Genomic DNA, 137,485 nt, shown 5'->3' on the forward strand with positions numbered 1-137,485 from the left:
TATTTAAGGGGGGTTTGGGTTAGATTAGGGGTATGTGGGTGGTGGGTTGTAATGTTGGGGGGAGTATTGTATGTTTTTTTTTACAGGCAAAAGAGCTGAATTTCTTGGAGCATGCTCCGCAAAGGGCCCTGTTCAGGGCTGGTAAGGTAAAAGAGCTTTGAAATGTAGTAATTTAGAATAGGGTATGGCATTTTGTTATTTTGGGGGTCTTTGTTATTTTATTAGGGGGCTTAGAGTAGGTGTAATTAGTTTAAAATTGTTGTAATATTTTTCTTATGTTTGTAAATATTTTTTTATTTTTTGTAACTTAGTTCTTTTTTATTTTTTGTACTTTAGCTAGTTTATTTAATTGTAGGAATTGTATTTAATTAATTTATTGATAGTGTAGTGTTAGGTTAATTGTAGGTAATTGTAGGTAGTTTATTTAATTAATTTATTGATAGTGTAGTGTTAGGTTTAATTGTAACTTAGGTTAGGATTTATTTTACAGGTAAATTTGTAATTATTTTAACTATTTTAGCTATTAAATAGTTCTTAACTATTTAATAGCTATTGTACCTGGTTAAAATAAATACAAAGTTACCTGTAGCTATATTAGGATTTATTTTACAGGTAAGTATTTATCTTTAAATAGGAATAATTTATTTAATAAGAGTTAATTCATTTCGTTAGATGTAAATTATATTTAACTTAGGGGGGTGTTAGTGTTAGGGTTAGACTTAGCTTTAGGGGTTAATACATTTATTAGAATAGCGGTGAGCTCCGGTCGGCAGATTAGGGGTTAATAATTGAAGTTAGGTGTCGGCGATGTTAGGGAGGGCAGATTAGGGGTTAATACTATTTATTATAGGGTTAGTGAGGCGGATTAGGGGTTAATAACTTTATTATAGTAGCGCTCAGGTCCGGTCGGCAGATTAGGGGTTAATAAGTGTAGGCAGGTGGAGACGACGTTGTGGGGGGCAGATTAGGGGTTAATAAATATAATATAGGGGTTGGCGATGTTAGGGCAGCAGATTAGGGGTACATAGGGATAATGTAAGTAGCGGCGGTTTACGGAGCGGCAGATTAGGGGTTAAAAATAATATACAGGGGTCAGCGATAGCGGCAGATTAGGGGTTAATAAGTGTAAGGTTAGGGGTGTTTAGACTCGGGGTACATGTTAGAGTGTTAGGTGCAGACGTAGGAAGTGTTTCCCCATAGCAAACAATGGGGCTGCGTTAGGAGCTGAACGCGGCTTTTTGCAGGTGTCAGCTCAAACAGCCCCATTGTTTCCTATGGGAGAATCGTGCACGAGCACGTTTTTTAGGCTGGCCGCTTGCGTAAGCAACTCTGGTATCGAGAGTTGAAGCTGCGTTAAAAATGCTCTACGCTCCTTTTTTGGAGCCTAACGCAGCCTTTATGTGGACTCTCAATACCAGAGTTATTTTTATGGTGCGGCCAGAAAAAAGCCGGCGTTAGTTTTTCGGGTCGTTACCGACAAAACTCCAAATCTAGCCGCATGTATCTCCAATGTCATTGGCAAGTAAATACTACTGTAATCTTTCAGTCCAGGAAACCCAGTTATCTGTGTCAGGGTCAAATTCTTTCAATGCTCCAAATACAGCCATTATAGCGTGAGTTTGTGGTAGTATACTCGTCGCCAGATGTAATGTCCTTATATAGCAAACATTAACTCTTTATATGAATGATTCACTTGCAACTTCTAAATGTAAACTGGCACTTTATTTACTGGATGACATAACAAGGTGCTCCTGTAGATTTGCACACAGTAATATGGATAGATACACATATATAGTCCTTTATAATGAATGGCTGCTGCACTCCTTATATTAGCAGTCCTGTACACTGTGTATGCAGCACTATAGTAATCCAGGGAAACTTATAACTGTATAACTGTTAACTGTATAACTGCAATATAACTTATAATGTGTAACTGACAGTTCTTACTCTTCCTGCCTGGCTGATGCTGTATCCTCTGCAGTGATCTGTAGCTGACATTACATTTATTAGTATCAGCAATTGTCAGAGCCTCAGGTTCAGTCCTTGTACTTTATAACTGCATCACAAACTGTCACAAGATGGCTTCTCTGAACTGTTCTGATTCTAAGCACATCCCACTTGATGACATCATCTTTGTATGGAAGCCTCAATGTGCCATCTGACCGTGACCAAATCAGGAAGTAAGCACAACACTACAAGTCTCATATAACACACACCACACACACTCTCATACAACACACACACACACACACTCATAAAACACACACACCACAAACTCTCATACAACACACACACCACAAACTCTCATACAACACACACACACCACACACACTCATACAACACACACTCATACAACACACACCACAAACTCTCATATAACACACACTCATACAACACACACATACACACCACACACTCTCATACAACACACACCACACACTCTCATACAACACACACCCCAAACTCTCATATAACACACACACCACACACACTCATATAACACACACACCACACACTCTCATACAGCACACACCACACACTCTCATACAACACACACACCCCACAGTCTCATATAACACACACCACACACTTTCATACAACACACACCACAAACACATACACTCCCCACACTCTCTCTTACAACACACACACACTCATATAACACACACACCACATACTCTCATATAACACACACCACATACTCTCATACAACACACACACACCCATACAACACACACACCCTCATACAACACACACCACACACTCTCATATAACACATACACCACATACTCTCATATAACACATACACCACACACTCTCATACAACACACAACACACACTTTCATATAACACACACCACACACTAATACAACACACACATACACTCCACACACTCTCATACAACACATAACACACACTTTCATATAACACACACACACCACAAAATCTCATACAATGATACAACACTCACACACACTCTGCTACAACACACACACTCTCCAACAGCACAAAAGTTGCAACCCAATAAACATGGTGTTGTGACCCAGTAATGTGCCCCGACCCATGGTTTGAAGAACCCTGCTCTATTCCATGTGTATAATAGAAAGTATATAAGAAAATTATTTTCTCTTCCTATAAAAGACAAAGACTTTAGCACTCTTTTCAAATACAAATGTATTTAAAAATATTAAGACATATAGGCACTAAAAAGGTCCAGCATACATAGAAAGTTAACAGTCACTCAATCTAACTTAAAGGGATACTGAACCCAAAAATTTTCTTTTGTAATTCAGAAAGAGCATGCAATTTTAAGAAACTTTCTAATTTACTCCTATTAACAATTTTTTTTCGTTCTCTTGCTATCTTTATTTGAAAAAGAAGGCATCTAAGCTTTTTTTGGGCTCAGTACTCTGGACAGCACTTTTTTATTGGTGGATTAATTTATCCACCAATCAGCAAGGACAACCCAGATTGTTCACCAAAAATGGGCCGGCATCTAAACTTACATTCTTGCATTTCAAATAAAGATACCAAGAGAATGAAGAAAATTGTATAATAGGAGTAAATTAGAAAGTTGCTTAAAATTTCATGCTCAATCTGAATCACGAAAGAAAATTTTTGGTTACAGTGTCCCTTTAAAATATTACTTTTAGAAATCAAAAGGAGCTGAAATATCATATATTAGTATAGAGGAAGAATAATTAGTTCCTAAAAATTATAATTATTAGATCATATTAAATATTTAATGAATAGATAGTATTATAATAAATTAATTAAATGATAAATATTGCTATATAATAATTATAATATGTAGGAAAAATAATTACTCTCTCTGATTTTAAATGTATCACATAGTGCAGAAGTGCAGGGCTCACAGATAGAACACATACCATTCTAAACAACGTTCTAATGTACTTTTTAAATCATATTTTCTTTGTTTTCTTGTTATCCTTTCTTGAAAAGCAGGGGCTCCATTACATATGCAGCGTTGCCTGCAAAATCCTCCGCCGCCGGATTTTATGCAATTTTGGTATTACATATACGGCGTAGCATACAAGTTACGCGCGTATATTTCACCCTTCGGCCGTAATTTTTATCACCATAGACTAACATAGAAGAGCCGCGCAATTTGGTATCCAATATACAGCGTAAGGACTTACGCGCGCAGAATTCAGAAAATCTACTCCATTCTCATCTCGCCACATATTGCAGGCGCAGCAACCCTTGCACTGACTAAAAAAGCAACGTAACTCCCTGGAAGCCTTAACAAACACATACATATAAGCAGCATCTCAAGGTTAAAGGGACAGTATACTATGATATTGGTTTTTTAAGATTTATTTGTGTATTTGAAATAGCTGATTTTGTTGTTTGAAGCCACAACATAATCAAATGGATTGAGCTTGTAGGTAGAATCAGATCTCATCACTTTATCACATTGTGGACATATACTTGCTTATTTACTTTAAATTTGTTCTCAAGAAGGAGACTGCTTAGCTGGTGGAGAAGTGGTGAAGTGCGATCCAGAGACTGCAGCCCTAGCGGAGGGCCTCTTGTGCCGCAGCCACACACCAGGTCAGTCACAGCAGCCTAGGCATAAAGGAGGGCAATCGCTACAGCCGCTCACAGCTCACTGTGTTCGGGAGGGTCGGGGCTCCGCTCTGGAACACACATACACGTGGCAGCCTGATTTACAGAAATAGACAAACTAACAGGAGGCTCCAAATCCCCCAGGCAACAAGTAATAGACAGCGCGCTAGTCTAACCTGCCTAACCCTTACAGCATCTAATATACTGCATAGTTTCAGTGACCGGGAACCCCAATATAAGCTTAGCTGCAACCATTAACAGTAAGCTCCCTGTGCTCAATTCCTCTATTACCTGAGTTATTGCTCCTCTGCTATCACGCCTCAGGCCCCTTCCACTCTTCCACTAGAGGACCTACAATCTGCAGTTTATTTCATGATAGACCCTCTGCTCCCCAGCTCCCACCAGCCTGACCCCAAATCTTACTGCATCATAAGTCTAACTACAATTGATTACTGCCTGTGGGCTGGGCTCCCAGTGTATGCAAGATCACCCCTTCACTAAAGGAGCATACCTTACACACAGCTGCTTATTATTTTTGTGGAACTTAACCTGTTGATTCACCTGAGACAAATTAACTTTCTTATTCGGGGACTTTCAATTTGCAGTTTCTAAAAGTGTGGGGTCTTTATAGCAACACAGCTGTAGGTACAATTTAATTACAGGCACTACAAGCTTCAGTGACCTTACTCTCAAGACCTTATACATCAGGAAATTATAACTTGGGACAGTAAGCCATAGTGTCTCTCCTCCCCCTTTCCTGCTCCTGTCGGTAGAGCAGGTCATATCCTCTCCCCTTTTTCCGGCTGCGCCCAGTGGTGGCATCATCCCTGAGGAGAGGCACACTCCCAAAAGTTACAAAAGCTAAAGAACTTCCTGGGTTAACTAGGGGCAGCCTCCACGGAGGTACGCCACCAGTCGCTCCATATCAATAGCCTTTGTTTGCCACCTGGGCTCAGCGGTGGCGCTGCCCCTGAGGGAGGCACACCCCAAAAGTTAATAAGAATTCAAGTGTTCACCTGGTTGTGCTAGCGACTACCTGCACTGTCAAGGTTCTCTAAAAACATCAAATTACATACCTCTCTACCACAACCCTGCATGACCTGAATACCCCACCGCCACCCTTAAGGTACACAAGAGACTTAATTTCATTATTTGTCTTCATTAAAACCATCATGCAGTGCTAAAACCTTGTGGCACCCCTCCCTACCAGTGCTAAATAACTGCAGTTGCCAAATATATTCTGGTGTGACTCTAGACCTGTCCTCTTCCTGAAGACGCTCTCTCTCACAGCCACGCTGCTTACACCAACATGTCACAACAAGCTAAGAAAAAGCAGAAGGGATCTCAATCCTCAAAACATACTGTTCAAGATCATTTCCATCCTATAAGGGATCCTTAACCCTGAAGTCTCGGATGATGAAAGATCAATATCCCCCCCTCTCAGAGGGGAGGGCTAGAGTCAGATGTTCACCGCCCCTACGGTCCCAAGAAGAGGTGATTACTATGAACTCTATGAAGCAGCTCCTGGATCAATAAAGTCAATCCTTTGCGAAGCGATTCGATAAACTAGAAAGATCTTTTGACGATCTGAGGAAAGACATTGTCTCAGTTAATGAGCGCACTGACATCATCGAACGCAAGCAGGAGGACCTGCTAGTTGACCATACGAACTGGGTTAGTTATACCCAGAACCTTGCTGATCAGGTATCCACGCTCAAAGCGAAATTGGCTGACCTTGAAGACCGTTCTCGACGGAACAATGTCAGAATTAGGGGCATCCCTGAATCGGTTGGCCCCCAGGAGCTGGAGAAATACGCCCAAGCATTATTCAGAGCTATTTTGGGTCCCTCAGAGGAAGCTGACATGAAGATCGATAGAATCCACAGAGCAGCTAGGCCGCAGAACCTACCCATGGACAAACCCAGGGACACTATAGCTAGACTGCATTACTTCACATATAAAGACAAACTACTAAGAGCTACCTTGCGGCAACCTCAGCTTCCAGAGCAGTTTAAGGATGTTGCATTGTTTCCAGATCTATCATCCTTCACACTCCAACAAAGGAGAACTTTCAACAAAGTCACAAGAGTCCTCCGACTGAATCAAGTCCGCTATAGATGGGGGTTCCCCACCAAGTTAATCATTACTAAAGATGGTACCCAGCATACAGCTCTCACTCCAAGACAGGCTCAAGACCTGCTGAGGGTCTGGAACCTACCCGCTGGAAATGCAGATGCTGACCCGCCTCGACCACAAAGGGTGGGCCCTCCACTGAGAGTAGCGGCTCAGGCCTGGAACCCGGGCAGGCAAGACCCAGTCAGATGATCCCTTTCTCCAAGACTGGGGAAGTTCACCTTTCTTTTGCAACAAGTCATGGATTCCTGAGATCTGGTCTTCTGTTTACTGACCAGGTCCATGCCTGGACTAAGACTGTTGGAAGCACCTTGCTGCTGCTCGAGGAGTGGTAATGTACTAATGGACAGTTACTTTGTTCTTTGTTTACTCTTTTATGTTCACAATTGCCAGTTAACAATCTTGAGAACTTCCAGTTATACATACTCATGAGTGCTAGATAATCTTTAATTATCAAAACTGACTTTAGGCCCTGGTTACTTTCTTCCCTCTGTTGCTCCCCCCCCCCCACTTGCTCCTTTAGGCCTTCTTCCTCCTCCCCCCCTCCTCCCTCCCCCCCCCTCCTCTTCCTCCTCCTCCCTTTCCCTCCCCTCTTCCCTCTCCCCCCTTTCCCTCCCCTCCTCCCTTTCCCTCCCCTCTTCCCCCTTTCCCCCTCCTCCCTTTCCCTCCCCTCTCCCCCTTCCTTTCCCCCCTTTTTTCCCTTCCCCCCTTTCCCCTCCATTTTCCCCTTCTCCCCCCCTCCTTCTTCCTCCCCTCAACCCCCTTTCCCCTTTTCTGCTTCCTCCCTCCCCCCCCCTTCCCTTCTCACCCTCCCTTCCCCATCTTCCTTCCCCCTTCTCTCCCCCACTTCTTCTTCCCTTCCTTCCCCTCCACTCCCTCTCCTTCCCTTCCTCCGCTCTACCCTTTCTCTTTAACGCCCTAACTATTTCCTAGACCTGGCTGCCCTTGTCAGCTTCCCTCCTCCCTGGGCCCCCCTGTTTGTCTGTTTGCAGATTCCAACGCACTTTACCTCTGTTACCAATCATCAGGCAGGGAGGGGATGGTTAATATCCTATGGCACCTGTGGATTGATTAACTTGTGGACTGTTTCTTTCAGCATACTCCCATATCTATGGACAACTGAATGTTTGGGATCTATTGATGGTCATTCTTATATGGGTCAATGCGGGAGGGGAGAGCTGGGGGGAAACAATGTTGATTTCATGACAATTGTATTCAGTGCCCTATTCCACTATGTAATCTCGAGGTATCCAAAATTGTATTTTTGATTGTATTTAATTATTGAACTTGTGACACTCTATGCAGCCCCTCTCTTCCCTTCCCCTCCCCCCTCTGCCCCCTCTCTTTCCCTTTGCCATACACCCCCCTCCCTATTCCCATCCTCTCCCCCTTCTTTTTTTTCCCTCCTCTCCCCCCCCCTCTTCCCTTTCCCCCCCCCTCCCTCTTCCCTTTCCCCTTCCTTCCCCCCCTCTCCTCTCCCTCATTTTCCCTTCTCCCACCTCCCTTCTCCCATTCCCCTTCTCTCCTTCCTCCCCTTCCAACTCCCTTCCTTCCTTTCCTCTACTCCCCTATCTGCCTTACAGAACCAACTCCCTCTCCTGATGCCCCTGTCTCCTGGGCCCCCCTTGCCTCCCATTTTTTTCTTTTTTCTTCTCTTCTTAGACTCTTATGTTCTTTACCTCTACTAATACCTATTGGTTGTGAGGGGATTGGTCACTACTTTGATTGATATATGTTATGGTAACTGTTGAATGTTTTGAATCTATAGGCTATCATTTTAATATATGTTGGGCGGGGGGGGGGAGTAGCCAACGGCTGATTGCCTGATTATTCAGTGTCTTATCTCTGTGTAGGACCGTTAAGGCATCTAAACTTATATCATTGACTGTATCTACACCTTGAGTTTGTGTCACTCTACATGCCCCCGTCTCTCCCCCCCTCTTTTATCAACTCTGGAGATGGAAGCTCTGTGCATCTATGATCTGTAAAGGGAACCTGTCATACACATTTCTGCCTGTACACATAAAGGCCTGGCCGAGGTTTACCAGTGCCTTCATCATGATATTTAACCACTAACGCACCTAAAACTAGATGCCTGGCTCTGCACCGCTCTTTTGACCTTTCCTTCCCTCCCCTTTTCCTTTACTCCACTGTCCTTCCCTTACCCCTTTTCCCCGGGCCTCCATCCTTCCTCACACCTTAGTTGCCTGTCAGGTTTTAGAATTTCCTAACTGCAGCTTTTTTGTACTAATATAGATTCATCACGTATCTTATACACAGGTAGTGGAGGGGAGCCTTGGTGCTGAGCTCCCCCTCGCTTTTTCTTTCCCCTCCCCCTCTAAGCACCTATCCTGGTGTGGCAAGGGACAGAACCAGTCTACCCTCCGCACTTCCTCTTTGGCAGAGTGGAGTAGTCTCTGCCGAGCTCGAAGCACCTATCTATAGGTGCTGAGAATCATATCCTGCCTCCCTCCCCAGTCCATCCCCCTCTCCCCCCCCCCTTTTTTTTCTCTTTCTCTTCTCGCTCTCTCTCCACTCTCTCCGCTCTCTCCGCTCTCTCTCCTCTCCTTCCCAACCCCCTCTGTCCCTTCTTTCTCTCTCATCTCTGGCTTTCCATCCATGTTCTACTGTCCTGACCAGAATGAGGCTCTGTTCGCTTAATGCCCGGGGCCTTAACTCCCCTACAAAACGAAGCTTGCTCTCCAAATTCTTAAAAACACAACGCCTAGATGTAGTATTTCTGCAGGAGACTCACTGGGTGGAGTCCAGGGCTCATATATTTAAACCTGGGGATTTCCCTGTCCGTCTATCCTCTACCTTCCATAAAAAGGCTAGAGGAGTTACTATACTGATTGGTAGACACATATCTTATGAACCCATTTATTGCGAGTCTGACCCCTCGGGCAGATTCGTTATATGTGTCTGCCGTTTAGACAACGTTATGTGCACACTGGTAGCGTTGTACTCTCCTAATGTTAGCCAGACGCATTTTCTCGGCAGACTGTTAAGCAAGGTGAGTCGGCTCAAACAGGGCCATATATTTATTGGCGGCAATTGCAACCTGGTCTGGGACCCAAGCAGAGATAGAAAATCTCGGGAGAGGCGCTCTCCTCTCAAAGGAGAAGAACAATGTTCTCAACTCTTTAGAAATTTAATCTCTTAATATGCATACCAGGACGTCTGCAGGGCCCTGCACCCTGACATTGACGATTACACCTGCTACTCAGCTCCTTTTCAGTCTTTCTCGAGACTAGATTATTTCTTCTGTCCTTCATGGACACTCCAGAAGGTGTCGGCGGCAACAATAGTACCCTGTGTGTGGTCGGACCACGATGCTGTGGTATTAGAGGTTTCCCTTTCTAAAGCGAAGGATGGCGATTGCCTGCGTATCTTCTCTTGGACTCGCTGATTCCCTTTTGGGTCCAGGAGATAGAGCAGTTCCTCTGAATTAACGATTCCGGAAACATGTCTGCTTTCACCATCTGGGCGACGCTCAAGGCTTATCTTAGAGGCCTTTTCATACAAAAGGCTAAGGAAAATAAAAAAGCCAGAGGAGCCACTCTGGCACAACTGTACTGTGATTATACCAATCTACGGAAACAGCTTAGACAAGATCGGACTCACTAATACAAAGAGTGCACTCCCTTAAAAAACAGATCGAACTGCACGAGCTCGAAAGGGTTCAGAAAAATCTTTACCTTTTAAAGCAAAAATATTACCACAAAGGCTATAGAGCCGATAAACTCTTGGCCCACAAACTCCAGCAGAGAACTCTGCTTAACAAAATCGCCTTTATTACAAGAGGTAATAAAAGATTCTATTCCCCAGGTGACATCGGTGAAGCCTTCGCGGAATACTACAGCCACTTATATCAGATAGCAGAAGACCCCAACTCTCGCTTTGACCTACTGTTGCCGCGGGTTCCTGAGAACCTGGCAGATTCATTTAAAGCACCTGTCTCTTTAGAGGAGGTGACAATGACAATAAAGGGTCTCCCGGGACCTGGCGGTTTTGATGCCACTTTCTATAAAAAAAATTCAGCACTCTTGAGCCCCCTATTAACTCGTGTCTTCATTGAGGCTATGGACACTGGCAGTTTTCCCAGAGACTTTCTAGAGGCGTCGGTCATCACCATACCCAAACCGGGGAAAGATCTCGCCATGTGTGAAAGTTACCGACCAATCTCGCTTATAAACAGCGATGTCAAAATTTACGCTAAGATTCTTGCTACGCGAATGAATAGGGTCCTCCCATCCTTGATCCACCCTGACCAGGTGGGGTTTACCCCTGGTCGTCAGGGCTCGGACAACACTAAAAGGTTACTAAATATCTTCTTTGAGGCGGCCTCACTAGAGATCCCACTGGTCACCCTGTCACTAGATGCTGAGAAAGCATTTGACAGGGTCCGGTGGGATTACATGATAGCAGTTCTGCGTGCTTTCCAGTTCCCCTCTTCATTTGTTACGGCGGTGATGGCTTTATACTCTGGCCCCTCGGCCAGGGTTAGAGGGGTGGGATTTGTCTCCAGACCCTTCGACATAAAGAATGGCACGAGACAGGGGTGCCCCCTGTCGCCGCTCCTTTTTGCCTTGTTGATGGAACCATTGGCGATCAAGCTTCGGTCCACCCCCTATGTTCAGCCTCTAGTTTTCTATGACACGCCACATACCTTGGCGCTGTTTGCGGACGATTTGACAATATTTTTATCTGAGCCGGAGGGGTCACTTCCGAAACTATTTAAAATATTGGCTGAGTTTGGGGAGCTAACGTACTACAAATTGAACTATACCAAGACGGAGGCGTATGCTATGGGACTGACCACGTCCCTACTGGAAAAACTGAGGAGCTTATACCCGTTCAAATGGTCCACAGAAGGACTGAAACATCTAGGTACAATACTTTCCCATGACCCCAAAAAGATTATAGCTACAAACTATGGGTCCCTTCTTGGGGACTTTCGACAGGTCATCTCTGGTTGGAGGGTTGCAGAGGTGTCTTGGACGGCAGGGTAGCGGCCCTAAAGATGCTATTGCTCCCGAGACTAACTTACCTTTTTCGGTGTCTCCCTGTTGCGGTCCCGGATTATCTCCTTAACCACTTTCAGTCTGTTTTTAACAAGTATATCTGGAAAGATCGTCATGCGAGGTTGTCTCTGGCTCAAATACAGAAGTATAAAAGATGTGGGGGCATCTCTGCGCCCAACATCACTTATTACTATAAAGCAGCCATGCTTTCGCATATTACAGCCTGGGGGGTCCGAGATTGCACCTCCCGCTGGTTCCAAATAGAACAGAGTTCCTTACCGGCTGGAGTTGAACTAGCTGATCTCATTTGGATCCCAGATCATGCCGATGTTCTGAAAGGTATTCATAATCGCATTATCAAAACATGTTTGAGAGCTGGAGAGAACTTCGAGCTCACAATATGGTTGCACCGCACCCCTCCCCAATTCATTCAATTAAAGCACTGATGCATTGCCTCCCCGAGTCACACCCAAAAAAATGGGAGGCCCTAGGGATTGGCCTGGTTTCAGATTTGTATAGAGGGGATGTCCTTGCGGTGCCGCCTTCTGCCTACCCTATGGATGATTTTCCCAAAGACCTCCAATTCGAGTATCTCCGATTGGCTACACTTCATCTGTCCTGGGGATTCCATAAAACAAATACGCGAGTTCTCACTATGTGGGAGAGGAGATGGATGACGGGCAGATACCTGCGAGGTACCTTATCCTTCCATTATAAACTGCTACTTGGCTCTTCACACTTCACTAAGACGCAATCTACCAGAGATTGGGAAAGAGACTTAGGCGTGGTGTCTCCTGATGGGACTTGGCAGCATGCTCTTCAAGACGTCATTGCAGCGGTTCGCTGCTCTAACCTATTTGAATTGTATATCAAAATCTTGCTTAGGTGGTACTGAGTCCCGACCAGGTTGCACAAGATATTTCCCTCCCGTCCGGCGGAGTGCTGGAGGGGCTGTGCGCAGAGTGGCACACACCTATATATCTGGTGGGAATGCCCTAGACTGAGACCCTTTTGGACTCAGGTGACAGATTTGCTAAGACGACTGAGAATGGTTGAATGTCTTACAGGAGAAATGGCGCTTTTCCACCTTGGTCTACAAGACCATCCAAAACCAACGCGTTCGCTCTGCGTTACTATTCTACTGGCAGCTAAGCTAGTCCTAGCGAGACAATGGACAAGGCATACTTGCTTGACACTGACACCTGTTCTGGAGGTCCTTGACTACATCCAGAATATGGAGGAATACTCACTCAGAGTTGAAGGACGCTACAACCTCTACTGTTCGATCTGGTATATATGGGACGACTATAAAAAGGGAAGGGAAGACTTGACCAAATCACTCAAACCAGTTGAAGGCTAGGCGGGTTGGGAATGAACCAGGTGAGCTCGACACATCCCTTCTCATAACTACCGGACCACTAATTCCTTCCATAGCCCCTTTGACATGGCTCCTGGACATCCTTTCCCTACTTCTCCTTGCCCCGCTCTCACCATCCCTTCTAGTCTTTCTTCCTCTACACTTCTCCCTTTTTTTTCTTTTTTTTTTTTTTCTCCCCCTTCTTATTTTCCTGCCCCCCTCCCTGTTTCATATACTCGGCTATGATTGTATAATATATATAAAACATTCCCGCAGGCTTAGTCTAAGCCTATTCCCTGTAGATTCTGTCAGTTTATGGTGAGGACTCTCTGAATTCTCGGAAGAAGTCTTCAGTTTGAATAAGGTGCCAGATCCCATGAGGGGGTCTCTATTATATTGAGGACACCAGAGTGCTCAACTATTACAAAATGAGGCATAGATGAAGGGTGACACTTTGCCGTACTTAACACTTTAATTTATATTGTATTGGCCTGTAATACTGTTATGGAGATGTTATCCTTCACTTTTCGGATGTTGTATTTGTTTATTTGCCTTAATAAAAATATTTAATAAAAAAAAAAAAAAATTTGTTCTCAAAACAATCAACAATACTTGGAGGAGAGAACAATGGGAAGTCATAATTGTATTACCTTCATCTCTTTAGAACCCACTGGAGTGTAATTTATTCTGTTAACACAGCTTGGCATTGATGCCAAAATATATAAAGGGACAGTCAAGTCCAAAGAAAAACCTTCTTGTTTCAAATACGGCATGTTATTTCAAACTACTTTCAGATTTAATTCTAATACTTGCTTTGTTCTCTTGGTATTCTTAGTTGAAAGCTAAACCTAGGATGGCTCATATGATAATTTCTAAGACCTTCTTGAAGGCTGCCTCTTTGCAATTGTGTCAAACCAATCACAGACAACACAACCTCTCACCCGCAGCCTTAAAACACCTGATAATGCCCACCCTATCAGTAACATCACTACTATATATACCCATGTGCCAATTTATATTTTATGTGAGATACATTTATTTACATCTTAGAAGTGAATATTACTATATGTACCCTTCATAAACAACTATTGTGATTGTGAGTTATAGTACAAGAATATTTCATAAACATTATAATATTACCTTTTTTATTGCCATTTCCACACAGGTCATATTATATGTTTTAACAATATTAGTGTACTAAAACACACCTCACATTGATGTGGATGACAATTATATGGTAAATAACAGAGGACAAGATTTTTGGTGAACTATAAGAATATTTATTTATTTTTTGGCTTCTTGGATGAGGGAGCTGAGGTGACTGTAGTGGATTTCCTTGTTCTCCTGGTTTGAGAAGATTCTGCTGTTTCTGCTGGTGTGCTGGCCACAGATGATAGGCTGGAGGCAGTGTCCTGCTGGTGTGTAAAGTGCTCAACCAACACACCCAAGAGTTGATTTTGTTCTCTCCATCTATTGTCCATTTGCATCTGCATATCAGACAGAATTCGCATCATCTGTGACTGGTTATGAACACTTGCACTTAACGATGCTGCCATGTCCCTCTGAAGCTCTATGCTACTATGTTGTCTCCTCTCTTGGCTCCTGATGAACCTTTCATTGTTCCTGAAGAACCTCTCTTGGCCTCTTTGTATGCTTTCAGTGCTTGTTATGAGCCTCCTGTGGAGTGCAATGTATTCCTTCCACAGGCTCTTGAGCAGCAGGGCTTCTAGGTGCTTGTGGGGCAGGGTCACCTGCATCTGCTGTTGCTTGAGGTGCAGGGTCAGCTTCAACTGCTGGTTCATATGGGGCAGGGCCAGCTTCAACTGCTGGTTCATGTGGGGCAGGGTCACCTGCATCTGATGGTGCTTGAGGTGCAGCTGTAGAATCTGCTATATTTCCATCTGCCGATGGTGGAGCTTGTCCAATTGCTGATGATGGTGGAGCTCATCTAATTGCTGAGGATGGTGGAGCTCGTCCAATTTCTGAGGATGGTGGAACTCTCATGGTTGGTTGATAGTCCCACTGTTGACGAGTGTGACCACTCAGCCTGTCCAATTGGAACTTCCTGTGACATTGTTTGTGGGTAAAATCCCTGACTGCCATGAGATTGTGCTGTGGGGGGGGGGGTAAATACATGGACCCTTTATGGCTGTTTTGGCTCCCCCTCAAAGCCGAAGGGAGCATATTCCTCTGGCCAGGAATCTTGCCAGGGGTCATATGGCAATGGTGGAGGCATCACTCCCGGGTCCTCAACTGAAGCCATCCAACCATGCTCATGACAGGGAGCATACTGTTCGTGCGGTTGCCTGAAGACTGGTGGTGGTGGTAGCATGGATGTTTGTATCCTTGTGACAGGAGGTTCTGTGGAGTCAAAGGATGAGATGGATTAGTAAAGTCAGATATATGTCCACGTGGACATACAATATACATTGATACATGCTAGGGCCTATACTGATTCTCATGTCAAACTCTATAACATGTGTCCTGTGTTATTCTGAGATATGTTAGTATTGCACTATTCCACCTCATATCATGAATTGCATTGTGTTAAGTAGCATTTATGTCAAATATAATTGTAGATGTTTTTGTTAGTAGGCCAAATACCATGCTCCTCATTGTGTACATGAATATGTGATATTAAAGGATGTTATATCTCAAATACATATAATGCTGGTGTGTGGGATGTTACTCACCAACATGATGTGCTGTGGTTGCAGCCCCTGAGTCACGAGCCCCTGGAAGTCCACGGACTGCTGTGATACTCAGGGACCTGCGTATCATCTCCTGCCAGGTGTTATACTCAATATCCAGGGATGGACCACCGCCTGTTCCCCTCTGGTGCATAGCTTCCTGCCCCATCTTTTCTTTGACCCGCCTCTTGCAATCATTCCACCGCTTTTTCAGGCCCTCAACTGTCCTCCTCTGCGGGGCCACACTGTTGACGGCATTCTCTACCACCAACCATGCCGTTTTTCTCCTTTTGGCAATGCCTTTGCCCTTCTCCTTCCCGAAGAGGTCACTGTAATTGTCCATGATGGCCTGGACAAGGGCAACATTTTCATCAAATGAGAAGTTGGGACATCTCAGCCTCTCATCCTCCATGGACACTTGGCTTCCTCCCTGTGATGTCCCTGGTGAGGTTTTCTCCCTATCCTCTCCCTCCTCCCCCATTCTGTCCACATGTGCACCCTCTGTCCCTCTCCTAGATGTGCCTGCTCTCTGGGGCTCTTGGGCATCTGCCCTCCCATCATCCCTTCTGGGTCCCCCACTCCCTACTCCACTTACTCCCTGACGGGGGGCCCACTGCTCCTCCTGTCCTCTCCTATACTCCTCTCCCTGCCACTCCTCTCCCCTCCTCCCTACCATCCTCACACTAAATCACACTACAGACACTCACACTCACTCCCAGTTCAATCACACACAATCACAACCAAACACTCAGCCTATCACACTGTAAAAATCAAATAAAATGTGTGAGGTGTTAGAAAAAAAAAGTGTGGTGTATTTTGTATATGTATGTATGCAAAATATGTGTGTAATATGTATAATTATGTGTAAGTGTACAAGCTTAATCAAACAACAATGCAACCTAACTAACTCCTCTGTTTGCACCTCTCTCTCTCTACTCTGACTAATCCTCCTCTCCAGTGTAGTGTGTTGTAGCTCAACGAACAATCCAAGCACACTGAAGAAAATGGCAGCTGCGCATGGGTTTATATATGAATTTTTAATAGCGTAATTAAGTGTCGCATTTTTATTTAGAAATCTGTCCATTTTTACGAGTGTTAGCCTAATTTTCATAAAACTACTCTTTATTTACACTTTCCATGGACAAAATACTGGCGTAAGTTACTTGCGACGACTAAAATGTGTATTTGTGCACATTTCAGAAGATCGGCAGTTTGTCCTACTTACACCAGTTTAGCATCTAACGGCGCAGTATATGTAATACCCCGATGTGCGAGGTGAAATTACGGGCGGTGCGGGTTCCCATGCTTGCACCGAAACCTGCGCCATATATGTAATCGCGCCCCAGGAATTTAAGATGACGAGCGTGCACATATTTGCAGCACTATATGGCAGCAGTTTTGCAACAATGTTATACATTAGCAAGGGCATTAGATGGCAGCGCTATTTTCTGTCATCTAGTGCGCCAGACATGTGCAAGTTACCTATCTAGATAGCTCTTCAACAAAGAATAACATGCGAATTAAGCTAATTTGATAATAGAAGTAAATAGGAAACTTTTTTTTAAATTGTATTCTCTATCTGAATCAGGAAATAAATATTTGGGGTATTTATGTACCTTTAATTAACTAAAACTGTGGCTATTAAAGGGATAATAAACCCCAACATTTTATTTTATGATTCAGATAGAACATACAATTTTAAACAACTTTCCAATTTAATTCTATTATCAAATTTTCTTAATTCTCTTGTTATCCATTGCTGAAGGGACAGCATTGCACTACTGACAGGAAGCTGAAAATATCTATTTAGCCAATCACAAGAGACAAATGTGTGCAGGCACCAATTAGCAGCAGCTCCCACTACTGTATGATATGTGCGTATTCATGTTTTAACAAGGGATACTAAGAGAACGAAGCACATTTGAAAATAGAAGTGTTTAAAAGAAAATTAAACTTGCATGATTCAGATAGAGCATGCAATTTTAAGACAAACTTTCCTATCCCTTTAAGACTAGAATAGCTGAGAAAACAAAGCTATAAATTCCCTATACAGAGAATATAGATTTTTGCATAACAAACAATAATGGATTAAAATTAGGTATTTTAACATTTACTGATGATATTTTCTATTCACCAAAAATGTGCCTGGAAGTAACATTAAATATATATCGTTTATACTGTAACACGCAAGCAGAGACACAATATATTATGTAACAGTCACTGGGTACACATTTTCCTATTCCAGAGTGGGTGTGCACACTTATCTTAACACACCTCTGTGTGCAATGACCTCTTAAATACCTTTATTCTTCCTTTCAAGGTCTATAGCCAGTAACACATGAGGTGTGTCCGGTTCAGATGACAAATGTCACCTGCCTATCTATTCCATAGAGCATTCTCTTCCATTAACACAGAAGGCACAACTACACCATCTAGTGGTTTGTGCATGAGCATGTCTTTTCCTGTGTTAACAATTCATAACTAATGTATATTATTGAAGTCAAGCTTATTTGGTACTCAAATATTCATCTGCACACTTCAAAAACACCTGGAGTGGGCAGAAACTATAATAATATCATCATTATTTATTTGTAAAGCAATACAACCATTTTATGAACAGCTTGTTGTTCTAGTGGGGTTATTGGGGAGGGGAAAATAGTGCAATACATCCAGCAGCAATACTCACAGGTCAGAGCTTCAAGGAGTCACTACAAAACTCCCCAATAATAGTAAAACATGTAAAAATGAAGCTCTCCAAAATGCCAAAGTTTCAAAGCTTTATTTAAGAAAGTGCAGAGTCAAACAGCCACGACGTTTCGGGGAGCTATGCCCCTTAATCATGTGGTAAGTGATAGTACAGGTACACCTGTTTAAATAGCTCACCTTGGGATTTTAACCCTTACAATCTTGTATTCCACATTCTATAAATGTAACAGCACCATCTGCTGGTGGAAAGATAGGTAGACCATGTACAAAAATTAAAAACAAAAACAGCTATGAAGCCCCTATACCAGAACCACATCTACACAAACAATAAACACTGCAATTTATGTATTAGAGCTTATTTAAACAACATTAGGCTCCATGATTTAAAACCAATATTGCAGAATATAAGAACACAAGAGCAACACCAGATTAGTAGAACACAGACCAGTCTATCTCTCTATTGAGCCCCCTAGGTTCCAGGGTATCCAACTTAAAAATCCAATAGGATTCACGTTGTTTCAAAAGGATATCCCTATTGCCACCTCTACGGGGGGTCCTAATTTGTTCGATTACCTGGAACCTAAGTTGGCTAATAGGATGACCCATAGCCAAAAAATGATAAGCTACTGGTGCAGTGAATACCTTACACCTGATGTTGCTCTTGTGTTCAGTGATCCGATCCCGTACCCTCCTAGAGGACTCGCCAATGTAGGCTTTCCCACATGGGCATTTGATCATGTAAATAACATAATTGCTATTGCAAGTAAAGTAGTCCCTATAATGAAATTTATAACCACTATGTGGGTGTAAAAAATAGGGACTCTTTATTATAGAATTGCAATTGCTGCACCCTAAACAGGGAAAACAGCCCAAATTCTTTTTAGTGATAAACCGCTGAGATAGTGTTCTACCAGGGCCAATGTCAGCTTTAATCAAAGAGTCCCTCAAGCTCTTACTACGCTTATATGCTGGCATAGGCATTTGGTCAAATTCAACAACCTCCGAATTGCAATCTTTCAGGATACCCCAATGTTTTCTGATAATTTTCCAAACCTGATCACTTTGTCTGGAAAATTCAGATACAAAAATCATTCTCTTTGAATCTTTTTTAGAAGACAACCCAGGTTTTAACAATGATTTTCGATCCAATTGGGACACCTGATTGATGGTGTCAACAATAAGATCTCTGGGGTACCCACGTTGCACAAATTTGTCACCCATTTCTGAAAGTCGCAAGGGTACTAACGATTCCTCTGCAACTATGCGCTTAACTCTAAGCAATTGACTCTTTGGCAATGATCTGACTAGTGAAGGATGATGTGCACTGCTATATAATAGCAGGTTATTCCTATCAGTTTTCTTGCTGAAAATATCAGTCTTGAAATTGCACCCATCCTTCAAAACAGTCACATCCAAAAAATCAATTGAAATTTCGCTATAAGTAAGTGTAAACTTAATACTGTTTGTCGAATCATTTAACTCCTTAACAAAAAGTTCAAGGGCTCCAACGCTGCCCAACCATATGCCGAAAATATCATCAATGTAGCGCCACCAGGTGGCGCCACACTGACGAAATAAATAATTTTCAAAAACAAATTTTTCTTCAAAAAGATTCATAAAAATATTTGCATAGTTAGGGGCAACGTTGGAGCCCATAGCTGTACCCTGTAACTGAAGGTAGAAAAAGTCTTCAAATAAAAAATAATTGTTAAAAAGTATAATTTCCAACAGTTGCATAATAAACCAAATCTGTGAAATGGAATATAAACCAGAAGTAAAAAGTGCATGTTTAACAGCTCCCAGTCCGCTCTCATGGGTGATTGAGGTATATAAACTTGTCACATCCAGACTGAAAAGAATGAATTTATCAGTCTGGAGTTGCAAGTTGTTCAATTTGACCAAAAAATCATTAGTATCTTTAATGAAAGTACTTGACTGCTCCACCAGGGGTCTCAAAAGTTTATCCAAAAAGATGGATATCCCTGAGAACACAGAGTTAGTTCCAGCCACAATCGGTCGCCCAGGTGGAGCAGTCAAGGACTTATGAATTTTGGGCAGTACATATAGTACTGGCGAGATCGGATCTTTAACAATAAGATATTTAGCTGTTTTATCATCAATGATGCCATTGTTGAGTGCAAATTTAACAGTGACAGATATCTCTTTAGTAATCTTAGATAGAGGATTAGCAGCAATTTTTTTATATACATTCCCAGCACTTAACTGACGATAAACCTCAGACCTATAGTCAGTTTTGTTCAAGATCACAGTAGCACCGCCCTTATCAGCTTGCTTTAAAATCACCTTGTCATTAGATTTAAGTGACTTCAGGGCAAGATGGTCAGCTGCTGTGAAGTTGACAAAAACAGATTTTACCTTATGCCTCTGTTGAGAAACCTTAGACTGCAATTTCTGTACGTCCAAAAGGACAAGTTTCTCAAAAGTAGCAATGCTATGATCAGTGACCACAGGATAAAATGAACTCTTATTAAACAACCCCACATTCTTAATGCTTAAAGTGTTAGTTTTATTGACATATTTCTCAGCAGGGTCAGAGCTAACAGCAGTGGTACCAATATCGCTATTAGACTGTGATAACCCCTTATCCTTACTACAATGCCAGAATTTTAATCTTACATTTCTGAAAAATTTATGTAAATCCTTGTTAAGGTTAAAGAAATCACAGTCACTCAATGGGCAAAACGATAGTCCTTTTTGCAGAACATCCGCTTCCCTTGGATCAAGCGGGCAATCAGATATGTTGACCACTATATCTTCTTGCGTGCCCTGGTGATCCTGTTGGTTAACGCTCTGTTGGTCTTGTTTACCTTGGTTGCCTTGCTTGTGCCCCCGATGTTTCCGGCCCCTTCTCCTGCACTGTCGGAGGCCTCTGTTTGTAAAAAATCAGAGGATGAGTCGGAGCTGCTGCCTGACGCTGCATTGCGTCGCTGTTGCCTTCTCCTTGCGCCGGAAGTGACGTAGCGCTCTTTTCCCATAGGGTCGTATACCCAGCGGTAAATTCGATTGGAGGAATAATCATCAGAGTCCCTTTGGAACTTTAACCTCTTCCTTTCCTCGATCGTAGCTCTCATCTCAGTGAGTAATTCTTTATTAGCAGATATTAGTTTGTCCCATTCATCTGTAGAAATGCTCTGACGAATTTTCTCCTCCAATGTAGCAATGGCCACTTTGATGTTATTGAGGTCAATCTGTAAATATTCTACTGTGAGGACAATCAGGTCAAAGGAGCATTTGTTTAAAATCTGCTCAAACTTCTTGCAATACTCCTGATTGTCCTTCAACAGTGTCGGTCTAGTGTTCATCCGTAAACCCCTGGGAATCCTCTTAACTCTGTGGTATTCAGCCAGAGTAGTGGCGTGGAGGTCATATGCCAGCTGCCTCTTAGTTAATTTCTCATACTCGTTACTTGCCACTTGTTTCGGTGCAGTGTGTAGAAAATTCCGTGATCCTTTCACCAGTGTAGTGATTCTAGAGGCTTCAAATTCTGTGTAGGTAAAAGTTTGTGACCCTGCAGGCTCCTCTTGGCTTAACATCTTGCAAACAGGCTTGGTAGTGCACGGATGAAGTAGTGAAAAAATGACAAAATAGTGCAATACATCCAGCAGCAATACTCACAGGTCAGAGCTTCAAGGAGTCACTACAAAACTCCCCAATAATAGTAAAAAATGTAAAAATGAAGCTCTCCAAAATGCCAAAGTTTCAAAGCTTTATTTAAGAAAGTGCAGAGTCAAACAGCCACGACGTTTCGGGGAGCTATGCCCCTTAATCATGTGGTAAGTGATAGTACAGGTACACCTGTTTAAATAGCTCACCTTGGGATTTTAACCCTTACAATCTTGTATTCCACATTCTATAAATGTAACAGCTTCATTTTTACATTTTTTACTGTTATTGGGGAGGGGGTTAGGGGCTAAAGCCCCAGGTGTTGCCTCATCAGAAATTCAGATATTTATATCTTCCCCTTATATGAAACATTTTGAATTACCCTAAAGGTAGTTTATTTAACTGTTGTTATTTTTACTTAAAGGCCCCCATGTACTTATAGGTTGAGCGGACAAGCTTCTCAACTAGAGATGTTGTCCTCTAGGCTTTGCTACATACAGGCAGCGAGCAAGCAGGATCTGCTGCCCGTATGTATTGTTGCATGCTCAATCGAGCGTGTAAAGCTCGGCCCTTCTCTCGTGCGACCAATCGATTGAGAGAAGGGACTATCAATCTTCGAGAGCGAGCTTTCTGTTATTTCTCCTCACTTGCTCCAGTTGTAATAACATGATAAAAGGTGATACATTCATCCACCCCCTTACGGGACAGAAATTTAAGATCAAGGGCTATTATAATTGTAATGCCAATTTTGCTATATATTTAATTAAATGTCCGTGTGGGCTTATTTACATTGGAGAGACGACTCAGAGAGTGAGAGACAGAATAGTCCAACATAAATCCAATATCAGGACAGGAGATTTAAAGGCCCCAGTTGCTCACCATTTTCTAACTAAAGGACACTCTATTGCACAACTAAGATTTCAAATAATAGATTACATACAGAGCCCTAGACGTGGTGGCAATAGGGAATTGCTTCTCAAAAAACGTGAGGCATTTTGGATTAATAAACTAGATTGCTTAATCCCCAATGGTATGAATAGGGAACTAGATTTAAGTGTATTCTTATAGAGTAACATATTTCTATCTTTGTACAATTCCCTTTCTGGCATTTAATTCTGTATTTTGACATTTTGATATCTGCTCTTCAACAAATGTGATTGTTCTCTTTTTAAAAAAAATATTTTTTTGTAAAATAAATTGTATGTTTGATATAGGTTAGACCACTAGATGGCAATAGAGGTTAAGAAAAATGTATGCCTTAGTAATTAAGTTGAAAGGTGTGGTCTCACCTGGCTGATGGCTATTTAAAGGTGATTAAGTTTAACAAACACTATGTGAACATGACTAAGGGTTGACTACACGAAACGTTGTTCTATTTTAACCTGCTCCTACTATGTGCTAAATAAAGGAACTTTTTATATGACAAGTGGTGCTGCTGCATTCTTTGAAGATTTTGGATACTGTTTGGATCTTTGCAGTGATCCTGTGCTAGCTTGCACACACCTTGAGTCTGAGTGCTGGATTCACATTTGGTTTTCTGGATTTCTCCTCACTACCTCAGAGGTGGTGCAGAGTAAAATAAGTAGTATTCTAATGATTGCTGCTTCTTACATTGCGGGAAGCAGGGTCGCATTTGTGCGAATCTTCTCCGCAAGGGCTCTGGAGCAGCTTACTTAAAGGGACAGTACACTGTAAAATTGTTTTTCCATAAATGTATTTTAAATGACTTGTTATACCAACTGCAGAGTATAAAATATTTGAGAAATTGCATTTTCGGGTTTATTCGGGTTTATTTGTGTATCTGAAGTAGCTGATTTTGTGCTTTGAAACCACAGCCTATTACAATGGGTTGAGCTTCAGGTAATATCAGATCTCATTATGTTATCACTTTCATGTACACAGACTTGATTCCTTATCTTATATTTGTCTGGAACACCAAAGCTCAATACATAGAGAGAACAATGGAAAATTATCATTTTATTACTTAACTATCATGCCCCCCACTGAGGGTGTAATCTCTTCTGCTGACTGTGTTTACTTATGCTTGTCAATAGCGTATACGTCAGTATCAAAACTTTCAGTATAGGTTGGGAAACCACAAGCTAAATCAGCTATTTCAAATGCTGAAATATGAGTAAAGGAGCTACTTGCAACCAATTTAATACACTCTAGCAGGTTAAAAGGATCATTGGGAATAATTTAAAGGGGAGAAAGTTTTTGGGTGAACTGTCCCTTTAATGCTGTAACAAATGTGGGCTTACTATAACTTTAGTTAAAAACCTTACTTGTAGAGACATTCTAGAATAGATTTTAGTTAGAAGAAAATAACCCATTTGTTTATAATGGGTAAAAAAAAAATGGAAAAGAATGTCACTGACCCAAAGAGCTTGCAATCTATCTAACTAGACACAGAATATGTCAGAAGTAGTCATAAAGAAGTGTAAACATTCTCAGGAGTCAATTAATTTATATTAGTTTACTTTAATGGAAACTTAGAAAAAAAAAATATTTTGCTTGAGGCGGAGAACTGTAAACATAAAAAAAACAGTTATTAAAGGGGCATAATAGATATAAAATGTCAATGCATTGCATAGCATATATCAGCAAACACAACATTGCAAAATGTCTGTATATAAAATAAATGTTTAAAATGCCTTTATAACGTTATAAATCTGGCTCCAAAAAGAGAAGAATGCCTTGAGTGGCTGCCTTGTTCCATATTCGGGGGCATCTGAAACCTTCAAATGCATATGCCTATTAACGGAGACTTAACATTTATTTTTCATAAAAAATTTTTTTTTAAATGATATTAATGAGCAAATGTTTATATAATCTTTGGCATGATATTAATGAGCAAAATATTTTTCTCAGCATGTAGATGGAAGATGTTCCATTACAGCGAAATGTTGAGTTACTTAACTGGGAACATAGTAAATTGAGTTTTGGGTCCCTGGGGTGGAGTATTTGGAGAACAGAGTGGACCAGTACACCGCCAACCAACATGCAGCCAATTAGTTGCATGTGTGGCTCATGATACGACACATAGACTTTAACAGGGAAATCATGGATAGGCTTGCAGAAAAATTGCCTGTCTAGTAAGTGCTGGTAAAGCAAATACTGCTGCTGATTGTGAACTTGTATGTGCTGCCTGCTACTGTTTGTGGAAGAAAATAAAGATAATAAACTGAACTAAACCTCTGAACTCTGCTTAGCATTGCTTTAGAATACAGTGATTACAAAAGATCTGTGAGTGTGTCTCCCCTCTCTCTTGCTCTCCATTCCCTCTCTCGTCCCCTCTCTCCCTCTAACCCACTCTCTCTCCCTTCCTCTCCTCCCCCCTCCTTCTCTCTCTCACTTCCTCTCTCTCTCTCTATATGTTAAATGATATATGTAAGATTACAACAAATGCATATTGTGAGCCCTTATAAAATCACTGGAGAATTATATATATTTTCTTACCTTAAATTTATTAATTTGCGGCGCACATATATATTTTTACTATTAAAAAAATAATAATATATATGCATATTTATATATTTAAAAGTACAAATTAAATTGTTTTCTATGTGAAGAACATAGGAATGTTAAAAATATACATAGACACGCTTTATGTTTCACACTTTAGGTGTGTCAGGATCTTGAAATATTAAATATAAAAAAATAATTCTTAAAAATTATTATAGATACTGTTTTACTGTTCTATGGATTATTTTAAATTCTTTACAGTATATATAATCATTTTTAATAATTTGTATTAATTATGTTCCTCAAATAGAACATTTTTTATTTTTAAATATATATTTCTATAGGAATAGATATAGATATAGATATAGATATATATATATATATATATATATATATATATATATATATATATATATATATATATATATATATATATATATATATATATATATATATATATATATATATATTATAAAGCCAAGGTACCAACACTCTCTGTTCCACATACAAATGTACAGGGTGCCACCCAGTATTTTAAATGGAAACGAAATCCAAAGGATGCACTCGCCGTGCTGCAAATAATTTATTAAAGTGAGTTAACATTTTCAGGGAGTAACAACCCACGGCTAGTGCATCCTTTGTATTTAAAATAGATATAGCAACACCACATAGGGTTCTGGGGAAGACAACAGCAGGACAGAAAAAGGAAGTTGTTGAAGTGAAGTCATAGTAAACCTAGAACACATTTTTATCACTATCATCTCTCATCTATCTTTCTACACACCATTCTTTTTTAATCTCTCTTTTTACCCCCTCCCTTCTCTCTGAGGCCATATCTTTTCTTTACACTCTTCTCTCTCAAATCTCACTCTACCCCCGTTTACCCTCCAGTGACTTCCAGAGTGGATAAAAATCAATTATTAAAAAAATTGTTTAAATAGTTTTGTTTTTATTAAATAAAATGTTTTTTTGAGGAAAATGTATCTAAAGATGGTTTCTATTCAAGATACATTATAATCTAAAGGTTTTTCATCATTAAATATACACTGATAAGCAACAACATTAAAACCACCTGCCTAATATTGCGTAGGTCCTCCTTGTGCTGCCAAAACAGCTCTGATGCTTTCATTTTCTGCAATGAGATATTTTTTTTTTGTGAAACATTTTCTGCAGTGTCTGAGGAGCCAGTGTTGCTGCATTTTTTGCCCTTACTCAGTGTGCATGAGGAGAGGTTCATGTATAGCCTCGCTGATGTCTGCGTTACGTTCCCACAGTGTCAGTCTGCCTGGGAACCTGCTCTACTGTACTGCTGGGGTCTATATGCTTATTTTGTAGGACTGCCGCTCCACCCACAGGCAGAACTTTCCTTCACTTTCTTCAGTGAAAAGTTTTCTGCAGGTCATTTTAAAATAAAATTCAATTTTAAATTAGGCAGTTACATTAAGGCACCAGTTTAATTCATATGACTTGTTTGTAAGCCACACTATGTTTTAAATGCTCTTGAGAAAGACGGTATACCCGTTGAAACAAATAAAACGACATCTTTTATATAAAGAAATTAGTTTTTTCTTTCCTGACCGTTTGTGGAGCCGTTATTCTAATGCCATTCTGTGAGTATTCTACACTTATTTGCAAGGTGTTTGGAAACACTACGCCAATGTGATATTCTCTAAACAAATACAGACACAGCTCTTTTGGAGGAATCTTGGAACACAGAGAGGAACCTTCTGAAAACCCCTATGGACCAGCTCCTCTTTCTGAAACCTATACCGATTTAACAGCCTTTGGGAGAGACTGTTGGAAGGCTGCGGTTCTAATCAAAGGGGAGTGCTTATCCGTATTGTATACATTTTCTTTTAACCAGTTCAATTGCAATGTGTTGGTTAACTGAAGAATAAAGCAATTTTTAAATGTTTTATAATATAGTGCAGTAGTTGAAAATTGCATTGCAAATTAGCTGCATACTGAATAATATTTGTTTACTTTACTCTTGGTATAACATAGAAATGTAGTAATAAAAAGATGCAATGCTCATACATCTTACATTCAGAAAAAACAGCTTTAGAGACTGGAAAAGGCTAGGGCTTGAAAAAAATCTGAGAGCCTGTCAACAATCAATGCACTGTGTTAAGGAAAACTTACACAGTGCTGCCAGAGCACAGCTCTATTTGAATAGAACCGTCTAATGCAGAGCAGCACTACAAAGTGAAAGCACTAACATGTGTCCTGTTCTTTCTGCAGACATGATGCATTTTCTGTGATGATATCTCCGAATCAGATCACTATGTTCTGCCTTGGGGGTCGAGGCATGGACTCCACAAGACCTCTGAATATGTCCTGTGGCATCTGGCATCAAGACATTAGCAGCAGATCCTTTAAGTCCTGTAAGGTACAAGTTGGGGTCTCCATGGATCGGATTTGTTGTACCAACACACCTACAGATGCTTAATCGGATTGAAATCTGGGGAAGTTGGATGTCAAGGCAACACCTTGAACTCTTTGTCATGTTCCTCAAACCACTTGGGTGTTTTTGCAGTGTGGCAGCGTGTATTTTCCTGCTGAAAGAGGCCACTGCCATCAGGGAACACCATTGCAATGAAGGGGTATATGTGGTCTGCAACTATCTCTAGGTAGGTGGTATGTGTCAAAGCCACATCCACATGAATGCCAGGACCCAAGGTTTCCCAGCAGAACATTGCCCAGAGCATAACACGGCCTCCACCGGCCTGCCTTCATTCCACAGTGTTTCCTGCTGCCATCTCTTCCCCAGGTAAACGACGTACACACACATCCAACCAGCCACCTGATCTAAAAAGAAAACATGATTCAGCAGACCAGGCAACCTTCTTCAATTACTCCATGGTCCAGTTCTGATGCTCACGTTCCCATTGAAGGTGCTTTCGGTGGTGCTCAAGGGTCAGCGCGGGCACTCTGCTGCGTATGGGGCTATGTAGCCACAGACCAGTCAAACTGCGATGCACTGTGTTTTCTGACACCTTTCTATCATGACCAGCATTAATTTTTCAGCAATTTCAACTCAAGTAGCTCTTCTGTGTGATGGAACTAGACGGGCTAGCCTTCGCTCCCCATGTGCATCAAATAAGCTTTGGGCAACAATAAACCTTGGGCGCCCATGATCCTGACACCAGTTCACCGGTTGTCCTTCCCAGCACCACTTTTAGTAAGTACAAACCACTGCATACCGGGAACACCCAACAAGATGCTCTGACCCAGTCGTCTAGCTATGACTATTAGGCCCTTATCAAAGTCACTCAGATATTTTTGCTTGCCCATTTTTCCTGCTTCCAACACATGAAATTCAAGAACTGACTTAACTTTCTGCCCAATATATCATACCTTTTGACAGGTGACATTGTGACAATATAATTAATATTATTTACTTCACCTGTCAGTGGTTTTAATGTTGCGGCTGATCAATGTAGATTAGTTTTTAATTATATAGCAAGATACCGTATATTAATGGCTATGTTTAATTTTTTTTGATAAATTAATTCCATTAAAAGGACCAGTAAATACAGTAGATTTGCATAATCAAGAAATGCATGATAAAAAGACAATACAAGAGCACTTAGTATGAACAAATGGGGTAGTAGATTTTTTTTCTGACAAATTTCAGTTTTGTCTATTTCCAGTCCTTCTGTATCATGTGACAGCCATCAGCCAATCACAAATACATATACGTATAGTCTGAATTCTTGCACATGCTCAGTAGAAGCTGGTGACTCAGTTTAAATATAAAAAGACTGTGCACATTTTGCTAATGGAAGTAAATTGGAAAGTTGTTTAAAATTGCTGCTCTATCTGAATCATGAAAGGTTAAGTTTGACGTGAGTGTCCCTTTAATTCACCATGTCATGCTCTACCAGAGCTTTCTGTCACATATTTTTTGTAGTTCTCAAAACTGTAAATTTAAACTAGAGATAGTTCACCTTCCAATACTTTCACTCATATCAAAGATCTTTCTATGCATATCTAATAATATGTAACCAAATCAGTAATGGTCTGATAAAACTGAAAAATAATCTAAATCATGGTTTTCATTTTTAGAATAAAAACTTTTCAAAGAGTTCTTACTGACTAGTGATTTAAATCAATTTGATTCAAATCAAATCCACCCTGGTGAATTCTATAATTAACAGGAAATAAGCACCACATCATGTACGAAACAAGACTCCAGTCACTTAACTAATCATTTATCCCTTCAAGAGTAGACACCCTAAAAACTGGTATGCATGAGCATTCTGGGCCTCAGTGTCCCATCTTATACTCCTATGGTCACAGGATGGTGGTCCTCTGGCACTTTGTTCTAAACCTTAAAAATAAGAAAATAAAGGGTGTCACACACACAAAAAAATTAGATGGGTCAGAATTTAGAGAAAAAAAAAAACATAATTTATGTAAGAACTTACCTGATAAATTCATTTCTTTCATATTAGCAAGAGTCCATGAGCTAGTGACGTATGGGATATACATTCCTACCAGGAGGGGCAAAATTTCCCAAACCTCAAAATGCCTATAAATACACCCCTCACCACACCCACAAATCAGTTTAACGAATAGCCAAGAAGTGGGGTGATAAGAAAAAAGTGCGAAAGCATAAACAATAAGGAATTGGAATAATTGTGCTTTATACAAAAAAATCATAACCACCACAAAAAGGGTGGGCCTCATGGACTCTTGCTAATATGAAAGAAATGAATTTATCAGGTAAGTTCTTACATAAATTATGTTTTCTTTCATGTAATTAGCAAGAGTCCATGAGCTAGTGACGTATGGGATAATGAATACCCAAGATGTGGATCTTCCACGCAAGAGTCACTAGAGAGGGAGGGATAAAATAAAGACAGCCAATTCCGCTGAAAAATAATCCACACCCAAGGTAAAGTTTAAATCTTATAATGAAAAAAACTGAAATTATAAGCAGAAGAATCAAACTGAAACAGCTGCCTGAAGTACTTTTCTACCAAAGACTGCTTCTGAAGAAGAAAACACATCAAAATGGTAGAATTTAGTAAAAGTATGCAAAGAAGACCAAGTTGCTGCTTTGCAAATCTGATCAACCGAAGCTTCATTCCTAAATGCCCAGGAAGTAGAAACTGACCTAGTCGAATGAGCTGTAATCCTTTGAGGCGGAGTTCTACCCGACTCAACATAAGCATGATGAATCAAAGATTTTAACAAAGATGCCAAAGAAATGGCAGAAGCCTTCTGACCTTTCCTAGAACCAGAAAAGATAACAAATAGACTAGAAGTCTTTTGGAAATCTTTAGTAGCTTCAACATAATATTTCAAAGCTCTAACTACATCCAAAGAAAGCAACAATCTTTCCTTAGAGTTCTTAGGATTAGGACACAATGAAGGAACTACAATTTCTCTACTAATGTTGTTAGAATTCACAACCTTAGGTAAAAATTCAAATGAAGTTCGCAAAACCGCCTTATCCTGATGAAAAATCAGAAAAGGAGACTCACAAGAAATAGCAGATAATTCAGAAACTCTTCTAGCAGAAGAGATGGCCAAAAGAAAAAACTTTCCAAGAAAGTAATTTAATATCCAGCGAATGCATAGGTTCAAACAGAGGAGCTTGAAGAGCCCCCAGAACCAAATTCAAACTCCAAGGAGGAGAGATTGACTTAATGACAGGTTTTATATGAACCAAAGCCTGTACAAAACAATGAATATCAGGAAGATTAGCAATCTTTCTGTGAAAAAGAACAGAAAGAGCAGAGATTTGTCCTTTCAAGGAACTTGCAGACAAACCTTTATCCAAACCATCCTGAAGAAACTGTAAAATTCTAGGAATTCTAAAAGAATGCCAGGAAAAATGATGAGAAGAACACCAAGAAATGTAAGTCTTCCAGACTCGATAATATATCTTTCTAGGTACAGATTTACGAGCCTGTAACATAGTATTAATTACGGAGTCAGAGAAACCTCTATGACTGAGAATCAAGCGTTCAATCTCCATACCTTCAAATTTAAGGATTTGAGATCCTGATGGAAAAAAGGACCTTGCGATAGAAGGTCTGGTCTTAACAGAAGAGTCCACGGTTGGCAAGTAGCCATCCGGACAAGATCCGCATACCAAAACCTGTGAGGCCATGCTGGAGCCACCAGCAGAACAGATGAACGCTCCTTTAGAATCTTGGAAATCACTCTTGGAAGAAGAACTAGAGGCGGAAAGATATAAGCAGGATGATGCTTCCAAGGAAGTGACAATGCATCCACTGCTTCCGCCTGAGGATCCCTGGATCTGGACAGATACCTGGGAAGCTTCTTGTTTATATGAGAAGCCATCAGATCTATTTCTGGAAGTCCCCACATTTGAACAATCTGAAGAAATACCTCTGGGTGAAGAGAACACTCGCCCGGATGTAACGTCTGGCGACTGAGATAATCCGCTTCCCAATTGTCTATACCTGGGATATGAACCGCAGAAATTAGACAGGAGCTGGATTCCGCCCATACAAGTATTCGAGATACTTCTTTCATAGCCAGAGGACTGTGAGTCCCTCCTTGATGATTGACATATGCCACGATTGTGACATTGTCCGTCTGAAAACAAATGAATGACTCTCTCTTTAGAAGAGGCCACGACTGAAGACCTCTGAAAATCGCACGGAATTCCAAAATGTTGATTGGTAATCTTGCCTCCTGAGATTCCCAAACCCCTTGTGCTGTCAGAGACCCCCATACAGCTCCCCAACCTATCAGACTTGCATCTGTTGAGATCACAGTCCAGGTCGGAAGAACAAAAGAAGCCCCCTGAACTAAACGATGGTGGTCTGTCCACCACGTCAGAGAGTGTCGTACAATCGGTTTTAAAGATATTAATTGCGATATCTTTGTATAATCCCTGCACCACTGGTTCAGCATACAGAGCTGAAGAGGTCGCATGTGAATACAAGCAAAGGGGATCGCATCCGATGCAGCAGTCATAAGACTTAGAATTTCCATGCATAAGGCTACCGAAGGGAATGATTGAGACTGAAGGTTTCGACAAGCTGAAACCAATTTCAGACGTCTTTTGTCCGTCAGCGACAGAGTCATCACTGAATCTATCTGGAAACCTAAAAAGGTTACCCTTGTCTGAGGAATCAACGAACTCTTTGGTAAATTGATCCTCCAACCATGTTCTCGAAGAAACGATACAAACTGATTTGTGGGTGTGGTGAGGGGTGCATTTATAGGCATTTTGAGGTTTGGGAAACTTTGCCCCTCCTGGTAGGAATGTATATCCCATACGTCACTAGCTCATGGACTCTTGCTAATTACATGAAAGAAAAGCATTTTAAGAGATAGGTTTGTTGTTTGTTTTCACCTTTGAAGCCTTTGTTGAGTTTTCCAAAGAGGATCACTAATTCTGTGACCACAGAAGAGTTAGCAGAGAAGCTGAGCACAAAACAAACTATATGTTGGATTTAGGGTTATGGTCAGTATATCCTGGGGTTTATGACAAACAGAAGTTAAACACAGGCCAACTGGGAATATAATCTCTATAAAATAACCACACTATGGTTTTGCTACAAAGTAACTGTGATTGCATCACAAGTGCATTTAAAGGGGTGACCTGTGCAAGTCACTTTCAAAGGTTCACTATAACATGACACCTCGGTGAGAGACTTATGGTTTGCATAGGAAGAGAGTCAGATTTAGCAGTATAATAAATTGTAGATCCATTTCCAACTTATTTATTTAGTTTTAGGTTTATTTATGGTTGATGTTGAAGAACGAAACTTGACTTTGCTACACTACAGGATATAGGGACAAAGTTCACGACCATCAAAATAAATTTGTCTTTTTGTTTCCAGTCACAAACACATGAGATTGTAGAGGCCCATCTTCCTTTGCCTTGGGTCAGGTCACTTGTCTGTAAAACGAGATCAGCTCATCCAAGCTTTTTCCATCTAGGTTACTGTCTGTAGTTTGACTTGGCTGTTCCACCACACTTGGGTTCTGCCTCTGTCCCCAATGTGAAGAGTTGGATGGTCCTGGTTGGTTCTGCATTCTCTTCTTTAAGCCTTTAGACCTCTTCTTTCTACGTTTAGACCTCTTCTTTTTAGAGGCATAAACAGACGGTGGTGCAAACTCAGGGTCTCTTTCGTCGCTGATGTCTGTACAAGGCTTGAACAAGCTCCCATATGTGAATTCTGTAAACAAAAACAAAGAGCAGGCAATCAGAGTGGTTTCACTATACTGTGTTAAATTCACAAACTATGAAGGGATGGCTGGTATAGATTTGAAACTTAACTCCTCACCATTTCCCCAATGACTCACAAGCTACATTGGGGAGGTGACACCTCATGCAGACTCAGCCCCTGATGATCCAAATCTCATCATATAATTCCTATGCTGTAAAGGCATCCGCTTTGCAAATCAAAAGTGCATGTGAAATGTTCTAAAAGTGATTGAATATTAATTTATTCCGTGGGCTTAAAGTGAATGTAAATTTCCATGAATCTCTTCCCAGTTTTTAAAAATACTATTAAAAACAGGGGCACTTTCATTCATGAAAGTTTACATTGCAGCATATTTTTGAAATACTTACCTTTATCTTCACCAAAGCCAGATCGGCGATCCCCCGCCCGCTTCTTCCTGCTGTACTTACACAGCAATGATGAAACCGGCTTCCACGAATCACGGCGTGGCCTCATGGGATGGACGCTCTGGAGGGGAAGCCATGATTGGAGGAAGCTGGTTTCGCCATTAGTGACTTAAGGACAGAGGAACTGCGGGTGAGGGATCGGCAATCCGGCTTTACTGAAGAAAAAAACATAATTTATGCTAACCTGATAAATTCCTTTCTTCTGTAGTGTGATCAGTCCACGGGTCATCATTACTTCTGGGATATTACTCCTCCCCAACAGGAAGTGCAAGAGGATTCACCCAGCAGAGCTGCATATAGCTCCTCCCCTCTACGTCACTCCCAGTCATTCGACCAAGGACCAACGAGAAAGGAGAAGCCAAGGGTGTAGTGGTGACTGGAGTATAACTTAAAAAATATTTACCTGCCTTAAAAACAGGGCGGGCCGTGGACTGATCACACTACAGAAGAAAGGAATTTATCAGGTAAGCATAAATTATGTTTTCTTCTGTTAAGTGTGATCAGTCCACGGGTCATCATTACTTCTGGGATACCAATACCAAAGCAAAAGTACACGGATGACGGGAGGGATAGGCAGGCTCTTTATACAGAAGGAACCAGGAATGAAGCGAAGACCAAGTTGCAGCCTTGCAAATCTGCTCAACAGAGGCCTCATTCTTGAAGGCCCAAGTGGAAGCCACAGCTCTAGTAGAATGAGCTGTAATTCTTTCAGGAGGCTGCTGTCCAGCAGTCTCATAAGCTAAACGAATTATGCTACGAAGCCAAAAAGAAAGAGAGGTAGCAGAAGCCTTTTGACCTCTCCTCTGACCAGAGTAAACGACAAACAGAGAAGACGTTTGTCGAAATTCCTTAGTTGCCTGTAAGTAAAATTTTAGAGCACGGACTACGTCCAGGTTGTGCAGTAGACGTTCCTTCTTCGAAGAAGGATTTGGGCACAAAGAAGGAACAACAATCTCTTGATTGATATTCCTGTTAGTGACTACCTTAGGTAAGAACCCAGGTTTAGTATGCAGAACTACCTTATCCGAATGAAAAATCAAATAAGGAGAATCACAATGTAAGGCTGATAATTCAGAGACTCTTCGAGCCGAGGAAATAGCCATTAAAAATAGAACTTTCCAAGATAACAACTTTATATCAATGGAATGAAGGGGTTCAAACGGAACGCCCTGTAAAACATTAAGAACAAGGTTTAAACTCCATGGTGGAGCAACAGTTTTAAACACAGGCTTAATCCTGGCCAAAGCCTGACAAAAAGCCTGGACGTCAGGAACTTCTGACAGACGTTTGTGTAACAGAATGGACAGAGCTGAGATCTGTCCCTTTAAAGAACTAGCAGATAAACCCTTTTCTAAACCTTCTTGTAGAAAAGACAATATCCTAGGAATCCTAATCTTACTCCAAGAGTAACCTTTGGATTCACACCAATATAGGTATTTACGCCATATCTTATGGTAAATCCTTCTGGTAACAGGCTTCCTAGCCTGTATTAAGGTATCAATAACTGACTCAGAAAACCCACGTCTTGATAAAATCAAGCGTTCAATTTCCAAGCAGTCAGCTTCAGAGAAGTTAGATTTTGATGTTTGAAAGGACCCTGTATCAGAAGGTCCTGTTTCAGAGGTAGAGACCAAGGTGGACAGGATGACATGTCCACTAGGTCTGCATACCAAGTCCTGCGTGGCCATGCAGGTGCTATTAGAATCACTGATGCTCTCTCCTGTTTGATTCTGGCAATCAATCGAGGAAGCATCGGGAAGGGTGGAAACACGTAAGCCATCCTGAAATCCCAAGGTGCTGTCAGGGCATCTATCAGGACTGCTCCTGGATCCCTGGATCTGGACCCGTAACGAGGAAGCTTGGCGTTCTGACGAGACGCCATGAGATCTATCTCTGGTTTGCCCCAACGTCGAAGTATTTGAGCAAAGACCTCCGGATGAAGTTCCCACTCCCCCGGATGAAAAGTCTGACGACTTAAGAAATCCGCCTCCCAGTTCTCCACTCCCGGGATGTGGATTGCTGACAGGTGGCAAGAGTGAGTCTCTGCCCAGCGAATTATCTTTGATACTTCCATCATTGCTAGGGAGCTTCTTGTCCCTCCCTGATGGTTGATGTAAGCTACAGTCGTGATGTTGTCCGACTGAAACCTGATGAACCCCCGAGTTGTCAACTGGGGCCAAGCCAGGAGTGCATTGAGAACTGCTCTCAATTCCAGAATGTTTATAGGCAGGAGACTCTCCTCCTGACTCCATTGTCCCTGAGCCTTCAGAGAATTCCAGACGGCACCCCAACCTAGAAGGCTGGCGTCTGTTGTTACAATTGTCCAGTCTGGTCTGCTGAATGGCATCCCCCTGGACAGATGTGGCCGAGAAAGCCACCATAGAAGAGAATTTCTGGTCTCTTGATCCAGATTCAGAGAAGGGGACAAGTCTGAGTAATCCCCATTCCACTGACTTAGCATGCACAGTTGCAGTGGTCTGAGGTGTAAGCGTGCAAAGGGTACTATGGCCATTGCCGCTACCATTAAGCCGATTACCTCCATGCATTGAGCCACTGACGGGTGTTGAATGGAATGAAGGGTGCGGCAAGCACTTTGAAGTCTTGTTAGCCTGTCCTCTGTCAGGTAAATCTTCATTTCTACAGAATCTATAAGAGTCCCCAGGAAGGGAACTCTTGTGAGTGGAACGAGTGAACTTTTCTTTTCGTTCACCTTCCATCCATGTGACCTTAGAAATGCCAGTACTAACTCTGTATGAAACTTGGCAGTTTGAAAGCTTGAAGCTTGTATCAGAATGTCGTCTAGGTATGGAGCTACCGAGATTCCCCGCGGTCTTAGTACCGCCAGAAGAGCACCCAGAACCTTTGTGAAGATTCTTGGAGCTGTAGCCAATCCGAATGGAAGAGCCACAAACTGGTAATGCCTGTCTAGGAAGGCAAACCTTAGGTACCGGTAATGATCTTTGTGAATCGGTATGTGAAGGTAAGCATCTTTTAAATCTACAGTGGTCATGTACTGACCCTCTTGGATCATAGGTAAAATTGTCCGAATAGTCTCCATCTTGAACGATGGAACTCTTAGGAATTTGTTTAGGATCTTTAAGTCCAGGATTGGTCTGAAAGTTCCCTCTTTTTTGGGAACCACAAACAGATTTGAGTAAAACCCTTGTCCCTGTTCCGACCGTGGAACTGGATGGATTACTCCCATTAACAAGAGCTCTTGTACGCAGCGTAGAAACGCCTCTTTCTTTGTCTGGATTGTTGACAACCTTGACAGATGAAATCTCTCTCTTGGAGGAGAGTATTTGAAGTCCAGAAGGTATCCCTGAGATATTATCTCTAGCGCCCAGGGATCCTGGACATCTCTTGCCCAAGCCTGGGCGAAGAGAGAAAGTCTGCCCCCCACTAGATCCGATCCCGGATCGGGGGCCCTCAATTCATGCTGTTTTAGGGGCAGCAGCAGGTTTCCTGGCCTGCTTGCCCTTGTTCCAAGACTGGTTAGGTCTCCAGTTTTGTCTGTAGCGAGCAACAGATCCTTCTTGCTTTGGGGCAGAGGAAGTTGATGCTGCTCCTGCTTTGAAATTCCGAAAGGAACGAAAATTAGACTGTTTGGCCTTAGGTTTGGCCCTGTCTTGAGGCAGGGCGTGGCCTTTACCTCCTGTAATGTCAGCGATAATTTCTTTCAAACCAGGCCCAAATAAGGACTGCCCTTTAAAAGCTATATTAAGCAATTTAGACTTAGAAGTAACATCAGCTGACCAGGATTTTAGCCACAGCGCCCTGCGTGCCTGAATGGCGAATCCTGAATTCTTAGCCGTAAGTTTAGTTAAATGTACTACGGCCTCCGAAATGAATGAATTAGCTAGTTTAAGGACTCTAAGCCTGTCCGTAATGTCGTCCAGAGTAGCTGAACTAATGTTCTCTTCCAGAGACTCAATCCAGAATGGCGCTGCAGCCGTGACCGGCGCAATGCATGCAAGGGGTTGCAATATAAAACCTTGTTGAACAAACATTTTCTTAAGGTAACCCTCTAATTTTTTATCCATTGGATCTGAAAAAGCACAGCTATCCTCTACCGGGATAGTGGTACGCTTAGCTAAAGTAGAAACTGCTCCCTCCACCTTAGGGACCGTTTGCCACAAGTCCCGTGTGGTGGCGTCTATTGGAAACATTTTTCTAAATATCGGAGGGGGTGAGAACGGCACACCGGGTCTATCCCACTCCTTAGTAACAATTTCAGTAAGTCTCTTAGGTATAGGAAAAACATCAGTACTCGCCGGTACCGCAAAATATTTATCCAACCTCACATTTTCTCTGGTATTGCAACTGTGTTACAATCATTCAGAGCCGCTAACACCTCCCCTAGTAATACACGGAGGTTTTCCAGCTTAAATTTAAAATTTGAAATATCTGAATCCAGTCTGTTTGGATCAGAACCGTCACCCACAGAATGAAGTTCTCCGTCCTCATGTTCTGCCACCTGTGACGCAGTGTCTGACATGGCCCTAATATTATCAGCGCACTCTGTTCTCACCCCAGAGTGATCACGCTTGCCTCTTAGTTCTGGTAATTTAGCCAAAACTTCAGTCATAACAGTGGCCATATCTTGTAAAGTTATCTGTAATGGCCGCCCAGCTGTACTGGGCGCCACCATATCGCGCACCTCCCGAGCGGGAGATGCAGGTACTGACACGTGAGGCGAGTTAGTCGGCATAACTCTCCCCTCGTTGTTTGGTGAAATTTGTTCAATTTGTACAGATTGACTTTTATTTAAAGTAGCATCAATACAGTTAGTACATAAATTTCTATTGGGCTCCACTTTGGCATTGCAACAAATGACACAGGTATCTTCCTCTGAATCAGACATGTTTAACACACTAGCAAATAAACTTGCAACTTGGAATACAATTCTATTAGAATATTATTAAAAACGTACTGTGCCTTTAAGAAGCACAGAAGATTTATGACAGTTGAAAATTAATAAATTGAAACAGTTATAGCCTCAATCCTTGTAAACAACACAACTTTAGCAAAGGTTTGATCCCATTAGCAAGAGACAACTAATTCTGAAAGCAGAAAAAAAATTACAGAATAAACGTTTTTTATCTCAGTCAACTATAATCTCACAGCTCTGCTGAGAGAAATTACCTCCCTCAAAACAAGTTTTGAAGACCCCTGAGCTCTGTAGAGATGAACCGGATCATGCAGGAAATACAATGAGCTGCTGACTGAAATTTCTGATGCGTAGCAAAAGCGCCAAAAAACGGCCCCTCCCCCTCACACAAGCAGTGAGAGAGAACAGAAACTGTCAGAAAAAAGATCAAGCAACTGCCAAGTGGAAAAATAGTGCCCAAACATTTATTCACTCAGTACCTCAGCAAATGAAAACGATTTTACATTCCAGCAAAAACGTTAAACATAATTTCTTAGTTATTAAAAAGTTTTATGTATTTCTTACAGTGTAATTCCAGTGAAGTACCATTCCCCAGAATACTGAATTGTAAAGTATACATACATGACATTATATCGGTATGGCAGGATTTTCTCATCAATTCCATTGTCAGAAAATAAAAGCTGCTACATACCTCTATTCAGATTCATCTGCCCGCTGTCCCCTGATCTGAAGTTTACCTCTCCTCAGATGGCCGAGAAACAGCAATATGATCTTAACTACTCCGGCTAAAATCATAGTAAAACTCTGGTAGATTCTTCTTCAAACTCTGCCAGAGAGGTAATAACACACTCCGGTGCTATTTTAAAATAACAAACTTTTGATTGAAGATATAAAACTAAGTATAATCACCATAGTCCTCTCACACATCCTATCTAGTCGTTGGGTGCAAGAGAATGACTGGGAGTGACGTAGAGGGGAGGAGCTATATGCAGCTCTGCTGGGTGAATCCTCTTGCACTTCCTGTTGGGGAGGAGTAATATCCCAGAAGTAATGATGACCCGTGGACTGATCACACTTAACAGAAGAAAAAAACATAATTTATGTAAGAACTTACCTGATAAATTCATTTCTTTCATATTAGCAAGAGTCCATGAGCTAGTGACGTATGGGATATACATTCCTACCAGGAGGGGCAAAGTTTCCCAAACCTCAAAATGCCTATAAATACACCCCTCCCCACACCCACAAATCAGTTTAACGATTTAATAATTAGCAAGAGTCCATGAGCTAGTGACGTATGGGATAATGAATACCCAAGATGTGGATCTTCCACGCAAGAGTCACTAGAGAGGGAGGGATAAAATAAAGACAGCCAATTCCGCTGAAAAATAATCCACACCTCAAAACAAAGTTTAAATCTTATAATGAAAAAAACTGAAATTATAAGCAGAAGAATCAAACTGAAACAGCTGCCTGAAGTACTTTTCTACCAAAAACTGCTTCAGAAGAAGAAAACACATCAAAATGGTAGAATTTAATAAAAGTATGCAAAGACCAAGTTGCTGCTTTGCAAATCTGATCAACCGAAGATTCATTCCTAAATGCCCAGGAAGTAGAGACTGACCTAGTCGAATGAGCTGTAATCCTTTGAGGCGGAGTTCTACCCGACTCGACATAAGCATGATGAATCAAAGGCTTTAACCAAGATGCCAAAGAAATGGCAGAAGCCTTCTGACCTTTCCTAGAACCAGAAAAGATAACAAATAGACTAGTCTTACGGAAATCATTAGTAGCTTCAACATAATATTTCAAAGCTCTAACTACATCCAAAGAATGCAATGATCTTTCCTTAGAGTTCTTAGGATTAGGACACAAAGAAGGAACCACAATTTCTCTACTAATGTTGTTAGAATTCACAACCTTAGGTAAAAATTTAAATGAAGTTCGCAACACCGCCTTATCCTGATGAAAAAACAGAATTTATGTTTACCTGATAAATATCTTTCTTCAACGGTGTGTCCGGTCCACTGCGTCATCCTTACTTGTGGGAATATTCTCTTCCCCAACAGGAAATGGCAAAGAGAGCACAGCAAAAGCTGCCCATATAGCCCCCCTCTGGCTCCGCCCCCCAGTCATTCGACCGACGGTTAGGAGAAAAAGGAGAAACTATAGGGTGCCGTGGTGACTGTAGTGTATAAAGAAAGAAATTCATCAAACCTGATTAAAAACCAGGGCGGGCCGTGGACCGGACACACCGTTGGAGAAAGAAATTTATCAGGTAAACATAAATTCTGTTTTCTCCAACATTGGTGTGTCCGGTCCACGGCGTCATCCTTACTTGTGGGAACCAATACCAAAGCTTTAGGATACGGATGAAGGGAGGGAGCAAATCAGGTTACCTAAACGGAAGGCACCACGGCTTGCAAAACCTTTCTCCCAAAAATAGCCTCCGAAGAAGCATAAGTATCGAATTTGTAAAATTTGGCAAAAGTATGCAGAGAAGACCAAGTCGCTGCCTTACAGATCTGATCAACAGAAGCCTTGTTCTTGAAAGCCCAAGTGGAAGCCACAGCTCTAGTAGAATGAGCTGTAATTCGTTCAGGAGGCTCCCGTCCGGCAGTCTCATAAGCCAATCGGATTATGCTTTTCAGCCAAAAAGAAAGAGGTAGCAGTAGCTTTCTGCCCTCTCCTCTTACCAGAATAAACAACAAACAAGGATGAAGTCTGTCTGAAATCCTTTGTTGCTTCTAAGTAGAACTTTAACGCACGGACCGCATCTAGATTGTGTAACAAGCGTTCCTTCTTTGAAACTGGATTCGGACACAGAGAAGGAAGAACAATTTCCTGGTTGATATTCCTGTTAGAAACGACCTTTGGAAGAAAACCAGGCTTGGTACGTAAAACTACCTTATCTGTATGGAATACAAGATAGGGAGAAGTACATTGCAAAGCAGATAATTCAGAAACTCTTCTAGCAGAAGAAATAGCAACCAAAAACAGAACTTTCCAAGATAGTAACTTAATATCTAAGGAATGCATGGGTTCAAACAGAACCCCCTGAAGAACTGAAATAACTAAATTTAGACTCCAAGGAGGAGTTATGGGTCTGTAAACAGGCTTGATTCTAACTAATGCCTGTACTAACACTTGTACATCTGGCACTGCTGCCAGACGTTTGTGTAGCAAAACAGACAGAGCAGATATCTGTCCTTTTAAAGAACTAGCTGACAAACCTTTATGCAGACCTTCTTGGAGAAAGGAAAGTATCCTAGGGATTTTAATTCTACTCCAAGGGAACCCCTTGGATTCGCACCAACAGATATATTTTTGCCATATCTTATGGTAAATCTTCCTAGTTACAGGTTTTCTGGCTTGAACCAGAGTATCTATGACTGAATCTGAAATCCCACGCTTAGATAGAATCAAGCGTTCAATTTCCAAGCAGTCAGTTGGAGAGAGACTAGATTTGGATGTTCGAACGGACCTTGTACCAGAAGATCCTGTCTCAAAGGTAGCTTCCATGGTGGAGCCGATGACATATTCACCAGGTCTGCATACCAAGTCCTGCGTGGCCACGCAGGAGCTATCAGAATCACTGAGGCCGTCTCCTGTTTGATCCTGGCTACAAGCCTGGGAAGGAGAGGAAACGGTGGAAACACATAAGCTAGGTTGAACGACCAAGGCGCCACTAATGCGTCCAACAGTGTCGCCTTGGGGTCCCTGGATCTGAATCCGTATTGAGGAACCTTGGCGTTCTGGCGAGACGCCATCAGGTCCATATCTGGAATGCTCCATAGTTGGATTAACTGGGCAAAAACCTCCGGGTGGAGTTCCCACTCCCCCGGATGAAAAGTCTGGCGACTCAGATAATCCGCCTCCCAGTTGTCCACACCTGGGATGTGAATTGCAGATAGGTGGCAGGAGTGATCCTCCGCCCATTTGATGATCTTGGATACCTCTCTCATCGCTAAGGAACTCCTTGTTCCCCCCTGATGATTGATGTACGCTACAGTCGTCATGTTGTCCGACTGAAACCTTATGAATTTGGCCGTTGCTAGGAGAGGCCACGCCAGGAGCGCATTGAATATCGCTCTCAGTTCTAAAATGTTTATCGCGAGAAGAGACTCTTCTCAAGACCATAGACCTTGAGCTTTCAGAGATTCCCAGACCGCACCCCAGCCTAAGAGACTGGCGTCGGTCGTGACAATGACCCATTCTGGTCTGCGGAAACTCATTCCCTGAGACAGGTGATCGTGAGACAACCACCAGCGGAGAGAATCCCTGGTTACCTGGTCTACTTGAATCTGCGGAGACAAGTCTGCATAGTCCCCATTCCACTGTTTGAGCATGCACAGTTGTAATGGTCTTTAATGAATTCGAGCAAAAGGAACTATGTCCATTGCTGCAACCATCAATCCTACTACTTCCATGCACTGAGCTATGGAAGGCTGAGGAATAGAGTGAAGAACTTGACAAGCGTTTAGAAGCTTTAACTTTCTGACCTCTGTCAGGAAGATCTTCATTTCTAAAGAATCTATGATTGTTCCCAAAAAGGGAACTCTTGTTGACGGGGACAGGGAACTCTTTTCTATGTTCACCTTCCACCCGTGAGACCTGAGAAAGGCTAGAACGATGTCTGTATGAGCCTTTGCTTTGGAAAGAGAAGCTTGGATTAGAATGTCGTCTAGATAAGGTGCTACAGCAATGCCCCTCGGTCTTAGAACCGCTAGAAGGGACCCTAGCACCTTCATGAAAATTCTGGGAGCAGTGGCTAGACCGAATGGAAGAGCCACGAACTGGTAATGTTTGTCCAAAAAGGCGAACCTCAGGAACTGATGATGATCTTTGTGGATAGGAATATGCAGGTACGCATCCTTTAAGTCCACGGTAGTCATATATTGACCTTCCTGGATTGTTGGTAAGATTGTCCGAATGGTTTCCATTTTGAATGATAGAACTCTGAGGAATTTGTTTGTTGATTTTTAGATCCAGGATTGGCCTGAAAGTTCCCTCTTTTTTGGGAACTATGAACAGATTAGAGTAAAAACCCCGACCTTGTTCCACTGTTGGAACTGGGTTTATCACTCCCATTTTTAATAGGTCTCCTACGCAATGCAAGAATGCCTGCCTCTTTATCTGGTCTGAAGATAAGCGAGACATGTGGAACCTTCCCCTTGGAGGGAGTTCCTTGAACTCTAGAAGATACCCCTGAGAGACTATTTCTAGCGCCCAGGGATCCGGAACGTCTCTTGCCCAAGCCTGAGCGAAGAGAGAAAGTCTGCCCCCCACGAGATCTGGTCCCGGATCGGGGGCTACCCCTTCATGCTGTGTTGGTAGCAGCAGCAGGCTTCTTGGCCTGTTTACCCTTATTCCAGCCCTGCCATGGTTTCCATGCTGGTTTAGGCTGGGAGGAGTTGCCTTCTTGTCTGGAGGCCGCAGAGTTAGGATTCGGTCCGTTCCTGAAATTGCGAAAGGAACGAAAATTGGATTTGTTCTTAGCCTTGAAAGGCCTATCTTGTGGAAGGGCATGTCCCTTTCCACCGGTAATGTCCGAAATAATCTTTCAATTCCGGCCCGAAAAGGGTCTTACCCTTGAAAGGAATATTAACCAATTTATTCTTGGACGACACGTCCGCCGACCAGGATTTTAGCCAGAGCGCTCTGCGCGCCACTATTGCGAAACCTGAATTTTTCGCCGCTAATTTAGCCAATTGGAAAGCGGCATCCAAAATAAAGGAATTAGCCAATTTTAGTGCGTGAATTCTGTCCATGACTTCATCATATGGAGTCTCTTTTTGGAGCGATTTTTCTAGGTCCTCGAACCAAAAATACGCTGCCGAGTTGACAGGAATAATGCACAAGATTGGTTGAAGAAGGAAACCTTGATGAACAAATATCTTCTTTAACAATCCTTCCAATTTTTTATCCATAGGATCTTTAAAAGCGCAACTGTCCTCAACAGGAATAGTTGTGCGCTTAGCTAATGTTGACACTGCCCCCTCCACCTTAGGAACCGTTTGCCATGCGTCCTTTCTGGGGTCAACCATGGGGAACATTTTCTTGAATATAGGAGGCGGAACAAAAGGTATACCTGGCTTTTCCCACTCCTTAGTCACTATGTCCGCCACCCGCTTGGGTATCGGAAAGGCATCAGCGTGCACTGGGACCTCTAAGAATTTGTCCATCTTGCACAATTTCTCTGGAATTACCAAAGAATCACAGTCATCAAGAGTAGTTAGGACCTCCTTAAGCAGGGCGCGGAGATGTTCTAACTTAAATTTAAATAGTACAACATCAGTGTCTGCCTGCTGAGAAACTTTTCCTGAATCAGAAATTTCCCCCTCAGACAGACCCTCCCTATCAATTCGGATTGATGTGAGGGTATAACTGATAAATTGTCCTCGGCGCCAGCCTGCTCATCTACTGTATTTAAAACTGAGCTATCACGCTTTCTGGGTAGGATGGCAGTTTGGATAACAGATTTGCTATAGAATTATCCATTACTGCTGTTAATTGTTGCATAGTAACAAGCATTGGCGCGCTAGATGTACTAGCCTGCGCGGGCAAAACTGGTGTTGACACAGAAGGAGAGGATGTAGAACTATCCTCACTACCTTCATTAGAAGAATCATCTTGGGCAATCTTATTCACTGTGTCAGGACTGTCCGTATTTTGTTTGGACGCTATGACACAATTTGCACATACATTAACAGGGGGAACCACCTTGGCTTTCATACACACAGAACATAGGTTATCTGAAGGTATAGACATGTTAGACAGACTTTGGCAGGCTAATAATGCAAAAAAGCGTTTTTAAAGAAAAGCGTTACTGTCCCTTTAAATAATAAACAGACACACTTTATTTCTGATATGTTGGAAAACAATGAAGGCAATGTCCGATTTTTACAAAATTTTTACCCCAGAGTCCTAATGCCTTGAAAGTATTGCACACCAAGTTTCAAGACTTTAACCCTTAAAATGAGCAAACCGAAGCTATTTGTTTAATTTTAACCACTTTAATACACTACAATCACAGCCACAGCCTTGCTGCGGCTCTTTACCTTCCCTGAGAGTTATTCAGCACTGAAATAAACCTTCCTGAGTCCGTTCTTTGAAGCCACAAGACCCCTCAGATGAAGCTGCATGCACTGCCATGGAAGTAAACTGCGCAATTGAGGCGCGAAAACGGGGCCTCCTTCCTCTGCATACCAGAGTGAAGGGGCCTTTCTGAGAGAAATAGTAGTCTAACTAAATGCCAGGCGAATAAAAACGTTCCCAAAGTGCTTTTACATACTCAAAAACACTGCCAAACATGAAATAAATCAATCGATTTAGCCCACAATAGTGTCAACCAGTATAGAGCCCAATAATAAGCCTTAATCTGTTATAAGTCTAAGAAAATGGCTTACTTACCCCTTAAGAGAGAATTGACAGTCTTCTAGCATTAACATGTCTTGTTAGAAATATGACTGATCATACCTGTAGCAGATAAGCCTGCAAACTGTTCCCCCCAACTGAAGTTCTCTGGTTTCAACAGTCCTGCGTGGGAACAGCAACCGATTTTAGTTACTACTGCTAAAATCATACTCTTCTTTTAACAGAAATCTTCTTCATTTTCTGTTGTAGAGTAAATAGTACAAACCGGCACTATTTTAAAATAACAAACTCTTGATAGAAGAAATAAAAAACTACAACTAACACCACATACTCTTTACCATCCCCATGGAGATGCTACTTGTTCAGAGCGGCAAAGAGAATGACTGGGGGGCGGAGCCAGAGGGGGGGCTATATGGGCAACTTTTGCTGTGCTCTCTTTGCCATTTCCTGTTGGGGAAGAGAATATTCCCACAAGTAAGGATGACGCCGTGGACCGGACACACCAATGTTGGAGAAATCAGAAAAGGAGACTCACAAGAAAGAGCAGATAATTCAGAAACTCTTCTAGCAGAAGAGATGGCCAAAAGAAACAAAACTTTCCAAGAAAGTAATTTAATATCCAGCGAATGCATAGGTTCAAACGGAGGAGCTTGAAGAGCACCCAGAACCACATTCAAACTCCAAGGAGGAGAGCTTGACTTAATGACAGGTTTTATACGAACCAAAGCCTGTACAAAACAATCAATATCAGGAAGATTAGCAATCTTTCTGTGAAAAAGAACAGAAAGAGCAGAGATTTGTCCTTTCAAGGAACTTGCAGACAAACCTTTATCCAAACCATCCTGAAGAAACTGTAAAATTCTAGGGATTATAAAAGAATGCCAAGAAAAATGATGAGAAGAACACCAAGAAATGTAAGTCTTCCAGACTCGATAATATATCTTCCTAGAAACAGATTTACGAGCCTGTAACATAGTATTAATTACGGAGTCAGAGAAACCTCTATGACTGAGAATCAAGCGTTCAATCTCCATACCTTCAAATTTAAGGATTTGAGATCCTGATGGAAAAAAGGACCTTGCGATAGAAGGTCTGGTCTTAACGGAAGAGTCCACGGTTGGCAAGTAGCCATCCGGACAAGATCCGCATACCAAAACCTGTGAGGCCATGCTGGAGCTACCAGCAGAACAAACGAACGCTATTTTAGAATCTTGGAAATCACTCTTGGAAGAAGAACTAGAGGAGGAAAGATATAGGCAGGATGATACTTCCAAGGAAGTGACAATGCATCCACTGCTTCCGCCTGAGGATCCCTGGATCTGGACAGATACCTGGGAAGCTTCTTGTTTAGATGAGAAGCCATCAGATCTATTTCTGGAAGTCCCCACATTTGAACAATCTGAAGAAATACCTCTGGGTGAAGAGACCATTCGCCCGGATGTAATGTTTGGCGACTGAGATAATCCGCTTCCCAATTGTCTATACCTGGGATATGAACCGCAGAAATTAGACAGGAGCTGGATTCCGCCCATACAAGTATTAGAGATACTTCTTTCATAGCAAGAGGACTGTGAGTCCCTCCTTGATGATTGACATATGCCATGGTTGTGACATTGTCTGTCTGAAAACAAATGAACGACTCTCTCTTTAGAAGAGGCCACTACTGAAGAGCTCTTAAAATCGCACGGAGTTCCAAAATGTTGATTGGTAATCTCGGTAAATCTATTGTGGACATATAATGCCCTTGCTGAACAAAAGGCAGAATAGTCCTTATAGTTACCATTTTGAATGTTGGTATCCTTACATAATGATTCAATATTTTTAAATCCAGAACTGGTCTGAAGGAATTCTCCTTCTTTGGTACAATGTACAATGTAAAACCCCAGCCCCTGTTCCAAAACTGGAACAATTACTCCAGCCAACTCTAGATCTGAAACACATTTCAGAAATGCTTGAGCCTTCACTGGATTTATTGGAACACAGGAAAGAAAAAAAATCTTCTTGCAGGAGGCCTTATCTTGAAGCCTATTCTGTACCCTTGTGAAACAATATTCTGAATCCAAAGATTGTGAATTGAATTGATCCAAATTTCTTTGAAAAATCGTAATCTGCCCCCTACCAGCTGGGCTGGAATGAGGGCCGCACCTTCATGTGGACTTGGGAGCTGGCTTTGGCTTTCTAAAAGGCTTGGATTTATTCCAGACTGGAGATGGTTTCCAAACTGATACTGCTCCTGTAGGGGAAGGATCAGGTTTTTGTTCCTTATTGTGACGAAAGGAACGAAAACGATTAGCAAACCTAAATTTATCTTTAGATTTTTTATCCTGTGGTAAAAAAGTTCCTTTCCCCCCCAGTAACAGTTGAAATAATAGAATCCAACTGTGAACCAAACAATTTATTACCTTGGAAAGAAAGGGAAAGCAAAGTTGACTTAGAAGACATATCAGCATTCCAAGTTTTAAGCCATAAAGCTCTTCTAGCTAAAATAGCTAAAGACATATACCTGACATCAACCCTAATGATATCAAAGATGGCATCACAAATAAAGTTATTAGCATGTTGAAGAAGATTAACAATGCTATGAGTATTATGATCTGTTACTTGTTGTGCTAAAGCTTCCAACCAGAAAGTTGAAGCTGCAGCAACATTCGCCAAAGATATAGCAGGTCTAAGAAGATTACCTGAACATAAGTAAGCTTTTCTTAGAAAGGATTCAATTTTCCTATCTAAAGGATCCTTAAAGGAAGTACTATCTGCCGTAGGAATAGTAGTACGTTTAGCAAGACGGGAGATAGCCCCATCAACCTTTGGGATTTTGTCCCAAAACTCTAATCTGTCAGATGGCACAGGATATAAATTGCTTAAACCGTTTAGAAGGAGTAAATGAATTACCCAAATTATTCCATTCCCTAGAAATTACTTCAGAAATAGCATCAGGGACGGGAAAAACCTCTGGAATAACGACAGGAGGTTTAAAAACTGTATTCAAACGTTTAGATTTAGTATCAAGAGGACCAGATTCCTCTATTTCTAATGCAATTAAGACTTCTTAAAGTAAAGAACGAATAAATTCCATTTTAAATAAATATGAAGATTTATCAGTATCAACCTCTGAAACAGAATCCTCTGAACCAGAAAAATCATTATCAGAATGATGATGTTCATTTAAAAATTCATCTGAAAAATGAGAAGTTTTAAAAGACCTTTTACGTTTACTAGAAGGAGGAATAACAGACATAGCCTTCTTAATGGATTTAGAAACAAAATCTCTTATGTTAACAGGAACACCCTGAATATTAGATGTTGATGGAACAGCAACAGGTAATGGAACATTACTAAAGGAAATATTATCTGCATTAACAAGTTTGCCATGACATTCATTACAAACAGCCGGAGGAACAGTTACCACAAGTTTACAACAAATACACTTAACTTTGGTAGATCCAGCATCAGGCAGCAATTTTCCAGAAGTATCTTCTGATTCAGGGTCAATCTGAGACATCTTGCAATATGTAATAGAAAAAACAACATAAAAAGCAAAATTGATCAAATTCCTTAAATGACAGTTTCAGGAATGGGAAAAAATGCCAATGAACAAGCTTCTAGCAACCAGAAGCAAATAAACAATGAGACTTAAATAATGGGGAGACAATAATGACGCCCATATTTTTTAGCGCCAAAAGAGACGCCCACATTATTTGGCGCCTAAATACTTTAAGCGCCAAAAATGACGCCACATCCGGTGACGCCGACATTTTTGGCGCAAAAACGTCAAAAAAATTACGCAACTTCCGGCGACAAGTATGACGCCGGAAATGACAAAGAATTTTTTTTGCGCCAAAAAAGTCCGCGCCAAGAATGACGCAATAAAATAAAGCATTTTCAGCCCCCGCGAGCCTAACAGCCCACAGGAAAAAAAGTCAAATTTTAAGGTAAGAAAAATTGATTATTCAAATGCATTATCCCAAATAATGAAACTGACTGTCTGAAATAAGGAATGTTTAACATCCTGAATCAAGGCAAATAAATGTTTAAACACATATATTTAGAACTTTACATATAAAGTGCCCAACCATAGCTTAGAGTGTCACAAAAATAAGACTTACTTACCCCAGGACACTCATCTACATGTAGTAGAAAGCCAAACCAGTACTGAAACGAGAATCAGTAGAGGTAATGGTATATATAAGAGTATATCGTTGATCTGAAAAGGGAGGTAAGAGATGAATCTCTACGACCGATAACAGAGAACCTATGAAATAGACCCCGTAGAAGGAGATCATTGAATTCAAATAGGCAATACTCTCTTCACATCCCTCTGACATTCACTGCACACTGAGAGGAAAACCGGGCTCCAGCCTGCTGCGAAGCGCATATCAACGAAGAATCTAGCACAAACTTACTTCACCACCTCCATGGGAGGCAAAGTTTGTAAAACTGATTTGTGGGTGTGGTGAGGGGTGTATTTATAGGCATTTTGAGGTTTGGGAAACTTTGCCCCTCCTGGTAGGAATGTATATCCTATACGTCACTAGCTCATGGACTCTTGCTAATTACATGAAAGAAAAGGTAAGTATTTCTAAAATACGCTGCAATGTAAACTTTTATGAATGAAAGTGCCCCTGTTTTTTAAAAACCGGGCACTGATTCATGAAAGTTTACATTCACTTTAACCAGTATTACAATAAGGAAATGTTGCAGGCATATTCTAAACAATATACACAGTTAAGGTAAACACGTGTACGTCTCAATGCTTTTTCATTAGAGAGATGAGCATTTTAAAGAAGTATACATATTTCACTTTGAATATTAGTTTGCATATAGATTATTTGACGTATAACAGAAACATCTATTTTCACATTTACGAAACGCACATTATGCGTTTATGTGCACATTATTTTAAGTAAATATTATTTGATGTAAAAGGCATCTGAAAATGAACTCAGAGTTAATATCTAATAGACATTTGTTTAAATTACATGTAAATAATCACCTCCTGGCTGATATAAGGTGCCAACAGAGTTTCTTACTAATAAAACGGTTCCTATTGAATAGTGACACAGGTTACATTATCTAGTGTTGGTTTTGTTTTTATAACAAGACTGACTAAGCTATAGTGGCACATTAGAATCTAACAAGACAGACAGAACTGCTGGAGTGGCTATAGCAGACACCCTCAAACTTTTCCCTCCAGAGGTTTTGGAACTACATTTCCCATGATGCTCAGCCAGCATATAAGCTGGCTGAGCATCATGGGAAATGTAGTTCCAAAACCTCTGGAGGGCCAAGTTTGAGGGTGTTTGGGCTATAGCCTGAGCCACAGGAGATCACTGGATCATGTAGCTCTTGGGTGTAAAAGTAACCTCAGCTTCTGAGCAGGTCTGCTGCCTACTCTTGCCTCACCTTTGCCTCTGTCCCACTCGCGCACATGTGGTAGCCCTGGCTGTGTGTCCCTCCGCTCCTGGATAACCACTTCCACCTTCTTTTCAGCTGGCAGTGGAACCTCCAACTCGAGGGCTTCTGGTCCAATCTGCAACTCTTCTACAATGAACCAGAGCAATAAGAGAGTGCGTGAACACACAGTGTCATATTTTATATTTCCCACAACGTTACAAACATTTTGTATCCAGAGAAACAAACACTCACCTGGCTTTGCTGACTCTACAGTTCCTTCTCCCTTCATTTCCTTTGACTTCTTCTGCCGCAGTTTGGAAAGTCGTGCATCCAGCATGGCTTTACGTTTGGCTTTGAGACGTTCACGCTTCAGTCTTTGATCTTCGGTCTAACAAAAAAAAAAAAAAAAGGTTTGTAAGCAGTCCCAGATTATATTCTCAGCTTTAAAAGTGGTGTTAAAGTGATTTGCTGCATTTAAAAGTGACATTTTTTCTTATGCTCCTGGAATGTGCAGTTTATTTCACTAGGGAAATGAGACAAAGTGTACAGACATGAACTTGCTGTAGGTTTTTAAATAAAGAAACACTGTTTTTACTTAATCTTTTTCATACACCAAAAATATTTCAGATGTTTAATTAGTGCTCTTCTGTACGCACACTAGGAATGTGCTGAGTTTAATGTCTGTATAAGCACCTAGAACATTTGCTCACTGTAAAACAAAACTGTAAAGAAATATATAAATGTGTGTAAGAAACAAGATGTGATCATCACAGCACAAACATACCGTACACACAATCTGCACTATGTAATAACTGTGTTTGACAAGAACACTTTTACACAATACACGAGTGTCGGGCACTGAAGATCAAACACTACAGAGCAGTTATTAATTACACGATTATTAAATAATAACCATACTAATAAATAGCTGTAGGCTATCCACATATTCCAGCATGATCGGACAGGGTGAGCACCATTGCTAAATACACAAGTATGATATAAAGGCATTATCACCATTCCTCCAGTCAGCTTTGTGGTGATGTTAATTATGGATTTATTTAGTATGAAAGATTCCCTTCTCTAGGAAATAGAAGGTACGAACGTTATGAATAATTTTAAAGGGGAAGAATTAGAAACCACTCTTAATTTTGAGAAAATTTTAAATTAAAGAACTCAAACATAAAATTGAGGTAACTTTTATGAAGAAGTATGTTGAATCAAAGATTGTCCCAAGAGGTTTACGTTTATAAAAAAAATAAAAAATGTAATTTTGAACTGCAAGATTTTTTGTTAGTCGAATGGTATGAAACATTAGAAAATGCATCTATGAAACTAATGAATATAATTATAAAATCTAGGAATATAACCTTGGAAGAAAGCAAAACAAAAAGGTAGAATATAAAAAAAAAAAAGACTAGACCCTTTTAAAAAAAAATCTAGAGGATATGAAGAGAAACAAAAAGATTATCCTTAATCTACAAAAAATAAAGATATTTTAGAAGGGAAACTTAGAAAAATAGAGATGAGCAGGATTATTCCCAGACTGATACCCAGGTGATATATAGTAATGAAAATAAAGAAATAGAAGTTACAGATGAAATTAATTTAAGACCTCAAGGGGATAAACCTAAAAATGAAAATCATCTAAAAGTTTTCCCAAAAGAAACCGAAAGAAAAAGGAAAATTTATGCTTACCTGAAAAATTTATTTCTTTTACGATATGACAAATCCACGGATTTCATCCTTACTTATGGGATTACGCCTCCTGGTCAGCAGGAGGAAGCAAAGAACACCACAGCAGAGCTGTATATATAGCCCCTCCCTTCCCTCCCACTCCAGTCATTCGACCGAAGTTAGGAAGAGAAAGGAAAAGCCAAAAGGTGCAGAGGTGACTGAAGTTTAACAAAAATAAGTAAATACTTGTCTTAGAAATGACAGGGTGGGCCGTGGACTCGTCATATCGTAAAAGAAATACATGTATCAGGTAAGCATAAATTTCCTATTCTTTTACAAGATATGATGAGTCCACAGATTTCATCCTTATTTATGGGATACAATACCAAAGCTGTAGGACATGGATGAAAGGGAGGGACAAGACATGAACCTAAACGGAAGGTACCACTGCTTGAAGAACCTTTCTCCCAAAAACAGCCTCAGATGAAGCAAAAGTATCAAAATTTGGAAAAAGTGTGAAGAGACGACCAAGTTGCAGCCTTGCAAATCTGTTCAACAGAAGCATTGTTTTTAAATGCCCATGAAGAAGCCACAGCCCTAGTGGAATGAGGTGTAATTCTTTCAGGAGGCTGCTGTCCAGCAGTCTCATATGCCAGATGGATGATACACTTCAGCCAAAAAGAAAGGTAGCCGTAGCTTTCTGGCCCCTACGTTTTCCAGAAAAACCAAATAATGAAGATGATTGACGAAATTCTTTAGTCGTCTGCAAGTAAAACCTCAGGGCACGGACCACATCCAAGTTATGCAACAGATGCTCCTTCTTAGAAGGATAAGGACACAAAGAAGGAACAACAATTTCCTGATTAATATTCTTATTAGAAACAAACTTAGTAAGGAAACCAGGTTTGGTACGTAAAACCACCTTATCAGAATGAAAAATAAGATAAGGAGAGTCACATTGTAAAGCTGAAAGCTCAGAAACTCTGCAAGCAGAAGAAATAGCAACCAAAAATAAAACCATCCAAGATAACTTAATATCTATGGAATGCATGGGTTCAAACGGAGCCCCTTGAAGAAATTTGTCCTTTTAAGGAACTTGCCGACAACCCTTTCTCCAATCCTTCTTGGAGAAAAGATTAAATCCTGGGAATTCTAACTCTACTCCATGAGTAGCCTTTGGATTCGCACCAATAAAGATATTTACGCCATATCTTATGGTAGATCTTCCTAGTGACAGGCTTACGTGCCTGAATCAAAGTATCAATGACCCACTCAGAGAACCCCCGTTTAGATAAAATTAAGCGTTCAATCTCCAAGCAGTCAGATGCAGAGAAACCAGATTCGGATGATGGAGGGGTACCTGAATGAGAAGGTCCTGCCTCAATGAAAGCTTCCACGGTGGCAGAGAGGACATGTCCACCAGATCGGCATATCAAGTCTTGCAAGGCCACGCATGAGCGATGAGAATCACTGAAGCTCTTTCCTGTTTGATCTGAGCAATCACCCGGGGAAGGAGAGCAAACGGGGGAAACACATAAGCTAGGTTGAACGACCAAGGCACTGCCAAGGCATCTATCAGTTCAGCCTGAGGATCCCTGGACCTGGATCCATATCTCTGGAGTTTGGCATTCTGACGGGATGCCATAAGATCCAACTCCGGTCTGCCCCATTTGAGGATCAGAGTGGCAAAGACCTCCGGATGGAGTTCCCACTCCCCCAGATGAACGTCTGTCTGCTTGAAAAGTCGGCTTCCCAGTTGTCCACTCCTGGGATGTAGATTGCTGACAGATAACAAGAGTGAGCTTCCGCCCACCAAATTATCTTGGATACTTCTGTCATCGCTAAGGAACTCCTTGTTCCTCCCTGATGATTGATGTAAGCCACAGTCGTGATGATGTCCGACTGAAATCGGATGAATTTGGCCGAAACCAACTGAGGCCAAGCCTGAAGCGCATTGAAAATTGCTCTCAATTCCAAAATATTTATTGGAAGTAGAGACTCCAACCACGTCCACACCCCCTGAGCCTTCAGGGAATTCCAAACTGCACCCCAGCCTAGTAGACTGGCGTCCGTTGTCACCATCACCCAAGAGGGTCTCCGGAAGCACGTCCCTTGGGACAGATGATCCGGCGACAACCACCAAAGAAGAGAGTCTCTTGTCTCCTGATCCAGATTTATCTGAGGAGACAAAATTTGCATAATCTCCATTCCACTGCCTGAGCATGCACAGCTGTAGTTGTCTGAGATGAAAGCGAGCAAACTGAATGATGTCCATTGCCACCACCATCAATCCAATCACCTCCATGCACTAAGCCACTGATGGTCGAGGATTGGACTGAAGGGCTCGGCATGTATTCAGAATCTTTAACTTTCTGACTTCCGTCAAGAAAATTTTCATGGATATAGAATCTATTAGAGTTCCCAAGAAAGGAACCCTTGTCTGTGGAATTAGTGAACTCTTTTCTAGATTCACCTTCCACCCGTGAGTCCTCAGAAAGGACTGAACCATGTCTGTATGAGATTTTGTCAGTTGGTAAGACGACGCCTGGATAAGAATATCGTCCAGATAAGGTGCCACTGCAATGTCCCGTGGCCTGAGAACCGCCAGAAGAGACCCTAGAACCTTCGTGAAGATCCTGGGTGCTGTGGCCAACCCGAAAGGAAGAGCCACGAACTGAAAATGTTTGTCCAGGAAGGCAAACCTTAGGAACTGGTGATGATCCTTGTGGATAGGAATATGAAGATATGCATCCTTCAAGTCCACAGTAGTCATATATTGACCCTCCTGGATCAATGGCAGAATTGTCAGAATGGTCTCCATCTTAAAGGATGGGACTCTGAGAAACTTGTTTAGACATTTGAGATCTAAAATGGGTCGAAACGTTCCCTCTTTTGGGAACCACGAAAAGATTTGAGTAAAACCCCTCCCCCTGTATTGGAACGGGACAAAATTACTCCCATAGTAGAGAGGTCTTTACACAACGTAAGAACGCCTCTTTTTATCCCTTGGGACACGATTTCAAGTGTCCAGGGGTCCTGAACGTCTCTTATCCAAGCCTGGGTAAAGAAAGTAAGTCTGCCCCCTACTAGATCCGGTCCCGGATCGAGGGCCGCCCCTTCATGCTGATTTGGGAGCAGCAGCGGGCTTCTTGGGTTGTTTACCTTTGTTCCCAGCCTGGTTGGGTCTCCAGACAGACTTGGCTTGAGCAAAATTCCCTTCCTGTTTAGCGGATGGAGAGGGGACTCCTTTGAAATTCCGAAAGAAACGAAAATTATTCTGCTTACCCCTCAGTTTAGCTGCTTTATCCTGAGGTAGGAGATGACCCTTAACTCCCGTAATGTCAAATGATTTCTTTCAAGTCAGGCCCGAATAGGGTCTTTCCTTTGAAAGGAATAGCCAAAAGCTTTGACTTAGGACACATCAGCAGACCAAGATTTTAACCATAACGTTCTAAAATGGCAAATCCCGCATTCTTAGCTGCCAACTTGGCAATCTGAAAGGCGGCATCCGTAATAAAAGAATTAGCCAGCTTAAGAGCCTTAATTCTATCTAAAATTTCCTCTAAAGGAGTCCGTCTTAAGAGACTCTAAGGCGTCAAACCAAAAGGCCGCCGCAGTTGTAACTGGTACAATACAGGCCGTCGGTTGTAAAAGAAAACCCTGATGAATAAATATCTTTTTCAGAAGACCCTCCAACTTTTTATCCATAGGATCTTTGAAAGCACAACCGTCCTCAATAGGAATAGTTGTACGCTTAGCAAGGTTAGATATAGCTCCCTCCACCTTAGGGACTGTTTGTCAAGAATCCGGAACAGTGTCAGCTATGGGATAAATTTTCTTAAAATTAGGGGAAGGTGAGAACGGGAAACCCGGTCTTTCCCATTCCCACGTAATAATTTCCGAGATTCTCTTAGGAACCGGAAAAACATCAGAGTAAGCAGGAACCTCTAAGTATGTGTCCATCTTACACACTTTCTCTGGTGGTATCACAATAGAGTCAGTGTCATCCAGAGTCACTAAAACCTCCCGAAGTAACAGGCGGAGGTGTTCAAGCTTAAATCGGAAGGACATGACGTCCGAGTCTGTCTGAGGTAACACGCTTCCCGAGTCAGAAAGTTCCCCCTCAGACAGAAGTTCCCTACCCCCCAAATCAGATCCCTGTGAGGGTACATCGGAAATAGCCATCAAAGCATCAGAAGTCGTAGGAATCAAAGTGGCTTCTATCCTGCTGCGTTTGCCCTGCAACACTGGCAACTTAGATAAAACCTCTGTAAGGGTAGATGACATAACTGCAGCCATATCCTACAGCGTAAATGAAGTGGACGCTGTTGAAGAACATGGCGTTGCTTGGGTGGGCGTTAAAGGTTGTGACGCTTCGGGAGAAAGTAGCGGCATGCCCTGATTCTCATCAGTCTGAGAAGCATCCTTAGACATACTCGCATTAAAGAAAATCTGTTCTTTACATTGTAAGGCCCTTTCAGTACATGAGGGACAAAAAGTAAGAGGGGGTTCCACATTGGCATCTAAACACATAGAACAGGTACTTTCCTGAAGTTCAGTCATGTTAAACAGACTAGCAATAGCAATAATAGTCGTTCTTTAATTGAAATATTCAACCTAGAAAGTCAAAACTTATAGCAAAATATTTGAAATAAAAAAAAAAAAAAAAAAAAAAGTCTACTGCGCCTTTAAAAATTAAAAGCGCAACAATTTTTCTGCTTGCAGTATAACTTTTCCAGCGATAAAAAAAAGTGTCCTTATATGCACAACTAACTTAACAAATACTGCTCCGTTTGTTCAGTTATCCTATTTACACATTTTTATCACACTCCAGACACTTGCACCTCGCCACAGCGAGCGTGCGAAACTAGGCCCCGCCCACCGTCGGCGTAACTCGAGCCATACTGAGACCCGCATGGGAAGAAAAACATAATTTATGTAAGAACTTACCTGATAAATTCATTTCTTTCATATTAGCAAGAGTCCATGAGCTAGTGACGTATGGGATATACATTCCTACCAGGAGGGGCAAAGTTTCCCAAACCTCAAAATGCCTATAAATACACCCCTCACCACACCCACAATTCAGTTTAACAAATAGCCAAGAAGTGGGGTGATAAGAAAGGAGTGAAAGCATCAAAAAAATAAGGAATTGGAATAATTGTGCTTTATACAAAAAAACATAACCACCACAAAAAGGTTGGGCCTCATGGACTCTTGCTAATATGAAAGAAATGAATTTATCAGGTAAGTTCTTACATAAATTATGTTTTCTTTCATGTTATTAGCAAGAGTCCATGAGCTAGTGACTTATGGGATAATAAATACCCAAGATGTGGAACTTCCACGCAAGAGTCACTAGAGATGGAGGGATAAAATAAAGACAGCCAATTCCACTGAAAAATAATCCACAACCCAAAACAAAAGTTTTAATCTTAATAATGAAAAAAACTGAAAGTATAAGCAGAAGAATCAAACTGAAACAGCTGCCTGAAGTACTTTTCTACCAAAAACTGCTTCAGAGGAAGAGAAAACATCAAAATGGTAGAATTTAGTAAAAGTATGCAAAGAAGACCAAGTTGCTGCTTTGCAAATCTGATCAACAGAAGCTTCATTCCTAAACGCCCAGGAAGTAGAAACTGACCTAGTAGAATGAGCTGTAATCCTTTGAGGCAGAGTTTTACCCGACTCTACATAAGCATGATGAATCAAAGACTTTAACCAAGACGCCAAAGAAATGGCGGAGGCCTTCTGACCTTTCCTGGAACCAGAAAAGATAACAAATAGACTAGAAGTCTTTCTAAAATCTTTAGTAGCTTCAACATAATATTTTAAAGCTCTTACTACATCCAAAGAATGTAAAGATCTCTCCAGAGAATTCTTAGGATTAGGACATAATGAAGGAACAACAATTTCTCTACTAATGTTGTTAGAATTCACAACCTTAGGTAAAAATTTAAATGAAGTCCGCAACACCGCCTTATCCTGATGAAAAATCAGAAAAGGAGATTTACAAGAAAGAGCAGATAACTCAGAAACTCTTCTAGCAGAAGAGATGGCCAAAAGGAACAAAACTTTCCAAGAAAGTAATTTAATATCCAGAGAATGCATAGGTTCAAACGGAGGAGCTTGTAAAGCCCTCAGAACCAAATTAAGACTCCAAGGAGGAGAAATTGACTTAATGACAGGTTTTATACGAACCAAAGCCTGTACAAAACAATGAATATCAGGAAGATCAGCAATCTTTCTGTGAAAAAGAACAGAAAGAGCAGAAATTTGTCCTTTCAAGGAACTTGCAGACAAACCTTTATCCAAACCATCCTGAAGAAATTGTAAAATTCTAGGAATTCTGAAAGAATGCCAGGAGAATTTATGAGAAGAACACCAAGAGATGTAAGTCTTCCAGACTCGATAATAAATCTTCCTAGACACAGATTTACGAGCCTGTAACATAGTATTAATTACTGAGTCAGAGAAACCTCTATGACTAAGTATCAAGCGTTCAATCTCCATACCTTCAAATTTAATGATTTGAGATCCTGATGGAAAAAAGGGCCTTGAGATAGAAGGTCTGTTCTTAACGGAAGAGTCCAAGGTTGGCAAGTGGCCATCCGAATGAGATCCGCATACCAAAACCTGTGAGGCCATGCTGGAGCCACCAGCAGTACAAACGAACGTTCCATTAGAATTTTGGAAATCACTTTTGGAAGAAGAACTAGAAGCGGAAAAATATAGGCAGGATGATAATTCCAGGGAAGAGACAATGCATCCACTGCCTCCGCCTGAGGATCCCTGGATCTGGACAGATACCTGGGAAGTTTCTTGTTTAGATGAGAAGCCATCAGATCTATTTCTGGAAGTCCCCAGATTTGAACAATCTGAAGAAATACCTCTGGGTGAAGAGACCATTCGCCCGGATGCAACGTCTGGCGACTGAGATAATCCGCTTCCCAATTGTCTACACCTGGGATGTGAACCGCAGAGATTAGACAGGAGCTGGATTCCGCCCATACAAGTATCCGAGATACTTCTTTCATAGCCTGAGGACTGTGAGTCCCCCCTTGATGATTGACATATGCCACGGTTGTGACATTGTCTGTCTGAAAACAAATTAACGATTCTCTCTTTAGAAGAGGCCAGAACTGAAGAGCTCTGAAAATCGCACGGAGTTCCAAAATGTTGATTGGTAATCTCGCCTCCTGAAATTCCCAAACCCCCTGCGCTGTCAGAGATCCCCATACAGCTCCCCAACCTGTCAGACTCGCATCTGTTGAGATCACAGTCCAGGTTGGACGAACAAAAGAAGCCCCTTGGACTAAACGATGGTGATCTATCCACCACGTCAGAGTGTCGAACATTTGGATTTAAGGATATGAATTGTGATATCTTTGTATAATCCTTGCACCACTGGTTCAGCATAGAAAGCTGAAGAGGTCGCATGTGAAAACGAGCAAAGGGGATCGCGTCCGATGCAGCAGTCATGAGACCTACAATTTCCATGCACAAAGCTACTGAAGGGAATGATTGAGACTGAAGGTTTTGACAAGCTGAAACCAATTTCAGACGTCTCTTTTCTGTTAGAGACAAGGTCATGGACACTGAATCTATTTGGAAACCTAAAAAGGTTACTCTTGTCTGAGGAATCAAGGAACTTTTTGGTAAATTGATCCTCCAACCATGTCTTTGCAGAAACGACACAAGTCGATTCGTATGAGATTCTGCAGAATGTGAAGACTGAGCAAGTACCAAGATATCGTCCAAATAAGGAAATACCGCAATACCCTGTTCTCTGATTACAGATAGAAGGGCACCGAGAACCTTTGAAAAGATCCTTGGAGCTGTTGCTAGGCCAAACGGAAGGGCCACAAACTGGTAATGCTTGTCTAGAAAAGAGAATCTCAGAAACTGAAAGTGATCTGGATGAATCGGAATATGAAGATATACATCCTGTAAATCTATTGTGGACATATAATGCCCTTGCTGAACAAAAGGCAGAATAGTCCTTACAGTTACCATTTTGAATGTTGGTATCCTTACATAACGATTCAATATCTTTAGATCCAGAACTGGTCTGAAGGAATTCTCCTTCTTTGGTATAATGAAGAGATTTGAGTAAAACCCCAGACCCTGTTCCAGAACTGGAACTGGCACAATTACTCCAGCCAACTCTAGATCTGAAACACATTTCAGAAATGCCTGAGCCTTCACTGGGTTTATTGGAATGCGAGAGAGAAAAAAATCTTCTTGCAGGCGGCCTTACCTTGAAACCTATTCTGTACCCTTGTGAAACAATGTTCTGAATCCAAAGACTGTGAATCGAATTGATCCAAATGTCTTTGAAAAATCGTAACCTGCCCCCTACCAGCTGTGCTGGAATGAGGGCCGCACCTTCATGTGGACTTTTGAGCTGGCTTTGACTTTCTAAAAGGCTTGGATTTATTCCAGACTGGAGAAGGTTTCCAAACAGAAACCGTTCTGTTAGGGGAAGGGTCAGGCTTCTGTTCCTTATTCTGACGAAAGGAACGAAAACGATTAGCAGCCCTGTATTTACCTTTAGATTTTTTGTCCGGAGGCAAAAAAGTTCATTTCCCCCCAGTAACAGTTGAAATAATAGAATCCAACTGAGAACCAAATAATGTATTACCTTGGAAAGAAAGAGAAAGCAAAGTTGACTTAGAAGACATATCTGCATTCCAAGTTTTAAGCCATAAAGCTCTTCTGGCTAAAATAGCTAAAGACATATACCTGACATCAATTCTAATGATATCAAAGATGGCATCACAAATAAAGTTATTAGCATATTGAAGAAGTTTAACAATGCTATGAGTATTATGGTCTGACACTTGTTGCGCTAAAGCCTCCAACCAGAAAGTGGAAGCGGCAGCAACATCAGCCAAAGAAATAGCAGGTCTAAGAAGATTACCTGAACATAAAAAAGCTCTCCTTAGAAAGGATTCAAACTTCCCATCTAAAGGATCCTTAAAGGAAGTACTATCCGCCGTAGGAATAGTAGTACGTTTAGCAAGAGTAGAGATAGCCCCATAAACTTTAGGGATTTTGTCCCAAAACTCTAATCTGTCAGATGGCACAGGATACAATTTCTTAAACCTTTGAGAAGGAGTAAATGTAGTACCCAGATTATTCCATTCCCTAGAAATTACTTCAGAAATAGCATCAGGGACAGGAAAAACTTCTGGAACAACTATAGGAGGTTTAAAAACCGAATTTAAACGCTTAGTAGATTTAGTATCAAGAGGACTAGACTCCTTCATATCTAATGCGATTAAAACTTCTTTAATTAAAGAACGAATAAATTCCATTTTAAATAAATATGAAGATTTATCATTGTTAATATCTGCGACAGAATCTTCTGAACCAGATAAATCCTCATCAGAAACAGACAAATCAGAATGACGACGGTCATTTAAAAATTCATCTGAAATATGAGAAGTTTTAAAAGACCTTTTACGTTTACTGGAAGGAGGAATAACAGACAGAGCCTTCCTAATAGATTTAGAAACAAATTCTTTTATATTAACAGGAACATCCTGAGCATTAGATGTTGAGGAAACAACAACAGGTAATGGAATATTACTAATGGAAATAGTATCTGCATTAGCAAGTTTATCATGACATTCATCACAAACTACAGCCGGAGGAACAGTTACCCCAAGTTTACAACAAATGCACTTAACTTTGGTAGAACCAGCATCAGGCAGCGTCTTTCCAGAAGTAGATTCTGATCCAGGGTCAATATGAGACATCTTGCAATATGTAAAAGAAAAAACAACATAAAGCAAAATTTATCAAATTCCTTAAATGACAGTTTCAGGAATGGGAAAAAATGCCAATGAAGCAGCCTCTAGCAACCAGAAGCAATGAAAAATGAGACTGAAATAATGTGAAAAAAAGGTGGAGAAAAAAATGACGCCCACATTTTTTGGCGCCAAAAATGACGCCCACATTTTTTGGCGCCAAAAATGACGCCCACATTATTGGCGCTAAGTGCAATGCCTAAATTTTTTGGCGCTAAGAATGACGCCACATCCGGTGATGCCAACATTTTTGGCGCAAAAACTAAAAAAAAAAAAAAAGACGCAATCACGAACAACTTCCGGCGTCAATTAGGGCGCCGGAAATGACAAAAAAATGTTTGCGCCAAAAAAGTCCGCGCCAAAAATGACGCAATAAATTTAAGCATTTTCAGCCCACAGGGAAAAAAAGTCAATTGAAACAATTTTTAAAGGTAAGAAAAAATGAACATTCATATGCATTATCCCAAATAATGAAACTGACTGTCTGAAATAAGGAATACTGGTCATCCTGAATCATGGCAAATATAAGTTTAAAGACATATATTTAGAACTTTACATATAAAGTGCCCAACCATAGCTTAGAGTGTCACAAAAATAAGACTTACTTACCCCAGGACACTCATCTACATGTAGTAGAAAGCCAAACCAGTACTGAAACGAGAATCAGTAGAGGTAATGGTATATATAAAAGAGTATATCGTCAATCTGAAAAGGGAGGTAAGAGATGAATCTCTACGACCGATAACAGAGAACCTATGAAATAGATCCCGTAGAAGGAGACCATTGAATTCAAATAGGCAATACTCTCTTCACATCCCTCTGACATTCACTGCACTCTGAGAAGAAAACCGGGCTCCAGCCTGCTGCGAAGCGCATATCAACGTAGAATCTAGCACAAACTTACTTCACCACCTCCACGGGAGGCAAAGTTTGTAAAACTGAATTGTGGGTGTGGTGAGGGGTGTATTTATAGGCATTTTGAGGTTTGGGAAACTTTGCCCCTCCTGGTAGGAATGTATATCCCATACGTCACTAGCTCATGGACTCTTGCTAATTACATGAAAGAAAAACATGTCAGTCTACTAACTCAAATAACTACAAACGCCATGTGCCCCTCATAAACACACACTCCCATAGCTAGTTATAAGATATATAAATAACGACAGCGCTTAGGGAACAAACCGCATCTCCCAGCGTCAGCCAACACACAGCATAAGTATAAGTGAACACAATAGTCACTGCAGTAATAAAATAAAATTCCAGGTACACCATTTACATAGCGCCTACCGAATACCCCTCCCCAGTACAGGGATAATGTCAGCCTGTTCTGATGTATCTAGTCTCCCCAGAAGCAAATGACTGAACATACCTCAATGCTGATTGCAGCATGATACAGTTCTCCACACTGAAGATGTTTCTATACACTACCTTCAACCGCTCTGTGGGAACCAGCAGGATCTTAGAGAATGTTTTGCTAAGATCATCAACAATCAGGGAAGAAAATAAAAATGTCTCCATTCCTTTTGGGAAGTTATTGACTGACTATTTCTCCCTGAGAAAAATAGTACTCACTGGCACCATTTTAAAACAAAAAAAACTTCTTGAAGAATCTAAACACACACCTCACTTTACCTCTTCCTATCACTAACACAGGCAAAGAGAATGACTGGGTGGGAGGGAAGGGAGGAGCTATATATACAGCTCTGCTGTGGTGCTCTTTGCCGCCTCTTGCTGACTAGGAGGCGTAATCCCATAAGGATGAAATCCGTGGACTCGTCATATCTTGTAAAAGAAAATTAACTTGACATAATGAAATGAAATTTAATAATTCTAGTTATCATAGACTTTCACAAGAATAAAAACTACGGCCAGAACCCTAATTATAGTGATACCGATAATAGAAAACAAGCAATACAAGAGATAGTTGCACCACCAAACTGCAAAGATAATCAAAAAGTTTATTGAGCCAGACTGCACAGATCAACGTCGTTTCGGACAGATGTCCTTAGTCATTTTTGGAACTTTTGATAATAGAAACCAACAATATTTTAGAAGAGAACCCCAATATTATAAAGATGACTATCCTCAAAAAGAGAAAGATTATAGGTGGAATAGAACACACCACACAAATATGGGGAGATCAGCTAATTACTATCAACAAAATCCAGGAAATTATAAAATGAGAAGAAGCAACTATCAGAACAATTGGAGATTATAGATATAGTCCATTGAGAGAAAGAATAGATTCTGAAATAGAATATAAAGGAGATTTATTTATGAATGAACCAAGCACTTCAAGAGATTTTTTTTAGGGATAGAACAGAAAATACAAAATTCAGAAGAGAAAAAAAAGGAACAGAGAGGAAGAAGAGGATCTAGACTAAAGAGAGACAAAAGAGAATAAGATAAATACTGAAGGAATATTAAACTTAAGTAAAATAAAATGAACGAGACACAAGAAAAGGTAGAGTCAAGGGATGTCATTCGCACCAACTGCTAAACTAAATAAATTTGAAACGCTAATAAATATTAACCAATATATCAGAAAACTTACCTGTAAGAGATATTTTTTAAAAAACCCACTCGAGAATACGATAAAGAATGAGACAAATAGAAATGGTACAAGCAAAGTTTAAAAGAGGAATCCACATTCTATCCTATAAAGGACAAAGGAGATAATCTTAATCTTATTGAGAAAAGAGTAAAATAAGACTTGGAGAAATGGAATGGTAGAAGTAAATATATAAATTTAACCTATCTAAAGAAGAAAATAAAGTACTACAAAAGATCTAAGAAACAAGGAAATTATAATAAAACAAGCGGATAAGGGCGGGGGGGGGGGGGGGTTGTCCTGATGGATACCGCACACTATTTAAAAGAAGCTTCTAGAATATTGGATGATAAAATACATATAAAAAATTGCTAACTAACCCGATAAAAAAAAAACAATGGAAAATATGGATAAATTATTACTCAATGCCAAATACAAAGGACTTCTAAATTATAATGAATACAATTTTTTGACTATTAAGTTCCCTAGAACCCCAACTTTTTATTTTCTACCTAAGATTCACAAATCCCTTATTAATCCACCAGGACGCCCAATTTTATCAGGGATTAATTCCTTGACCTCTAATTTATCGCAATATATTGATCATATTTTACAACAGTATGTGGTGAATTTACCAGCCTACCTAAGAGACTCCACACATTTCTTACATTTATTGAAAGAGGTGTCTTGGAGTGAGAAGTACATAATGGTAACGTGTGACGTGACATCCCTTTACACTAGTATTGACCGTAAAATGGGACTAACAGAGGTTAACTATTTTCTTAAAAAAAGATATTAATTTGAAAACTGAACAGTGTGAGTTTGTTAAATTGTATTGAGTTTTTTTTTTTTTTCAAAAGAGCTTTATTTAAAAATTGTAAACATACATATTATGCAATAAATGTAAACAGTGTACATCAATATTGTCTTATTTCTAAATGTCCAACCATGTAACTATGATTTATATAAGGCATCTATAAGTTGAACAAGATTTGCAATATTCTATAGAGTAAAAATAACAAAACAAAATTTGCTTCCTGATGTATGGAGCAAAAACCACAACTGAGCACAGTAAAAAAGGTATTACAATATGTTGGTGACAGTCCAGTGACATAAACAGCTATTAACATATGTAGAGTTGAGCACAAATGATATGAGTGTTATAATTGCTATCACACAGCTGAACTAGCATAAAGTGATTGATTAATAAATATAAGGGTACATTTCCTTTATCACCTAGGTTTGTTGAAGCGGAGCGCTTATAATTGAATTATACTAAATAAATGCCACAGCCCAGACCCTTTGCAGAGAAACACAATATGCCCAACAAGAATACCACAACCTATTTGGGCCAGGGGAGTCAATATTTATTACATATTGTCTGGAATTGTTATGTTTGACATTTGTTTTAAGCTTTGCCAGATAGTTCCCCCATATTGCAATCACTTTTTAGAAGGGGGGTCATCATAATTACTGTCTGTAACCTATACACAACTTAATTAACAGATAACAAATTCACCACACACCATGCTCTAATAATACATTCTTGCCCTCAATTCGTATCCTATATACCGTGATCTCCAACAATTACTCACATCTGGGCTAGGTAATACAAAGCAAAATATCATTAAAGTGTGGAGAATATCAGGTTCATTTCATGTAAAACAGCGTACATTAATTTATATTGGGACCCGATTCTGAGAACATATGCCTCTAATATAGTCTTACTGGTGGCGACTACTGCAGACAGTATTAGAGATGCAAGAGAATAGTCTTTAGCCCTCTTCGAAGTATGTGATCGTTTGAGCTATAGTGTTATGTAGGTCCCATATGCGGTGCTTTTCAGTGGCTAAAAAAAAAAAATCACTTATGGAGAGTGCGCCTGCCCGATGGTTCATGTGTGGGAGTACAGGTGTTAAATGGCCCCCGCTGCTTGAAGGTAGTCCTCTGTATGCTTCAGCTTGTAGGTTTCCTATCACATGGGATTGGATTATGTCCTTAAGGGCCTGCGGTTTACTGTCAGGGAAGATCCCTTTTGCTAATGTCAGTGGTTCACGCAGTACCAGAAGTGCTGAGTCAAAGGGACGTAATTTTATTCATATTCACAGGCTCCTTAACATCTAGTGTCTGCGTAAGTATAAGTGGGCCTGTGGAGCCTAGGTGTTCTTGGATAGTTTTAGTTAGCTCTCTGTCCACTGTTCCATCGGGAGGAGTATGCGGGAAGAAGCGTTTCTGCGCAATTGCCTGTGCCTTCCGACTGCTATCGTAGGTTGCTGCTTGCAGATCGGTCTGTTCACGTGCTTCTGCTATCATGCGCTCTAAGAGGTCTCTGGATAGGGAGCTTTGATAGAGCTTCTGTAGCATTTTATCTAGTTTAGCAAAGCGCTGGTCTAAGTGCTGCGCTAGATCAGTTTCTCATACAGCCATTTTGTGATATTCTTCTTTCGAGTGCACTAGAAATCAAGGCCTCGCCAGTCTGTCAGCCCAGAGAAGGTATGTTGTGGCTTTTGGTGATGTAGATAGATACAGTAAGGCAGATGTGCTCTGCCGGCACTGGTAACCCGGTGGATCCGGGGGGGAACGCTACCTAAGTATAGGCCGCCGCCCTAGGTTTTAAACTGCCGATCTGTGGCCCTGTAGTCATGAAAACAGCAAACAAGAACAAAAATAGAGCCCCAGTCTGAGGTGCAGCTATTGTATGAATAATTGTATAGTTGATTTTGCTGTTATAACTCTCTAATCAGCAGGTTAGAGGGGATCTTTTGCAGAGCTCACAGAAAATGCGTCCATGTCTGTACGCTGTTCGGACACGCCCCCGTATTGAGTTTATTTTATCTAATAATTTATCTTTGATGGAACTTATTACCTCCAACAGAAGGGTACAGCAATGGGTACCAAGTTCGCACCCAGTTATGCAAATTTATTCATGGTTCGTTTTTTTTAAGAAAATTTTATTTTCAATGGAGCATGGGGTGCGAACTTGGTATCATATTCAAGATTTATTGATGATATCTTTTTAATTTGGGACGGAGATCTTGAACTTTTACATTTGTTTTTAGAAGATTTAAATTCTAATAATCTAGGCTTGAAATTTACGACTGAGATAAGTAGTAAAAATATCCATTTTATGGATCTAGAGATAAGCGTCATTGAACAAAAATTCAAACCAAAACCTTCTTTAAGATGGTTGACGCTAATAATTATGTTCATATTGAAAGCTGCCACTTGTCGAAATGGGTAGAAAACATACTGAAAAGCCAGTTTACTAGGATTAAGAAACATTGTAGTAATATAGAAGATTTTGATACACAGTCAATTATCCTGAAGAATAGATTTTTAGAAAAAGGGTATTATGAGAATAGAGTAGATAAAGCACTAGAAAAAGCAAGAATTAAGGATAGAGAAGAATTAACCAAAAAAAGATAAGAAAATTATTAATCAACAAGAGAAACTAAACATTCCATTTATAACAAGATTTAATGTTCAACATGGTCATATAAAAACAATTCTAAATAGACATTGGCACCTGATACAAAAAAAGACCATATCTTGGGAGACCATGTCAAGAAACATCCTGAATTAATTTTTACTAAAGCTAAAAATAGCATAGCACCAAGCGAGTTTAATAAAAGGATGAATATGATTGACAAAGATTTATCAGGAAAGAAAATAACCGGATATTTCCCTTGCTATAGCTGTATATCTTGTAAATACAGCACAAAAGTCAATAGTATTAATTCTACCACTAGGGAATACACCCATAAAATTAAAGATGTAATTATATGCAGTGATAAGGGTGTAATTTACATTCTTCAATGCCCTTGTAATAAACAATATTTGGGTCAAACAAAGGAAACTGAGGGATAGATTAAAGGGACACTCAAATCAAAATTAAACATGATTCAGATACAGCATGAAATTTTAAACAACTTTCCAATTTACTTCCATTAACAAAATGTGCACAGTCTTTATATTTACACTTTTTGAGTCACCAACTCCTACTGAGCATGTGTAAGAATTCACAGCATATACGTATATGCATTTGTGATTGGCTGATGGCTGTCACATGATACAGGGGGAGTGGAAATAGACATAGCTTTGCAATTTATTTAACAAAAATCTACTTCTCATTTGAAGTTCAGACTAAGTGCTATTGCATTGTTTTCTTATCATGCATTTGTTGATTATGTAAATCTACTGTATTGACTGGTCCTTTAAGGGATCATATAAATAATATTAAGAATGGCTTTGAAGGACATTACGTATCTAAACATTTTAAAGAATGTCATGGTGGGAGAGCAAAAGGTTCTCCGCTGTTGGGGTATCAAGAGTCAAGAGATAGTAGAGGGGGTGATTTTCAAAAATTGATATACAATGAAGCAGAATTAATTTATAATTTTGGATCTATTGTAACTGAGGGACTAAATGTAGAATTAGATCTTAATCCTTTTATTAATTCATGTATTTGTATAACCACTAGATCCAAACAGTTTTATAATACGTTTAACCCAAAAAAAAAAAAAAAACACTAGATATGTCAGTAAAATAGTGGAGGAGGGGGAGGGAGTATGGGGCATGTCCAGTCTCGGGGTAAGGTTAAAGTTTACCAGTTTATTCTATTCTATGAAGGGCACTGACTACTTACATTTACCTAATTAAGTCTATGTATCCTTTTATATTCATCCCAGATAGCTTGTATCATTATGTAACTATCAGCGTTTCCTTTCTTATAAACGGAATACTCCTCTAACTCTAATAGCTCTGTTACCTTAGCTCTCCACATTCCCAAAGTAGGAACGTCTCTTGCTCTCTCCTTAAGGTTTTTTTTTTTTTAATAAAATAATCTTTTTAAGAAGTTTATATCTATAAGTGTTGTTTTGATAAAATGTATTTATAGAATTTTCATGATTAGGGAGTAGGATGTTAAAGCTTCTTTTACATATGTTTTCACATTAGTTTTAGAATAACATTTTGCCTCCTTAACAGTAAAAGTTTAAAAGTTTTGTTATACTTTATGTATAAACATCTTATAAGATATATTTTGATTTCTTTTGTGTCTAGTAATAATTTCAAAATATACATCCATATGCTTATATATAATATTAGTTATATATGTTTTAGATCGGAAAATTTGTAGGAACTTGATGTGCCAAGGAATCGATGCAGCTTGATAGGCTAACAGGAAATTGAAAGGGCTTTAAAAGACTGAACAGGAAACCAAAAATCATCTTGATAAAGGCCTGTGTGAAGGCTGAAACACGTAGATTGATCATTCTAGTCTTTATCTGAAAGACTTTCCAAAAAACGGAGCGCTCTGAGACATTTTCAAAATCGGCAACCCTGTGGATGACAGTGTGAGAACCTCAATCTGATTGGTTTAAACTGACCAAGGGATCATTCCATATGGAAGGAAGAGTAACCGCTACACGCCAAACTAAGCTGGTAGATATCGCAGGAGACCCACAGCAGGACGTCCGGACACCTAAAAGGTAGATCCTAGACCCGGCCCAGAAGGTTTATTGTTAGACCGTTAGAGGCGATTCACGGGAGATGGTCGTAGCCGAATGAATGGGACTGTACTGCTGATCTAACTCTGGTAACGTAGCAGTGTTTTAGACCGAAGATTTGGTGTTTGTACTGTCTCTAAGCCGACTGCCCTCATTCATTACCTGTAGCCACTCAAACGTGTATATTGAACTAAGAAGTTTCTTTCGCAAAGACTTTTTTGAGCTTGCTGTTTGGCACCATCTGGTTAATCATCTTACTGGACAGTCCAACAATCTATATTGCTTTTTATATTGTTTTTTTAAAAAGAGTGTACCACCGGCGGTCACTTAGCTTCAATTATATTGTATTATTTTTGTGAAGTTATATTAAAGGGACAGTCAAGTCCCAAAAAACCTTTCATGATTTAAATAGGGCATGTAATTTTAAACAACTTCCCAATTTACTTTTATCACCAATTTTGCTTTGTTCTCTTGTTATTCTTAGTTGAAAGCTAAACCTAGGAGGTTCCTATGCTAATTTCCTAGACCTTGAAGACTGCCTCTAATCTGATTGGATTTTGACCACTAGAGGGCATTAGTTCATGAGTTTCATATACAGAATATTGAGCTCGTGCACGTGAAGTGACCTAGGAGTGAGCACCGATTGGCTAAAATGCAAGTCTGTCAAAAGAACTGAAATAAGGGGGCAGTCAGCAGAAGCTTAAATACAAGGTAATCACAGAGGTAAAAACTATATTAATATAACTGTGTTGGTTATGCAAAACTGGGGAATGGGTAATAAAGGGATTATCTTTCCTTTTAAAACATCAGAAATTCAGGTGTTGACTGTCCCTTTAAATATTGTTATTTCTGTGTAAATATTGTTATTGTTATGAATTAGTTCTTTTTTGCACACATTGTATACCGAGCTTTTTTAGCGCAACATCCACATTTTATTTTATCTATACTCCCCTGAATTGCCTTCAGAGTGCTTTTTAATCTTTGATGTTTGCTGGTATTTGTATAGTGTAAGAGAGTTTATACCTTTGCTGTGTGTTTCTGCACTATGTAATTACTGTGTTTGACAAGAAGAGCACTTCATTTACACAATACACGAGTGTCGGGCACTGAAGATCAAACACTATCCACATATTGCCGCATGATCGGACAGGGCGTAGTGAGGTGAGCACCAGTGTTGAATTCACAAGTATTATATAAAAGGCATTATCACCATTCCTCCAGTCAGCTTTGTGGTGATGTTATTTATGACAAAGAAGCGAGGTTCACTGCATTACTATACAAGTGCCTCACATTTGTAGATCATAACATTTATGTTGGTTAAAGGGACAGTCAACACAAAAATTGTTATTGTTTAAAAAGATAGATTACTACCCATTCCCCAGCTTTGCAGTCAGTGTTATATTAAAATACTTTATAAAACCTTTACAATTCTAAATGTTTGCCTGTTTCTAAGCCACTAAAGACAGTCTCTTATCACATGCTTTTTTATTAGCTTATCACAACAGGGGAGTGCTAGGTCATGTGAGCTATATAGATAACATTGTGCTCACGCCAGTGGGTTGTGCACAACAGCACTAATTGGCTTAAATGCATGTCAATAGATAATAAATAAAAAGTCATGTGATCAGGGGGCTGTCAGAAGAGGCTTATATACAAGGTCATCACAGAGGTAGAATGTATTAATATAACCATGTTTTCTGGGCAAAACTGGGAAATGGGTAATAAAAGGGATTATCTATCTTTTTAATATATATATATATATATATATTTTAATTTTTTTTTGAGTTGCCTTTTCCTTTAAATTGGTTTAATAAATGATACCACCCATACTTGCATATGTAAAGGTCTAATTTCACCAGTGTCTAATAAAGGTCTAATTTCACCAGTGTGGTTGTAAAATTGGCAGAAGTGCCCCCCGGGTGCCATACCTGATCTCGTAGCATATCCAGCGTCTCCATCTGCTTCCTACGTGCATCTTCATCTCGTGCGAAAGCAAAATAACCAACACCGAGCTGTCTGGCCTCTGTAACACATGAGCCAGGGTAACAAACAATAACCACTATTTAAGCAACGCAGCAACCTTCTGCCATCATCCTGCGCCCCAGTATGATCTCCAGCAATATACAGTCGGTATTGAAAAAGAATCACCCCCCTTGAAAAGAATCACATTTTGTTGCTTTGCAGCCTGAAAAAGACAGACACAGTTTTTGTTTATCCAGATGTATTTTCTCAGTGCAACTTGTAATATACAAGTGAAAGATATAACACCAACATGTCAGGCAAAAATAAAGACAATTCAAAAACAGAATCGCTAAGTTGAAAAAAGGATCACCCCCTTGTGTCAATATTTTGTTGAACCACCTTTTGCTTTAATTACAGCCTTTAGTCTGTTTGGATAGGTCTCTACTAACCTTGTACATCTAGACTATGCAATATTTGCCCACTCTTTGCAGAACTGCTTCAATTCCATTCCATTTGATGGTGACCATTTGTGCACTGCAGTCTTCAAGTTATGCCCCAGATATTCAATGGGGTTTAATTCTGAGTTCTGACTAGGCCATGCAAGGACATTCACCTTTTTCTCCTTTAACCACTGTGTGGTCATTTTTGCTGTGTGCTTTGGGTGATTGTCATGTTGGAAGGTTAACCATCATCCCATTGACAACTTCCTGGCAGAGGGCAGCAGATTTTCCTTAAGAATTTGACAGTATTTTGCCTTATCCATTATACCACCTCCATGCTTTACAGTAGGTATGGTGTGATTTGGATAGTGAGCTGTATTTGATTTTCTGCAGACATATTGTTTGGTGTTGAGACTAAAATTGAATTATTAGGCCTCATCTGACCATAATACCTTTTTCCATGTGGCCTCAATCTCATGTGTGTGTTATGGCAAAGCTCAGTCATGACTGCATGTGGCCTTTCTTGAGGAGTGGCTTCTTTCTTGCAACCCCCCATGCAAGCCACATTTGTGGAGAATTTATGATATTGTTGTTACATGCACACAATGAACACTGTCATAAATCCCTGCTACTGCTTCAGAGTTGCTGTGGGCCACTTGGTAGCCTCTCTGACCAGTTTCCTTCTGGCTCTTTCATCCAGTTTGGATCAACGTCCTGATCCGAGGGTCTGTGTTGTACCAAATACCCTCGACTTCTTAAAAATAGACTTCATTGTGCTTCTAGGAGTAGGCATTGATAAAGCCTTTGATATTTTCTTGTATCCATCTCCTGACTTGTGCCTGTCCACAAAATTATCCCGGAGATCTTTTGACAGTGCCTTGCCACCAATAGTTGATTGTTTGCTTCAGTTGAACTACAAGGGACTGACATGCTCTAGGAAAGCTCTTTTCATGCTGAGCTAAATCCATAAGCCCACAGCTGATCACAGTTGAAGGTCAAATGGCTTTGTGTATGCCATTGAGAAGGTGATCAGCTACACCTGATTGAGTTTACTAGTAATTTTAGAAGGGGGTGATCCTTTTTCCAACTCAGTGATTCTGTTTTTGAATTGTGTTTATTTTTGCCTGACATGATGGTGTTATATCTTTCACTTGAATGTTATAAATTGCACTGAGTAATTACAACTGGATAAACAAAAACTGTTTCTGTCTTTATTTCAGGCGGCAAAGCAATAAAAACAAAAAATGTATGCTTACCTGATAAATTTATCTCTTTCCGGGCATGGAGAGTCTACAACGTCATTCCAATTACTAGTGGGATATTCCACTCCTGGCCAGCAGGAGGAAGCAAAGAGCACCCCAGCAAAGTTGTTAAGTGTAACCTCCCTTACCCATAATCCCCAGTCATTCAGCTGAAGGAAAATGGAAAAAGAGCACACACAAGGGTGAAAAGATGCCTGAGGTTTACTAAAAAAAAAATCTGCTGAAATTATAATTAGAGAGAGGGTGGGGTTGTGGACTCTTCATGCCCGGAAAGAAAGAAATTTATCAGGTAAGCATAAATTTTGTTTTCTTTCCTATGGCATGGAGAGCCCACAACATCATTCCAATTACTAGTGGGAACCAATACCCAAGCTAGAGGACACAGAATGAATAGGGAGGGAGAACAAGGCAGGAGGACCTAAAAAGAAGGCACCACAGCTTGAAGAACCCTTTCTCCCAAAAGAGGCCTTAGCCGAGGCAAAAGTATCAAATTTGTAGAATTTGGAAAAAGTATGCAGAGAGGACTATGTAGCCGCCGTGCAAAGCTGTTCCACAGAAGCTTCACTTTTGAAAGCCTATGAAGGAGGAGAATGCCCTAGTGGAATGAGCCATAATTCTCTCAGGAGGCTGCTGTTCAGCAGTCTCATAAGCAAAATTAGTCAAACTTTTCAACCAGAGAGAAAGAGTAGTAGAAGTGGCCTTCTAGCCCTTACATTTTCCAGAGAAAACAACAAAACAGGGCAGAAGACCAAATTATTTAGTAGCTTGTAAGTAAAATTTTAGAGTGCGCACAACATCAAAGTTATACAAAAGACATTCCTTATGAGAAGGAGGATTAGGACAAAAAGGAATACCAATTTCCTGTTTAATGTTTCGATACAAAGAACCGCCTTATCTGCATGAAAAATAAGGTATGGGGAGTCCCACTGCAGAGCTGAAAGCTCAGAAACTCAGCGAGTGGAAGAAATAGCAAGGAGAAACAAAACCTTCCAAGATAACAATTTTATGTCAACAACATGCATCGGCTCAAATGGAGCATGCTTCAAAATCAGGCCCGATACTGACCAGGGCCTGTACATCTGATAAGTCTGCCAGACGTTTGTGAAAGGGGATAGATAATGCAGAAATCTGATCCTTCAGAGTACTGACTGATAACACTTTCTCCAGGACATCCTGAAGAAAAGATAAAATATGGGGAATCCTCACCCGGCTCCAGGAGAAACCCTTAGATTCGCACCAATGAAGATATTTACGCCATACCTTATGGTAAATCTTGCGAGTAACCGGTTTGCAAGCCTGAAGCATAGCATCAATGACTGCATTAGAAAAACCATGCCTAGACAGAATTAGGCGCTCAATCTCCAAGCAGTCAGCTTCAGAGAATCCAGGTTTGGATGGAGGAAAGGACCCTGAATTAGAAGGTCCTTCCTCAGAGGTAACCTTCAAGGAGGAAGAGATGACATCCTTACCAGATCCTTGAACCATATCCTGCGAGGCCATGCAGGAGCTATTAGGATTACAGATGCTCTCTCCAGTTTGATACGAGCAATGACTCGTGGAAGGAGAGCAAACGGAGGAAACATATGCTAGAGAGAACATCCAAGGAACCGCTTGAGCATCTATAAGAACGGCCTGAGGATCTCTTGACCTTGAACCGTACTTTTGAACCGTGGCATTTTGGCGAGACACCACCAGATCCAACTCTGGAACCCCCCACCTGAGTGTTATTTGAGAGACCATTTCCGGATGGAGAGCCCACTCACCGGGATGAAAGGTCTGTCTGCTCAGAAAGTCTGCCTCCCAAATTGTCCATTCCTGGAATGTGAATGGCAGATAGTAGTATATAAAAAAAAAAAAGGGGGTTATCTCCCAGCGCTGGACGTTATTGTAATTCCTGTAGCTCCTAAAGACTAAGGGTCCCTAGCTTACCCAAACGTGTGTAAAATAGATATGAGAGTGTGCTGAAGGAGAGCCTAATGTGTGGTAAGGGAAAGGAATTGGTAATCTATTTTGGTAGATTAAAACATTAAAAAACACATTAAAAACATTTTATTTATACAAAAAAAGTAATGGATCCATGTTGTACATAAAAACAAACTTAAAAATTAGCACAATGAATACACAGTAAGAAATGTGATGTGGTTAATCAGAAACTTTGATCACAAATAAAGAGAATCTTACATATGCTAGAATGTTACATATGCTAGAAAATCATTTGTATGGTACCAGAATTAATGAAAGATAGTTCATCGGTGATGTGATAACCTTTGGTTGGGTTATGTAGCACCTTGAGGGTGAAGGACTCAAAAAATGTGGCCAAGAATGAATAAAACTGAGTGAAGAAATGGATAAAAACAAAATGGAAAAGAATAAATGGAATAAAAACAAAAACAAATTAGGTGAACTATTGGTATGTATGTGGAAAAAACTAAAAACGTGTGTGTGGCAAAACAATGTTAATATATAAAAAAATGTGTAAAAAATGTGTTGAATGTGGATAAAACAAAAACAAAAAATAGGAAAAAAATAAGAAAAAAATTAAAAATTCTTAAAAGTTATAATGAAAAAAAGTGATAATCCTATAATTGGTGAAATTGTAACCCAAATCTGTAGTATGATTATACTAGATCCAGAGTTATCCAATGTATCTTAGTTTGTTATTTCTCAATTCCTGTAAATAAAAAGCAACAACAACATAGCACAGTAATGTTGTAAACAAGTGTGAATAATTAAGTCTTGAGAAAGGCCCAATATAGGGCCGAAACACGTTGACAACTTATGGTGAGCTTTTTTTTTTTTTTTTTTTTTTTTTAATTATTCACAGTTGTTTACAACATTACTGTGCTATGTTGTTGCTTTTTATTTACAGGAATTAAGAAATAAACTAAGAGATAAATTGGATAACTCCGGATCTCCACCAAACAACAACATTATTCTCTTACTTCTTATCACTAAGGAACTCACAAAGACACTTTCAACATAACAATATTTCCAGGATAATCATACTACAGATTTGGGTTACAATTTCACCAATTATAGGATTATCACTTTTTTCATTATAACTTTTAAGAATTTTTAATTTTTTTCTTATTTTTTTCCTATTTTTTGTTTTTGTTTTATCCACATTCAACACATTTTTTACACATTTTTTTATATATTAACATTGTTTTGCCACACACTTTTTTTTAGTTTTTTCCACATACATACAAATAGTTAATCTAATTGGTTTTTGTTTTATTCCATTTATTTTTTTCCATTTTGTTTTTATCCATTTCTTCACTCACAGTTTTATTCATTCTTAGCCACATTTTTTGATTCCTTCACCCTCAAGGTGCTACATAACCCAACCAAAGGTTATCACATCACCGATGAACTATCTTTCATTAATTCTGGTACCATACAAAATGAATTTCTAGCATATGTAACATTCTAGCATATGTAAGATTCTCTTTATTTGTGATCAAAGTTTCTGATTAACCACATCACATTTTTTACTGTATATTCATTGTGCTAATTTTTAAGTTTGTTTTTATGTACAGCATGGATCCATGACTTTGTATAAATTAAATGTTTTTAATATGTTTAATATGTTTTAATCTACCAAAATAGATCACCAATTCCTTTGCCTTACCACACATTAGGCGCTCCTTCAGCACACTCTCATGGCAGATAGGAGACAGTTGTGAGCCCATTGCAGAATGCGAGTCACCTTCTTCATGGCCAAGGAACTCCTAGTTCCTCCCTGGTGCTTGATGTAGCCACTGAGGTGATTTTGTCCGACTGGAATCTGATAAACCGGACTAAAGATAATTGAGGCCACGCTGACAGGGCATTGAAGATTGCGCTCAACTCCAAGATGTTTATGAGAAGAGAAGACTCTTCTCGAGACCACAGGCCCTGAGCCTTCAGAGAACCCCAAACAGCTCCCCAGCCTGACATCCGTAGTCATAATCACCCAGGAAGGTCTCAGGAAGCAAGTGCCCCAAAACAGATGTTCCTGTGAAACCCACCATGATAGAGATTCTATTGTTAGGGGTCCAGATTTATCTTCTGCGATAAATCTGAATGGTCTCAGTTCCATTGACAGAGCATACAAAGCTGCAGCGGTCGCAGAGGGAACCGAGCAAAAGGAATGATGTCCATCAGACCAATCACCTCCATGCATTGAGGGAAAGGCAGGAAGCAAGAAGTTTGGATTTTCTGACCTCTGTCAAGAAAATCTTCATGGACATGGAATCTATGATTGTCCCTAGGAAACACACTCTTGTAGATGGAACTAGAGAACTATTTTCCAGATTCACCTTCCACCCGTGGGAACGTAGAAAAAAAGACAACATCTCTGTATGAGATTTTGCTAGTTGAAAAGATGACACCTGAACCAAAATGTCGTCTAGATAAGGCACCACAGCAATTCCCTGGGATCTGATCCTGGCCAATAGGACTCCCAGAACCTTTGTGAATATTCTGGGAGCTGTGGCAAGACCAATCGGAAGGGCAATAAACTGGAAATGCTTGTCCAGAAAGGCAAACCTTATAAACTGGTAATGATCCCTGTGAATGAGAACATGTAGACCTTCCTGAACCAATGAAGAGTTTCCATCTTGAAGGACAGAACCCTGAGAAATTTGTTGACACTTTCTCTATCTCGATCTAGGATGGGACAAAAATTCCCTCCTTTTTGGGAACCACAAATAGATTTGAATAGAATCCTAGACCTTGTTCCTCTAGAGGGACTGGTACAATAACTCCCAGGAAGGATAGGTCCTTTACGCAATTTAAAAAGGCCTCCCTCTTTACCTGGTTTGAGGATAGTCTGGAAAGGAGAAATCTGCCTCTTGGAGGGCAAGACTTGAATCCTATTTTCTAACCTTGGGATACTATGTCCACAGCCCATGGATCTGGGACATTGCGTATTCAAGTCTGTCTAAAAAAGGAAAGCCTGCACTCCACCTGATATAAAAATCGGATCGGGGGCGGACCCTTCATGCTAATTTAGAGTCAGCTGAAGGCTTTTTGTTTTGCTTTCCCTTGTTTCAGGGCTGGCTAGATTTCAAAGTGGACCTGGATTGGTCTGTTTTGGAAGAGGAAAACGTCTGTCCTTTAAAGTTGCGAAAGAAACGAAAAATTAGAAGTCTGTCAACCCCTAGGTCTATTCTTCTTTTTTTCATGTGGTAGGAAAGATCCCTTTCCACCTGTAATCTCAGAAATGATTTCCGCCAGACCAGGTCCAAACAGAGTTTTACCCATAAAAGGTAAAGCCAAAAGCTGGGCCTTTGAAGAAACGTCAGTCGACCAATATTTTAACCACAGAGCTCTGCGGGCTAGCACAGTGAAGCTAGACATCTTAGCTCCCAGTCTAATGTTGGCAACACAGATAAAAAGGTATTGGCCACTTCGATCCTATCTTGGATCTCCTCTACCTCTGAAATAAGATCAGACAAGGCATTGCATCAATAAGAGGCTGCTCCCGCAACCGTGCAATACTCGCTGAAGGTTGCCAATGTAATCCTTGATGGATGTACATCTTTTTTAAGAAAGCATCTAGCTTCTTATACATTGGATCCTTAAAAGAGCAACTATCCTCTATAGGAATGGTAGTTCTCTTAGCAAGAGTAGAAATAGCTTCTATTTTAGGAACAGTGCGCCATGAGTCACGAATAGAGTCAGCAACAGGAAACCTTTTTGTAAAAACAGGGGAAGAGGAAAAAGGAACTCATGGCTTATCTCATTCCTGAGCTATAATTTCAGACATCTTTCTTGTAACAGGAAAAACCTCCTCAGAAGATGGAGAATCATAAACTCTATGCAGTTTAGAAGACTTTGTGGGGTTGACACTAACCGGAGGTTCAGAGTCATCCAAAGTAGCTACGACCTCTTTCAATAGTAACTGGAGGCAAAAGAAAACTGCGCCATCTGAGAAAGAGTGTGAAAGTGAGTCGCAGTTAAAAATAGCTGAATAAAAAGCCAGTTTTTAAATAAGTATTATATAAGCCCCATCAAACGTAATGTGCATGTATAAGCCCCAACAAGCAAAATAAACATATAAGCCTCTACACATAGAAGCATTCAAGTGACTGGTTATTTAATAAAGGACATCCTCTACCGTTAACCCTTTGCATCTCTTAGCCAAATGAACTCCTAAAGTTTCATACGGGATTATAAGTACCAAAAATATTATCCTCAATATGAATCCTTAACTGAAAAGGATTAATATGTCCCAAAAAGGATCTGAAAATGAGGATTAACCTATCAAGTGCTGCTATCCTTCTGTACCTAGAAGGCAAAGGCACTTACCTTAGATCCCACTGCAGAACAGATACTGCTCCTTAGGTGTGGCAGGTACTTCACTCCCTGTCATGGACCTGTAGGAAAAGAAAGAACAGAGTAACCAACTCTGGCTTTTTTAGCGCTGCGGAATCTGTTGGCGCTCTACAAATAACCGATAATAATAATACACACACAAAAAAAAAGAAAAAAAAAAAAAAGGGGTAGCAAAGTGTTAAAAGTAAAGCAGACACAACCTCGCCGCCTTTTAACAGCTAAAAGCCACCACTACTCTTACTAAAGAGATTGACGTGGACATAGTCAGACCCTAATCCTTGCTTGCAGGGAAAAGTACCCATAAAAGGATTAAATATCTTCAGAAACCAACTTTGCATATCCTCCATTGACAGAGGCAAAGAGAATGGGGATTATGTGTAAGGGATGTTACACTTAACAGCTTTGCTGGGGTGCTCTTTGCCTCCACCTGCTGGCCAGGAGTTGAATATCCCACTAGTAATTGGAATGACATTGTGGACTCTCCATGCCATGGGAAATAAATGTGATTATTTTCAAGGGGGGTGATTCTTTTCAATACCCACTGTAGATCCAAAATTAGACAAAAAAAATATTACACAATTTATAGCTAATTCATATGAACAATGTGTCAGATTAATAATAAATATGTACTGTTCAGATTACAGACAGAAGGATCTTGGTTCCTTCTGATTAAAAACAAACATACAATCAACTAACAAAAAGGAAACCTGTTCTTTAAGAGGGTATTAAAAGAGACAATGAACTCAAGCAAGCAGCTGATAAAAGTTAATTGCATTCAAAGCTGCTGCATGAACACCCATTTAAATGGGCTGGGCTTACTATAGAAAATATTGCAGCATTTACATTTTTAGTACCACACAGCGGTTTCAAATGAAAAAAATAAAAAAAGGTAATAGAGCTATTTTATACACTCTAGCTCACTAAGCAATACTGAAGTGGACTCAAATATGCAAACGTGCCTCCTGAACATATATACATAATATAGGAAAGCCCACATTTTCTTTCATGATTCAGATAGAGAAAACCGTTTTAAACAACTTTCCAATGTACTTGTATTATCGAATTTGCTTCATTCTCTTTGTTCAAGAAACAGCAATGCACATGGGTGAGCCAATAACACGAGGCATATCTGTGCAGCCATCATTCAACAGCTCCTGAGCCTAGGTATGCTGTTCATCAAAGGATGCCAAGAGAATGAAACAAATTAGATAAGAGAAGTAAATTGGAAAGTTGTTTAAAACTGTTCGATCTGAATCGTCAAATAAAAAAGAAAACTTATGCTTACCTGATAAATGTATTTCTTTTTTGACACAAGTCCACGGATTATCTTAATTACTAATGGGATATTCACCTTCTGGTCAGCAGGAGAAAGCAAAGAGCACCACAGCAGAGCTGTTAAATAGCTCCTCCCTTCCCTCCCACTCCAGTCATTCGAACGAAGTTAGTAAGAGAAAGGAAAAGCCAAGGTGCAGAGGTGTCTGAAGTTTATAATAACCAACAACCGGTCTACAAGAACAGGGTGGGCCGTGGACTCATCGTGTCAAATAAAATTTCAGGTAAGCATAAATTTTCTTTTCTAAGACACGAGTCCACGGATCATCTTAATTACTAATGGGATTCAATACGCAAGCTAGAGTACACAGATGATATGGGAGGGACAAGACAGGAAACCTAAACGGAAGGCACCACTGCTTGAAGAACCTGTCTCCCAAAAGCGGACTCAGCCGAGGCAAAAGTGTCAGATTTGTAGAACTTTGAAAAAGTGTGAAGAGAGTACCAAGTTGCAGCCTTGCAAATCTGTTCCACAGAGGCTTCATTTTTAAACGCCCATGAGGAAGCAACAGCCCTCGTGGAATGAGCCGTAACCCTCTAGGGAGGCTGCTGCCCAGCAGTCTTATATGCTAAACGTATGATACTCTTCAGCCAAAAAGAAAGAAGTAGCCGTAGCTTTCTGTCCCTTACGTTTTCCTGAGAAAACCACAAAGAAGAAGACTGACGAAAGTCCTTAGTCGCCTGTAAGTAAAACTTCAACGCACGGAACACATCCAAATTGTGCACAAATCTTTCCTTCTGAGAAGAAGGATTAGGACACAACGAAGGAACAACAATCTGATTAATGTTCCGATCAGAAACAACCTTAGGAAGAAATCCTAATTTAGTACGTAAAACTACCTTATCTGAATGAAAAATAAGATAAGGAGACTCATACTGCAATGCCGAGAGCTCGGACACTCTCCGAGCAAAAGAAATAGCATCAAGAAACAAAACTTTCCAAGATAATAACTTAATATCTAAGGAATGCATAGGCTCAAACGGAGCCCCTTGAAGAACTTTGAGAACCAAATTAAGACTCCAATGAGGAGTAACTGGTTTGAAGACAGGTCTGATCCTGACCAAGGCCTGACAAAATGGATTGTACATCTGGGACATCAGCCAAACGTTTGTATAACAAAATAGATAAAACCGAGATCTGATCCTTTAGGGAACTCGTCGATAAACCCTTCTCCAAACCCTCTTGGAGAAAGGACAAAAATCTAGGAATCCTAACCCTACTCCATGAGTAGCCCTTGGATTCACACCAATAAAGGTATTTCCGCCAAATGTTATGGAAAATCCTTCTAGTCACAGGTTTAAGAGCCTGAATCATGGTCTCTATGACCAAATCAGAAAATCCCCGCTTGGATAAAATTAAGCGTTCAATCTCCAAGCAGTCAGCTTCAAAGAAACTAGATTTGGGTGAAGGAAGGGCCCCTGAATCAGAAGGTCCTTCCTCATTGGAAGTCTCCAAGGTGGCAGAAATGCCATCTCCACCAAATCCGCATACCAAATCCTGCGAGGCCAGGCCGGAGCTACGAGTATCACCGAAGCCCTCTCCTGTTTGATTTTAGCAATTACCTGAGGACGAAGAGCAAACAGAGGAAATATGTATGCTAGACTGAAGGTCCAAGGGACCGCCAGAGCATCTATCCGTTCCGCCTGGGGGTCCCTGGGCCTCAACCCGTATCTCGGGAGCTTGGCATTCTGTCTGGAAGCCATGAGATCCAATTCCAGTTGACCCCCACTTGAGAATTATGTTTGAGAACACTTCCGGATGGAGTGCCTACTCCCCCGGATAAAAAGTTTGACTGCTCAGGAAATCCGCCTCCCAATTGTCCACCCCTGAGATGTGGATCGCCGATAGGCAACAAGAGTGGGCTTCTGCCCACTGGATTATTTTGGCTACCTCTGTCATCGCTAAGGAACTCCTCGTTCCTCCTTGATTGATGTAAGCCACTGAAGTTATGTTGTCCAACTGGAACCTGAAACCGGAGTGAGACTAACTGGGGCCAGGCCAGAAGGGCATTGAAGATTGCCCTCAGTTCTAGAATGTTAATAGGAAGAACAGACTGACTGAGTCCAAACTCCCTGCGCCTTGAGAGAGCCCCAGACTGCTCCCCACCACAGAAGGCTGGCGTCTTGTCACAATCACCCAAGATGGTCTGCGAAAGCAGGTTCCCTGGGAGAGATGATCCAGAGACAACCACCACTGAAGACAGTCCCTTGTCTCCTGCTCCAGAATTATTCGAGGAGACAAGTCTGCATAATCTCAGTTCCATTGCCTGAGCATGTTTAACTGCAGAGGCCTAAGATGGAACCGAGCAAACGGGATGATGTCCATTGCCGCCACCATCAGCCCAAGTAACTCCATGCACTGAGCCACTGACGGCCGAGGAGTGGACTGAAGAACTAGACAAAGTATTGATAATCTTTGATTTCCTGACTTCTGTCAGAAAAATCTTCATAGACAAGGAGTCTATTATGGTTCCCAAGAAAGTGACTCGTGTCTGGAACTAGAGAACTCTTTCCCAAATTTACCTTCCACCTGTGAGTTCTCAGAAAAGATAACACTAAGTCGGTGTGGTATCTTGCTTGTTGAAAAGATGGCGTCTGGACTAGAATGTCGTCCAGATAAGGCGCCACTCCAATGCCCCGTGACTCAAGTACCGCCACCAGAGACCCCAGAACCTTTGTGAAAATTCTGGGAGCAGTGGCCAGGCCAAAAGGAAGAGCCACGAAGGAAGGCAAACCTTAGGAACTTGTGATGATTCCTGTGAATAGGGACATGTAGGTACGCGTCCTTTAAATCCACTGTTGTCATGAATTGACAATCCTGGATTAAGGGAAGAATGGAACGAATAGTTTCCATCTTGAAGGACGGAGCCCTGAGAAATTTGTTTAGACTGTTTAGATATAAAATTGGTCTGAAGGCTCCCTCCTGGGAAAAAAACGCTGACCCTGTTCCTGAACTGGGATGGGAACAATCACTCCCAGGGCAGAGAGGTCTCCTACACAATGTAAGAACGCCTCTCCTTTTTTTCTGGTCTGCAGATAATTTTGAAAGAAGAAACTTGCCTCTGGGAGGAAAACTTTTGAACTCCAATTTGTATCCCTGAGACACTATTTCTATTGCCCAGGAATCATGAACGTCTCGAACCCAAGCCTGAACGAAGAAGGAAAGTTTGCCCCCTACCAGATCCGGTCCCGGATCAGGGGCATGTCCTTCATGCCGTTTTGGATTCAATAGCAGGCTTCTTGGATTGTTTACCCTTGTTCCAAGACTGGTTGGGTCTCCATGTAGGCTTAGATTGTTCCTGCTTAGAGGAGGAAGAGGAAGAATTTCCCTTGAAATTTCGAAAGGAACGAAAATTACTCTGTCCTTTTTATTTGTTTCTCTTATCCTGAGGAAGGAGATGACCCTTATCTACCGTGATATCAGAGATAATTTCCGTAAGGCCAGGTCCAAACAAGGTTTTCCCCTTGTAAGGAATCACTAGAAGCTTAGACGACACGTCTGCAGACCAAGGTTTTAACCATAAGGCTCTGTGGGCTAGGACAGAGAAACCCGAACTCTTAGCTGCCAGCTTAGTAATTTGAAGGGAAGCGTCCGTAATCAAACCATTAGCTAACTTCAGAGCTTTAATCCTGTCTTGGATCTCCTCCAAGGAAGTCTCAGTCCTGAGAGACTCAGACAAAGCATCAAACCAATATGCTGCCGCACTAGTGACAATAGCAATGCACGCAGCTAGCTGCAATAGCAGACCCTGGTGAACATAAATCTTTAAGTAAACCCTCTAATTTCTTGTCCATAGGATCTTTGAAAGCACAACTATCCTCTATGGGAATAGTAGTTCTCTTGACTAAAGTGGAAACAGCCCCTTCCACCTTAGGAACTGTTTGCCAAGCCTCCCTGAAAGAGTCAGCTATGGGAAACATCTTTTTAAAAATAGGAGAGGGAGAGAAAGGAAAACCTGGTCTCTCTCATTCCCTAGTAACAATCTCCAAAGCTTGCTTTGGCACAGGAAATACATCTGAGTAACTCGAAATATCTGTCCAATTTACTAGACTTTGCAGAGACAACCACTACTGTGGAGTCACAGTCATCTAAAGTAACCAAAAACTCCCTGAGCAACAGGCGGAGGTGTTCTAGCCTAAACCTTAAAGTTACAAGCTCTGAGTCAGAGGCAATGAACTTTCCGAGTCTGAAATTTCGCCTTCAGATGGAACCTCAACACCCTCCTCCTCAGGTCCTTGGGAGGGTACTGCCGAGATCGCCACCATTGCATCAGAAACCTCACTTAATGCATGTCTGGCTTTCCTCTTACGTTTGCCTTGCAGCATTGGGAAAGCAGACAACGCATCAGAAATTGTGGAAGACATGAGATCAGCTATGTCTTTTAAGGCAACTCCAGTGGGCGCTAGAGCAGAAGTACAGGGCACTGCTTGAGTGGGCATTAAAACTTGGGACGCTTGGGGAGAAAGCTGCGGCATTACCTTGACTATCGTCATTAGATTCCTGGGAAGCATACGCTTTTGAAACGTTTTGCTCAGGAAAAATCTTTTCCCTATAACTTAAAGCCCTCTCAATACATGAGGGACAGAAAGGAATTGGTGGTTTCACATTTGCATCCAAACACATGGAGCAAGTAACACTTTGCAAGGCTCCAATGTCCATACTGAATCAAAGATAAAAATATTTTTGAATGACAAAATCGTTACTGTCTCTTTAAATTTTAAAGTGAAACTTTTTTTTTTTTTTTACTGTGTGTGAGAAAAAAAAAGTGTTCAAAAAAATTAACACCTCTACACCTCAGCAGCTCTGCTGAGGTGCCTACCTGAGTGCAAGAACCGGAGCCCTTCACTTCTGACCAATAATCCGGACTCGATATGGAATAGATCAACAACCTAGAAACGCCTGCTGTATGACAGAAAACATGCGTTTCTAGGCCGAGGGACTACCCGATGTGTATCCGGTCTCGCAGCTAGATGCGTAGATGTAAAAAGCGCTCAATACTGAGATCCACCCATTGTGGGTGTGGCCAAACAGAATAACAGTCACCCTAGTGTTATCTGTAATTAAAATAACGCCATAACAGTGAAACCACCATGCAAGCTTAATCCCAGCCCCAGTGCCTGTACATGCTATCTGGTCCCCTCAGACCCTGTTGTCCCAAAGTGCTCGGTTTGCCCCGCAACCATAAGCCCTATGAAATGAAGTGTATTAAAAAGTGCTCCTTTTCCTCCAAGTGTCCCAGGAAAAAATCAAGCACTTACCTCATATGGCTGCCTGACAGCAAAGGCAGTTCACCAGGTTTGAGGGGTCCTATCCCCCACATGGACCTTTGAAGAAACAGAAATTCCTGACTATAAATTCCTCAGGTTTTCCGGGTTAGGGCAGCAATAATATGGGAGGCGCAGTGAGAATTATGTCCCAAAAGTTCCCATTGCTCTAAAGCCACCAAAGCCCTACTGAAGAGACGGATATGGACTAGGGCTACACCCCAGGACAAAGCAGTACAATCTTGCACTACTTAGAAAAGATTCTTCAATCAAAAGTTTATTATTTTTAAACACCTCACTTTACCACTTCCTATCACTAATGTAGTGAATCACTGGAGTGGGAGGGAAGGGAGGAGCTATTTAACAACTCTGCTGTGGTGCTCTTTGCCTCCTCCTGCTGACCAGGAGGTGAATATCCCATTAGTAATTAAGATGATCCGTGGACTCAACGAGTCTGAAAAAAGAAAAAATGTGCGTTTCATGTCCCTTTAAGTATGTCGCATGTAATTTTTGTGACTGCATACAGGGCGATCCCATACATGGAAAATTAATTTGCGATTCTATCTTGGTACAATCTTAGTGTTGAACATGGAGTTGCTATATCTGGAATTGTTAGTGTTTAGCCACATCGGAAAAAGTCAGCACAACAATGTGTCACTGTGTTTGTGTGTGATGTTAATGCTACTAAACAAGCTGCAGCAATCTGAGATGCCAGCAACACAAAATCTTTATTACAGTGGTGTGCAGAGAGTTAAGGTCATGCATTAGGTCATGAGATTCAATGCTGGTGTTTCTCTCCGCACTAGGTGACAACATATCATGCCAATAGAACAGGTCTTCGTTAAGAGATGTATTTGATGATGTAATAAGTTATGTGATGTCATGAACAAAAGCTAAAGGTTTAAATGAAGAATGTCCTGTCAGTGTGTACAGAGCAGATATGTTCTGTATGTCAGACACCAGTACTGGGTGTGTACAGATAACTCACCACGTTCTCGAATATCCTCATAATGCAAAGGTCCCTCAGGTTTTTTCAATGCTTCCTCTTCCTCCTGCTCCCATTGCTGCCTCTGCATCTCCCGTCTCATATCGTCAGACAACAGGGTCTTCTCCTGTACGTTTTGTCTAGAAAGGAGAGATTGCAAGTTTACAGAACACAATGGTTTGTATTATTATTAGACTATAAATTTAATTTATTGGATGGCTACATTTCATTTTTGAAAAGAAACATTTTTGCAATATACTTCGATTAGCAAAAATAGGTCTAGTAAAAAGGATTACAGTTTAGTTAAGGCATACACACGTATGCTGAGCGCCCCGTGCACCAGCGTTTAAAATGGATACTAAACCCAAATTTTTTCTTTCCTGATTCAGATAGAGCAAGCAATTTTTAAGCAACTTTCTTATTTACTCCTATTATCAAATTTTCTTAGTTCTCTTACTATCTTTATTTGGAAAGCAGGAATATAAAGCTTAGGCTCCGGCCCATTTTAGGTTCAGCACCCTGGATAGCGATTGCTTATTGGTGGCTGCATTTTACATCAGCAACCGCTACTCAGGTGCTTACCCAAAAATGGGCCGGCTCCTAAGATTTACATTCCTGCTTTTCAAAAAAAGATAGCAAGAGAATACAAATGTATAATAAGAGTTAATTAGAAAGTTGCTTAAAATTACATGCTCTATCTGCATCATTAAAGAAAACAAAAATGGGTTTAGTCTCCCTTTAAACACCACACCTTCAAGAAGAGTGAGTGGTGGCTTGTATGACACAAAGTTAGTCTTTATTAATGCAATACAGCATCACCAGCTCCCTGAACAATCACAGTGTTTGAATCCTGGGGCTCTAGTCACATGAAGCATATGTGCGTATGCTACTGAAAGTGTAATTACTTTTACTAGAAGTATTTTTGCTAATTTTGAAATGTCACCTGTACGTCCTTTAAGTTAATAAAACAAACTAAATCACTCAATGAAAAAAAAAATATATATATTAACTGCTTTACAGCCCTGTCATGAAGCATCAAAGATAGGGGAGGAATATGGTGCCTTTCAAAAAGGCCCAATTATACAAAAGAAGAAGTGCCTGAAAAGTTCAGATTGTAAGGGGAGACCTGGAGAAAGAACAGGACACCGACACTTATGGAGCAATAAATATATGTAACAAGGTTGTAAATGAAAGGTCTATAACTACTTTAATAAAAAAAAAAAAAAAAAAAATTTAGACAGACTTGACTTGGGCTCTTCCTTACTTTGCGTGGTCACTTTTAAGAGAAAGGCAAACACTCCAGACTCTGGTCTGCACCAACAGTTTTCAGGACTTTTCTTTACAATTATTTTGCAGCGCAGCATCCAGTAGCAATTTTACAGATTAGAGGATGACCATATGACATCAGCCCGTTTATGTGAACGAGCAGCAAAAGATGACCATATGACATCAGTGCACTTATGTGAGCGAGCCGTAGAGGACGACCATGCAACATCAATGCATTTATGTGAGCCGGCCATAGAGGACAAATATATATATATATATATATATATATATAGAGGATTTAGATCATTTGAGCTGAGCCTCTGCACAGTAGTGCGTGCTCAATCATGTCGTGCCTGTATACATCAAACAGTAAGTGCTGACGTTAGACATTTTTTGCTTATTCAATATCATAGTTAGACCCAGCAGAAGCTCAGTGGCCCTCACCTATTTCCTTGCAGATACTTGTCCATTTTCAAGAGGTCGGAAAGATCTTTCCTCAAGCAGCGCCTGGATCTTCCTAGTGAGTCCACATAATCCACCCTGCAAGCAGAAGACAACACATTATAGACAGTGTAACTGTGCGCTGCTGCAGTATCGTCACTATAAGCTCTGGTTGGAAGGTACTCAGGGGCATGATCTGAACATAATGGCAAACAGTCATAAGATCAGCTAGGATTCATAGTGGACAGGGTAACCTGCATGTTTTTTTATGTGGTGGTGTTGATAAATTCAAAATGTAAAAGCATATATAAAACATTTATTGTGTGCGCAGACCTTCTGTAATATCAGCAATTAATGCGATTGTAAAGTTTTACTAATTAAAGCCTGGTATGTAAAAACATAATTTATGCTTACCTGATAAATTCCTTTCTTCTGTTGTGTGATCAGTCCACGGGTCATCATTACTTCTGGGATATAACTCCTCCCCAACAGGAAATGCAAGAGGATTCACCCAGCAGAGCTGATACAGCTCCTCCCCTCTACGTCAGTCCCAGTCATTCGACCAAGAATCAACGAGAAAGGAGTAACCAAGGGTGAAGTGGTGACTGGAGTATAATTTAAAAGATATTTACCTGCCTTAAAAAACAGGGCGGGCCGTGGACTGATCACACAACAGAAGAAAGGAATTTATCAGGTAAGCATAAATTATGTTTTCTTCTGTTATGTGTGATCAGTCCACGGGTCATCATTACTTCTGGGATACCAATACCAAAGCAAAAGTACACGGATGACGGGAGGGATAGGCAGGCTCATTATACAGAAGGAACCACTGCCTGAAGAACCTTTCTCCCAAAAATAGCCTCCGAAGAAGCAAAAGTGTCAAATTTGTAAAATTTGGAAAAAGTATGAAGCGAAGACCAAGTTGCAGCCTTGCAAATCTGTTCAACAGAGGCCTCATTCTTAAAGGCCCAAGTGGAAGCCACAGCTCTAGTGGAATGAGCTGTAATTCTTTCAGGAGGCTGCTGTCCAGCAGTCTCATAGGCTAAACGTATTATGTTACGAAGCCAAAAAGAGAGAGAGGTAGCAGAAGCTTTTTGACCTCTCCTCTGTCCAGAATAAACGACAAACAGGGAAGAAGTTTGACGAAACTCTTTAGTTGCCTGCAAGTAGAACTTGAGGGCACGAACTACATCCAGATTGTGTAGAAGACGTTCCTTCTTTGAAGAAGGATTTGGACACAAGGATGGAACAACAATCTCTTGATTGATATTCCTGTTAGTAACCACCTTAGGTAAGAACCCAGGTTTAGTACGCAGAACTACCTTGTCTGAGTGAAAAATCAGATAAGGAGAATCACAATGTAATGCTGATAACTCAGAGACTCTTCGAGCCGAGGAAATAGCCATTAAAAACAGAACTTTCCAAGATAACAATTTTATATCAATGGAATGAAGGGGTTCAAACGGAACCCCCTGTAAAACGTTAAGAACTAAGTTTAAACTCCATGGTGGAGCAACAGCTTTAAACACAGGCTTGATCCTAGCTAAAGCCTGACAAAAGGCCTGGACGTCTGGATTTTCTGACAGACGCCTGTGTAACAAGATGGACAGAGCTGAAATCTGTCCCTTTAATGAACTAGCCGATAAACCCTTTTCTAAGCCCTCTTGTAGAAAGGACAAGATCCTAGAGATCCTAACCTTACTCCAGGAGTAATGTTTGGATTCACACCAGTATAGGTATTTACGCCATATTTTATGGTAAATCTTTCTGGTAACAGGCTTCCTAGCCTGTATCAGGGTATCAATAACCGACTCAGAAAAACCACGTTTTGATAAAATCAAGCGTTCAATTTCCAAGCAGTCAGTTTCAGAGAAGTTAGATTTTGATGTTTGAACGGACCCTGTATCAGAAGGTCCTGTCTTAGAGGTAGAGACCAAGGTGGACAGGATGACATGTCCACTAGATCTGCATACCAAGTCCTGCGTGGCCATGCAGGTGCTATTAGAATCACTGATGCTCTCTCCTGTTTGATTTTGGCAATCAATCGAGGAAGCAGCGGGAAGGGTGGAAACACATAAGCCATCCCGAAGTTCCAAGGTGCTGTCAAGGCATCTATCAGAACCGCACCCGGATCCCTGGATCTGGACCCGTAGTGAGGAAGTTTGGCGTTCTGGCGAGACGCCATGAGATCTATCTCTGGTTTGCCCCAACGTCGAAGTATTTGGGCAAAGACCTCCGGATGAAGTTCCCACTCCCCCGGATGAAAAGTCTGGCGACTCAAGAAATCCGCCTCCCAGTTCTCCACTCCCGGGATGTGGATTGCTGACAGGTGGCAAGAGTGAGACTCTGCCCATCGAATTATCTTTGATACTTCCATCATTGCTAGGGAGCTTTTTGTCCCTCCCTGATGGTTGATGTAAGCTACAGTCGTGATATTGTCCGACTGAAACCTGATGAACCCCCGAGTCGTTAATTGGGGCCAAGCCAGAAGGGCATTGAGAACTGCTCTCAATTCCAGAATGTTTATTGGAAGGAGACTCTCCTCCTGATTCCATAATCCCTGAGCCTTCAGAGAATTCCAGACAGCGCCCCAACCTAGTAGGCTGGCGTCTGTTGTTACAATTGTCCAGTCTGGCCTGCTGAATGGCATCCCCCTGGACAGGTGTGGCCGATGAAGCCACCATAGAAGAGAATTTCTGGTCTCTTGATTCAGATTCAGAGTAGGGGACAAATCTGAGTAATCCCCATTCCACTGACTTAGCATGCATAATTGCAGCGGTCTGAGGTGTAGGCGTGCAAAAGGTACTATGTCCATTGCCGCTACCATTAAGCTACTGACGGGTGTTGAATGGAATGAAGGACACGGCATGCATCTTGAAGTTTTGTTAACCTGTCCTCTGTCAGGTAAATCTTCATTTCTACAGAATCTATAAGAGTCCCCAAGAATGGAACTCTTGTGAGAGGAAAAAGAGAACTCTTCTTTTCGTTCACTTTCCATCCATGCGACCTTAGAAATGCCAGAACTAACTCTGTATGAGACTTGGCAGTTTGAAAGCTTGAAGCCTGTATTAGAATGTCGTCTAGATACGGAGCTACCGAAATCCCTCGCGGTCTTAGTACCGCCAGGAGGGCACCTAGAATCTTTGTGAAGATTCTTGGGGCCGTAGCCAATCCGAATGGAAGAGCTACAAACTGGTAGTGCCTGTCTAGGAAGGCAAACCGTAGATACCGGTGATGATCTTTGTGGATCGGTATGTGAAGGTAAGCATCTTTTAAATCTACTGTGGTCATGTACTGACCCTTTTGGATCATGGGCAAGATTGTCCGAATAGTTTCCATTTTGAACGATGGAACTCTTAGGAATTTGTTTAGAATCTTTAAATCTAAGATTGGTCTGAAGGTTCCCTCTTTTTTGGGAACCACAAACAGGTTTGAGTAGAACCCTTGTCCTTGTTCCGACCGCGGAACCGGATGGATCACTCCCATTAATAACAGATCTTGTACACAGCGTAGAAACGCTTCCTTCTTTATCTGGTTTGTTGACAATCTTGACAGATGAAATCTCCCTCTTGGGGGAGATAATTTGAAGTCTAGAAGGTATCCCTGAGATATGATCTCTAGCGCCCAGGGATCCTGAACATCTCTTGCCCAGGCCTGGGCGAAGAGAGAAAGTCTGCCCCCCACTAGATCCGGTCCCGGATCGGGGGCTCTCGGTTCATGCTGTCTTTGGGGCAGCAGCAGGTTTCCTGGCCTGTTTGCCCTTGTTCCAGGACTGGTTGGGCTTCCAGCCTTGCCTGTAACGAGCAACAGCTCCTTCCTGTTTTGGTGCAGTGGAGGTTGATGCTGCTCCTGTTTTGAAATTCCGAAAGGGACGAAAATTAGACTGTCTAGCCTTAGCTTTGGCTTTGTCTTGAGGTAGGGCGTGGCCCTTACCTCCTGTAATGTCAGCGATAATTTCTTTCAAACCGGGCCCAAATAAGGACTGCCCCTTGAAAGGTATATTAAGTAATTTGGACTTAGAAGTAACATCAGCTGACCAGGATTTTAGCCACAGTGCCCTACGTGCCTGTATGGCGAATCCTGAGTTCTTAGCCGTAAGTTTGGTTAAATGTACTACGGCCTCCGAAATGAATGAATTAGCTAGTTTAAGGACTCTAAGCCTGTCCATAATGTCGTCTAGCGTATATGAACTAAGGTTCTCTTCCAGAGACTCAATCCAAAATGCTGCCGCAGCCGTAATCGGCGCGATACATGCAAGGGGTTGCAAAATAAAACCTTGTTGAACAAACATTTTCTTAAGGTAACCCTCCAATTTTTTATCCATTGGATCTGAAAAGGCACAGCTATCCTCCACCGGGATAGTGGTACGCTTAGCTAGAGTAGAAACTGCTCCCTCCACCTTAGGGACCGTTTGCCATAAGTCCCGAGTGGTGGCGTCTATTGGAAACATCTTTCTAAATATTGGAGGGGGTGAGAACGGCACACCGGGTCTATCCCACTCCTTAGTAACAATTTCAGTTAATCTCTTAGGTATAGGAAAAACGTCAGTACTCGCCGGTACCGCAAAGTATTTATCCAACCTACATAGTTTCTCTGGTATTGCAACGGTGTTACAATCATTGAGAGCTGCTAAGACCTCCCCTAGTAATACACGGAGGTTCTCCAATTTAAATTTAAAATTTGAAATATCTGAATCCAATCTGTTTGGATCAGAACCGTCACCCACAGAATGAAGCTCTCCGTCCTCATGCTCTGCAAGTTGTGACGCAGTATCAGACATGGCCCTAGTATTGTCAGCGCACTCTGTTCTCACCCCAGAGTGATCACGCTTGCCTCTTAGCTCAGGTAATTTAGACAAAACTTCAGTCATAACAGTAGCCATATCTTGTAATGTTATCTGCAATGGCCGCCCAGATGTACTAGGCGCCATAATATCACGCACCTCCCGGGCGGGAGATGCAGGTACTGCCGCGTGAGGCGAGTTAGTCGGCATAACTCTCCCCTCGCTGTTTGGTGAAATTTGTTCACATTGTACAGATTGACTTTTATTTAAAGTAGCATCAATACAGTTAGTACATAAATTTCTATTGGGCTCCACCTTGGCATTGGAACAAATGACACAGATATCTTCCTCTGAGTCAGACATGTTTAACACACTAGCAATAACTTGCAACCTGGTTATAATCTTTTTTAGCAAAAACGTACTGTGCCTCAAAGAGGTACTTAAACGATTAAATGATTAAATGACAGTTGAGATAAAAAACTGAGAACAGTTATAGCATCAACTTTAAAACAACACAACTTTTAGCAAAGGTTTTGTTCCCATTAGTAAGATAACATAACTAAATTTGACATAAAAATTATTGAGTAACGTCTTTATCCACAGTCAATATAAAAAATTCTCACAGCTCTGCTGAGAGAATGTACCTCCCTTCAAGAAGTTTGAAGACCCCTGAGATCTGTCAGAGATGAACCGGATCATGCAGGAAAAATAATAGCTGACTGGAAATTGTTGATGCGTAGCAAAGAGCGCCAAAAATGGCCCCTCCCTCTCACACACAGCAGTGAAGAGAAACGAAACTGTCACAATTCAAAATAAACTACTGCCAAGTGGAAAATAAAGCCCAAACATTTATTTACTCAGTACCTCAGCAGTGTAAACGATTCTACATTCCAGCAAAAACGTTTAACATGATATAATACTTATTAAAAAGATTAGTGACCTTTAACAAAGTAGTTCCGGTGAAGTACCATTCCCAGAATACTGAAGTGTATACATACATGTCATTATAACGGTATAGCAGGATTTTCTCATCAATTCCATTCAGAAAATAAAAACTGCTACATACCTCAATGCAGATTCATCTGCCCCTGTCCCCTGATCTGAAGCTTTTACCTCCCTCAGATGGCCGAGAACAGCAATATGATCTTAACTACTCCGGTTAAAATCATAGTAAAAACTCTGGTAGATTCTTCCTCAAAGTCTGCCAGAGAAGTAATAACACGCTCCGGTGCTATTATAAAATAACAAACTTTTGATTGAAGTCATAAAAACTAAGTATAATCACCATAGTCCTCTCACACATCCTATCTAGTCGTTGGGTGCAAGAGAATGACTGGGACTGACGTAGAGGGGAGGAGCTGTATCAGCTCTGCTGGGTGAATCCTCTTGCATTTCCTGTTGGGGAGGAGTTATATCCCAGAAGTAATGATGACCCGTGGACTGATCACACATAACAGAAGAAAATACTCTAAAAAGAGGTGCACTTTATTTCATTAAATGTTACAATGACGATTCTTTTTTAAAATATTTACTTTTGTTTTATGGAAAGCAGAACGCCGATCCTCTGCCTGCAGCTCCTGCTGTATTTAGCATATTGATGACGAATCCGTTTTTTCTCCAATTGTTGCGTGCCCACTTTGGTGTCCAGCTTGTGGAGCAACGCAATGTAACGATTGGAGGAAGACTGATTCATCATCAATATGCTAAATATAGCAGGAGCTGCGGGTGGAGGATTGGTGGTCTGCTTTCCATAAAACAAAACGGTAAGTATTTTAAAAAAGAAGCGTCATTGTAACGTTTAAAGAAATAAAGTGCACCTGTTTTTAGAGTATTTTTAGATACCAGGCTTTAATTCGTTAAACTTTACAATCACTTTAAGCACCACATTACAAAAAGGTTTGGACACAGAATAAATGTTTATAGATGTACAGTATAATCAGCAATTAAGTGCTGCATTACGAAAGGGTTGCACACATAAATGTTTATATATGCAGAGTATATATATTGGTAATTAAGCACTGCATTACAAATGGTCTGCGCACAGAGTAAATGTTACAGAATATATCCATAATTAAGTGCCACATTACAATTAGGTCTGCACATACAATAAATGTTTATATATGCACAGTATTTATCAGTAATTAAGCGCTGCATTACTAAAGGTCTGTGCACACAATAAGGGTTAGATTGCAAGTAGACCGGTATTTTGCGTTTTCACAATAGGGAAAACTCCACTCGAATTTTCTATTTTGTGCTTGTCGGGTTGCGCTGGTATTACAAGTTAAAAAAACAAACAAAAAACATCTCTCTCTCCAGCGATAACCCGACTTGCGCAAAAAGTTGAAATTCGAAAATTGCGATTGCGTTCATGCATTTGCCCATAGAAGTCAATGGAAAAAAGCTGAAGAAAAAACAAACAAAAAAAAAACCTTGCAGCTTCTCAGGTACACTCACCATTCCTCACTGGGATTTTGTGCAGCTGGGATTGGAAGATCTGGACTCTCCTTCTCTTCCTTGGCTGCCGGTCGTCCCTTCTGATACAAAGCCTGTACCTCCTTCTGCCTATCTATGATCTTCTGACCAAAGTCAACCAGATACAACTCCTCTGTTTCTTCATCTGTAAGACAGCATCAAAATGAAACGAAGGGAGAATAAGGGGAAAGCGACAGACAAATATCATATACAATGTAAATGCTTTAGTTAGTATAAATTATACTGAGCTTCACGTAGTGAGGCTCACAGACAACCTCAAATGCAGTAAATCCGATTTGTTCTCTTAGCATAGTAGCAGAATTTACCATCACCACCTGGTAGGAACAGAGAAAAAGCAACGAACGAAGGTTTCAAGCCTTAAAGTGAAACAGTAAAGTTAGGTGATCTGCTATACCCAGTTATACAGTTTAGTTAAAAATAAGAGTTTAATTCAACTTTTTTTTTTTTAAAGTTCGATCTAAATAGCTTTTTCGCCGCAAATAAAGTATAATTTTTCCAATTTTCTAGAGCCAATTCACTTCCTGGTCACGTGTATTTTTAGTCCAATTGACATTCTGACCGATCGGCAGCTGTGAGGCTACATCATCCAACTATCGGATCAATTGTGCATGCGCCAAAGCTCTTGTACCCAGGATTATGTCGGGCGCGCGTTCCCGATTCGCGCATTTGCATAACTGTTCATCTGTTGCAGCCGCGAAGACCGGCTGACAAAATTGCATGCGCATTGCGGCCATGATCGACGATTCGCACATGCGCAATGCGTTCCGTGCTCATGAACGCGCATTGCTCCTACGTATAGAGCGGGTGGGACCACTCTATACGTAAAGGCAGCAAAATATAGGAAGTGGAGGGTGGGCGGAGTAAGGCTAATGACGGTAAGCTAAATATATATTAAGAAATAAAATCGAATTAGTAATATAAAAAAAACATAGCAATCTCAATATACTATTGTTATAGAATACATCCATAGTTTGCAGAGCATAAAAATGTACTTTCACTTTAACTACCCTTTGGGATGAGACTACACAGTTATACTTCAGGAATACATCCATCTTGTACAAATATGCTGAATCCTATGATTGATTAAGTGCCGGCATGAAACATGTCAGGACCCCGCCTCCTCCTACCATTGTATCACTGTGTGCGAGCCCGTTTTTATTTTGTGAATAAAGGATTTTTGTTTTTAATTTATGATCTTTGGAGTGCTGCCTTTTCCTACCTCTTGTGACATTTTTAGGTTGCTCAGCTCTTTCTAGGTTGGCACCCTGCAACCTGTGCATATGCTGTACACACGCCGTTATTGAGGGCGGTGTTTGTTTGTCCGCTTTGAGGATCCCTGCCAGGATTGGCTCCGTGTCTTACGCTCTCTCTCTGCTGGAGCGGCATCACCTCTTTTCACTCCAAATATGCTGAACCCTCACAGTTCAGGGCACTTTTACATTAAAACAAGACAGAAAGTGTTTGTTTCCAGGCGAACACATTATCTTGTGGTCCTGTCTCCCCTAAAGTGATAACTATCACTGAGCACACAGGGAGAGAACTGCAATTCTACTGATGATACTGAAATGTAGGTCTGGGATTAGCTGTACAAATTTGCTTTACAGGGAACTATGTGTTTTTTTTAAGATGCATCAGTCTGGCAGCGCACTACAGGAAAGTTCTGTGGAAAAGGTCAGGTAACGCTCATACCTGGGTATTTGTTTACATTTGAGCCCTCTTGGCTGTTTCACATACACATAAACTATACAATGAAGACAAAGAAGGATGGCTTGCTGCTAATAACCTGAAAAGAATAAGAGGAAATCCTGACATTAAACAACAGTTCTGCACCAGAGCAGCCCAAAGTGTCACCTGGCTGGATAAAAAGGATACAAAAGATAATACAAGAAGTTTTGTCAAAACATGCAAGCGCCTCTAGATGGTATGTATTGATTATAACATGGATGTGCTGGCAGGGGTCTAAGCTTTAGCTTCTCCCATCTAGGAAGAGGATAACCCCACTGCAGTGTGTGCCCTAGTTTGTCTCACATAAACATGAGTGACGGTAACCACCCATCTTGCTGTAACGCTGTTTTACCAGAAGCAAATCTTTGCTATAAACACACTGATGGATAAATGTCTGGTTTTACCCGCCCCTAAAGTCTTTAAGCATCTTAGAAATTATACACGATCTTTACTCTTTTGGTAAAGAGAACTCCGGTACTAAAGGAAGACAAAAAAAAATGATCCTAGAGACTATTTTACATAGAGAACATGTGCCTATGTGCAGCACCACTTTATCTCAACCACCACATAAGGTCCTCTCTAAAGAGATGACATGAAATAGCATAGAACTGATTTAGAGTCATATTCTAAATGCTCAAAAGGAGGGAAAGCCAAGACATACAGAACTAAGAGCTAGATGCTAGGAAGGATCAAAACGTCTATGTAGACTTGGGAAACCTAAATAAATATATGATACTTTGTCCATTTCCACCTAAAATCACTTAAACATACAAATCTAAATACATAGCTACTTGCAATAATATGAAAATTGTCCAGAACCACAGAAACCGTTTTGTGGTCAGCTTCTAGAAGGAAAAGAGTTTCTGATTCACAAAACAGTGGTTCTGTGAAGCTTTAGGTAGAAATCACAGCCTCAAGCAGACAACCTACACTTAATACATTAAAGGGATAGTAAGCACCAAACATTTTATTGTTTTAAAAAAAAAAAGATAATCCCTTTATTTACCATTATCCAGTTTTGCATAACCAACACTTATATTAATATAATTTTTACCTCTGTGATTACCTTGTATGTAAGCATCTACTGACTGCCTCCTTATCTCAGATCTTTTGATATGCTTGCATTTCAGGCAATTAGTGCTGACTCTTAAATAACTCCATGTGCGTGAGCACAGTTATCTATATGAACCACATGAACTAACGCCCTCTAGCTGTGAGAGCCGCCCATCAAGGACATAGAAATTAGCATGAGCCTACCTAGGCTTAGCTTTCAACTAAGAATACCAAGAGAACAAAGCAAATTTTGATACAAGTAAAATTAGAAAGTTGTTTAAAATTGCATGCCCTATCTGAATCATGACAGTTTAATTTGGACTTTACTATCCCTTTAAAATAGCCTGTATCACTGATGCATATTACCAGGAAAGTCTCCTTTAGTCATCTGCTCATACAGCAGTGCCTTTTCTTCCAGCTTCTGCCTAAAAAACAAAAAACACAATGATAAGGTTTGCTCCTTGCTGCAACAGCGCCTCATTCCCTTTAATAATTATTTACTGACCTTGATTTATCCAGAGATTTATCTTCTTCAATCTTCTCCTCCACATCTCTCTCTGCTCGGGCTGTGACCCCAGAGTTCTGCTTACTCCATATATTCGGTTTCTGAAAGACAAACCCCCTTCCTGTGAGTGGCACAAAGTCCCATTTGGTAACAAGTCATCCAGCACACGTCATACATATGGATGGGTCTGTGAATGTTAATTACTTGTAATGGCTGGTTATTTATCGCGCTTCCGCAAACGGGCAAATTATCACTCTTGCGGGAGCGCGATAATTAAGCGCTCCAATTGTAATCTAGCCCTTTGTAGGCTCCTAAGCGGCATACAGATTTGTCAAGCAAAAACGTCCAGCACAATGTGAATTATGTATGTCAAAGTTCCCATAGACAGCAGCACTCACCAATCTTTATCCAATGTTCACATATTTATTGGAATCTCCAAAAGGTACAATAATCAAGACAACGTTTTCGGGCCTGTTGCCCTTATTCATGTAATCATGACATGACTAAGGGCAACAGGTCCAAAAACGTTGTCTTGATTATTGTACCTTTCAAAGATCCCAATAAATATGTGAACGTTGGATAAAGATTAAGGTGTGCTGCGATCTATGGGAACTTTGACATACAGATGAAAATAAAACAGTTACATAACATTGTGTGTAAAACTGTCTTTCAGCAAAATACACAAATACATAAGCTACAAATTTCAGCTCTCTATATAGAATTTAGGTTTCTCACCTTAGTGACTGCTCGTGGTTTAAAAGGAGCACCGGCATCCTTGGATAGCTTCTCTTGCTTAAATTCTTCTTGTTTTCGGAAGAGTTCGGCCTTGAGATCTACCAGCTAAAGCAGATGAGATGGTCACAATCACAGACATGAGGCCCTACAGGACATACCTGCATAGAGATTTTTATCTCACCCACACACCAACTAACACAACACTGTCTCCCTATGTATTACACAGAAATTAATCACCTCACGCAATGTGGCATAGAGCAAACATTACAGTTTTATATTCACAAACAGTAAACCGCTTTCACTGTACTTCTTAAAGGGGCAGTGAAGTTAAATCAACATGTTCAGGAATCAGATATCACCTACAATTTTACACAACGTTCCAATTTACTTCTATTAACTAATTTGTTTTATACTCTGTATCCTTGAATGAAAACATACCTAAGTTAGATCAGGAGCAGAAGTGCACTACTGGGCGCTAACTGCACATATATGCTGCTTGTCATTGGCTCGTCAGATGTGCTCTGCTAGCGCTCAGTAGAACATTGCTGCTTCGTGAACAAAGGATAACAAGAGAATTAAAGGGCCATGATACCCAAATGCTGAAACACTTGAAAGTGATGCAGCATAGCTGTAAAAAGCAGACTAGAAAATATCACCTGAACATCTCTATGTAAAAAAGAAAGATATTTTACCTCGAAAGTTACTCAGTAGCCACATCCCATTGTAAAGGACTTTAAAGGGACACTAAACCCAAACATTTTCTTTTATGATTCAAGTAGAGAACACAATTTTAAACAACATTCCAATTTACGTCTATTATCTAATTTGCTTCATTCTTTAGATATCGTTTGTTGAAGAAATAGCAATGCACATGGGTGAGCCAATCACATGAGGCATCTATGTGCAGCAACCAATCAGCAGTTACATTGCATATCTAGATATGCTTTTCACCAAAGTATATCAAGAGATTAAATCAAATTAGATAATAGAAGTAAATTAGAAAGTTGTTTAAAATGTCATTCTCTTTCTAAACCATGAAAGAAAAAAAATTGGGTTTCATGTCCCTTTAAAGGATTACTTTCTGTTATAATTTTTAAGCTAAACAACATATTAAAGTTAATAAACATTAATTAAAACCTACTGACCTATATTTTCTCCAAAACGAAGTTTCATAACGTTCTAAAAGTTATATCTTTTATTCGCCGATGATGTCACGTTATCCTGCCCACTATTTTCAGCACTGAGTGTTCAAAATACTTAAACCAATAACTTTGTGTTTAAAGCGCCATTTTGAAACCTAGGTATTGTAAACGGATTGGTACAGAGCAAAGGAAACCCACGGAGTGGGTTTGGAAAACAATTAAATTTGCAGACAAGATTTCTGATATACGGTAGAGATATGTTAATGAAATGCTATTGATAAAAAGCGTATTTGGGGTAGTTAGTTAGTAACAGGCATAGAAAATATTTACTTACAGTGGCCCTTTAAGTAGCAAATCAGTATGTCTGTCCCGGGACAGCTAAGGGAGTGAGCTTCGTGCACACTCATCTTATTTCCCTATTCAGTTTAAGGAAGTTTACTATGAAATCTCCTGAGAGTTAAGTGAAATCTCATGAGATCACAGTAAAAGAGTTCATGACCTCAGCACTGCTGATGCTGATTGGCTGCTGTTCATTTCTTCATTTTTTTTTACCTGCAGCTGGGCAGCAGCGGAGTATAACTTTTTACACACAACTTACTCTGCTGAGCTGAGGAAGTTGTGAGGTAAAATATCTTCCCTTTCTTTACATAGAGATGCTCAGGTGATATTTTCCCATCAGCTTTTTACAGTTATACTGCATCAGTTTCAAGTGATTTAGCATATGAGTATAATGTCCCTTTAAGAAAATGTGCTAATAGAAGCAAAATGGAAATTTTATGCTTTGGCTAAATAATGAGAAAAAAAAATGTTTTCATGTCCGTTGAAATAACAGTACCTGCTGATTTTGGTAATAAGCTAATATTCAGTACATTTGCGATATAATTATACAATGAAAATAACTGTATGACCGCGATTGACTGTTTGCGGCTACCAAGCTATAAAAGAGTTGGCTCTGCAAACCACATATTAAAGGAATGCTAATGCTCATAGATATTTAGCTATAGTACAAATATAGAAAACATTTATATTCTTTATACAATCCTATAGTTTACCTTATTTATTCAAACTTCTGATTTATATCAAACCCACATTCTTAAACCAGATTTATGGTCATTAAAGAGAAAATAATTATAATTTTAGGATATGGGAGACTTTAAAGGGACAGTCAACTCCAAAAAATTGCATTGTTTAAAAAGATAGATAATCCATTTATTACCAATTCCCCAGTTTTACATAACCAACACAGTTATATAAATACACTTTTTACCTCTGTGATTACCTTTTATTTAAGCCTCTTTTGACAACACCCTGATCACATGACTTTTTAATTATTATTATCTATTGACTAAAATTTTAGACAATTAGTGCAGTGTCTGTCAACTCCATGAGAGAGCACAATGTTATCTATATGGCCCACATGGATGAGCCGTGTCTTGTTGTGAAATAACAGCGAATAAAAAAAAAAAAAAAAAAAAAAAAAGGAATGTGATAAGAGGCTGTCTGTAGAGGCTTAGAAAAAGGCAGAAATTTAGAGGTTTAAATGTTATAAAGTATATTAAAGTGATTGTAAAGTTTAAGGAATTAGTGCGCAGTATCTAAAAGTACTCTGCATCTCCTTCTGTATATTGCATATCGATTACGAATCCGGCTTCCTCCAATCATTGTGTCCAACGAGCTTGATGCCTATGGGGGCACAAAACGATTGGAGGAAGCCAGATTCGTCATTGATCTGCAAAATACAGAAGGAGATGCAGGCGGAGGATCGGCGGTCTGTTTACCGCAAGGAAATGTTAAGTATTAAAAAAAAAAAAAAACGTGTTTGTTAAGTTTAATGAAGTGAAGAGTATTTTTAGATACTAGACACCAATTCTATAAACTTTACAATCCATTTAAATATGACAATGTTGGTTGTGCAAAGCTGGGGAATGGGTAGTAAAAGTGTTATCTTTTTAAACAATAACAATTTTGGTGTTGAATGTCCCTTTAATTTTTTTCTTAAAATTTTGTATTTTGTCACATGAATCATTGTTCTATATCATGCCTGCCATCGAGTAAGGGGAAATCCAATTCATACTGGTCTGAAATTATAATTTATAGTAATTATCTAAAAGCAGACACGTCCCACAGAAATCTGACACAGCAGCCTCCACTTCTTTATTAAATAGTTTAAATATAAATGAAAAATGGTTAAATTGCATTAATCCCATATATCTAACATGCATGTCTTCAGTGAGGGCTTATTGCTGCTATGCTGAGCGCAGTCAAACTCTCTCTCCCTCACCAGAGCGCAGTCAAACTCTCTCTCCCTCACCAGAGCGCAGTCAAACTCTCTCTCCCTCACCAGAGCGCAGTCAAACTCTCTCTCCCTCACCAGAGCGCAGTCAAACTCTCTCTCCCTCACCAGAGCGCAGTCAAACTCTCTCTCCCTCACCAGAGCGCAGTCAAACTCTCTCTCCCTCACCAGAGCGCAGTCAAACTCTCTCTCTCTTTTTGGATGAAGTCTGGAGCCCCAAAGACGGGGATCAAGACTGAAAGAGTGCACTTGGGAAGCACTCCCGTCCCTGATTGTAATAATTAATAAACTCACATTCAGGACCAAAAACTTGGTATTCAAGTGGATTTAATTAAAACATAACTTTTATTAGAAAAATAGTTGTGTAAAATCAAAATGTGTGTGTATGCACTTTAAAAACACATAGGAACTGGGCCGCAAATATTAGTTAATACTAAGTTCTGTACCCTGATTATACAAATATTGTGGGTCCCTTTAAAGAGGGAATCCACCCCAATATTGGGTGTTGTTTATATTTTATCTTAGTGCAACAGTAATAGTAGTATAGGAGTTAAATAAATAAATATAAAGATTATATTGACAATAATAGTCTTATTTATAGTCAATGCAATTGGACTGATGTAGGATTATAGCAGTATGTACTATCACACACTATTAAATAAACTGTATCCTAGCATCTATTACCCCATATAGTGTCATATACTGGGGGTAGACAAAGATATATCAACTGGGGTTCGTTGGCTAATTGTGTGTTATACACTGTGCAACACTGTGGTTAGAATAATCCGTCTTATTGGAACATATGATGCTAATGGTAACCTAGATTACCCTTCAATGTAGCTTTCGATACAAGGGAAAGGAAAAAAGGCTCTTGTATAATATTTAATACCTTGTGGTGTAATTCATTAGTGTATTGAAACACACGATTATCAGCTTGTTACAAATGTATCTAATATAATACGTCCTTGTTTGTACACCGTTTCAGAATGGCGCTTTGTTACCCTATAGAGTATGTAATGCTTAAATTAGTAGCTGATAAATTAAGGATAATAATCTTGAACAGAATTGCTGCTCATGTGTCTCCATTCACATCCATGCGTGTAGAGGCAGAACTTGTTTTAATAATTACTGCTGTTACTTCTATGTTTCAAACAAGCTCTCAGTTGCGCCTTATTTTGGCTTTAGATGTTTAGCAATCTTAGGGTAAACTGGATGTTTCACTTGTGCACTAATTACTGAGAGAGGTTTATCTAGTATCTTATTTTATAAAAAAGAGTTTGTGAACCTCTCAGTAAAAGTTAACTCAATTCACATCCGTGCGTATAGAAGCAGAACTTTTTTAGATTAGTACTATTATTACTTCTATGTAAAAATATCCTCTACATTACGTCTTATTTGGATTGGGCTGTTTAAAAATCTTGGGGAAAAGTGGATGTATCTCTTAAACACTACTGAGTGACTAAGGTTTATGAAGTGTCTTGTTTGGACATGCACAATTTATAAGTCTCTCAGTAAAGCTCGATTTGTTTTCCTAAACTGATAATAGCTTGCTATATGTAAGCCTGGCTTCCCCTCTTTGACAATTGGCTATTTGAATTGTGGATTGTACGTATTGTAGTTATCAATAAGTGTCGGTCTTCTGTATTGTCTTGTGCGACAGGACTCAATGATATTCTATTTTTGCATTCACAATTCTAAATAAGCCTGTATAGCTTTTGCACCACAAGTTCTTAATGTTAGCTGTCCTCACCGGCAACCCCCGCTAGCATGTAGCAGTGCTACCAAGGTATCGCGGTCTATAGAGGTCTATATTGTTGTATAAGTTTAGCAAGATTCAAGGTTGCAAGTCGACTTCTTAAGGTACTTAATGACGAAAACAAAGGTTGCTCATTTTGTAGCAAGCTGTTTTAAATAACTGTTTTCCTTACATATAAACTTGTAAGACGGATCCTAGTAAATGCCTTATTTTGGCATAGGTAATGGTTAGTTAAGCCTATGAGGTTGTTACCCTGTTAATTCGAATATTATCTGCCCCCTGTAGCCACCCCTAGCGTGTAGCGTGGTTATCGATATACTTTTTAACACTGCAGTCAGTATACTGTTGCTCTATCGAAGTAACTAGTATTACATTAACCAATTTCAAGGATTACAGGCTAATTGTTTAGTATATGCACAGATTCCCATGCCGTTTAAAAACAACTAATAGGGGTGTTTGTTAAACAATACCCCTCCCTGACATGTTTCGCCGATACTATCTCGGCTTTTTCAAAGGTGACGCGCGCCGGCGTCTGAGGGATTTTAAATGCACTGGATGCAAGTGATTGGTTCCTGTTTACCAATCATAGTGCTCTGAAATGGGGGTGTGTTAGGATCAGATCATGACGTTTCACCCCCCAATGTGTTGTATCACACGATCACCGATGTATCAACACAGGGTTTGAGGTTAAGATATTACTGTCAGATTTGATTAACAACAAATATATTCCATGTATAATTGTATTCTATTATTACACAGATCTAATACTACAGGAAAATAAATAAAAATGTATTTATATATTCCCACTTGTTGTTATTTTTTATTTTTTATTATTCATAAGACAGTAAATTGGAACTATTAGTTAGTGGAAACAGTTAACCAGCGAGATTCTGGTTTGTGGTCATCTTATTCCAGAAAACCTGATGTTTTTACTGAGTGTGCCTGTATTAAGTGAGAACTTGAAATTATTTGTAAATCACTTTCCAGGATCAATTGTTACATGATTTAAATACAGTGTGCAGAAAGTGCCTAATACTGTTGTAAAATTTAGTGAGGAGAAAGAGAGATAACAAGCAAGATCTGTGACATGAGTACTTTTGAAGAGAAAAGGAGTGTACATTATACATATGAGAATACCGTAATTTGAAACTGGTTTGAAGATACCTATTGTAAGCCCATTTTTAATACATGTTATGTATTCTGGTGCATTTAGAAATTAGAATTAAGTACCAAGGTTTGTATTACCAAATTAGACCATACAATTTGTGTGATGGGAAAAACCAAGCAGGCTCCTGACTAATGCAGGATGCGAGTTAAATATTAAATTTAAACATGATAGCATTCATTATTAAATAAATCCTAGTGAGGATCAGTGATTTGAATAAGTGACGTTGAAAAGTTAAAAAGATCAGTAAGGTGCATACTGAAACATAGGGGGAGTATACACATCGTGAGACGTTGGTGTGTAATGTAGGCAAAATAAGGACCGATGGTTTTGTGCTATAAGATAGTATAAAAAACACTAATGTATCAAAATTGTGACTACGGTTCAGAGTGAGTGATTGACATGATGAGTGTTGGTATAAAGATGTTTGTGGGTTTCTTAGGGTGACTGAATTCTATTATTTAAACAAACAAAAAGGGTGATTAAGGTGCATTACCTTGTGATGAGAGTAAAGTTGTAAATACATATTCATTAGAACACTCAAAGGTGTTATGGGTGAGTTAGTGAAGGGAGGGAAAAATTGGACAGGAAAATTCTGAAAGGGATGAACTTTAGGATCCTATTGTGTAGGCCCACCATGATGACATTAGTATATTTTTGGATGGTTTTGACTGTTTCCTCTAATGTACAAAAGTTCCTGATCTTTATATCATTATAGGAACATGGAGTAATTGTTTTGTTCATTCATACCCTTGGGGTATACTGAATCCATTAGGTATATCCATCTGGTTTCAGCCTTTAGAAGGGCTTTTTCCAGGTCCCCACCTCTTAAACCTAATGATATTTTTTGGATCCCATGACACTTGAGTTCAGAGGTTTTAGATTGGTGGTATCTAAGAAAGTGAGATGCTACAGACGTGATCTTTTTATCTTTTGACAGATCAGACGGAGCGTTTTTGATATTTCGCATGTGTTCCATCAATCTTGTGTGTAACGTTCTTGTTGTCATTCCTATGTAGACTCTGGGACATTTGCATTGAAGGGCATAGATTACACCCGTGGTGTTGCAGCTGATATATGTCTTGATTTTATGATGTTTTCCGAATCTATCTGTTATGATTTTCTTTTTTATCATATTGCTGCAAGAAGAGCAGTTTCCACAGGCAAAGGATCCTTGTTCTACCGGTCTTGTTTTTCTGGATTTATATACATAATGGCTGGGACTAAGCATTTCTTTCAAGTTTTTGTTTCTTCGATAACTCAGATGCACCCGATCTCCTATTAGGTCTTTAAGTAGAGGGTCAGCTTGAAGAATGTGCCAATTTTTCTGAATTATATTCGTGATTAAATGGGTGTCTTGATTGTAAGTTAGCACTAGCCGAGTCTTGGAGTCACTTTTTTTGACTTTAGTCTTTAAAAGATCAGATCTTGGGGTTTTGAGTGCTCTTGTTTTAGCTTTGCGGATAGATCTTTTGCTGTATCCTCGCTTTAAGAGACGATTCTCCAATTCTGTAGCTCTTGTCTTGATTTTTAAACAGCCCAATCCAAATAAGACGTAATGTAGAGGATATTTTTACATAGAAGTAATAATAGTACTAATCTAAAAAAGTTCTGCTTCTATACGCACGGATGTGAATTGAGTTAACTTTTACTGAGAGGTTCACAAACTCTTTTTTATAAAATAAGATACTAGATAAACCTCTCTCAGTAATTAGTGCACAAGTGAAACATCCAGTTTACCCTAAGATTGCTAAACATCTAAAGCCAAAATAAGGCGCAACTGAGAGCTTGTTTGAAACATAGAAGTAACAGCAGTAATTATTAAAACAAGTTCTGCCTCTACACGCATGGATGTGAATGGAGACACATGAGCAGCAATTCTGTTCAAGATTATTATCCTTAATTTATCAGCTACTAATTTAAGCATTACATACTCTATAGGGTAACAAAGCGCCATTCTGAAACGGTGTACAAACAAGGACGTATTATATTAGATACATTTGTAACAAGCTGATAATCGTGTGTTTCAATACACTAATGAATTACACCACAAGGTATTAAATATTATACAAGAGCCTTTTTTCCTTTCCCTTGTATCGAAAGCTACATTGAAGGGTAATCTAGGTTACCATTAGCATCATATGTTCCAATAAGACGGATTATTCTAACCACAGTGTTGCACAGTGTATAACACACAATTAGCCAACGAACCCCAGTTGATATATCTTTGTCTACCCCCAGTATATGACACTATATGGGGTAATAGATGCTAGGATACAGTTTATTTAATAGTGTGTGATAGTACATACTGCTATAATCCTACATCAGTCCAATTGCATTGACTATAAATAAGACTATTATTGTCAATATAATCTTTATATTTATTTATTTAACTCCTATACTACTATTACTGTTGCACTAAGATAAAATATAAACAACACCCAATATTGGGGTGGATTCCCTCTTTAAAGGGACCCACAATATTTGTATAATCAGGGTACAGAACTTAGTATTAACTAATATTTGCGGCCCAGTTCCTATGTGTTTTTAAAGTGCATACACACACATTTTGATTTTACACAACTATTTTTCTAATAAAAGTTATGTTTTAATTAAATCCACTTGAATACCAAGTTTTTGGTCCTGAATGTGAGTTTATTAATTATTACAATCAGGGACGGGAGTGCTTCCCAAGTGCACTCTTTCAGTCTTGATCCCCGTCTTTGGGGCTCCAGACTTCATCCAAAAATTGTTCTTGTGCACAAGCACCCCTGCTCATATAAAAGACACATACACACATATTTATGTGGATGTGTGGATATATATATACAGATATACATACGAATACTGATATATTCAATTAATTTAATTGAGCAACCCTGTACCAATAATACTTGTAGTGCTAGTGCCACCCTTTCTTCTTACAAACTCTCTCTCTCACCAGAGCACACAGTCAAACTCTCTCTCTCACCAGAGCACACAGTCAAACTCTCTCTCTCACCAGAGCACACAGTCAAACTCTCTCTCTCACCAGAGCACACAGTCAAACTCTCTCTCTCACCAGAGCACACAGTCAAACTCTCTCTCTCACCAGAGCACACAGTCAAACTCTCTCTCTCACCAGAGCACACAGTCAAACTCTCTCTCTCACCAGAGCACACAGTCAAACTCTCTCTCTCACCAGAGCACACAGTCAAACTCTCTCTCTCACCAGAGCACACAGTCAAACTCTCTCTCTCACCAGAGCACAGTCACTCATATACTGCCTGTCACTCTCTCTCTCAGCAAAGAACAGTCACTCATATTCCGCCTGTAACATCCACACACTATCTCACCAGAGCACAGTAATTGACACTCTCTCTAGCAGAGTCACTCACGTAACCACTATCACTCTCTCTCACACACACACGAGCAGTCACTAGAGCATATTTACTCACACTCACCCAGTTACCAGGATAACAGATCACTTACCGAGCTTGCGGTCACGTCCAGCACCTTCTTCTTATCCATACCGATTACAGTGTGTTTCTCACGGGCAGCTCGTTTTAACGTCACATCCGTAATGTTATTACGTCACATCCAGCTGTTCTGGTAAGAGGCCGAACTTTTGAAAAGAGCGAAGTATGTCACTTCCGGTGACGTTACAGCAGCTGTTTTACACTGTTGGTCCTAATGCGCAATTGCGAATGTTAGAACACCCTCTTACCAGAACACTGCGTCCAGTGAAGCTCTTTATAACCCGGAAGTGATTGTATCTCTGGGTCAGTTCTAGTTTAAGTTTAGCGCATCTCTATTATATCTATACTCCTTGTCCTGTCTAATATCTCACGGCTTACGAATAGTGACTTCATGACTTACCCCTATCTACCTCTAGTGACCTCAGGACTTGCCTCTAGTGATTCTAGGACTTACCTTTAGTGACCCCAGGACTTATCCCTATTGACCCCAGGACCTACCTCTAGTGACTCCAGGACTTGCCTCTAGTGACCTCAGGACCTACCTCTAGTGACCCCAGGACTTGCCTCTAGTGACTCTAGGACTTACCTTTAGTGACCTCAGGACTTACCTCTATTGACCCCATGACTTACCTCTAGTGACCTCAGGACTTACCTTTTAGTGACCCCAGGGCTTACTGCTGGCACCGCTGATCTCTGAGTTTACCTCTTGTGACCCCAGCGTTTACTGCTGTTGAACTCAGGGCTTACCTCTAGTGACATCAGGTCTTACTGCTGCTGACCTCAGGGCTTATCTCTAATGTCCTCAGGGCTTACCCCTGTTGACCCAGGACTTACCTCTAATAACCCCATGGTTTACTGCTGGCCCTGCTGATCCTGGTTTATCTCTAGTGACCGGTGACCCCATGGTTTACTGCTGCTGAACTCAGGGCTTACCTCTAGTGACATCAAGTCTTACTGCTGTTGACCTTAGGGCTTACCTTTACTGACTACTACTACTGACCTCATATTTACTGCTGCTGTCCTCAGGTCTTACCCCTTCTGGCCTCAGCGCTTACTGCTAGTGACCTCAGGGCTTACTCCTGCTGACAATAGGGCTTATCTCTAGTGACTTCAGCGCTTACTGCTGATGACCTCAGGGTTTAATGCTGCTGACCCCAGGGTTTACCCCTGCTGACCTCAGGGCTTACAAGTGCTAACCTCATTGCTTTCTGCTGCCCTTGACTACTTGTCAATAAACTGGAGTCCTCTGTCAGATAGAAGAAATCCCATGAAGGAAAATCCTTCATTTATACAGACCTTAGGACCAGTTTCCAAAGTCTAAACTGGGCACAAGGCTTTAGCTGGGGAACTTAGACTCCACTACTGTGTGTATAATCTCCAAATAAGCAAAATCTGACTTCCAGAAACCATGTCCAGAGGAATTTCCTCCCACATTCACCTTTAAATGGACACTGAACCCAATTTTTTTTCTTTCATGATTCAGATAGAGCATGAAATTTAAAGCAGCTTTCTAATTTACTCCTATTATCACATTTTCTTAATTCTCTTGGTATCTTTATTTGAAATGCAAGAATGTAAGTTTGGATGCCGGCCCATTTTTGGTGAACAACCTGGGTTGTTCTTGCTGATTGGTGGATAAATTCATCCACCAATAAAAAAGTGCTGTCCAGAGTCCTTAACCATCAAAAAAAAAAACTTAGATGCCTTGTTTTTCAAATAAAGATAGCAAGAGAACAAATAAAAATTGATAATAGGAGTAAATTAGAAAGTTGCTTAAAATTGCATGCTCTATCTGAATCATGAAAGAAAAATTTTTGGTTTAGTGTCCCTTTAACAAAGCAGAATCAGGACATAGTGCAACTAGCTTTTCAATACACACCAATGTACTCACATTTACAAAGTGCACACTAATGTACTCACAATCACAATACAACTAGCTTCTCAGTGCACACTAATGTACTCACAATCACAATACAACTAGCTTCTCAGTGCACACTAATGTACTCACGATCACAATACAACTAGCTTCTCAGTGCACACTAATATACTCAAAATCACAGTGCAACTAGCTTCTCAGTGCACACTAATGTACTCTCGATCACACAGTGCAACTAGCTTCTCAGTGCACACTAATGTACTCACAATCACATAGTGCAACTAGCTTCCCAGTGCACACTAATGTACTCACAATCACACCGTGCAACTACCTTCCCAGTGCACATTAATGTACTCATAATCACACAGTGCAACTAGCTTCTCAGTGCACACTAATGTACTCACAATCACACAGTGCAACTAGCTTCTCAGTGCACACTAATGTACTTACGATCACACAGTGCAACTAGCTTGTCAGTGCACACTAATGTACTCCCGATCACACAGTGCAACTAGCTTCTCAGTGCACACTAATGTACTCACAATCACACAGTGCAACTAGCTTCTCAGTGCACACTAATTTACTCAAGATCACAGTGCAACTAGCTTCTTAGTGCACACTAATATACTCAAGATTACACAGTGCAACTAGCTTCTCAGTGCACACTAATGTACTCACAACCACACAGTGCAACTAGCTTCTCAGTGCACACTAATGTACTCACGGTCACACAATACAACTAGCTTCTCAGTGCACACTAATTTACTCAAGATCACAGTGCAACTAGCTTCTTAGTGCACACTAATGTACTCACAATCACACACTGCAACTAGATTCTCAGTGCACACTAATGTACTCACAACCACACAGTGCAATTAGCTTCTCAGTGCACACTAATGTACTCACAATCACACAGTGCAACTAGCTTCTCAGTGCATACTAATGTACTCACAATCACACAGTGCAACTAGCTTCTCAGTGCACACTAATATACTCACAATCACACAGTGCAGCTAGCTTCTCAGTGCACACTAATGTACTCCCAATCACACAGTGCAACTAGCTTCTCAGTGCACACTAATGTACTCACAATCACACAGTGCAACTAGCTTCTCAGTGCACACTAATGTACTCACAATCACACAGTGCAACTAGCTTCTCAGTGCACACTAATGTACTCACAATCGCAATACAACTAGCTTCTCAGTGCATACTAATTTACTCAAGATCACACAGTGCAACTAGCTTCTCAGTGCACACTAATATACTCACAATCACACAGTGCAGCTAGCTTCTCAGTGCACACTAATGTACTCCCAATCACACAGTGCAACTAGCTTCTCAGTGCACACTAATGTACTCACAATCACACAATACAACTAGCTTCTCAGTGCACACTAATGTACTCACAATCACACAGTGCAACTAGCTTCTCAGTGCACACTAATGTACTCACAATCACACAGTGCAACTAGCTTCTCAGTGCACACTAATGTACTCACAATCACACAGTGCAACTAGCTTCTCAGTGCACACTAATGTACTCAAAATTACACAGTGCAACTAGCTTCTCAGTGCACACTAATGTACTCACAATCACACAATACAACTAGCTTCTCAGTGCACACTAATATACTCACAATCACACAGTGCAACTAGCTTCTCAGTGCACACTAATGTACTCACAATCACACAGTGCAACTATCTTCTCAGTGCACACTAATGTACTCACAATCACACAGTGCAACTAGCTTCTCAGTGCACACTAATGTACTCACAATCACACAGTGCAACTAGCTTCTCAGTGCACACTAATGTACTCCCGATCACACAGTGCAACTAGATTCTAAGTGCACACTAATATACTCACGATCACAGTGCAACTATCTTCTCAGTGCACACTAATGTACTCACAATCACACAGTGCAACTAGCTTCTCAGTGCACACTAATGTACTCACAACCACACAGTGCAACTAGCTTCTCAGTGCACACTAATGTACTCACGGTCACACAGTGCAACTAGCTTCTCAGTGCACACTAATTGTTACGGTTGCCTCCAGGCTGGCTGGAAGTTGGACCGTAGAAAAGGATGCTCCTAGCGCTCTCCAAAGGAGCAGCAGCACCGTAGACTCTATAACTGCTGCGTAGCCACCATCAGTAATGCAGACTCTATGAACCACCGCTGCTGGGCTGGTATCTCGCCGTCTGCTCTGCGCCCTGGACCTACGACCAGGCTCCAGTAGGCGAACCTCTTCCTTCTGTAGCAATCCCTGTAGCTAAGGGAGTATGAAAAGCAATGCAATCCCTGTAGTGATTATAGCTGAAGCTGTCCCCTACAAACATGAGTCAAAGCTGCAAGTTAGAGGGACAGAAATAGGTCTCATGTGCTGGAGCACACAGCCTGCTTTTTATTCAGGTTACATGCAAACAGGACACTCTCAGGGGGAGGCATAAAATCCCCCATCACACATTTGATATTAGATAGAGAGACACTCCCTTTGACAGGCCACAACATTACTTCAGCAGATAACATTTTACACACAATAAAACAATGCAGTCCACCTTATCACTACTAGAAGTCTGATTAGACAATGGGAATGTTTTATCACTAAACTTAATTAGAGCTGATCCCAGCAAACTTGTATTTAGAATGCTTCTTGAAGCTGAACAAAGTTATCTCTGTAGTTCTGACCGAAGGGTCTGTCACATAGCACTTAATGGCACACAATGAAACTGAACCAAGTGGGAGAAAGCCAGGGACAAGTCATTTCACAGGTCTGGGGACATAGTCTTAAAGGGGCATTGTTCACCAAAGTCACAATATGTCCCCAGACGGTTCTTAAAGGGCCACACACACCCAACAAAAGTCAATATGTCCTCAGGGGCACAATCTTCCAGGGGCCATAGTCATGTGGAAGGAGGCTGGCAAATAGGCTTCTCCAAAATCCAGGGAAGCAGGGCAATTTTCCATTTAAAGGGCCAGTTACAAACAGCATTTTGTAACATATCTCCCCTTTTGGAGGGAGACTAACTAGGCACCTGACCTTCTGCCGGTCAGTGCCTAAGTTAGTCTCGCAACCCACCCACAAATAATCGTTAGCAGCAAAGTAGCCCCCCCACAATACGTAGTACTGGCCTGTAAGTTCCAGGTTGTAGGATGAAAGTGTAGCATCCTCGGCCTTCCTGGCGCAGCTGGGCAAATAGCTGATGGTACTTGGGGGGCAGAGGCCAGCGGCACTCTGCCCTGGTGCCAGCGCTTCTGCTGGGGTGAGGGGTTTGCAGGCCAGTTCTGTAACAAGGACAAGGTCTGTAGGGCAGAGGGCAGCAGCGCTCTGTCCTGATGCCAGCTCTTCTGCTGGGGGAATTGGGGCATAGTCCTGCCCGGTGGCAAAGGGAACGTGGGGATCAGTGGGGGTTAACATCTCCACTGTTAACCCTGGGCCCAAGTTAGGAGTTAGCTGGGGAGGGGGAGATTGGCTTACCTCCTCCTGATACTCCAGCGGCCGTTGGGAAGGGAGGTTGATGCTCTCCGCTTCCTGTGGAACATGCTGCGGCTGGGGAGAGAGACCGGTTGTCTCCTCTCCCTGGAAGGCACACTCCGGCTGGGGAGGGAGGTCGATGCTCTCCCCTCCCTGTAGCTGGGTCTGTCGCTGGGGATCTGGGCCGCCTGCCCAGCATCCCTGTAGGGCCGGTAGAGAGACTGCGGTCCCATCTCCACCTGCCTGCTGGGGGTCCTCCCAGGACCAGTCTATGAGGCCTGCTGCCTCTAGTATCTCTGGTTGGGGTTGGGGAAGGAGACCGGTTGTCTCTTCCCTCTGCACAGTATACTGCCGCTGGGGAGGGAGGTCGCTGCTCTCCTCTCCCTGTGGAACATGCTGCGGCTGGGGAGAGAGACCAGGTGTCCATACCCTCAAACTCCACAGTTGGCGCTCAAAGGCTCGTGCCGCTTCGTTCTCAGTAGCCAATTCCCGGATGAGGCGACTGACTACCTCCTGTGCAGGGTCTGGACCATATCAGACTAGCCGCCTCTTTACCTCTGGAACGAAATCCGCGCCCTCATAGCGACGGATCAGGTTGAGGTGCTCTTCACAGGGTTCTGACCAGTGTCTTGTCAGCTCCATGCTGCTGTAGGTAGGGACGCTGCGCAGTGGCTAGCGTTTCCCTCAATAACTTTCCTATGACACCAGTGCTGTTGTGGTGCTGCTCCTTGCGCTAGGACGCCAATCCCACCGCTGCCGCCAAATGTTACGGTTGCCTCCAGGCTGGCTGGAAGTTGGACCGTAGAAAAGGATGCTCCTAGCGCCCACCAAAGGAGCAGCAGCACCGTAGACTCTATAACTGCTGCGTAGCCACCATCAGGAATGCAGACTCTATGAACCACCGCTGCTGGGCTGGTATCTCGCCGTCTGCTCTGCGCCCTGGACCTACGACCAGGCTCCAGTAGGCGAACCTCTTCCTTCTGTAGCAATCCCTGTAGCTAAGGGAGTATGAAAAGCAATGCAATCCCTGTAGTGATTATAGCTGAAGCTGTCCCCTACAAACATGAGTCAAAGCTGCAAGTTAGAGGGACAGAAATAGGTCTCATGTGCTGGAGCACACAGCCTGCTTTTTATTCAGGTTATATGCAAACAGGACACTCTCAGGGGGAGGCATAAAATCCCCCATCACACATTTGATATTAGATAGAGAGACACTCCCTTTGACAGGCCACAACATTACTTCAGCAGATAACATTTTACACACAATAAAACAATGCAGTCCACCTTATCACTACTAGAAGTCTGATTAGACAATGGGAATGTTTTATCACTAAACTTAATTAGAGCTGATCCCAGCAAACTTGTATTTAGAATGCTTCTTGAAGCTGAACAAAGTTATCTCTGTAGTTCTGACCGAAGGGTCTGTCACATAGAACTTAATGGCACACAATGAAACTGAACCAAGTGGGAGAAAGCCAGGGACAAGTCATTTCACAGGTCTGGGGACATAGTCTTAAAGGGGCATTGTTCACCAAAGTCACAATATGTCCCCAGACGGTTCTTAAAGGGCCACACACACCCAACAAAAGTCAATATGTCCTCAGGGGCACAATCTTCCAGGGGCCATAGTCATGTGGAAGGAGGCTGGCAAATAGGCTTCTCCAAAATCCAGGGAAGCAGGGCAATTTTCCATTTAAAGGGCCAGTTACAAACAGCATTTTGTAACACTAATGTACTCACAATCGCAATACAACTAGCTTCTCAGTGCACACTAATTTACTCAAGATCACACAGTGCAACTAGCTTCTCAGTGCACACTAATGTACTCACAATCGCAATACAACTAGCTTCTCAGTGCACACTAATTTACTCAAGATCACACAGTGCAACTAGCTTCTCAGTGCACACTAATATACTCAAGATTACACAGTGCAACTAGTTTCTCAGTGCACACTAATGTACTCACAATCGCAATACAACTAGCTTCTCAGTGCACACTAATTTACTCAAGATCACACAGTGCAACTAGCTTCTCAGTGCACACTAATATACTCAAGATTACACAGTGCAACTAGCTTCTCAGTGCACACTAATGTACTCACAATCACACAGTGCAACTAGCTTCTCAGTGCATACTAATGTACTCATGATCACACAGTGCAACTAGATTCTCAGTGCACACTAATGTACTCACAACCACACAGTGCAACTAGCTTCTCAGTGCACACTAATATACTCACAATCACAAAGTGCAACTAGCTTCTCAGTGCACACTAATGTACTCACAATCGCAATACAACTAGCTTCTCAGTGCACACTAATTTACTCAAGATCACACAGTGCAACTAGCTTCTCAGTGCACACTAATATACTCAAAATTACACAGTGCAACTAGCTTCTCAGTGCACACTAATGTACTCACGATCACACAGTGCAACTAGCTTCTCAGTGCACACTAATGTACTCATGATCACACATTGCAACTAGCTTCTCAGTGCACACTAATGTACTCACAATCACATAGTGCAACTATCTTCTCAGTGCACACTAATGTACTCACAATCACACAGTGCAACTAGCTTCTCAGTGCACACTAATGTACTCACAATCACACAGTGCAACTAGCTTCTCAGTGCACACTAATGTACTCCCGATCACACAGCGCAACTAGCTTCTCAGTGCACACTAATGTACTCCTGATCACACAGTGCAACTAGCTTCTCAGTACACACTAATGTACTCACGATCACACAGTGCAACTAGCTTCTCAGTGCATACTAATGTACTCACAATCACACAGTGCAACTAGCTTCTCAGTGCACACTAATGTTCTCACGATCACACAGTGCAACTAGCTTCTCAGTGCACACTAATGTACTCACAATCGCAATACAACTAGCTTCTCAGTGCACACTAATTTACTCAAGATCACACAGTGCAACTAGCTTCTCAGTGCACACTAATATACTCAAGATTACACAGTGCAACTAGCTTCTCAGTGCACACTAATGTACTCACAATCACACAGTGCAACTAGCTTCTCAGTGCATACTAATGTACTCATGATCACACAGTGCAACTAGATTCTCAGTGCACACTAATGTACTCACAACCACACAGTGCAACTAGCTTCTCAGTGCACACTAATATACTCACAATCACACAGTGCAACTAGCTTCTCAGTGCACACTAATGTACTCACAATCGCAATACAACTAGCTTCTCAGTGCACACTAATTTACTCAAGATCACACAGTGCAACTAGCTTCTCAGTGCACACTAATATACTCAAAATTACACAGTGCAACTAGCTTCTCAGTGCACACTAATGTACTCACGATCACACAGTGCAACTAGCTTCTCAGTGCACACTAATGTACTCACAATCACATAGTGCAACTATCTTCTCAGTGCACACTAATGTACTCACAATCACACAGTGCAACTAGCTTCTCAGTGCACACTAATGTACTCACAATCACACAGTGCAACTAGCTTCTCAGTGCACACTAATGTACTCCCGATCACACAGTGCAACTAGGTTCTAAGTGCACACTAATGTACTCACACCCACACAGTGCAACTAGCTTCTCAGTGCACACTAATATACTCACAATCACACAGTGCAACTAGCTTCTCAGTGCACACTAATGTACTCACAATCGCAATACAACTAGCTTCTCAGTGCACACTAATTTACTCAAGATCACACAGTGCAACTAGCTTCTCAGTGCACACTAATGTACTCACAATCGCAATACAACTAGCTTCTCAGTGCACACTAATATACTCAAGATCACACAGTGCAACTAGCTTCTCAGTGCACACTAATATACTCAAGATTACATAGTGCAACTAGCTTCTCAGTGCACACTAATGTACTCACAATCGCAATACAACTAGCTTCTCAGTGCACACTAATTTACTCAAGATCACACAGTGCAACTAGCTTCTCAGTGCACACTAATATACTCAAGATCACACAGTGCAACTAGCTTCTCAGTGCACACTAATGTACTCACAATCACACAGTGCAACTAGCTTCTCAGTGCATACTAATGTACTCATGATCACACAGTGCAACTAGATTCTCAGTGCACACTAATATACTCACAACCACACAGTGCAACTAGCTTCTCAGTGCACACTAATATACTCACAATCACACAGTGCAACTAGCTTCTCAGTGCACACTAATGTACTCACAATCACAATACAACTAGCTTCTCAGTGCACACTAATTTACTCAAGATCACACAGTGCAACTAGCTTCTCAGTGCACACTAATATACTCAAAATTACACAGTGCAACTAGCTTCTCAGTGCACACTAATGTACTCACGATCACACAGTGCAACTAGCTTCTCAGTGCACACTAATGTACTCATGATCACACATTGCAAGTAGCTTCTCAGTGCACACTAATGTACTCACAATCACATAGTACAACTATCTTCTCAGTGCACACTAATGTACTCACAATCACACAGTGCAACTAGCTTCTCAGTGCACACTAATGTACTCACAATCACACAGTGCAACTAGCTTCTCAGTGCACACTAATGTACTCCCGATCACACAGTGCAACTAGCTTCTCAGTGCACACTAATGTACTCCTGATCACACAGTGCAACTAGCTTCTCAGTACACACTAATGTACTCACAATCACACAGTGCAACTAGCTTCTCAGTGCACACTAATGTACTCCAGATCACATAGAGCAACTAGCTTCTCAGTGCATACTAATGTACTCACAATCACACAGTGCAACTAGCTTCTCAGTGCACACTAATGTACTCACAATCACACAGTGAAACTAGCTTCTCAGTACACACTAATGTATTCACGATCACACAGTGCAACTAGCTTCTCAGTGAACACTAATGTACTGACGATCACACAGTGCAACTAGCTTCTTAGTGCACACTAATGTACTCACGATCATACAGTGCAACTAGCTTCTCAGTGCAAACTAATGTACTCACAATCACACAATGCAAGTAGCTTCTCAGTGCACACTAATGTACTCACAATCACACAATGCAAGTAGCTTCTCAGTGCACACTAATGTACTCACAATCACACAGTGCAACTAGCTTCTCAGTGCAAACTAAAGTACTCTCAATCACACAGTGCAACTAGCTTCTCAGTGCACACTAATGTACTCACAATCACACAGTGCAACTAGCTTCTCAGGGAACACTAATGTACTCACAATCACACAGTGCAACTAGCTTCTCAGTGAACACTAATGTACTCACGATCACAATACAACTAGCTTCTCAGTGCACACTAATATACTCAAGATCTCACAGTGCAACTAGCTTCTCAGTGCATACTAATGTACTCACAATCACACAGTGCAACTAGCTTCTCAGTGCACACTAATGTACTCATAATCACACAGTGCAACTAGCTTCTCAGTGCATACTAATGTACTCATGATCACACAGTGCAACTAGATTCTAAGTGCACACTAATGTACTCATAATCACACAGTGCAACTAGCTTCTCAGTGCATACTAATGTACTCATGATCACACAGTGCAACTAGATTCTAAGTGCACACTAATGTACTCACAACCACACAGTGCAACTAGCTTCTCAGTGCACACTAATATACTCACAATCACACAGTGCAACTAGCTTCTCAGTGCACACTAATGTACTCACAATCGCAATACAACTAGCTTCTCAGTGCACACTAATTTACTCAAGATCACACAGTGCAACTAGCTTCTCAGTGTACACTAATATACTCAAGATTACACAGTGCAACTAGCTTCTCAGTGCACACTAATGTACTCACGATCACACAGTGCAACTAGCTTCTCAGTGCACACTAATGTACTCACGATCACACAGTGCAACTAGCTTCTCAGTGCACACTAATGTACTCATGATCACACAGTGCAACTAGCTTCTCAGTGCACACTAATGTACTCACAATCACATAGTGCAACTATCTTCTCAGTGCACACTAATTTACTCACAATCACACAGTGCAACTAGATTCTAAGTGCACACTAATGTACTCACACCCACACAGTGCAACTAGCTTCTCAGTGCACACTAATATACTCACAATCACACAGTGCAACTAGCTTCTCAGTGCACACTAATGTACTCACAATCGCAATACAACTAGCTTCTCAGTGCACACTAATTTACTCAAGATCACACAGTGCAACTAGCTTCTCAGTGCACACTAATGTACTCACAATCGCAATACAACTAGCTTCTCAGTGCACACTAATATACTCAAGATCACACAGTGCAACTAGCTTCTCAGTGCACACTAATATACTCAAGATTACATAGTGCAACTAGCTTCTCAGTGCACACTAATGTACTCACAATCGCAATACAACTAGCTTCTCAGTGCACACTAATTTACTCAAGATCACACAGTGCAACTAGCTTCTCAGTGCACACTAATATACTCAAGATTACACAGTGCAACTAGCTTCTCAGTGCACACTAATGTACTCACAATCACACAGTGCAACTAGCTTCTCAGTGCATACTAATGTACTCATGATCACACAGTGCAACTAGATTCTCAGTGCACACTAATATACTCACAATCACACAGTGCAACTAGCTTCTCAGTGCACACTAATATACTCACAATCACACAGTGCAACTAGCTTCTCAGTGCACACTAATGTACTCACAATCACAATACAACTAGCTTCTCAGTGCACACTAATTTACTCAAGATCACACAGTGCAACTAGCTTCTCAGTGCACACTAATATACTCAAAATTACACAGTGCAACTAGCTTCTCAGTGCACACTAATGTACTCACGATCACACAGTGCAACTAGCTTCTCAGTGCACACTAATGTACTCATGATCACACATTGCAAGTAGCTTCTCAGTGCACACTAATGTACTCACAATCACATAGTACAACTATCTTCTCAGTGCACACTAATGTACTCACAATCACACAGTGCAACTAGCTTCTCAGTGCACACTAATGTACTCACAATCACACAGTGCAACTAGCTTCTCAGTGCACACTAATGTACTCCCGATCACACAGTGCAACTAGCTTCTCAGTGCACACTAATGTACTCCTGATCACACAGTGCAACTAGCTTCTCAGTACACACTAATGTACTCACAATCACACAGTGCAACTAGCTTCTCAGTGCACACTAATGTACTCCAGATCACACAGTGCAACTAGCTTCTCAGTGCATACTAATGTACTCACAATCACACAGTGCAACTAGCTTCTCAGTGCACACTAATGTACTCACAATCACACAGTGAAACTAGCTTCTCAGTACACACTAATGTATTCACGATCACACAGTGCAACTAGCTTCTCAGTGAACACTAATGTACTGACGATCACACAGTGCAACTAGCTTCTTAGTGCACACTAATGTACTCACGATCATACAGTGCAACTAGCTTCTCAGTGCAAACTAATGTACTCACAATCACACAATGCAAGTAGCTTCTCAGTGCACACTAATGTACTCACAATCACACAATGCAAGTAGCTTCTCAGTGCACACTAATGTACTCACAATCACACAGTGCAACTAGCTTCTCAGTGCAAACTAAAGTATTCTCAATCACACAGTGCAACTAGCTTCTCAGTGCACACTAATGTACTCACAATCACACAGTGCAACTAGCTTCTCAGGGAACACTAATGTACTCACAATCACACAGTGCAACTAGCTTCTCAGTGAACACTAATGTACTCACGATCACAATACAACTAGCTTCTCAGTGCACACTAATATACTCAAGATCTCACAGTGCAACTAGCTTCTCAGTGCATACTAATGTACTCACAATCACACAGTGCAACTAGCTTCTCAGTGCACACTAATGTACTCATAATCACACAGTGCAACTAGCTTCTCAGTGCATACTAATGTACTCATGATCACACAGTGCAACTAGATTCTAAGTGCACACTAATGTACTCATAATCACACAGTGCAACTAGCTTCTCAGTGCATACTAATGTACTCATGATCACACAGTGCAACTAGATTCTAAGTGCACACTAATGTACTCACAACCACACAGTGCAACTAGCTTCTCAGTGCACACTAATGTACTCACAATCACACAGTGCAACTAGCTTCTCAGTGCACACTAATGTACTCACAATCGCAATACAACTAGCTTCTCAGTGCACACTAATTTACTCAAGATCACACAGTGCAACTAGCTTCTCAGTGCACACTAATATACTCAAGATTACACAGTGCAACTAGCTTCTCAGTGCACACTAATGTACTCACGATCACACAGTGCAACTAGCTTCTCAGTGCACACTAATGTACTCACGATCACACAGTGCAACTAGCTTCTCAGTGCACACTAATGTACTCATGATCACACAGTGCAACTAGCTTCTCAGTGCACACTAATGTACTCACAATCACATAGTGCAACTATCTTCTCAGTGCACACTAATTTACTCACAATCACACAGTGCAACTAGCTTCTCAGTGCACACTAATGTACTCCCAATCACACAGTGCAACTAGCTTCTCAGTGCAAACTAATGTACTCCCGATCACACAGTGCAACTAGCTTCTCAGTGCACACTAATGTACTCCCAATCACACAGTGCAACTAGCTTCTCAGTGCACACTAATGTACTCACGATCACACAGTGCAACTAGCTTCTCAGTACACACTAATGTACTCACAATCACACAGTGCAACTAGCTTGTCAGTGCACACTAATATACTCAAGATCACACAGTGCAACTAGCTTCTCAGTGCACACTAATATACTTAAGATCACACAGTGCAACTAGCTTCTCAGTGCACACTAATGTACTCACGATCACACAGTACAACTAGCTTCTCAGTGCAAACTAATGTACTCCCGATCACACAGTGCAACTAGCTTCTCAGTACACACTAATGTACTCACAATCACACAGTGCAACTAGCTTGTCAGTGCACACTAATATACTCAAGATCACACCGTGCAACTAGCTTCTCAGTGCACACTAATATACTTAAGATCACACAGTGCAACTAGCTTCTCAGTGCACACTAATGTACTCACAATCACACAGTGCAACTAGCTTGTCAGAGCACACTAATGTACTCACAATCACACAGTGCAACTAGCTTGTCAGTGCACACTAATGTACTCCCGATCACACACTGCAACTAGCTTCTCAGTGCACACTAATGTACTCATGGTCACAATACAACTAGCTTCTCAGTGCACACTAATATACTCACAATCACACAGTGCAACTAGCTTCTCAGTGCACACTAATGTACTCCCGATCACACAGTGCAACTAGCTTCTCAGTGCACACTAATGTACTCACAATCACACAATACAACAAGCTTCTCAGTGCACACTAATATACTCACAATCACACAATACAACTAGCTTCTCAGTGCACACTAATGTACTCACAATCACACAGTGCAACTAGCTTCTCAGTGCACACTAATGTACTCACGATCACACAGTGCAACTAGCTTCTCAGTGCACACTAATGTACTCACGATCACACAGTGCAACTAGCTTCTCAGTGCACACTAATGTACTCCCAATCACACAGTGCAACTAGCTTCTCAGTGCACACTAATGTACTCCCGATCACACAGTGCAACTAGCTTCTCAGTACACACTAATGTACTCACAATCACACAGTGCAACTAGCTTCTCAGTGCACACGAATGTACTCCCGATCACACAGTGCAACTAGCTTCTCAGTGCACACTAATGTACTCACAATAACACAGTGCAACTAGCTTGTCAGTGCACACTAATGTACTCCCGATCACACATTGCAACAAGCTTCTCAGTGCACACTAATGTACTCATGGTCACAATACAACTAGCTTCTCAGTGCACACTAATGTACTCATGATCACACAGTGCAACTAGCTTCTCAGTGCACACTAATGTACTCACAATCACACAGTGCAACTAGCTTCTCAGTGCACACTAATGTACTCACAATCACACAGTGCAACTAGCTTCTCAGTGCACACTAATGTACTCATGATCACACAGTGCAACTAGCTTCTCAGTGCACACTAATGTACTCACAATCACACAGTGCAAATAGCTTCTCAGTGCACACTAATGTACTCACAATCACACAGTGCAACTAGCTTCTCAGTGCACACTAATGTACTCACGATCATACAGTGCAACTAGCTTCTCAGTGCAAACTAATGTACTCACAATCACACAGTGCAACTAGCTTCTCAGTGCACACTAATGTACTCACAATCACACAGTGCAACTAGCTTCTCAGTGAACACTAATGTACTCACAATCCCACAGTGCAACTAGCTTCTCAGTGAACACTAATGTACTCACGATCACAATACAACTAGCTTCTCAGTGCACACTAATATACTCAAGATCACACAGTGCAACTAGCTTCTCAGTGCATACTAAGGTGCTCACAATCACACAGTGCAACTAGCTTCTCAGTGCATACTAATGTACTCATGATCACACAGTGCAACTAGATTCTAAGTGCGCACTAATGTACTCACAACCACACAGTGCAACTAGCTTCTCAGTGCACACTAATATACTCACAATCACACAGTGCAACTAGCTTCTCAGTGCACACTAATGTACTCACAATTGCAATACAACTAGCTTCTCAGTGCACACTAATTTACTCAAGATCACACAGTGCAACTAGCTTCTCAGTGCACACTAATATACTCAAGATTACACAGTGCAACTAGCTTCTCAGTGCACACTAATGTACTCACGATCACACAGTGCAACTAGCTTCTCAGTGCACACTAATGTACTCATGATCACACAGTGCAACTAGCTTCTCAGTGCACACTAATGTACTCACAATCACATAGTGCAACTATCTTCTCAGTGCACACTAATGTACTCACAATCACACAGTGCAACTAGCTTCTCAGTGCACACTAATATACTCACAATCACACAGTGCAACTAGCTTCTCAGTGCACACTAATATACTCCGATCACACAGTGCAACTAGCTTCTCAGTGCACACTAATGTGCTCGCAATCACACAGAGCAACTAGCTTCTCCGTGCACACTAATGTACTCCCGATCACACACTGCAACAAGCTTCTCAATGCACACTAATGTACTCACAATCACACAGTGCAACTAGCTTCTCCGTACACACTAATGTATTCACGATCACACAGTGCAACTAGCTTCTCAGTGAACACTAATGTACTCACGATCACACAGTGCAACTAGCTTCTCAGTGCACACTAATGTACTCACGGTCACACAATACAACTAGCTTATCAGTGCACACTAATGTACTCACAATCACACAGTGCAACTAGCTTCTCAGTGCACACTCATATACTCACAATCACACAGTGTAAATAGCTTCTCAGTGCACACTAATGTACTCACAATCACACAATACATCTAGCTTCTCAGTGCACACTAATGTACTCACGATCATACAGTGCAACTAGCTTCTCAGTGCAAACTAATGTACTCACAATCACATGCAACTAGCTTCTCAGTGCACACTAATATACTCACAATCACACAGTGCAACTAGCTTCTCAGTGCACACTAATGTACTCACAATCGCAATACAACTAGCTTCTCAGTGCACACTAATTTACTCAAGATCACACAGTGCAACTAGCTTCTCAGTGCACACTAATATACTCAAGATTACACAGTGCAAGTAGCTTCTCAGTGCACACTAATGTACTCACGATCACACAGTGCAACTAGCTTCTCAGTGCACACTAATGTACTCATAATCACACAGTGCAACTAGCTTCTCAGTGCACACTAATGTACTCACAATCACATAGTGCAACTATCTTCTCAGTGCACACTAATGTACTCACAATCACACAGTGCAAATAGCTTCTCAGTGCACACTAATATACTCACAATCACACAGTGCAACTAGCTTCTCAGTGCACACTAATATACTCCCGATCACACAGTGCAACTAGCTTCTCAGTGCACACTAATGTGCTCGCAATCACACAGAGCAACTAGCTTCTCCATGCACACTAATGTACTCCCGATCACACACTGCAACAAGCTTCTCAATGCACACTAATGTACTCACAATCACACAGTGCAACTAGCTTCTCCGTACACACTAATGTATTCACGATCACACAGTGCAACTAGCTTCTCAGTGAACACTAATGTACTCACGATCACACAGTGCAACTAGCTTCTCAGTGCACACTAATGTACTCACGGTCACATAATACAAAAAGCTTATCAGTGCACACTAATGTACTCACAATCACACAGTGCAACTAGCTTCTCAGTGCACACTAATATACTCACAATCACACAGTGTAAATAGCTTCTCAGTGCACACTAATGTACTCACGATCATACAGTGCAACTAGCTTCTCAGTGCAAACTAATGTACTCACAATCACATGCAACTAGCTTCTCAGTGCACACTAATGTATTCACAATCACACAGTGCAACTAGCTTCTCAGTGAACACTAATGTACTCACGATCACACAATATAACTAGCTTCTCAGTGCACACTAATGTACTCACGATCACACAGTGCAACTAGCTTCTTAGTGCACACTAATGTACTCACGATCACACAATACAACTAGCTTCTCAGTGCACACTAATGTACTCACAATCACACAGTGCAACTAGCTTCTCAGTGCACACGAATGTACTCCCGATCACACAGTGCAACTAGCTTCTCAGTGCACACTAATGTACTCACAATCACACAGTGCAACTAGCTTGTCAGTGCACACTAATGTACTCCCGATCACACACTGCAACTAGCTTCTCAGTGCACACTAATGTACTCATGGTCACAATACAACTAGCTTCTCAGTGCACACTAATGTACTCCCGATCACACAGTGCAACTAGCTTCTCAGTGCACACTAATGTACTCCCGATCACACAGTGCAACTAGCTTCTCAGTGCACACTAATGTACTCACAATCACACAGTGCAGCTAGCTTCTCAGTGCATACTAATGTACTCACAATCACACAGTGCAACTAGCTTCTCAGTGCACACTAATGTACTCACAATTACACAGTGCAACTAGCTTTTCAGTGCACATTAATGTACTCACAATCACACAGTGCAACTAGCTTCTCAGTGCATACTAATGTACTTATGATCACACAGTGCAACTAGCTTCTCAGTGCACACTAATGTACTCATAATCACACAGTGCAACTAGCTTCTCAGTGCATACTAATGTACTCATGATCACACAGTGCAACTCACGATCACAAAATACAACTAGCTTCTCAGTGCACACTAATGTACTCACAATCAAACAGTGCAACTAGCTTCTCAGTGCACACTAATATACTCACAATCACACAATGCAAATAGCTTCTCAGTGCACACTTATTTACTCACTATCACAAAATACAACTAGCTTCTCAGTGCACACTAATGTACTCACAATCGCAATACAACTAGCTTCTCAGTGCACACTAATATACTCAAGATCACACAGTGCAACTAGCTTCTCAGTGCACACTAATGTACTCACAATCACACAGTGCAACTAGCTTTTCAGTGCACACTTATGTACTCAAGATCACACAGTGCAACTAGCTTCTCTGTGCACACTAATATACTCCCGATCACACAGTGCAAATAGCTTCTCAGTGCACACTAATGTACTCACGATCACACAGTGCAACTAGCTTCTCAGTGCACACTAATGTACTCATGATCACACAGTGCAACTAGCTTCTCTGTGCACACTAATGTACTCCCGATCACACACTGCAACTAGCTTCTCAGTGCACACTAATGTACTCACAATCACACAGTGCAACTAGCTTCTCAGTGCACACTAATATACTCACAATCACACAGTGCAACTAGCTTCTCAGTGCACACTAATGTACTCACGATCACACAGTGCAACTAGCTTCTCAGTGCACACTAATGTACTCATGATCACAAAGTGCAACTAGCTTCTCAGTGTACACTAATGTACTCACGATCACACAGTGCAACTAGCTTCTCAGTGCACACTAATGTACTCACGATCACACAGTGCAACTAGCTTCTCAGTGCACACTAATATACTCACAATCACACAGTGCAACTAGCTTCTCAGTGCACACTAATATACTCCCGATCACACAGTGCAACTAGCTTCTCAGTGCACACTAATGTGCTCGCAATCACACAGAGCAACTAGCTTCTCCGTGCACACTAATGTACTCCCGATCACACACTGCAACTAGCTTCTCAGTGCACACTAATGTACTCACAATCACACAGTGCAACTAGCTTCTCAGTGCACACTAATGTACTCACAATTACACATTGCAATTAGCTTCTCAGTGCACACTAAAGGAAATGTAAGGCAAATTGCCTGGAATGCACATAAGGGTTAAGGCCAAGACGGAGGAGGGGAGTGTTGTGTTGTGTGTGTGAAACAATGTTGCAGAAAGAGAGGAGGGGTTCCAGCTTACCTTTTTAAGCCCAGTACAGGAAGCACATGTCCTCTTTCTGCTGTTTTTTCTCAAAGTTTTCACATGAGACGTTCAAGGAGATCTAAAGCACCTCCAAAGCGAATCATGGAGGCTAGGGAGGAACCTGCAGAGAGAGAAGTGGTTGATGACAGCGATGAAGCAGCGGAGTGGATTCCTCCATCGCCAGAAACGGTGGGTCGAACCCCTTTACTTTCCTCCCTTGCCCCTTCCCTTTCTTCGGGGGAGGTTGGGGCCGGTAGGGGGGAAATTTCTGATCAGGCTTTGCTAGAGGTGCTTGCGTTGGTGAGCAATATGGGGGGTGGTGCTGGGCAACCAGATGGTGCGTCTGAGCCCGTCGGCCATGCGGCCGGGAGTGAGCCCTCTTTGCGGGGGGTCAGTGCGGACATAGGCCCCGATTCAATAAGCATGTCGGACCCTGCCGGGCCCGCTTCTGGCCTTCGTAGGCCCACATGTCCCCCTAAAGTAGCCGGTAAAGCGGGGGTCCCTGCTAGGCCCGCTATCCGGTCTCCAGCCGCTAGCGCTGCTGTTCCCTGCCCTCCCATCACTCTTGTTAAGCCTCCCTCCCCTTGCATGGTTGCGGCGGGCCCTTCTAGGCCTTGTGGCGTTGCGGTCCCTGGCCCTTACGGGCCTTGCTCTTTTGCCCCAGTAGTTGGCGGTTTTAGTGGGAGCAGTTCGGCCTTACCTTCGACGTCGTCTCCGGTGTCCCAGGACTCCATCGAGGCTGCGGTATCCCTTTTCCAGATATGGGCCTCATCCTTGTCCGCGGCTCCGGGTGCGTCCCACGTGGTCTTTGGTCCTCTGGCGGTGATTGCGCAGGCTCCCGCGTCGACTTTTCCTCCATCGGCGGCGACTTCCGGTTTGCGGTCCTCCGAGGGCGGGACTTCCGGTGACGTCATTTCCTGTGACGTCACTGCCGGTCCCGCCATGTGTCAGCGGTCATCGAAGCGGAGCAGATCGAGTTCCCCACGCGGCGTCCAAGGTAAGAGAGGAGTGCCGCGGGGGGGGAACTTATGCTCTGGGGGGCAATTCTGCTGATGCGATGGGGCCTACAGGGGTTGCACTTGTGGGGGATGGTTTTCACGAGGAGGCTAATTGTGAATCAATGGAGGAGTTATCTCAGGGGGGGCATTTCTCTGGTCAAATGAACCCGGGGGTCCCCATTGGAGGCCCCCGTGGGCAGTTTACAAAGGGCATTGCGGCCCGGCAAGGGGCGGAGGCCCCGTCGGGTAGTAATCCTCGTCAAGGGGCAAAGGCCCCATCGGGCAATTATAAAGGTGGTGCATCACCTATTGGGCCCGCTAGGAGTACGCTTAAGAGCGCTGGCAGTAATAGTAAGGTTTCTGGGGGCAAAGGCGGTGCCTGTGCGGGCAGCGCGTTTGGCGCGCAAATTAGTGAGAGTGTAAGGGCTAGGCCTCAGGCTTCGGGTGCATCCCCGGAAGCAGCGAGGAAGGTAGTAACTAGGTCTTCTACCAAACATGGTTCACCAGAACAGTTTCAGAGTTTAGATTTAGCGGTTGCATCGACTAGGCGTAAGAAAGCCACCCCTATCACCCAGAAATCAGTACATTTTAGTGAAGAGATAGAGGACTTTACAGAAGATGAGCAGGGTGTGTATGATGAAGTTGCAGGTTGCGCAGGCAACCAGGATATGTATGGGGGGATGAATGAGCGGTCTGGGCACAGGGGGAGGGGTAGAGCAGACCTTCCCCTTCGTGGTACTCCTCTCTGGCAATCTCTTTTGCAGGAAAGTGACATGGCTACATCAGGAGATTCAGGCAGCGGGTTGGAGAGATGTGCTGAGAGCGGCCCGGACTCCATGGTGTCAGAGGATGAGACTCCTACTTCGGGAGTCGTGGCGATTCCAAACAGGATCGGTGTGAGAGATGGTGAGTCCTCAGTTTCAGTGGGGTTGCAGGGTTTTACCTCAACCTCGGATGATTCTGGGTCAGAAAATGACAAGGAGCTGGGGTTGCATGGGAAGGGCAATAAACGAATGTATAAGATGCTTAGATGGTTAACTGAAGAGAAGAGATCAGCAAAAGGGGGTTTGCATGACCGTTATGACTATATTGCCTCTGATAGGTCCGACAGGGCGGCCCAACCCAGACTTCGCATAAGTGGGGTGGGGAGGCCCGTTAATTGGAAGGTGGCGCTCCAAGGGGACACTAGGTCCTGGTCTTCTTATGATCTGCACGAGCATTTGAAGACTAAGACAGTGCGGAGAATTCAAGAGGGGAAGTTTGTTAACATCTTCGAGCTCTCGGTGGAAGCCCTAAGGCAGAAGGTGAGAGCGGAGGATGGGACAGGCCCCAAGAAGTACCAGCGCCCAGACACATTTCACGAGTGGCGCCGGTGTTTCAGGATCTATACGTCTTGCTACTTGTAGAAATGGCCTGACCAGTGTTTAGCCGTGTTGAAATACATGGAAAACATGGAGATCATTGCCGATAATTATCGCGATGGTGCCTGGCGGGATTATGACGAGGAGTTCCGCAGAAAGATGGTGGGTAATCCACTGTTGGATTTTGGGTGCGTAGAAATGCAACTCTGGGCCCGGCTGGGTCCCGAGAAATCGCAAGGTACTTCTGGTTCCCCAGCGGGTGCAACACAGTTTCGACCCGCCAATAGATTTTGCAGATGCCCAGCAGGGGTCTGTTGGAAATTCCAGGACAAACAATGCACGTTGGGAACCGCGTGTTCCTTTCGGCACGCTTGTCGCATCTGCGGGGGATTTCACCCAGCTGCGGACTGCGTTAAAAAAGGGGACAAACAGGACAGGACTGGGCCAAGAGGCCCTGCTGTCACTAAGAGCGGACACCCCGCTGAAGGTGGCCGCAATTAGTACATGGCTCACGCTCTACCCCGATAGGGTGGCGGCAGCCTTGTTGGAGTCAGGTCTCCGGGAAGGTTTTGTTATCCCCGTACAAGGTCCGGTTTCAGGTGCGGCTTCTCGCAGTAACCTGAAATCTGCCTCCCTGTTCCCGGAGGTATTGAAGGAGAAATTGGGTAAGGAGTTTTCACTGGGTAGAATGGCTGGCCCGTTTAGGGAAAGACCTATGCCGGGATTGGTTATCTCGCCTCTAGGGGTTGTGCCCAAAAAGGACCCGGGAAAATTTAGGATGATACAACATCTTTCCTACCCAAAAGGAAAGTCGGTTAATGACGCCATTCCTCAGGACTTGAGTACGGTATATTACCAGTCATTTGATGATGCTTTACAAGTAGTAAGGAGATCGGGTCATGGGGCATTACTGGCCAAGCTTGACATTGAGTCTGCTTTCAGACTCTTGCCGATCCACGCCGCATCATTTTATTTAATGGGATGTTTCTTCAACGGACACTATTATGTCGACCGTTGTTTGCCCATGGGGTGTTCCATTTCCTGCGCCTATTTTGAGGCGTTTAGTTCCTTTTTGCATTGGGCTGTTGCGGAAGTGACAGGGGAGGATAGGATCGCTCACTACTTGGACGACTTTCTCCTGGTAGCTAGACAGGAATCTAGGGAATGTGAGCTGCTCCTTTACGCCATGCGGCTGTTGATGGAGAAATTTGGAGTCCCCTTAGCAGAAGACAAAACGGAGGGCCCTTGCACGTGTCTTACTTTCCTGGGTATCGAAATTGATTCGGTAGCCCAGGAATGTAGGCTTCCGGTGGATAAAGTCCGGAAGATGTTGACAGAAGTCAAGAGACTCGCAGCGGCACAGTTTTGCACGCTGAAAGAGCTTCAATCTGTTTTGGGTCTGCTCAACTTTGCAGGGAGGGTCATCCCGATGGGGAGGATTTTCCTGAAGAGAATGGAGCGCATGTTGCCAGGAGTTACTTCTCCCAAAGACAAACTAATGGTTAATAATGACATGAAGGAAGACCTCCATGTCTGGGATCTGTTCCTCAGGGATTTCAATGGGATCTGTATTTGGAGAACCCCTCAGACTACGGCGCGAGACCTGCACCTCTTTACTGATGCTGCTGGGGGTTTTGGATACGGCGCCTATTTCAATGGTGAGTGGAGCGCCGAACCTTGGCCGGCCGAGTGGGCGGCCAGGGGCCTGACCAGGAACCTGTGCCTTCTGGAGCTTTTCCCCATTCTGGTGGCGTTGGAGATCTGGGGGGACAAGCTCGAAAACCGTTCCGTCATTTTTTGGACGGACAATTTGAGCGTGGTTTTTGCCATTAACGGTCTTTCTTCTTCCTCACCACCAGTAATTCGATATCTGAGAATTCTGGTTTTGAGATGCCTCAAGCGGAACATTGAGTTTCGGGCTAGGCATGTCCCTGTCAGGATTTACTTCCTCTGTCCCTTTAAGGATTCATCTTCCACTCTTCACCAGTGGTATTTAAGCACCTCCTCTTCCACTCATCATTGCTTGGTTAATTTTTCCTGTCTGCTAGTAAAATCCTTACTAGCTCAGAAATTCCCTTGCCTACTTGCTGTTCCTCAGCAAGCTTATACCGGAGGTCGAGTTACGTCTCACTAACGAACTTCCTAATCTCTGCCGCATCTGCTGCCTGTCACATCTACACTGTGTGCGACGCAGCTCCTACCTTGTCTCTCCCGCATCACACGGTGTATTCGGCTGACGTCATCAGCTATTGCCGACTGCAGTAACTTCTCCACGCTACACTCTGGGATCAGGTTGTATGAGAGTGAACTGTACAAGTTTATGCTATCTTAGGAAAATAACGCTAACTCTGTTATTAGTGGTGTTTGCTATTATAAGCCATACTACATTTTGTCAAATAGCTGTACCGCTCTCCACGCTACAATTATATATCATATGTGCTGTAACTCCTATGAATGCCCGCTAAACTCTCATCACATACAAACCAAATATATATATGTGATATAAGTTACTTGGGCAATATTAACACACACAGTTGGTCACTTAGGCGACCCAGTTACCAACTTTGTGTTACATACCCATATGTATAAAATTCTATCTAACTGCTATATTCTAAATTCAGAGGCTAATCTCAAAAGTATTCTGACATATTAACCAAGCCCTAAAAATGTCTTCTGAGGAAATAGCAGATCAGTTCACTAATATTTCACAGCGCATTGATAGTCTCACACAAAGTATCAGAGATTTGCAGAGTGATAATGAGACAGTAAAAACGTGTCTCAGAGATTTATACAACAGTAAACCTAATTCTAATATGCAGCTGCCTGAACCACAGATCAGCCTCCCTGAGAAATTCTCAGGAAACAGAACCCAGTTCAGGGAGTTCAAAAACTCATGCCTTCTGCTTTTTGAACTTAAACCAACCACTTACAGAACAGATAGATTAAAGGTTTTGACTATTATATCGTTTCTCAGGGCTGAGCCCCGTGCATGGGCTGACACATATTATGAAACACAAGATCCAATCCTTAACTCATTAGATGATTTTTTAAAAGAGATGTCATCCCTGTATGACGATCCTTTCAAGCAAAGCTCAGCTGAAGCGTCCATTAGAGCCCTAAAACAAAATAAGCAACCTGTAGAGGACTATATAGCACAGTTCAAGATACATGCTAGGGACTCTCAATGGAATGAGCCGTCCCTCAAGAACCATTTCCGAATTGGGTTGTCAGATGACATAAAGGATGAGTTGTCTAGGATTGGCATACCTCCTACACTGGAGGAATTATACACCTTAAGCATTACCATCGATAGACGGATCAGGGAACGCCGCCACGAGAGAACTGGCTACTCAGGTACCTTAAAAAGACCGCCACCTACCACCATGCTAAAACAACAGGATCACGAGGTCCCAATGGAGATAGGAGCGATCAAGGGACCTTTGACTCAGCAAGAAAAAAACAGAAGACGCCTTCATATGTATAATATTCTATCTA

The 137,485-nt window shown here is 41.3% G+C and overlaps 1 protein-coding gene across 1 annotated transcript; it reads right to left on the bottom strand.

Annotated features, from left to right (window-relative positions):
- Positions 1–33,285: 33,285 nt before the first annotated feature.
- CCDC174 (coiled-coil domain containing 174) lies at positions 33,286–111,965 on the bottom strand. The gene is made up of 11 exons (XM_053720916.1): positions 111,820–111,965; positions 101,993–102,097; positions 101,258–101,358; positions 101,119–101,177; positions 97,936–98,098; positions 90,702–90,797; positions 88,995–89,131; positions 73,353–73,447; positions 52,130–52,265; positions 51,887–52,024; positions 33,286–33,760 (listed from the first exon to the last, which is right to left on the bottom strand). Exons 1-11 carry the CDS (start codon positions 111,856–111,858, stop codon positions 33,468–33,470), a joined length of 1,362 nt encoding a protein of 453 aa, XP_053576891.1. The 5' UTR covers positions 111,859–111,965; the 3' UTR covers positions 33,286–33,467.
- Between the last annotated feature and the right edge of the window lie 25,520 nt (positions 111,966–137,485).

The sequence above is a fragment of the Bombina bombina genome, chromosome 7, assembly GCF_027579735.1.
Source record: "Bombina bombina isolate aBomBom1 chromosome 7, aBomBom1.pri, whole genome shotgun sequence".
NCBI lineage: Eukaryota > Metazoa > Chordata > Amphibia > Anura > Bombinatoridae > Bombina > Bombina bombina.

Coding starts and splice junctions, on each gene's coding strand:
- CCDC174 (XM_053720916.1), bottom strand. CDS start 111,858: ATGGATAAGAAGAAGGTGCTGGACGTGACCGCAAGCTCG. Junction 102,098..111,819: donor TGGACGTGACCGCAAGCTCG/GTAAGTGATCTG, acceptor CATCTGCTTTAG/CTGGTAGATCTCAAGGCCGA. Junction 52,266..73,352: donor TGGATATGCTACGAGATCAG/GTATGGCACCCG, acceptor TTTTTTTGTTAG/ACCGAAGATCAAAGACTGAA.